Source organism: Caloenas nicobarica, chromosome 7 (genome assembly GCF_036013445.1).
Source record: "Caloenas nicobarica isolate bCalNic1 chromosome 7, bCalNic1.hap1, whole genome shotgun sequence".
Taxonomy (NCBI): domain Eukaryota; kingdom Metazoa; phylum Chordata; class Aves; order Columbiformes; family Columbidae; genus Caloenas; species Caloenas nicobarica.
Genome location: NC_088251.1, coordinates 35721973 through 35864525, shown reverse-complemented (window position 1 = coordinate 35864525; position 142553 = coordinate 35721973). Strand labels below are relative to the sequence as shown.

The following is a 142553-nucleotide window of genomic DNA, read 5'->3' as shown; positions in this document are numbered from 1 at the left end:
CCTTAAAGCTCTGTGGATTTGCTTGCCATACCTTATGTGTGTATGTTGATGTGATGTTAGCTTTTTCCGTCTTTTTGAACGTTTTTCTGGTATCCTGGCTCTTACTAAAATGAGCATTAAGTGGTCCAAATAGCTCCTTGGCTGGGTCTCTTAAAATTCTTAAATCCAAGCTCCCCTAGCCTTTGTCACCTAAATATATCTCCCTCCTGTTGCCACATTTTGCGACTTTTGCGTAATCTTTAGTTTTTACGAAGTCCAGGGATTTGACTTCTTAGCCAAATGCTAAGTGAGACAGCAATATTTACATCCCGGGCAGTCCGCTGTCAAATTCTCTCTTGTCAGCAGAAAAGCAGGAACGAAACCTCTGATCGTTCTCTGCTCTGCTGGACGTGGCTTTCTCCTTTTGCAAATATGAGCTGCTGTCTATCCCCAAATAGGATAATATTTAATCTGACGGACATCATATGGTTTTACAAAGTGGCGTAGCGTAATTGTAAAAAAAGAAGAACGGTTCAGCATTATGGCGAGACAACCCGGCCAAAATGTAAACTGAATACATTACAAAACACTACGGGACCTGCTCGTGTTCCAGAGCACTATTTATGATCTTTAACTGATGCAAAAGAGCTGACAAGATGAAAGACGAGCCTGTCTCTGTTTGTTTGCAATTAGGCACTCTGCTCACAAGCATCTGTTTTCTAGGAGAGATCACCACTGGCAATTGTATGGCTGAGGTTTTATTTTCCTCGAAGGGACACTGGAGCTGGACCGAAGAATCGGGGCTGGGAAAGGGCTGCTAGTACGATAAGAGAAATGAAGCTCGAGTGTTTGGAGGGAAGATGAGGAAAGCCTGACTTAATTTAATTAGCAAAACGAAGGCTGAGGAAGATAGCTGCCCATAAATACATCGGTGAAAGATGGGGAGGGGAGAGCTTCAGCAAAGGAGAACTATTTATGCTCGAGGACAGTGTTGGCACAGGAACAAATGTAGGTAAACTGGCCCAGAATAAATTCAGCCTTGAAATTGGAAGATTGTTTCTGACAATTAGAGAGCAATCAGGCTCCGCACGAGCCTCCCCCTGGGAGCAGGAGGGATAAAACCTTTCCTGCTTTTAGCAGGAGCTTGCTGGAGGGCTGGATCCGATGAACCTGGGATGCAGTGTCGCCCGATGCTCCTTCTCCTTTCCTTATTTTCTTATGATTTCTGCCTCGGTTTCATGTTTATGCCAATTCTCATCACGTCCCACTCGCCTCCCTGTCCCCTGATAGGGATCTCAGTTGCTGGTATTGCTCCCTTCTGATGCAGGTGGCTTTTTTTCTTCTAACTGTAATAACTTTCCTATGTGGTCAGGAGCCTGCAGTATTCTTGGTGCTTTTAAATTTTTTTATCTCTGTGCCCAATCCCTCTTTGTCCATCTGTCCTTCTTATGTGTCTAAGTAGCCTTTTTGCTAAAAATATGGGCAGTGGATGGATGCGAGTGAGTGCAAGGAAGAAAAGGGATTTCTTTGCTTGCGGGTTGTACCCGTGACACTGGGCTTGGAGCCTTTCTTCATTTATTACCATAATAACTAGGAAGTGCTCTCTCTGAAACTTCCAAAAAGGCTGGAGGCCTGGTGAGGAGAAGCATAAGACCAAATTCCTCCTGCAAACCGAATCATAATGCTGAATCCTGAGTGTCCCTGAGCAAAAAAAGAATAATAATAAAAAAACCAATCTCTGTAAGGTATTATGTGAGCTTTCTGGATTATCTTAAGAAATCTCTTCAGCAAGGTAGTTGAAAATACTGGGTTTTCAGGGGAATTAAATGCCTTGCAGCGTATGTTTTGGGCACCTGTAAGGCCTTTAGAAATGCCTGCCTTCATTCGTATTCTCCAAGTGTCGGCGCTTAACTGGCCTCAGCCGCACACGCGCTCCATCAGATATTCAAACAATTCCTCTTGATGAAGGAGCAAAGCTTTGTGCTGCCGCTTCTGTTCTGCATGCACGCAGCTCCTTGCGCAGGGGCTAGCAAGTGCATCTGTTTGAACTTTGCGCTCCCTCCATTTAATTTCAATTATATATTTAGTTATCATTATCAATCTTATCACATGGGGAAGCTAGAGGTGGGGGGGGGATGTGGAAGTTTGCAGGCAGCCAAAATAAAACCCCTTCACTGTGATGCTTCACCTCATTTCCTAACCTACTGCCTCGTGTCTCAAAAGCATTCATTTCTAACCCCATTAATGCCCATCCTTTATAAAACTCTATTCCCCTTCTCTGTCATTATTGCAGGTTTTAGATTAATTCTTATCAATTCTTTTTTTCATGGAGCAAAATAGAAAAGATATCTGATCAGAATGCATGAACAAAAATAATCCTAAACAATACAACCAACCAAACTAATTTAGTAAAGCGTCAGTTTGCACACATCAAAGTTTTTTTTTTTTATTCCCTTAATGCTTCGACGTGTAATTGGGCTGCAGGTAAGGCTGAATAAACCGTTTATGGAAGGACAAAAATGCAGAATTTCTCAGCAGAGTGGGAAGCCTGGTGGTGGGGTGAGCGACACTGTGGAGACAGCGCTGGGGTGGTGGGACTGGTCCAGCTTCTCTTTGGTGGGGCAAGACCTTAAAGGGGGTGAACTGGTAAGAATCTAAACTGCAAAACTTCTGCCTGCTCCTTCAAACTCCTCACCACCTTGGGTTTTTTGGTATGGATGCATAGGATCTGCCCCAAGGCAGTTTTATGGTTGTCATTGTACATATTCTGATCCCAGCCAGGTCAAACCTTCTATGCCAAGTATGAGGCAGTTGGGCTGGATCTTTTTCCTCACCCCAAATTAAGCTCTTTGCTTCGTGCTTCTGTAGAATGACTTCAGAATGCTGTGTATAATATTTTTTTTTCCAATTCCTCCCTTTGTTGATTTGGGTCCTAAAGTAGGAAAACAAATATTGAAATTCTCGCGCCTTCTTTTAATTTATTTAGTGTTACCTTGGCTCTGCTCAGCGAGAGTGCCTCGACATGAAGATTTCACCAGCCGAGCCCTGCTGTGCGATGCATGGGAGCATCTCTGCTTGCAGCCCCCTGAGTGCTGGTGGACAGTAAATCAATAATTCTTCGGTAACTCAAACCCAAAAGCAACGTTGTGCTCAGCTCCAGCTGCTCTTCCATGCGTGGCCGGTCTGATTCTCCTCTCCTCCTCCCACTGCCCCAGTGTGTTGCTTTTGAGATGCTGTCGTAAAGACACTTTTTTTGGGGGGAATACGTTAGATGAGATGGAAAACCAGGCTGAATTCCTTGCTGAGGTGCCTGCCTTCGTGCCTCTCCCATGCGTCTACCTGGTAGCCTAAAGGAAAACATCATTAATTTTCAGCCTGATCTCTACTGAAGGGTTGAGCTCCTTCACCTGATGGCCAGCAGTGGTCTAGGAGATGCCAAGACAACTTCTGTGCTGATCACAGCTGTGGGAAGTGGTGACCCCAGCTGACGGGTGTGATTTGTTTGCAGGTGCTGCCACGCAGCTGCCAGTTCACCCTGGGACAAGACCTATGAGGGTTTTTGCTGTTGCTTTTATTCCATTTCAGGGGCAATGTACTGTCCTCTTCAGAAATAATTGCAGACTCTCTTCCATGGTCTGGAGATGAGAGAGTTGGGGTGTTCAGCTTGGGGAAGAGAAGGCTCCGGGGAGACCTTATCGTGGCCTTTCACTACTTAAAAGGAGCCGATAAGAAAGATGGGGACAGAGTTTTTAGTAGGGCCTGTTGCGATAGGACAAGGGGTGATGGTTTTAAACTAAAGGAGGGGAGATTCAGGCTGGACGTGAGGAAGAAATTGTTGGCCCTGAGGGTGGTGCGAGCCTGGCCCAGGTTGGCCGGAGAGGTGGTGGATGAACCATCCCTGGAGACATCCCAGGCCAGGCTGGACGGGGCTCTGAGCAACCTGAGCTGGTGCAGATGTCCCTGCTCATGGCAGGGGGGGCACTGGGGGAGCTGGGAAGGTCCCTTCCGACCCAAACTTTTTTACGATTCTGTGAACCAGTCTCTGTGCCAGGGCCGGTAGTGGCTGCTGCTCCGCAGGTGAATGGGGAAAGAGAGGATGACAGTGGAGGAAGAGCGACCTCTTCAAACCTGGGCTGGTATCTATTGCTGCCGGTGCAAAGGGGCCACATTTGTCCCTTCTGCAGTTCTCCCTGTGACCTGCTGCTGTGGCATGCTTCCAGGAAAGTCATCAGGTACTAAAAATACCCGGGAAGAGCTGATGGTGTGTCTTCTCTCCGCGTGTTAGTGGAACGAGCCAGGAGACTGACTCCAGCTGGGACGCTGCTGCCCACGGTCGGCTGCTCCCCTGTCCTGCTGAGTGAGGACAGGAGTCTGCTGGTCTCCTGAACGGGACTTGGAGGTCACGGCACCTTGGCTTTGCTCCACACCTTCACTGCCACGCTTGCTAGGCTGTCAGAGGCACTTTTCCTCTTACGCTGTGAAACCAGGCATTGACAGGCAAGTCAGCTCTTCCAGCGCTCGTGGCTTTTATTGCCTTTTGCAGGCAGGGTGTCAAACCTTTGGCACAGCTTCGCTTGAGTCTCTGGATGTAACCTCACAGGGACTGAAGTCTTCCAGCTTCATTGCTCCCCTCACCCTCGAGTGGGAATGAGGACCTGGTGTCCAGAGTATCCAAAGTCTTAAAGCACAGCCCCTCCCTCTCCTTATCTGGGAAGGGATGATGGGTACAAACACCTTTACCTTTCTCTTACAGGACAAGCCAGAATTTCTAGAGTGTTCCGCAAGAAAGGAAAAACCAAGAGCTTGCAGCGTGTGCTGCGATGTTCTTCTGTCTGTTGTGTGACCAGAACTTTGCTGCTTTTCCTCCTCTCCACGCCTTGATTTGTTGCTTGTTGTCATTCAGTGTGTCGTTCTCTTCTCTGGTCTTTCCTGCTAGATGGTGCAAAGCCAAGCGCCGCAGGGCTCCGAGGAGCTGCCGTGGACCTTGCTGATTCACTCGGGCCTCTTTGGTGGTCAGGTCTGGAGGTTACAGCTGTGGGCTTGCTCTGGTGCAGTTGTGGGTCATAACCACCTAATAAAAAAGCCTTGGCTGCTCTGGGCACCCTGTGGCAGGTGGAGGAGGTGTCCTGGACACCCTGCTGTGTTAAATACCTGTTTTATTCTGGTCTGCACCTGAAGGGACCCGTGCTCTGTGGCCTTGTGTGCTGGGTTGCAAATAGCAAGATGCTCTACTTAGCAAAGCGTGTTCGGTTCTTTAATCAGCGATTGCGGTGTCCGTAACCTTGCTTGTAATGGCCCTCGGAAATGACTACGCTTTATCATCCATGCTAAACATATTCAGCCCTGGAAACTAATGATGGGGGGAGATGTCTCCATCCCTGTTTGTGGAAAAAGGGGCAAGTCCTTTGGCTGGAAACACCAGCTCCTGTGGCGATGCAAACCAGGTTCAAGGGCTGGTCAAACGCTGCAGCTGGGGACATAGATTTGACTGTGCTCAAGCTCTGTTTTTCTGCTCTAGACTCATCTCTTGCTTTTAATTCGGCTGTTGTATTTATGACTCTCGCTCTCTAATTATAGGTGATACATTTCTCGGCTTTCTTTTCTGGGAAACTCGTCTGTGTGCATGCTGAGGGCTGTGCCTCCTCCCTGTCTGCCGCGGTGGGGAAGCGGGATGCGATTGCCCTCGTTGCAGCTCTGATCAAGTGTGGAGTTCACCGAGGGGACAGCGACCAGGATTCAAGAGGAGATGGGTGTCTCCTGTCCTCCCTAACTGCAATTGCCTCTTTCCTTATTTATAAGTGCAAGCAAACAGGTGCTAAAAGCTTTTTTCTCTTGTCCTTCTCCTTGCATTGCACAGACTGTCTCCTGAGATCTCTCCTTGCAACGTGCTGTCTCCCTCCAAAGCTACTTCTGCATTTCTTGGCATTTCTGCAAGGACTTGATTTATCTATTTATTTTCCCATCTCCTTTGTTGTAACTGGGGTTTGGGAAGAGGACTGACTGGAGTCATCCTCGAGCTCTCTTTGGGGGACGTGGGGTTTGGAGATCGCCTACTCACATCAAAAATTGCGCTTTTTTTTCATCTGGGTGCTATCTGGCATCCCAATTCAGGGTCACGTTTTGGACTTGTTGAAGGATTATGCTTTAACAAAGTTGGTACCTGTGAATCTCTGCTTTGATGCCCTTAGTTTGCTCGTTCAATCCAGTTGCCTGGATGGATCCTGCAGGTATTGATTTGCGCTCAGAAGGACACAGCTTTGGAAACAGGTTGCATATGTCTTCTACATGGCGTGGTTCCTTAACCTTTCTGCTCCAGAATAACCCAGAAAGCCTCATAAATTCCTTCAGGTGCTAATTCCGGCTGTTCTTGGTGCATTTTTAACCAGGCGGCCTCTAGATGCGCTCTCTTGAACTGCCTACTTTGTGGTAAAGCAAAACCCCATCACTGATGCTGTCACTCGAGAAAAATGTATTCATTATTATTATTATTATTTTTAGGAAAGATGCAATCTCACCTCATGCATAAAATTAGTTTAATGAAACAGCAGGAATGGGAAGGAATATTGGCTTTCTTGTGCTTGTTTGCGGAGCAAGTGAACAATTTCTTTGCTCCCTCTCAGGCTGCGGATGAATCATGTGTCATTGAAACTGCATTTTTAGCTGAGGTGTGTCTGTGAACATGGCAGGGAATTAAAAGTTAGGTTTCAAAAATTGTTAAAAAAGAAAGGAAAAAGGAATTTGAGAGGTTTTGGGGGGCAGTATGCTGGTAGCACTGGTAAAGTGTGCTTGTGCTTGCCCGCTCCACTAAAAACTGCTTCTTTCACCTGACCGTCTGCGAATTGGAGAGGAGAGATGAGGATAAAAGCGATAATGTCATCTTGGGGCATCCGAACGGCGGTGATGGCAGCGCGCTGCGGGAGCTCTTGTCCCCTCCAGCAGTCCCACGCCGCTTTGTCCTTCAGCTTCTTTCTCCTTGGGACTCCAAGTTACCTCTTTTTTCTTTTTCCCTGAAAAATGGACTTTAATATCTCCCTTTCCTGTGGAAGGCAGGAGTAGTGAGGAGAGGAGGACATAAGTGAAAAACCTGATTTTTCTCCATGCCCCTGCCTTTCTTGTACCACCCTCGTCTGGTCTGTCTGACCATGTCCAGCATCTTTAGATACCCTTTGCACAATCTCCCAGCTTTGCTGCTGTCCTTGTCCAGGTCTGCACGTGTCTGGATGTGTTCGCTGGTGTAGATGTAGATTTTCATGAAAGCTGGTAGGAACTGTGTATCCTGGGGAGCCTGTTGTCTTCTCAAACTTTGGTGGAATGGGTCAACTATTAATAGAATTAGGGGCTCTTTGAGTGAGAAAGGCCAAAGGATGGGTTGGATATAAGTGAGGGAAGGAGGCAATTAGAGGCAAACTGATTTTATTTCCATCAATAGACATGAACCAAGCTTGGGGTTCTGTGTGTCTCCCCATTCCTTCCTTCCCTTGCAATTTGTATGGGATGTTGACACCTTTTCCTCTTCCTCTTGGCTGTAGGAGATAGACGCTTTTTAAAATGCAAGGTGAGGGTTTTTTTGGGCTCATCAAATCCTCTCTGGTGGCACGAGGGCTGTGAGAAACCCTTAAAGACTTTGAGATCAGCTGCATGCAGTCTCTTTTCTTTTGGATGCCAGTCTCTGGCTCTCCCTCCTCCAACAACCTTACATCCTTGTGATGGCTTCCCAACATCTCCTCACCCTCGGGCTCCCGCAGCTCTCTGCTTACTCCAGTCTCTTTCCTCCCTCCATGTTGTCTTCGGTCCCTGTCCATCTCCCAGCTTTTCTCTACAACTGTTCTTAAATTCGTGTCTCTACCCTGCTGCTCTTTGGAGATCTCCTTTCCATTCCCCACGCTTTCCTCTCACAATGGCCCAGGTACCTCCAAGCTGGTGTTTGACCCAAGCAGGCAGCTCCCCACTGCCCAGCCCCTTTCCAGAGGAAGCAATCGACATCTTCCTAGAACAGCAAATCACATGCACCACAGAAATGTGCTCTGATTTGTGTCATACTGTTAAGTACCATTGGCTTCGCTGACCAACATCTACATTATGTTGCAGTGACGAAATCTCCCTGAAGCCTGGAAACAAGTGGAAACACCATGAAAGAGTACCTGCGTGTGAAAACAACTCCACCGGTGCACAGAAAGGTATATACAAATTTATTTTTAAGCCTGCTTTTCTTCTTTCTCCCCTTTGCCATGGCTTGGTCTTGCTGTAGAGCAGGCGCACATTGGTGGCTGCTGGCGGGTTCTCTGGTGCCCAGATCATGGAAGCATCGATCCAACTTGCTTTCTGACCCTGTTCGACACAGCGATGTGCTGTGCTGCCAGCGTTGAGGTCGTCTCTAGAGCTCCTCTAAGCCAGGATCACAGGCCAGATTGAATCAGAGGAAAAACCTTACAGCTTTTTGCAGAGCTCCTGCTCTCCGAGTGGGAATTCCCAGAGCGTACAGGGATTTGTTAGTGACGTGGGATCTTGAGTAGAGCAGCCTTTGCTGGGAGATTTTATCTGTTTTTATAGCTAGCACAGGTGGGTTTTTCTGCGATAAAAGCTGTAAACACCAAAGAAGCCAGAATGCTTCTTCCTGGATTGTAATAATCAGCTTCTAGCTCTGAATCACCCCAAAGGAATAGGACTCACTGCAAGTATGGCTGAGGTCAAGCTCTGTTTGTAGGAGATAAGAGGGTCAAACCTGGAACCAGTTCCTTCAGAGGTGAGCTGGGCAAAGAGGAGGTGCTGCTGGTGTCCTCCTTGGGGGAGAATTTTGGGGAGACCTAGCCCCTTAGTACACATCAGAGAATTCACCCAGTCCCATCCCCGATTTCTTGGAGAGAGTTTTTCTTGCTCTTGCAAAGAAAAGTAGACATTCCCTTAAAATGCATTTCAATGTGAGCTACCTGGTGCTGTTTTACTTGGCAGGAGCACAGGATTTTTTTCTCTATCTCTCCTTTAAACTGGCTTCGATCAGAAGAACGCTTCCCCTAAAGGTTCACCTAAAAAGTTCTCGTTAAAATAGCGACGACCACAGCACTTGGGCTTGGTGCATCCGTCCCGTAAGGCAAACAAACAGCCCAAGCTTAAATCCTGCACCAACTAGAAACCTTACGCTTTTTAACTGGGAAATTGATTTTAAATCCAAACCTCTTTAAAAATCTAATTAATTTCCTTAAAAAAAAAAAATAGGGAGAGTCTTTTTCTCTGTCATGCTCCAATGGGCAAAAGAGAAGGAGAAGGAAATAATTCTTGGCTGTGTTTCTGCAGGGCGCCCTGTTGATAACCTGGATAATACGATTCTGATTTTGGCTTTGAGTCTGTTCCTGTAGACAATCGCATTTCTTCAAGGACCAAAGGCTGCACTGGTGATTCAGACCTGGAGGAGAATGTCTTTTTTAGTGGTAAGTTACGTGGGGCTTTTTTTGTTTGTTTGGTTGGGTTTTTTTCTTTCCTCAGCCATCAAAGGCCATAGAGGAGGCTTTTGTCATGTTACCAGTGGCTGCTTTATAGAAGATAGCTGTGGGTGTGCCAACCACAACCCAGGTTTCCTCCCTTCGTTCCTTCCCTATGAGGACCCTGCTTGTGGGGTTAAAAGAGAGAGGGGTGGGGTAGAAAAAAAGGCGAAAGAAAAGTGTATCTCTTTTGAGGTGTTTTGGAGGGAGCGTTCACGTGCGTGTGCCACCTGCCCTGAAAAGAAAGATGAATTTGGAGGGGGTGGTGTGTGTACGTATAAAATCTAAGGTGTTTTGGCTGAGCAATCCATTTTCCACGCTTGTTTAGGTAGCGACCCTTCTGCGTTTAGCTGCGGGTGTGGGATCTTCTATTGCCCATCAGATGCCTAATAAATAGGTCAAGTGCTCAAATCCCAACTCTTGAGTGCCAAAGTCCTTTTCTCTTAACCTTTATGATGTAGCTTTTACTGCGCTCGCTGCAGGAAGGAGTTCACCAGCCTTCCCTCAGGAGGTGAAGCATCCTTTTTCTCTGCGCTTTGGCGTAGCTGCAGCTGGTTTTTCTCTGGGGAAGAAAAGGAGGTGGGTGGTTTTGCCTCTGCAGCTGCCTGAGGATGCAAACGTGTGTGTCCCGCATGTCTTTTCTTTGCAGAGGGGTTTCTTCCTCTCCCTGGTCTTGGTGAGGCATTTCTCCTGCAAGCTGAGGGATGCTGGAGCAGGGGGATGCCAGTGGACTCCTTCTCTCCATCCCTTCGTGCCCATCACGTACCCACAGCCACCTCAGAGCTGGGCTTGTTTATAGAAACATTGTCAAGCAAAAAAGTCTTTCCACCAAGAGGGACATTTTCAGCTACTCAGTCACCCTCAAACTGCGAAGACATGACACATCATCTGCATAAAATTAATTTATTTAGTTAAGGGAGGTGTTAATTAAGAGATCTCATTTATTGTGTCTCTGCAGACAGCTCTCGAGGGCCTTTTGAATTGTCAGCTCTGGTGACAGCAAAAGCTAATGGTGTCACCAGTTAATAGCGGAATGATTCACGCTGAGGGACGAAGTGGGAGATGGTGGAGGAGGAGTGAAGGAGACATGGCAGGAGCTGGCAGCAGAGGCTCGGGAGCACCTTGGAAATGGCCTCAAGTTGCATCAGGAGAGGTTTGGATTGGATATTAGGAAAAAATTCTTAGTGGAAATGGTTGTCGGGCATTGGAACAGGCTGCCCAGGGAAGTGGTGGAGTCACTGTCCCTGGGGGGGTTTAAAAGATGTGTAGATGAGGTTCTTAGGGACATGGGTTAGGGGTGGATTTGGCAGTGTTGGGTTCATGGTTGGGCTTGATGGTCTTAATGGTCTTTCCAACCCAAATGATTCGGTGGTTTGCAGGGAGTTGCTGGCAGAGCAGCTTAGCAAGCCTACGGGTGCCAGGGCATGTGCAGCCAAAAATGTAAATCGAATTAAAAATAACTGTCTGTGTGATCTGAACTGGAAAAGAATCTTTGATTTATTTTGTATAATCAAGTCTTTCTGCACACTGAGAGGTTAATTCTCTTTGGTTAATCAGGACACGTCAATCTGATAACCGAGTGCAGGCCTAGCACCAAACTTACGGGTTTATATTTAAAATCTCTTAGAAAATAGCGAATGGCCTTTATCCGATAGAATTACATGCTCCAGTACAGCTGTTTATAGGCATCTCCTTCAGGAAAAGCTGTGCTGACACTTTTTTCCGCAATTTTTTTTTTCTTCCTTCTCATGATCTGTATCAAGTTGCTTTTGGAGGGAAATTGAAATTCTCATGATGCAGAAAATAAGCCAAAAGGAAGAAAAAACCAAAACCAGAACAAAACCCAAACCAGTCCAGGAGAAATGCTTGACTCCCTGAGTAGGTGGTTCTGCCTTCTCCTCGTCAAAGATGTTTTGTGTTTTCAACTGCACAATTTGTTAAATAAAGGCGGTATTGCTTGTGCTTAGTAAATCAGCCCCATCTCTTCTGGGCTTTCCTCCTTGTGTGTCCTCCAAGCTCACAAACTCCACTCTGTTTGCAAAGCCAAACTTCCAATTTCTGTCTCAAAACAAGCGTGAGAGGCGGAGGGCAACGGGATGCCACAGCCATTTTCCAGCTGCTTTCTCAGCCACAAAGGAACCTCCTCCCGGGCTGCAGCGAGATGATTGAACAAGTTAGTATTCAGGGAGAATATGGGGCACCTCTAGAAAAATATATGGCTGCTAGAAGATTATTTTAACTGTCTCTTGTTGCACATACTGAACTGGCAATTTTCTCCAGGTTGCTGATTTGTTTTTCTTTAACCGTCTACTAGCGGACATGTATTACTTCTTCCTTTTTTAGTTGACTTTCAGTGATTTAAACCAGTGTAAACATCAGCCTCATATAGGCTACCATTACTTTAATATTTATATATGTTTTTTTAAAAAATTATTTTTAAGCACGTGTAGAATGGCAGTAGCCATGCAGCTCAGATGAGCCCCTGGTTGTGCCCCTGCCAAGGGGGATAGAGATTTCGGGGTAGTTTTCTGCCGTGATGAGCTCAGCATTGGTTTGTGTTGTGCTCAGCTGCTCGGGAGTGATTTGAAGGAGTGATTTGAAAGAGAGAAAAGGCATTTTCCCAAGCAAGCCCTGCGGGGATTTCAGTCTGAAAGCATCACCGGGCTCCCATTGCGATGACGGGACCTGTTCCCCTCTGAGTTAACTCTTCTCTTGTGATGCTCTGGTGGAGGCAGGCAGAAAAGGAAAATGTGGTGTGAGATGTAAGTTTTTTGTTTCTGATCTAACCCCAAAGCAATAGCCAGGCTCTCCTGTGGTGGGAGCTGTAGGGCGAGGGGTTCTTTTCTCTTTGGGAAGAGATTTTTCTCCCTTGGGATCGGCTCCTCTGAAGCCACGTAGGGTCTGACCGAGGCTTGGTGTGGATTCTCCGCTGGCTGCTACTGCGATTGCATCCCCAGGGCTGCGCTGCCTTGCCTTGCCTTGCCCTGCCTGGTTTAAAACCAAACCGCTGTTGTACAGCACGGCCTCTGTTTGTGCAAGAGGAGCAGCAAAGCAGTGGCCTTGCTGGCATAAATGATGGGAGACTGGTGGAAGGGAGCGCAGATACAGCTCCCGACCTGCCTGAGAAAGATTATTGCTCCGCATGGAGCGGCAACGCCGGAGCCCTGAGGAAGCGGATGCTGGGGGAGCAGGAGACAGGATCATTGGGGATTCATTTAAACCGTGGTGTCGGATCCTATAAATCGGAGGGGCTTTTGCATATTTCCATATTTATATATGAAAATACCACCAAGTGGCTTAAAGGCAATTGAAATAAAAACAGGGCTGTCAGAGCTTGAAAACTACCAGCAAATCTCTAACAGACCGTTTAATACAAAAGTATGGGCTTGAAAAGAAAGCTCCAAGCGGGCAGAGGAGTTTTGCATGCAAACGCCTGGCCGGCCCCACGTTGGTGCCTCGGGTTAATCTGGGGAGGGTGTGGGGTGAAGGGACCTTTCAGCCTGGTTCACATCACGCGAGGAGGGCGCTGGAAGGGACTCTGGGCTGCTCTGGTTTTCCTTGGGTGCTTTCTCAGTGCCTCGTGTGTGCTGTGATGGTTTGAGGGTGGGTGGGAAGCTGATCTCCATGGCTCCTGACCCCAAAGCTACGGGCTGGGGAGGGCTGCGGGACTGAGCATTGCTGTTAGGGATACAGGTGGGAGCACTGGGGTGGTGAGGTGAAAGCGTTTTGCATCCCACAAGGGCTGTATTTGGATGCAGGCTATTTCCCTTCCCGGTGGAGACTGTCTCCTTCCCTCTCCTGTGAGTGTGCTCTTTTCCTTTCTGATCTTTGGTTACTGGTCAAAATGAGAATTCTCCAAGCCACTGGTCTGAATCACCCTCGCTGACCTTCTGCCGGTTAGTGAGTCTCTTCCCATGGATTAATTTGAGGAAGCATTGCAGAGATTTACGCTTCATACCCAGCTCGGGGCCTGAGCGGGTACAGTGGCCCTCCAGGTTTGAAAATGTGCTCCTTAAGTTACCCCAAACATCCTTGTGCTGGTTTTTGGATGCCTTTAGACCTTGTTCTTCTTGGCTAGGCTTGGGTTACCTGATCAGTGCTCCTTGCTGCAGGAGCTCAACCCTTTCTGCTCTCCCTGAGTCAGCCCCAAATGTCAGTGCAACATACTGTAGCTCTTAGGTCTGGCCTCTAGTTTTTATACGCACCAAACACCTCTAAAGAGAAGCTCCAGCTTTCTTGATGCAAGGACAAGAGTGAGCCTCCCCCTTCTCTGAGTCCTCTGTCATTCAGGGCTTTTTTTCTCCCCCCTCTTCGTCTGCAATCTGGGGGCTACTGCCACATCTTTACTTCTGAAGTCTCCAAATCAAAAGAAAACAATTAGCAGAGGACGAGAAAGCTTGGACAAAAACAAGCTGTCAAGAAGGAGAAGGTGCTAATGTGGCTGTCATCCCTCTTCCCTCCTGGCCGCTCCCCAGAGGTGGGAGCCTGGGTGCTCCATCTCCGATGGAGGAGAGGACGACCCTGCTCGGCGTCGCTCGCCCGTCAGCCGCGGCTGTCTCCAAACATCAGCTCGCATCTCGTGAAGACGCATCTTGCTCCCAGGCCGGTTCCTTCTGCTGTCCCCTGCCGTGTGGTTGGGAGGGATTTGCTGCACGGACAGCTTCGACATCGACGGCTGCAACTTCCCCGGCGCAAGTGCTTTCAGCTTTTATCTGCTAACGTGGATGCCTGAAATCGATTTGTATCCTAAAAGTGCCTATTTCTCTTCATTACAGAGAGACAGGCGTGCAGAATGAGGAGCTCAGATGTAGGTGTCTGCAGTTATTAAGTTAAGCAAGACGAATCCTGGTGTCAGCACTTCCCTTGGCTTTGCTCAGGGGTTTGCTCCTTCTCCTGCAGGACTTCTTGTGGTGACTTTGGCGCAGGGTGACATTCTTGGGAGCCTTGAAACTTGCTGGATATTTTCTGCCTGAAATATGACATCGCTTCACGGGAGGAGGCAGACTCTGAGGCTGTATTTCTGCAGTGGTCCCACACTACGGCTTCCTTCTGTATAGCTCTTTGCCACAGGACGTATTTTATAATATTATTCAAAGAGAAAAAAGTGGGGTATTGGCTTTTCAGGGCGTTGCCTGTCCTGAGCCTCTGAGAAGGTGATGAACAAAACCTTGGCTGTGTGACCGTTTTCAGTGACAAAATACATCTCAGTTATTTCTCACGAATTTTGGGGCTGAGGACCAAGCTCTCCCTGTTTGCAGGTGTTTCTTGCAAGTGTCCTTCCTTCGCCTTGATGAGCAAACAGCATGTGTAATTGCATCTCTAAGGGATCTTCAACTAGACGTTTCTCCCTGATTTATCTTTAATGTTGCTGTTGGCTGAGGTGCTTTGGGATGATTCTGCTTTGTCAGGCTGGAAGATGAGACTCCATGGAGGTCTTCTCTCTTTCTCTCCCCCCGTCCCTCATCCCTGCTATGGTGATGCTGTTGTAATGAGACACATGGGGCCACTTAACCCCACAGGAAGAGGACACTCCGGTTCCCTCATCACCCCTACCCTCTGTGTTTCCAGTCTCTGGTCACCCACGCGCAGAGGTTATTTCCACCTGTGTAGAAGAGGCCACGGTTTGAGGGAAGGATCCAACTTCTGGGGTGCGAGGAGCAGTGGCCCCACAGGGCATGGCCAGCTCAGGTCATTGCTGCCACCTATTGCTGGGTGGGGGGCAGAAGCAGGGCTTAGCTGCACAAATCCAGAGGTGCAAACATCTGGGGAGCTTCACTCAAAGTTGACACAAAGCTTGGCTATAAATCTCCCCAAAGCTGTGACCTCCGTGGTGGGCCTGTCACTCTTCATTGCCCTGCTCCATCAGGGACTTTCTCCTGGCTGGTGCCACCAGCCATGGGCATCACAGGAGGCAGGTTTTAAGGCTGGCAGTGAATTGCTAGGGGGTTTTTGGAGGCCAGGACTTGCTAAACTCTTAAATGAACTCCTACACACTCCAGCCTTGGTCTTCTTGCTGCTGGCAAGCCTTGGCTACACAGAGGAGACTTTGCCTGGCCAAGGCGAGCCCAAGCGTGGGTGAAGCTTCCAGCAGCTGGGGCAGAGGGAGCACCAGCTCAGCTTTCAGCAAGACTTTTGTCTGTTGATTTTGAAGAAAAAAGGGGGATTTCTGCCCGTAACCGTGGACTAAAGTACCATGTAAGGACGTACGGTGCAGTGGCAGTGGTTTCTCCAGAGAGACAGTTCATTCCTTGGCCTGTTCTTGGGCTCCATCTGTCACATTTATGGCAGCATCTCTCACCTCCTGTGGGGATTGCTTCCACCTCCTGCTGCCCAGCTCCCCGCAGGCCCTTGCCATGTCCTCCAGGACTCACCACTTCTTCCTCTACCTGGCATTAGAGGGCAGTCAAAGGAAACCTTCCCTCCCATCCAGCTCGCCAGGCTCTGCAAGCTGCCAGCCACCCCTGGAGCAGAGAACTGACCCCAAACCGGGACCCAGCCACAGACTTACTCTTTGCCTTCACTCTCACCACTTTGTTTTGGGTTTCTGGCCATGCCTTTGCCGGTCAAAGCCACTCAGTTTTGTCTCTGACATTTGAGAGGCAGCATCTGCGGCGCTGATAAACCCCGCGTGCTGTTTCTCCCCCGCCTCGCCCTCCGTCTCCTCCTAATTGACATCTCTGAATCTTGTCTCTGTTTGACAAATCAGGCTACTTATTATAAGTGATGACATGTATAAATATTGCAGGCATTCGTTTTACATCTGGATACCCTGATAATAAAAGCCAGCAGAATCTCTTCCTGCCCGCCTTGCATAGCAATTACTACCAAAGGGTTTTCTCCTCCATCACCGGAGCGGGATGTAGAGAGTGAATTGTGTCTGTGACAGCAAGATTTCCCTCTTGCATCGGGGGAACGTGGTTTTGGGCAGTAAAATGACTTTTTTTTTTCCTGGACAAATGCAGCAACAGCGCAGTGAAACCATACACACTGTGGGGGTTTTGCAGGAGCTCTTTTGCTTGCGAAATTCTGGGGTTGAGTGGACCCAAATTTCTGGGTTTGGTGGACCTTGGTGTCTGGGGTGGCCATGGCGGGAGGCAGCGGGTGCCATCACTGGTCGTGGGTGCAGTTTCCAGTCGTGGGTGCTGTCCCTGTGCCTAACTGGAGCCCACTGGGTGCTGTGGGAGCCCAGAGTGGGGCTCCGCTCCTGCATCCTGGGCTGAGGCTGTCAAATCGCAGGGTATTATTTTTAGCCTGATTTCCCGAGGAAAAGCAGCTTATGTGATTGTACTGTCTGTCAGTGCTTTTCCTCCCACCAGCCTCCTCTCCACAAGTTTTGAACCCCTTGTCAAATTTACCAGGAGGGACCGAGAGCTCCCCAGACGTGAAGTTCCCACACGTTTCCCTGAAAATTAGTGGCTGGAGGCACCTTCTCGAAGGACGAGGTTGGGTCACAGCATCCAGGGGCAGGAGGAGATGCTGGGGAAGGTGCGAGACGGGAGGCTGGGAACGGCCTCTCCGCTGAAGGCTTAATATCTCAAATACAGATATTAAGCTCTCATGCCTTAATTAAAGTTAATTTCTGGGAGAGGCATTTTTATTACAAAAGATTTCTCCAGCTCAGGTGTGTCCGCACCATCTGCTTGGAGCCGGAGGGGGCAAAGCCCTTGACCCTGCTGGCAGCGGGGACGGCTGCAAAGAGCCGCTGCTCTCAGGAGAAGGACAAGCTCAACAGAAAAACCTCTCTCCTTTCCCCCAGCCTCTTATTATTGACAGTAATTTATCAATTTTTTTAAGAGCCAAGTGCTGCCGCTGGCAGGGGAAGGCGCAGAGCGTGATCTCCTATAACTTTCCTTGGCATGGCTTCTCTGATGGCTAATAGTGAGGTTGAGCAGGTTGTTCTTCATGGGGCTATCGCTGTCTCCTTTGTCAAGCTATTTATTTTCGTTAAGCTTTCAGGAAGGTAACGGTTTGCGATTCCTACCCTGCGACAAAACTGGATGGAAGATATTAAATGGTGGCTTAACTGAGACAGACGTGTGTGCACACACACAGAAGCTCCCGTTTCTTAGGAAACTAGTCTTAATAAGAGACAGCTCTTATTAATGCTTGCTTACTCTTTCGGTTGGGGTGTTTGCCACGAATGGAATTTTTATGGGAAATCTTAAATGAAACAATGGTGCTAATAAGCTGTAATCAAAACCAGGGAGCGAAGGGACCTACTTCTTTCCCATCCCACAACCCTTCCTGAGATTACCAAAGAAGCTCTTTTTCCTACATCAGGATAAAACCAAGATACTTTAAAAAATTATTATTATTTTTTTTTTTTTTTAAACAGAAGACAAGAGCAAAACTCCCAGGATTGGTTTGTGGCTAGAGGGCTTGCTGGGGATGTTGGAGGCAGAGAGGTACAAATCTCTGCTTTGAAGAGCTTGACTCTGAGCCATCTGCACCCCTGTACAGTGCCCAACATACCAGGTTATTTTTGCTTTGTGAAGCTTTTTTTCTTATTTTCTTCTTTCTTCCTTTTTTTTTTTTTTTTTTTTTTTATATATATATATATATATTTTTAACCGCTGACAACTCCACAATGATGCTGAAAAATCTCTGGCCTGGGTAAATAAATTTGTCATTTGAAATGGCCTTTCTTCTCTCTCCCTGTGAGATCTTGGGTTTGCAAGTTGGCATTCTCTGATTAAACCCATTTTGTCTCAATTTCTGACTGTCCTTACAGTGAGTGGGTTTTGCCCATAAACACAGAAGTTGCTGAGTAAACCTGAGTAATTCTCCTTTTAGAGGCCTTTGCTGCTGTCTTCTCCCCCAAAAAGCCAACTGAATTTTGAGGCTTATTGTCACGTATTTTGATGTAAAAGCTGGCCCTGGCTCCTGATTTACTCAAAAGGGATCCAAATGTACTCGGAATGTGCCCAGGATTGCTCGTGAAATGTTCACCTGCTTAAAGAAGGCTTTAAAAAAAGCCCCGTTTATTAAGAAGAAAAAAAATAAGGAAAAGCCCTTTTTACCACTAAATGCAGTGATGGATTTTTTGCGTGTGTGTGCAAACTTTAGATAAAAGGGGCAGAACTTCTAATTATATTACCTAGGGAGGCTTAATAATGTTTGCCCAAAGTATCTCGTCATGAAAATTCACCAAGGTAAATTCAGTTTAATTTCTACCCAAATCCCTTCGCTACATCCCTTACTGCTTTGCAAAGACCTTGTACGTTGTGCTGCCTGGGGAAGGAGAAACTGTGATTTTTGGGTTCCTCCAAAGACGATTTTTGCATTTGGAGAGGGCTGGCGAAGACGTGGGTTTGGAGACGCTATGTTGCACAACCTCCCATGCTGGCAGGACTTAAGACCAGCTTATATTCCATCTGTTCCTCAGCGGTTTGGTTTTTGAGATACTTATGGATATCTGTATTCTTGCAAAATCTTCCTAGAACGAGTGAGAGGTACTTAACTCAGGACTAAATTGGGCTGGCTCAGCTGCAGTAAGGACCAGAACTCCCCAAAAGAGTAAGCCTTAAATTACTCTGGTTTGGACCTGGGTAAAAAAAACCCAGGAGGGTTATTTCCGAGCATCTGTAAAAAACAAGGCCCAGAAGCCCTTAAAGGAGGCTGTCTCAGGCCCTGGCTCATATGATAGCAAATAGTAATTAGCCAACCTAAATGTGCTGATGAGTGTTTTATATCTGCTTTCTCCAACCTCACAACAGTACTCAGGATATAATCTCTCAGAGATGTTCTTCATTAGCAGTTAATAGGTTTTTCTCTCTTGGAAATACTTGGAGTTGTAGATGCCTTTTTATAATGGTGTTGTGTCCGTGGCCCCTGAGCTGTCGTAGGACAGCTCAGCCACACAACTGGGTCTTCTCCTGTGTCATCTCCACCAAATTTCCATCCTTGCCTCTGCTCTTTTAAACCTGGCCTTGGATTTTGTGCCATTGAACGTCATTCCACGTCCGTTTATCTGGTTCTGAGAGTCATCATTTCCTTCCAAATGATGCCAAAGCTCATTGTTTTGGATTGTTTTGCCTCCTAAGTAGTGAGTTTGAGTGTTGGTCCCTGGTCGTTAAGGAAACGTTGAATATGAGTGGTGACTGAACAGTCTGCTCAGCAAAATCCCTCCAGACTGCCTCCTTTTTTGGTATTATCTATCGCAATCTTAATTTTTTAGGCAAAGCTTTTCTTTGATTCATAATTCTTATTGCAATGTTCTCTTCCTGCAGCTTAACTAATCATTTGCCCACATGACAAAGTATCAAATGTTTTTCTGAAGTCCAGATGGTCAAGCTCTCTCACAAAAGACAAAGATTGGCTTTTGTCTAAAAAAAAAAAAAAAAAAAAAAAAAGCTGTTATCTCTCAGAAAAATATATTTACCAGGCTTGCCTGACAGAATCCATCTGCATGAAATCCAGTTTGCATTTTACCCGCTTTCGTATTTTTTTGCCTTGGAGTTGTTTCTCAAGCAGAGATGCTGCTCAGGCCAGCCTGAGCAACCTGTAGCTGCCTGAATCGCATCCTCCTGCCCCAGTCTTAAATATTCTCTCTTCTTTAATCTCATATCCTCCTTCCCTCCTGCTTCCCCCGCCTTGTTAGATTAGTTTAAAATAATCTGCGGAGAAAGAAGTCTCTGGGAAGCAAGGCAGTGCCGCTGAAGTGATTATTTCCACTACAGTAAAGGTTGAAAACCGGTTACAATTATCACTCCTGGTTTTACATGCTAACAGGATTTGCCTTTGGGGGATTAAGCAAACTATTCTGTCAGGCAGGTGAGTGTTTTGTTTTGCTCCTTTGAACCGTCCTTTCTCAGGCTGTCGGGGAGTTTGCAGAGGAAGATGAAGGATGCCAAGCTGTATCCGAAGTGCGGATCATTTTTATATTCTTCCAGGCGATATAGCTGTGAGTTGAGGGGCAGTGGGGGAAATTAAACTTGGATGTTTGAAGAAAATAGAAATAAGGAGACTCAAATCCAGACTGTGCATTAAGAGGAGGATGAAGCTTTCAGGCTTGCACCATGTGGATTTTCAGACAGGACTGTGCTCAAAGAGTTTCAGCGAGCTCTTGTGCCTCCTTGTGAATGGGGCCAGTGGCAGCTCCTGTGCTGCCCACCTCAAAATCGAGTGCTTTGCTCAAAGGACAGCGTAGCCTTCTGCCAGAAACTTAGGGGATGGAGCCACTGCCTCCAATTGATGTCGTTATACAAAGTGGAGTACTCTATGGTACCACAAGAGTTATGGTCCTTGGTAATGGGAAAATGCGGCTAATTAGGGCAATAGACCACCACAGACAAGCAGCCTTCATCTCTCCACCTACTTTGTCAGTGCAGAAAACATCAAAAACTGGATGGATTTGTTTAATTTACGAAGTGACAGCTGGCTTCCACTGGACAGAAACAGCCCAAAATGGGACCAAACCAAGGCCAGACCAGGGCCTCGAAGGGAAAGAGGAAACTCTGAGACCGGTCATGATTTGGGGGAGAAATAATCAGAAAAGGGATCTAAAGCTTTTACGGGAAATTGGGCTGATATAGCCAGTGAGCAGCACAACAAGCTTTTGTTACAGAAGGTGGTCCTGCGCCACAAAACTCAGGTCCATTTCCACATCTGAACTGTACAAAATTAGGAGATTTAACTTGTGCATTGCTCTGCGTTTCTCTGAGAAGGTAAAGACCTTGCAGGCGCTGAAGGGTTGTGTTCTGCAAATGTTCACTCTCGTAAGTACAAAGCATCCTCTCTGTTGTTCCTGCCTGAGCCAGGATTACCTTAAACACCCCCGAGGAACCAGCCCTGTCACCCCTGTACAGCTGGTGTAGGGGAAAGGCAGGACCAGAAATAGGTTTTCTCTTGGCTCTGTGGGGAGGCTGTAGCTTTAGGAGACGATTGCAATGAAACAAATCCCCGGCGAATTAATTGAAAGGGTCAATGTCTGTAGTTAATCAGTTAAAATTGCCTATAGTTACCCAGCTGTGTCTTTCATGTCAGCCAGAAGATGTCTGTGAGGCAGGAGCCATCTAATATGTAGACTGGGTTTGTTTGGCAGTGTTGTTTTCCCTCCCCTGTGGCAAGTGGTTTTTCAGGAGACACATGAACAAGTATGTTTTTGACATTTATCTGGGTTTATCTAAGATCTAAGTTTGCCTTTATTGCCCCTTGCTGTGTTTTTGCTGTGTTGGTTTTTTTTTTTTTCTCAGTTAGGTGGTGGTTGGAATAACTTAATGACACATTTTCAGCCCTGATTTCAGTGATGACAGTTATTAACGGTTTCACGATAAGAAACAGGTGTTTCAGCATGGTCCATCAGGCAGAAGAAGAACAATGCCTCCCCAATGTCATTGTTCATGATGTATTCAATGACTGCTAGTTTTTTTAATGAAGATTTTATTCAACTTCATAGGTAGCATTTGCTATTTAGTATGCAGGCTTTGGGCAAGCTAGTGGAGTGGAAAACGTTTTAATTTCTTTTTAATGCAAACATGGATCTTGCAAGACCTTGTCAAGTGATTGGAATGGGTGTGGGCTCTTGCTGATGTTTCTCAGCATCACTTGATGATCCCCTGCAAAAAAATCCTGGGGACTTCTTCTGGGAGTTGTGGTGCAAAGGACAGGTCGAAGCCCGAAGGGATCAGGGTGATTGTCCTGGCTACCTCTGTTTTGCAATGAGGAGCCACACTTGGGATGGTTTGGGCAGAAAACATCATTAGGATCATAGTGGCGTTGCAACAGTTCCTGGGCTCTGCTGCCGCTTCCCATGCCTCCCCGTGGATGGGTGGGTAAGGAGCGATGGTTTTGATATATCAAATACCCTGGGTAGCTTTTGCAGACAAGGTACGAACATTGACCACTTGCCCTCATTATGAGGATGGGTTTGCTGGTCTTTTTGCTTGGTCAAGACCTCGTACCGTGCATTTCTGCTCCTCTTTTGCTGTTCGCGCTCTGCCATATATACGTGTTGGGTATCCCTTGAGGGATAAATTTCTGTGTCCTTTACCTTCCCAGAAGGAAGCTCCATAGCAGAAAGGAAGAGACAGAGCCTTCAGTGTTTGGAGGGCTGCCTGAAGGATGTGGCAGTGGGCATCTTCTCTTCTTCTTCATCATCCTCTGAGGATGCTGTGGTCCAGCTCTGACTGCAAGATAGGGCCACGCACTCCTGGCCTTGCTGGAGTGGCTCTATGAGCCTTGAAAACAGGACTGGGACACTTACAGCCTTCATTTTGTACCACAATTTGCAGGTTTGTTCCACAACCTATTTATTGCCCGGTGATGTTGGATATCACAGAAGGGGGGGATCAGCTCAAGGTTTCACCAAAGGTGCTTGATAAAGTCCCCTTGGCCTTCAACGTGGCAGTGCTGCCTCCCACCCCAGTCCTACTGCTTGGGCTTTCTAGCGAACAAAGAGAAGAAAAAAAAGATTAATTGGTGATAAATAATGCATTTTGTTCCTATCTAAAGGTTGTTTGATCTCCATAGTCTTCATTCCTCCAGTGACAGGGAGCTGAGCGTTAATAGCTATTTGTCACCCATTGGGGTGCTTAAACAGCCTGAGCAGAGCTGTACTCAGCTAACACATCCGTGCCACAGGCAGGGTTTCCCATTATTCCTTTCTTCACAAAAATTAACAAAAAAAATATTCTTGTTCTCCTGTGGTGACTTTTCACAGCAATTTCTCGAAGTGAAACAATTAACGAACATTAAACATCCTTTTTCTGGGAAAGCAGCAATCAGGAGAGAAGATACAGTATCCCTCTAAAATCTCCCTGTACTTATATACATGCACACAGAGCCCCTTCAAGGCTGAGTAGAATTGGAAGTGATAGTTACCAGTATAATATTTAAATGAGCGTTAATTACCATAAACCGTTTGGATTTTAATGTCTCCTTCTGTACAGTCTGTAAATCAGGGCTAGAATGGACTTGTGAGCATGGATTGGGTCTCTGGTGTTGCAGATAAAAAGGGCTGGCTTTTTGTACTGGAATTTAGCTGCCTGGTTTCCATCAATGTTAATGGGAGCAATGGGGCCAAACCCTGGTCACCATGGGGAAGGTTCCACCTCTTATCTTCAGAGACAGTCCTGCTCCAAGCTTGTCCTCACTTTCCCATCCCAGCTCCCCACCTGGGGAGGTTTCTCAAGGAGGATGCTGAGGTTGCAGATTAGATGCCAAAACAACTCGGGTTTGGACCTGGATGGAGGGATGTCTTGCTGCCAGTGTGATGTAGCAGCATATATGTATTTTATCGAGTACTGAGGGTATGTTTTATAGGGTTTTAGCCTCCAAACCATGAGTGATGTAATTCTGCAGTACATGGTTTGCTGGTACCCACATCTGCACCTGTCATCTCCCGTCCTCCCTCCATCCATCCTGAACTGCAACCCAAAGCAGAGGACAAGGAACTTTGCACAAAGCTGCTGGAGATCAGGAGATCTTCAGGCACCTTCTGATATCTCTCCAGCCCGTGTCTTGTCCTTTCTCTTTGCCCCCCTCTCCCTCTGTGGGGACGCAGTTTGCCTTGCAAAGTGGTCTCATTATAAATGCATCAGACTTTGCCGGTGTCACACGCGCAGCATTCATTTAGCCCTCCAAGCTCGATTACATCTGAGGATGTCTTGGGGTAATTAAGTAATATTAGAACATTTTCTATTTTTTTTTTTTTTCCCCTTCCCTTAATACAGCTTTCAAAGCACAAGCCTCAGTTCTCACCCGCTGGAGCCCACTTCTCTGAGCCTCTGAATTCTCCCTAATGTACCTCGCCTTGAATGAAGGCTAATTACATTTCTGAAAGATGTCATTAGTGTCATATTCATGCTGGGTTTCGGAGAGCTGGCATGCAGCGGGGAACGCTCCCTTAGGTGTCTTTCAGCTTTACCACGTGAGGAATGGAGTTCAAACCGGCCAGGCTTTTTGGCAGCAAAGGGGAGCTCAGCCGGCAAAGCAAGAGATGCTTTGGGCTTTGTTGTGAGCAATCTCTTGCCTTGGATGTTTTGCATCCTTCATCTCCAGAACTCATCATAGTTTACAAATATTAACTAATTAAGCCTATCAGAGCTCCGGTGAGGTAAGTAATTGCTGTGCTAACGACTGGCATTATATCCGTTCTCTTCTCTAAGTATTGGGCAGTGCTGTTCACTATAGAGGAATAAAGAGGCAAATCTTAAGCATGCAAAAAGATAAGCAATACTTTTGGATTATCCAGCCATCCAACCTCCTGGCTGGTGGCCAGAAACCAAGACCTACTGCAACAGGTACCTGTGGCATTGCTTTCGAAGCCACGTTCCTCCCTCTTCTGTCTGTATAAACCCAAGCGAGCCTTCCTCAGAGACTTCCCCAGAGGGATGGGAAACCAGACTTTGTATATTTAGGTAGCTCATTGATCGCATCACTGATGGGATGTTGGTTCCCAAGGAAACAAAAAGAAAATGGTGGTCACACATTATTTTTTTTTTTCTCTCACTAGGTGGTTACAAGGACAAGGTTCTGGTTTTGCACTGTCACAGATCTCCGGTTCAGCCCAGCATGAGGTGGCCACCAGGCTCCCACAGGTGAGCACTGCTTTCAGGAGGTATTAGATGCTCATAAGAGGAAGTCACGCATAATTTAGGGTAAAATTGCCATGAAAACGCTTGTTCATGTTGTACCACGTAGCGTTTTGTTGTCCTGGAGAGATGCATTAGCTGTTTTTGCTGCCTCTGGAAGAGGTCACCTATCCCAGGCGGTCCCTAACCCTGTGGGGAGCCTCATGTCCCCCTCTGCCTGTCTGGCTTTTTGGGGCACTGCCATAAGCAGGGTGGGGACAGGGACACTGCTGTTGTGGCCCAGGCTCACTGCAGATCAAAGCAGGGCAGTAAGGGATGCTGCAGCCTAGCACTTTGTGCAAACAGCAGGACATGTAATTGGCACTACTACTTCCCACTTTCCAATGAGCACTTGATTTCATTTTGCGTATGACCCTAATGTCGAGGTACCTCCTTGACCCCTGTATGGAAGGGTATATTGAAGTCTAGGATATCCCACAAGCTTTTTTGGATTTGTTTGTTTGATTTTTTTTTTTTTTTTTTTCTTTGCAAATAGATTTTTAGCCAAAACGATAGGCAGGAAATGTAAAGAAGACTTTTTATCAGGGACTGTTATAACAGGACAAGGGCCAATGGTTTTATACTGAAGGAGGGGAGATTCAGGCTAGATATGAGGGTCCTGTTGGGCTCAGATGGGCCCTGTCAGGCCCTGTTGGTCTCTGCTGGGCTCTGTGGGGCTTCGTTGGGCTCTTCTGCCTTCTGTCGGGCCTTGTCAGGCTCTGTCGAGCTCTGTCGTGCCCTGTCAGGCCCTGTCCGTCTCTGTTGGGCTCTGTCGAGCTTTGTTGGGTTCTTTTGGGCTCTGTTGAGCCTTGTCAGCCTTTGTTGAGCCCTGTTGGGCTCTGTTGGGCTCTTCTGGCCTCTGTCAGATGCTGTCAGGCTCTGTTGGTGTCTGTCGAGCCCTGTCACCTGGTCCCCCTTGTCTCTCCTCTCTGAACAGGAGCTCGGTGCCACCAGGAGCCCTGATGATCCCAGGACAGTCCTGTGCGTGACTCTGCTTTGGAGGGACAGTCAGGCAGACCAGCTTTTCTTTTTCATGCACCGGTGCGAAATTAAGGGGATTTTGGAAAAAAGCCTGGACTAGCAGAGCTGAGCTTCCCTGGGAAGTGTTGTATGGAGATGCTAATTGTTCAAGGTGTGGAAATACTAGGCTTTCCCATGGATTCTGCCTTTCCAGTCCTGGCCAAGCTGCCAGCTCTCACCTGGAAAGCGAGACAGGCATTAATTGAGAGGCTGTGTTTGATTTTGGGGGAAAAGGTAGGATCTGGGCTGCAGGGGGGAATGGCTGTGTGCAGGGATGGAGCAGACCAGCGCCTGGTGGTGGGGGTCCGGCCTGCCCCCCGAAAAGCAGCGGGGGCTGGAGGGAAACGCAGCAAGGAAATTACTCCAGGAGAAAGGAGAAGTGAGTCACACATAGAATTTGGGGCGTACAGAAACCAGGGCTGTACCAGTCTGGTAGGTAGGAGAGTCCTAAACCAGTTCATTTCTGTCCATTGAAATAAGCCCAGGGACCTGCATTTGCTCTGACCCTGGCTGGTCCCATCCGCGATGAGCTGGCAGGGTTTATGTCAACTCAAACCCACTTTAAAACCTCTGTTTTTCTGCTTATTGATAGCTGTGTAATTCCAAAGCCATCCTACTGAAGACAGAGTCCTGTTGCTGATCCAGCTACTCCTGGTGAAATATACTCTAAAGGAGTCCTCTGACTTTGATATGAACATTACATGTTATTTGGCTGTATGAACAAGAGACAAATTTTGGAAAGACTCCTGTAATTAGCTGCTGGCCAGAGCTGTGTGTGTTCCCACGAGTGTCCGATCTGTCCCACGTCAGGGAACCTCGTCTCTCCGTAGTCATCTAAGGTTGAGGCAGGAGAAGTCGGAAGATAAACAAGAAAACTTTTCTGAGTGTATTTATACTGCTTGAGCTTGCCCATACTCTAATGTCACATTCCGCAGATTACAGAACCTAGTAATTACAGCTAAGAAGTCCAAAATGTGTAATTACCCTGTAAGCACTTTGAGCTAGGAGGCAGAAATAAGCATGGTCATTACACACTCATTAGGTGATCTATCGCTTTCCCCAATCAGCACTCAAAATCCAGGAGTGGCAGAAAGTACAGCTACTCATTTCCCCAGCCTCCATCCCCATCAGCACTGGGTGAAGGGAGGAAACCAGCTCATTTTCCTGCATGCATTGCAGCCAAAACAGCTCCAAAATCCAGTTTTCTTTCCTTAAGAGAGATGATTCCTGATCAGAGTTTCAGATCTGGAGTGGGAGGCTCTTGAGGGAAGGTTGTGTTTGTTTTTATTTCCCACTACTTTGCTTTCCTTCCTAATTAAACTAGCTCTTTTGTCAGTCCCTGAATTTCTTTACCCCCTCCACTTTTCCCAGAGAGGCTTCTTAACATTTCCTGTCTCTAATCAATACACAATTTATATGCAATAACTTTGTCCAGAGAATAGGGAAGCAGCTATCAGGGTTTCTCCTGTAATTCTGCTGCGCTGTAGCCATCGACTGAAGGTCAATGCAAGCTTGACTGTGACTGATTTTTACTGTCTTTGGGCAGCCCATCAGCAAAATGCAAGCTTTGTGAAACCTTGACTCGATGCAGGCTGTAACAGATAGCACTGTGCATCCTGCCGAGCACACTGTGCATCCTGCCGAGCACACTGTGCAGCCGGCGTCCTTGGCGATGCCATGTATGGTGAAGCTTCATCTTACGCTTGCGCAACCCTTTCTGGTGGAAGGAGGGGACCCCATGCCTCCATGGGGTGTGATGGACATCCTGACAGATGCTATTTTCCCCAGTTATATGCGTAGTGGGTGCTTTGATAGCAGGAGAAGCTGGTGCTGGCTCAGCGAGCGAGGAGAAGAGCTCCAATCGGTACCCCTGGGGATGGCGAGACAATTCTGCAGAGAGGACCTTGCATGGGGGAGCAAGCACCTCGCTTATCCTGCCGCCCAGTGAGGCTCATGTTCATCTGCCTCCTGTCACTTGAGATCCTGCTGTCACCTCTTCAGCATCCTTCCAGCTGTACCGGTATGGCTCCCACCAGGAAGGGGACAGGAAGGGCAGGAGAAGACATTAGCAAGGACCAAAAGGAGTCTTCATCCTTAGAAATTAAACTTTGGGAGATGGATGTCATCCTTTGTCATCCCTAACCCTCCCATGGGTGTTGCCTGGGAGGAGTGGATATGCCCAGTGGGAATGACCAATGCCCCTCCACACCATTTTTGGGTGTCTCGCAGTGTCTTGCAGTGGTGGGATCAGCCAGGGATACTCTGGCTGACATGCTTAACAAGCAGGGAGGCACAGCCTCATGGCCATTTGGCATCTTATTAATCACATTTAATGTGTAGGTTGCTTTAGCGTTGATCATTTTAAAGTTCCCTGTCGGGAAGGTTACCTGTATAATTATAGGTATAAATCTCAGGAACGTTCTTGCCAAAACAAATGGACCATCTCAGGCTCAGGCCAGGGATGAACCCAGAGAAACCATAAAAAAAAAAAGGGTTCTTAGTGATGGACCAGGAAATCTGCACCCGGCGCAGGGCTGGGAAGAGCTACATAACTTGAGAGATAAATACAGCATTTGGGTAGTTGGGAAGAGTTCCTGCAGTTGTCCTGGTTTGTACAAAAGTAGGAGCTATTGATCATGAGGCTTCGGGCATGAAGCGATGGTCACTGATGGCAAAATTGGGAAAGGCTCCAAATCTGCCTCACCTGCTGCTGACTCCAGCAAAATCTAGGCTCACGTTGCAGTCAGGGCTGGTGTTGGCAGCATTTCTCAACACTGCCTATATGCTTGGGTTTTTTTTTTATTTTGACCTTTGAGATGCACAGGCTGGGTGAAAAGTCTGTCACAACATCTTTAATTTTGCATGTGCCCTTAGAAACCCGGCTGTTGGCACCTACCTCTCCTCTGCTGCGATACCACAGAAAACCAACCTCGTGCCCTTTCTCCTCTTCGAATCGCAGGTGCCTCCTGATCAGAGCAGGTCTTGGATGGATGGAGATGTTCGCATGCCTTGTCTCCTGAAGGCCATGTTTGTCCACCTCCGCCTTTTCTGGAGAAGACGGTAGGTGAGCAGTTGGAAGCAGAGACGCTGATTTGGGTTTTTGGTCTGTGCCTGTGCTCAGCACGCAGAAGGATTAGTCATGGTTCACACTGCCATAATAAATTAAGGCGCAAGGACAACAGTATATTAGGAGTAAAATATTCTGTATTAGCAGTTAGAAGAAATATTAAGGACTGCAGTATTCTGGATTGCTAATTGCAGGATGCACTAACTGCAAAGCAAGCAGTGCAGGCTCTTATATAAACTCCAGTGCCCCATAGCTTACATTATGAATAGCAAGAAGAGTACATGGGACATCATCTTGATGAAACCAAGACAAACATCTAAAAACACTTAAAATACTTGTCTGAAACCATCCTCGTGTCTCTGTGGTATCCCAGTTAATTGCAGCCCTCTCTAAAAGCACTGCCTGGCTTTTGTCTTTTACACTTATGTTAGTTGCTTCCAACTTTCTCATCGGCCTCATCTATAAATTCAGACTGCTCTTAAATAAGACTGGTGCCACACAAAACCACTTCTCCCATCCCTGTGCACTGTCTAACGATTATTCCCTTATCCCTTTATATAACTGAATCAAGCCTGACACTTAAAGCACTCCCTGAGGGAAGTTATTGAATTTAACAGGGCTGAAACCAACAGGGTTCTAGAGAAATGCTCTAAAAACCTGGGAGAGATAATGGAAAACAATATCCTTTCTATAAGTTTCTGCACCACCCTATAAAATTCTATGGCAAGAATGAAATTATTTGGGATTTTTTTTGCCCATAAAGGCTAATTATGAGTAAACTTGCTCTGGTGCTTTTATTGCTGAGCCCCAAAAACTCAATGGATACAGCTATCCTGCTTTTTCTCTCCTGGGCAGGAGGATGCTTTGGCTCTACTCCTTAGCAATTCCTTCTCATTTTGATCCGAGGTGGGATCTTGTCTAATCCAGCCCCGTGGTACAAAGTTCTGCCATGATTTGCTGCTTGACTGGCTTTTTCCTGCAAGTCCCTCACCTTCCTGCAGCTCCCATAGTGTCGGCTGCTTGGCCAAGAGAGGCAGAGGAAATAAGAGACGTTATGACACAGAAATACGGCAAAGACAACAATTCTCCAAGCTTTGCCAATCCTTCTCCAGGCTTCCCAAGCCAGGAAAAAAACAAAAAACAAAAACCAAACACAACAGCTTAGGCGCTCAGCTCTCAGGAAAAAAAAGTTTTTTGTTGGTCAAGGAGCATTATGGATCCTCCAAAGCTTTGAAGCTACGAGGGATTTTGTATTACCTTGCCTAATAATTCTCCCAGGAGCCTGTGCAAATATTCTCATGAATGAAAACTACCCAGCTACTTCGCTGGTATTTGCAATTCCTTTTATTCACGCCGACTTTTTCTTGCTGAGATTGCTCACACAAAGGGCGAATAAATATTCAAAGTACTCATGCCTGAAATGCTTCTGCCAATGTTATGAAATGTTCTTTTTATTATTTTTCTCGGTGCATTCAAACAATTTCAATTGATGAACCTTAAAAGGAACTCCTGTGTGTAAGAGAAAGGTGACTCAATACGGGAAAAGAGGATCGCATGATGGTATTAATGTCATCACCTACTCACCGAAGTTAAAAAAATCCTGGCAGTGACTAGGGGACATCCGGATATTAATCGAGAAGCTGAAATGAGTTCATTTAACACTCTTTGCACAGACAGTAAATGTTTCATCCCATTGACTTGTTTGTATGTGTGTTTTGTTTTGTGCTCTTTAACAAGAAGAGGAAAAAGAGGGAAAAAAAAATGAAGCCAAAATACTCGCTGTAAATAATTCAACTCTATTCTCTTCTTTAGAGTAGTGGATGCGGTGCCTACGTTTGAAGACGTGGTTCAAACTGTAACCTCTTCTCTCCCAAGTGTACCTTAAAGTTGGCTTTCAGCTCAGCGTGATGTGATCAGAGGTGACGTGGCATTGTTCTTGGGACAGGGTAGGTAAAAACAAGCTGAAAAGGAATGGTGAAATTCAGGGCTTGGCACAGCTGAAGGACCTCGGTGGGAGGGCCAGGGCTTCCTTGGCGAAGGGAGGCAGATGTGGCTCTTTGCATCAGTGGTACTGATTTGTCTCCAGTTTAGTCCTAAGCTTCCTCTCCCAGTAGCTTAAACTGAGACGAGCAGAACTAGCTAAAGAGCCCCAGGGACTTGTCCCAAACCCGTAACACCAGTCTGCATCCTTTTCTGCTGGTGGACCAACGTCCTGGGCTACTCAAAGCCTCCTGCCTAACTGGTGTCAACTGTTTCTCATCATCCACCCCATGCAAACACCACCAGTGGGGACAGCTGCCTGAAGCCATCTCGGCAGCACTGCCATGGAAATATTCACTGTGTGGAAAAAAATTAAGGCTTTTTTTCTTTAAGTAGTAGAAAGTAAGTCAGTTCCATTTCTGGAATAGTTTTTAAAATAACTCTCAGTCAAAGTATTCTCACACAAAGCATTCTGGACTAGAAGAGGGGACAGACGTCTTGTTTTGTCCAGTCTTGCTGAGCTTTGCAAGGAAACCCAAAATAAATCTCCCCTCTCCTAGGCTGCACCTTCCCCTCCAGTGTGGACAACAGGATGCTAAACACACGGTTGTGATCTCCTGCACCAGGGCTGAACGTGTCCCAGACTGTTTCCTGGGTCCCTCGGTTTGGAAAGGACGATCCAACACCTTGGCTACAACTGGATCCTGGCTCTGCTCGGTGGAGACGCCCTAAGTCTCCAGTAAATCTCCATCTTGGGCTGTACTAAGAGGCACCAGGTACATGGTTTTTTGGGTTGAAATGCAGAAACGAGCTGATGAGTCCTTCCTGCTGGGATGAGCAGGTCCTACCCCACACCTCACTATCCCTGCTTGCCTTTGAACCCAGCCTGTTCCCTGCTCCTGGCTCCATAAATATGAGAGATTATTGCAGCTGGTGGGAGGAATAAGAAAAATTGTAACCTGATAAGTGCTGAAGAGACCATCTGAGTAGCTCGGGGTGATGTTCCCAGCGTGACCAGTCAGGCCAGGTCTGGCAGGGCACACCGTTTCCTCATTACTTGTGCTGACAGAGAACTTGGATGTCCAACCTCAACTATCAGTATTTTGTGTTTCCAAGGCAACCTTGGCTTTAACAGCCTTCATAATGACATCATTTGGTTGAAATGAGCATGCATGATCATTTGATTACCAGTGGAAGTATAAATTAGGTTACTCTCCCCACCCCCAGCCACTTGAAAAATAAATGCATTGGAGGGAGGGGGAATAAAAAAAAAAATCCCTCAGAAGAGGGTAAATGGAAAAATCAATTTTTACATTAATGGAGTCCTCGTTCAGCATTTCTTCTCTTTATAGATTTAGATAACAGTGATATCTTAGTTTCACAGAGCAAAGAAATTAATTACTTACTAATGGTGCAATTCAGAAGTTAATTTATGTTATCCATTTAAATGTGTCATTATTAATCAATTTAAAGGAAGGGACCTGTAAGCCAGCACTGTCTGAACTGAGTTATGTTGTTGGAGGACTCCCCGTGCCTGCTCCTTGCCAGCAAACGTACCCTTCCCACTACCTGCAAGCTGTTGCACCTCGAAGTGTTCTGGCATCCCTGATGCCAGAAAAAAAAGGGGATTCCTCAGTCGGTGCATTCCCCTCGTTACAGACCAGTTTCACGGTGCTGCAAAGGTTTTAAGGCTCTTTTCATATTTAAGTTACTCAAATTCTTAGTCTGAGGTTCAATCTTTTTTTTTCTTTTTTTCTCAATTGAAAAAGGTGAGGTACAGGAGTGTTTTGCCGCTGGCTTCCCAGCAGGTTTTGGCCAAGTCGTGGGGATTTTAGCACCGCATGGGCTCCCTAACAGGGTCAGGATGGGGCAGCCACCTTAGGAGGGTGATAATTAAATTGTCACAGATCTGATTATCTTATTTTTACTGCCGCGTTTAGATGGCAAGAGGTAATTTATTGCACAGGGCTCTTCTTTTTCTGAGTAAGGCTTGTCTCAGGTTGAAAAGGGGAACTCCACACCAGGTAGTAAATCATGAATAAACTAAATAGCGCTGCTCAAATTCTCCTTCAAACACCCAAGATTTCAGTACATCGCCGCTTTCCGTACCTGGCTGCTCAGGTTTTCCCTGATCTAATAGTTTTTTGCTGTTTGTGTTACTAATGCCTCCAAATATGTTGGATCTGCCACAGATTTCTCCACGTGCTCCTTGGAGTAAATGGCAATGCCGATGAGTTGAGGAGGGAATCTGCTGAGGGATCCCGTATTCAAATTCTGTTTGGGCTGCGAGGATGACGATGTGAGAGCCCGTCCTTCCCTGTAATGATATATTGTCATGTTAATATTGATGATATCCCACTGTAAAAGAGAGGACTGTGAAAGCCTGCAATTTGAGAGCTTATTGTGGTACCTCTCTATCTGTATCTATATTTATACACAGGTTACCTCTTTATTCTTTCCCCCACCTCCCTTAAAGTAATACTTGCATTTAACACCAGCTGTAATGATAACGCTGCTTTATTAGGTCTGGAGAAGTTTAGACGTGTGCCAATGCTAAAGCAAAGCCTTTCTCTAGCTAAAAGGGTTTCAGATTAGTTTCATGTTCTTTCTCAGTCTTTGGTTTTTCAAACCCAATTACTGCCCGGCTGCCCACATCAGGCAAATTTCTGCTTGAAAGTTCTCTTTGTTGAGCTTAAACACTCTTTCTATGAAATGCTGAGCAGCCAGGGCTAGAGGCAAGGAAGAAGCAGGTTGCAGAATTAATCAAGAAATCATTTAGCACCTGCAAATAAATACTTCTTTCTGAAGTCTTTATTTTTTTTTATCTGCTCAGCCTTTGTTCTGGATAAATCTCTGGCTTCAGAGCACAAAGACTGGGGAGAAGCAGCTGAGATTTAACAATCTACCTTCCTTTTCTGCTCCTCTCCAACCTGTGGTGCTCTGCTACCTCCTTCTCTTTGAGAGATCATCTCCGGGCCAGGATGGGACCTCTGTCCTCACGGTGGTTTGTTCCTCAGCCTGTTTTCTCAACCAGTGAACTGGGATGATGCTGTTTGTGACTGGAAGTGTCTGCTGATGTAGATATAATGGTCAGCACTGCTTGTTGCAGCCCTCTGCCTTGGGGGCTAATTGTGCTTGCATAGGGCATGGGAAATCCCCTTTATTTTCAGCGCCTACGTCTACTGGGGGAAAGCAAAGCATTGAAGATATGGTGGGTTTTTGTTCTGGGCAGGACATAAGCCGGAGCTCAGCCTGGATGCACTGGTGAAACAGTGTTGGGGTGACATGAGGAGGACCGATGAGCCAGCAGAGAAGTAAACTTAATGCCCTGGACATTCAGTGGTTGGACTCTCATCAAGAAGGACCGAGGCACAAACAGACAAAGTCTTGTGGCTGTTCCGTGTGCCACTGGTCCCCTGAAGCTGAGGGAGGGGATGGGACCACTCCTGTCCCCTGCCTGCTTGGTGTGACTTTGTGCTGGAGCAGATTATGGAGCGTCCTCACCCTCCCTTTTGCCAGCTCTGGTTGGGGGTCACCAAATTCTGACCCAGAGCTGGGACGTGGTGACAATATCCCTCTTACTACCCGTTCCAAAGCGCTCTTGTGTCTCTGTATGAGAACAAGCCTTCAGCTCATCCTGGCTTGTGCATTTTTGGAGCCAGAGAGAGTCAAAAGGTACCACATCCTCTAGCCCATCCCTGGAACCTCCTGCATGCACCAGTAATTTTTTTTTTTTTTTTTTTTGGTGATTTCTACCGTGCAATGATCCTTTTCTCCCATAGTCCATAAATCACAAGATAACCTTGGCAGTGGGTTTACTGACTGGGCTCTGGAGGGTTTGACGTAGGAGTCAAACCTTTATTCATTGCCAAGCAAAGAGGAAAAAAAAAAGTCTAAAAAATGTTAGTATATAATAAAGCATTCAAAAGCATTTTCCTTTCTCTGATGTAGAAATTGAAAAGGAAAGATAAACCCAAGTTAAAAACTTTGACTTTCAGATGTTTACTGCTGATTATCTCTACCCAATTTCCAGAATTCTGATTCCTTTTTAGGATGAGAGCAGAGCAGTCTGGAGCATTGGCAGGCAGATTTTTGCTCATTTTCCTCCCTTTCCTTCCCTCCTTGTCCAGTAGCCGCAGAATATATTGACTGTGTCTTTTTCTGGTGCCCTAAACTCTGAGCTATTTTTTTGTGTGTGTGCTGACAGCAGCCGCATAAAATCAGGGTCCAGGTCCTTGATTGCCCTCGCTGCTACACCCTTAATTTTAATAAATAATTATAATGAATATAAATAAAAAGGAATAAATAAATAAAAATAATTAATTTTGAATGGTCCTCATTCCTGAGCTGCAAATGAATGGCTCGTAACAGCCCTTGTGGGATGGAAGTGTGCTGGTCCACGTCTGTCTTTGTCCCCAGACGTGATAACCAACTCCAAACCACACAGAAATCAGGAGTTACTTTATCTCGCTGCTGTGCGGTTTCTGGAGAGCTGGATTCAGTGCCACCTCTGGCGTTTTTATAACCCAAAAAGCTCCAATACTTGCGATTCTGCAGTTTCCCTTATGAAACGGGTCCCCGGTAGGTGAGGTGGGGACGGAGCAGGGTGTTTGCGTGGCCTTGCGTCTCTTTGGCTCCGTTGTTTTCCTTTGCCCCATCTAGAGGATCTTGCCCCCCATTTTTCTCGCATTTGCGGTGCGTGCCAGCAGTGGTCCCTGCCGCAGGGAAGGGAGCAAGCAGGGTGGTTTGGAAGGTGAATATCTTCCTCCTCTAGTGAAGATCCAGAGACTCTGTGTTGGGCAGGGATCCCTCTCTTCCAAAATACAGCCAGTGGTACCACTTGCGACGGCATCCTTGGATACTCCCAGCTTGGACGCAGGACTCATTGCTGGTGTCGACGACACACGAGGAAGGGAGTTGCAATGTTAGGCTTGGCCAAAGCAAATGGTACACCCAAAATTGTGGTAGCATGGGGAAGACGCATTGCAGTAAGTGAACCTGCTGCTTTTTATAGGCAGAGTTTTGCAGGCAGAGATGCTCTTCCCGTCTGCACGTCCCTGGCTGAGCCTGCAAGGGAAGGGGGGAGGTTGCAGACAACCATCCTCTCCCACCTCCAGCCAGGTTGCTGCCCTCAGATGCTCACCGTCATCGAGGCTTGATGTTTTAATGCCTGATGAGATCAACAACTTTTACGGTCCTTGTTGTCCATCTCTCTGTTCTGTTTCATCCAATCTCACTGCAGGGATATAATCTTGCCCAGCCAGGAGGCTTTGGAAATGCCGCTCGTCATCTCCTGTGGTAGGTGTCATCATCACTGCAAGGAAGGGATCTCAATAGAGCTTCGGTTCTCTGATTCCATACCGCGTCCCTGGTGACAGCTGCCGTGGTGCAGAGCAGGGACCTGTGGTGGGATATCTTAGGGCAGTTTGCTCCCTAGATGAAGCTAATCCCTAACGATGGCTTAAAACCCCCCAAACAGGGTCTTTTTATGACTTCCTAGCCATTTCTTTCTCTCCTTCTAGTCTTAACAGTGCAATCCACGTGGTATTCATGCTACAAACCAATTTTCCCCACTCCCTAGATGCAATGTTTAACCTATCAGGCGTTATCCAATGTGATTACCTGGGGGAATACCTTGAAAATAACAACGGAGACCCATAATTCAGGCTGTTAAAAAGCGGGAACAAGGTTCCCAGTAAGACAATAAAAAAATCTCAGCCCGAAAATGGGCTGACACGTGGAAAAAGAGGAGTCTGTTGTGAATACCCCTTAGGACAGGGCTGTCCCCTTGCTCATCTTCAGGATGGGTGAGTGTAAGACACAACAAAACCTTGCAGCAGCATATGGTGCAATGTGGTAAGAAATGTTATAGAATCATTTTGGTTGGAAGAAACCCTCAAGATCATCAAGTCCAACCATTAACGCAACACCGGCACTAAACTGTATCACTAAGAACCTCATCTTTTAAACCCCCCCAGGGATGGTGATTCAACCACTTCCCTAGGCAGCCTGTTCCAATGCCCGACAACCCTTTCCATTAAGAAATTTTTACTGTGGGGAGTGGGATGCAGGTGGAGGAGGCTGGTGACAGCATCCTAGAAGAACATAACTTCTTCCCCTTCTATAGCTTAGACAACTCAGGTCCTTGCAGGCTGTTTTCTTCCAGTGCTGCTGTGGGATTACCATGATCTTCTCCTGCTCCCAAGTAGGTTTTTCACAGAGCTCAGGCTCCTGAGCCATCACCAATCAGGCCAGCCAATAGAGCCATCTTCATTTGCTGCTGATAATTGCTTTGAGAAGAGGGCATTTGCCTAACCAGTCACTTCGTCCTAGCTGCTTCTAAGGGCAAGGTCGCACCGCAGTGGGACAGCAGCACCTGAACTTCAGCTGCTAAGAGGCATCAGGCATCTCTAACAACATTTTGGCCCACGCCGCTAATTATCTTGCATGAAATAAGAGTCCATTCAGTGTAGCAAGCTGAAGGACAGAGGGCAGCTCAACACAGAATGAATGATGGGTCCATACGGCAGCTGCCAGAAGCATCAGCCTGATTTGCAGGTTCACAGGTCTGTAAATGCAACTCGTCTTCCTGCCTGCCAGTGGATGAGGAAGGGAAAGGGGAGAGGGTGGCTGCAGGAGGAGGAAATTTGGAAGATGGTTCAGCTGGAGCTCAGCCCCTTCAAGTGACAGTGATTAATGTTGCATACTTTGCCACTAAGCAGGCTGAACATGTGGTAGGTGTCTACCAATGCTTTCTCTGAAGGCACTTATCTCATAAAAATGAGTTCTCTGGTGTATTTGACAAATCTTGATTGATTCTCATCCTGCCTACCTTTCTGGTCCCTGCCTCTCACAAAAATCACAGTGTACGTGAGAGCTTTCTCCAAGATGAAATTGTCTCTGGAACAGCGTGAGCATCAGCAAGAGGAAGAGCTGGGACCAGCTCCTTTTGATGTGGATCTTTTTGCCCACTTTACCTGCTGTGCTGATGTCCCCCCCATATCTTCAGTGCTCTTTGGCTGTACCTTGTCAGCTCGTTAAGCTACAGCCTTGCAGAAATTTTAGCATAAACTCACTGCAGTCCAGCTGTTCACCCCTCCAGGACACCAGAGAGGAGATTTTGCAAAGGGATGGAGTTACAGAGGGACACAACTGCAGGAACAGCACTAAGTGCCTGTGAATGATGAAAAATACCTTTTTATTAAGCACCAATAGTCTACGTTCAGAAGTTGAGCAAGCCAGGCTGGGAAGGGAAAAGTCAGAGAAGTAGAATCACCTTCCACAGTGACTGCAGCCTTGTTTCTATCTCAGAGCTGAGATTAGGGCATGGGGCACCCATCAGCAGCCCATAGCCAGGAAAAAATGCTTATATTGATAGCAGCTGCTATATTTGCATATATAAACATTACAATTTGTCCATGAGAAAAAGTCCTGTGATGAAGTAATAGCACAGATTATCGACATGTAGAGATAATATGAAAAAAAAGCTTCTCTCTAGCATGTCTGTCTCTTTTCATCTCACCCAAAGCCTGTCTGCCTCTGAGGTATTAGGTAGTACCAATGAACAGAGCACTCCTTTTTAAACACCGGCACTTTCAAATCCATTGTACATCCTTAAAGTTACAAGAAAGGTGCAGGAAAATACAGAATTTGCAAAGCATTCTTCAAGCGATAAGCAATTTAGCAGTGGAGTACCCTCTCTGGGAAGATGCAGCAAAGGAGGCACCTTCGGAAAGTGAAAGGTGCACCTGGATCCACTTAAATGAAAGATCTTGTTAGGGAGGCCTAATTGGGCTGCCATCATTACCCCACATGTGAATAGTTCTGTAGCCACAAGAACTTATAAAAGCAGGAGTGAGGCACTCAGGAAGTTTTCTGCTTTATTCTGGAAGCTGAAGTTAGAGGAAACTTGAAAACTTGGGATAGCAGGTAAGAAATACTTGGAGATTGTGGATGTGGGAGCAGATTTGAACTAATTATTTTCTCAGAGAGCTGCTAGTCTGTTAAGAAAGTCTTCTATTTTAGCTTGAGATATGTATTCAAATAAAAAAACCTGAGCTAGGTGTAACATTTTTGGAGTCCTCTAGGGCTAGGAGCAGCCTGGGTTTTTTTTTTTCCGCTGGCAAACAAATACTTTTGGGAATGAGCTGGGATCCAGGGTGTTCTGTTGCAGGATGCAGATGAAACGGTGTTTATCGCTGTATTTCTAGAAGAGAATAAATGAAATGTGGAGTAAGAGATGCTTACCTGAAGAGCTAAGACTTTGAAAGCGGAACAGCTCTTGTAAAACTTCTCTAAAAAGGGCTTTGTGGTGCAAGCGGGGCCGCTTCTGGGCTGTGGGGATGACTCCAGTGTGCTGCAGTTCTCTTGCTCGTATGCTGTTGCAACTAAAACAAGATCAATTAATTCCTCAGAGGCCATTGACTCTCTTACAAACTGGTATTTGGTTGTAAAGTGATGCATGTAAATAAAACCTGCATTCAAAAAAAAACCAACAAAAAACCAACACAACAAAACTGTAAACTACAAGGGAAGGAATAATCTAGAGCTGTGTTCTCTACCTGGAGGATCCAGAAATATAGATTTTGCTGGTAGGGGCTTCTTCTCTGGAGAGCAGAGCGCAGTTGCATGGGTGAAGAACAGCCTTGGGTGCTCCTGTGTTCTCCTAGATCAATGTTTTTGGTTCAGTTTTAGCAAGCTTAGACCAAAGCTCTGGCTGTAGCTGGTTTCTAGCTAATATTAGTGTGCTGCTAGTGTCAATTCAACCTTCTGACCTCCTGGTATATCCTTTTCCTTTATATCTACCTTTCGTTACAGAACTGCAGGTGAAAATGCTAGATGGGCTGCAAATAAAAGCTATTTGGATCAGCCTTCTAGGCAAATGGCTGTAAGGGCAGGAATAACTATGCGTGTGTATATATATATATTTTTTTTTTTTTTGTGGGTACCGTGCTCTCATTTCTGGATCCAAGACCTTCCTCTCTACATGGGTGGGAGCCTCCTGTTCCTTCCCATAGTTGAGTTGTGCACAGACAGGGATTCTCTGCTGGGATGGGCAACCTGCTCAAAACCGTGCCTGGGTGTGGGAACCAGCAAACTGAGAACATGCGGCCACTGCTGGAAGATGGATTTTGGGGAAATGAATGTGGATGCTGAACATGTAGTTGGATATTACTTGTTTAGATGTGGTAGCTATTGCAATGTTTGAGAAACTTGGGTGTTTTTACTTCTCAGGGATTCAAGGCAGACTCCTGTATCTTTTCATTGTTGGTTTCTTGACTGCTGCTCGAGATCCTTGTTAAATTCATTGTATAGAAACTCCCATCCCTGCTCCAGACTTCTCTGCTGATAATGGGGTTACCTGTATTTTCAAGTCTATCGCAGCCCTGCAGTGAGCAGGGCAGACTGTTTGCAGCCGCATTTTGCCTTTTTTTAATAAAAAACCCCACTTTTTCATGTGGAGCATTGTGCTACCGATACAAAACCTGTCTCGTTTTCCCAGTGATAGATTAATAAATAGAGTTTTCCTGCAAGAACAGGGATACCCTCTCAGCTGTGAATATCCATGTGATCCCAGCCATGAAAAGTGGTATTCAAAATCAAAGATGATGGAATCTTTTCATTAATAATAATTAAAAAAAAAATAGATATAAAAAAATCGGGCTGCCTATTGCTGTCTCTTCTCTACTGCCCCCCGAGAGCACTCTTTGAATTCCCCTCCGAGCAGATCTGTCAGTTTGCGGTACTTGGGGCAGCACTTCTGATAATTTATCTTCAGTTATTTTATTTCTGCTGGTTTCTTAAGCTAATAACAAGTGATGAGGGCTCATCTCCTGCTCTGGGCGCCTTCCCATTACTTAACTAACAATTAATAAACCAGATAATGGAGTGTTTCTCCCACACAGGAGTAAATACTCTATTAAACTGCGGCATCACAGCATCTCCAATCTGTTCAGAAACTGCTGCCGGTGCATAATTCAGTGGCCGGCTTATAAAGAGGGATTTACTCCCACTTTCAATATGAAAACTGTGCTTGATTTACTGGTTTTCAGGCTGGACTGGGTGAGGTTTCTAAGCTGCTAAGCCCACTTGGACTAAGGAAATATTGTCATGGTCACTTGCGGCATTGCCCTGGGAAACCGGTGGTCTCTCGGGATGCTCTGTGGGTCTCCTCTGGGCCGTGGGAAGGGGGAGAGGTGCGAATTTGGAGGTCGGCTCCTTGCAGTCGCTGTGCCCATCTGTGGGAGGCCGTGGGTCTGTTTGTTTGCAAAACGCTGCTTTAATTGCCGGCGCATAGGAAGGGCACTCGTTTATGACAGTGTGTATACATCAAAGTAAATACATTAACTCCATATAAACATGTAGTTGCTGAAAAGCCTCTAATTAAGAGTTCTCACCAGCAGGCATCCAATTACTTCTCTTGGCAGCCTCTGGTGTTCCCTCCTCTTCACCCACGCCCTTCATGTCCTGGGGGAGGGCTGGTGCTTGCAGTGTGCTCTGGAGGAGGAGGAGGAGGATGGCTTCCCCAGCCTGCTGGGATGCCCCAGGGAAGACCTGTGCTCTTGTAGCCACTCTCATGTGCTCTCCCTAGTCCTGTGAGCAGGCTCTGTGCCCCTCTTGCGTGAGCCACGGGCTTTTGTACGAGACTGGGAGGAGACCTTGGAGGTTAATCCACCACGTTGATAATGACCGTCCCACCTGGGAACCTCCGACATCCCACTGTGCTGTCAACCCTGCGCTCCAGCATCGCATAAGCTGGACCGCTAAGTCCCTCAGAATGTGGTTGTCCTTTTAAATATCTTTTTTTCCCCCTCCTCCTCTCCATGCTACTGAATCTTTTCATTGTTTCACCTCAAACTGTCCTTTCAAAGACTAACCCCTGCAGAATATTGCTGGTGGCGTTGCATACTTTTTTGACATCCAGAAGAGTGCTAGACCACCGAGCTGCCATTTGGAGAGATCAAATGATTCCTGTGGCTTTAAAATTATGACACTAGCCTTGAGGGCTGGAGGAAGTGGATAGTCATGAGCTGAAAGCTGCCCCTTTGAAGTTTGGGATTTCTGGAGATGTCATCTTTTATATATATCACCAGCCAGGTTGCTTTTCATTTTGTTTGAGTGTTATTCTTGTCAAGATGCTTAGAGAGCAAGACCTTACTTCAAGGCAGAAGGGATGATGAGAAAGATATATGAGTCCAGACGCCTATGCATTACATATCCCTTTGAAATATAATAGTTCAGATTTTTCAGAAATAACAATATGCTAACGCCTTGCGCATTTGTACACAGCACTTGTCTCCTGGACGAACGTAAATCAGAAGATCCCTGATCTGTGGGAGGTGGGGGGGAAAAAATATCTGTGCTTGGTGTGGTTTGACTTGTGCCAAAGCTGAGCCTGGCTTCAAGCCAGAGGTGCTTTCCCAAAGTCGTGGGAGTGGATTGGTGTAAAAATCTGTGCTTGCAGTCAAAGGACTGATTTGGTGTCCCCATTTAATGAGGACAATTGCTGATGGCAGTGGTGGTGCGACAGGAGATGCTGGTGTGGAACAAGGCAACGTCTCGGTGCTGTTTCTGGTGCACACCCAGCCCCTCTGAGCACCGCTTCTGCACAGGGTTGTTGGAAGGACTACCAAAAGCAAAAGCACTTGAGCAAATGGAATGACAGTGTTTCCAAGGAGTGTGTGTTTTCTCAGCTGGGGGTTGTCTTGCTCCCTAGGCATCCATCACATTAAAAGTTGGGGGACTGGCTGAGGGTTGTTTTGTGACATGCTATCAAGTGGGACTGTGACATGACAGGTACAGGTTAGGCAGGAAGAACCTTTCCCTTCTTTAGAAGAAATGAAAATAAAACCCTTTCGCTTCTGTGCTTTTATCACTTTCTTTACTGCCTAATCCTCAAGAAATCCAGACACAATGTAAAATTATCTAACACGTTTTGTGGAAACCCAACCAGTGTTTTGCTGCCTCTTGGCCATGATGCCAGCATCCCTGTCATGTTCTGATATCAAGCTGTTGAGAGGCCTGCTCCCAGCATTGCTATTTTTTCATGCTAGGGCACTTTTAAAGGGGTAATTATTTGTGTTCTTGTGGTTAACATCTGATCCAGGGAAGAGAGGAGCTGCTCTGCCTCCCGCAGCATCCGTCCTTCCCATCTGCTGTGTCGTCAGCCTTGGGCCTGCAGAAACTGGAGCCTCAAGTCAATCTATTGCAAGTGCTTCTTGGATGAAAAACACATTTGAAGGTGGCGTGGCATGACATGAACCACGTCCTGCTTCTCAGAATTTCTGCCTGGTCAAGAAGTGATCCTGACTGGAGACTGCAGCAAAGCAATAGGCTCTGCCTGCATGGGTACAGGCTTTAAAATGTGCTTTAGCCAAACCAGATGAGCTAAACTAAGTTTTTCCTTGTTGGCTGTGACCTAAATACAGTGTCTGAAGAGATCTCTGTGGCCGTGGTCCTTGCTAGCGGCGGCACAGCTCTGGCAGGTGAGCAGCAGAACGAGCTGCAGCAGCCAAAGCTGCGCAGAGACTCTCCTGTCAGGCTCCCACATACATCAATGTCTTGTGCCTGTGAGGATCTCTTGGCCAAAAAAAAAAAAATCCTCTCACACACACAGCAGTGACAGATCTGGATTGTCTGGAGAAGATGAAATAATTTATAAGCTTCGGTTTAATGTTCCTGTTTCTTTTTTTTTTTTTTTCTACAGCTGCCACCTCTCCACCTTCTGTCACTGTCATCTAAATGAATTTACAAGGAAAAGAAAATAGTTCTTGCTAATGTTCTCACACAAATGAAACACTAGCCAGAGAGACAAAAAGAAAATAATTGATTGTGAAAGCAAACCCCCTCTGAGACAGTCTGAGCATTATCAGAAGCAGCCTGGGAGAGGAACTGGGGGGAAAGAGAGAGGGGAGGAGGGGAACTGAGCAGGCTGGAACAAGAAATGTAGCGTTTATGATAATTATCCACATTTTAATCCCTGTTTCCAACCAAGCATCCACTTCCTTTAATTAGTTCTCGATTAGAAGGAGATTATCTAATAAATTGTACAAATAAAGAGTGGGTTATCTTTGTGGTGTTCGTGCACATGAAGTTCTGAATGGATGGGGATGTGGTGACGGGGTTTGAGAGGGGCGAGAGCACAGAAAACCTCACTTTCCTTTTCCCTCCTTCCCTCGGCTGCAAATATTGGCGGTTGCTGGCATTAGCAATGCGGCCAGTGAAGTAAATCCATAATTAAACTGAATTAGCATGTACTTGGAAGTTTTACATGCACAGACACAAAGAAGGTTCCTGCTTGGAGCGTTGCCAGCATGATTTGTGATGGGGGGGTGAGAAAGAACAAATGAAACCTTATACTTTATTTAGAAAGTGCTTTGCTGAAGTTGGTTCTGAATTTTTATCATGCTGTGTGCTTAGAGAATCTAATTTGGTGTTTCTGGATGGCTGGTTGGACAGGATCTCCTTAGTTTACCAGGCGATTTTTGGAAACGGCATGTTGACATTCGCCTCTCAACTGGGGAGCGTCATCTTGGCGTTGCTGTGCTGAGGTCTCTGGGTGACGGACACAGAAATTAGGTGAAGTCAAAATAGGCAGCTTAACCCGTGCCCAAGCTTCAGCAGAATCCCTTGCCCTGGAGAGGGCTTTCATCTTGTGCACCTTCCCAGGTCCTCGCTGTTGACCTGAACTGGCTGGCTGAGATCCCTTGGTAGGCAGAGATCAGAAATGAGCGCATCTGGGGTGAGATTTTTCCTGGTCTCTTTTTGATCTGAAGAGAAAGTCAGCTAAACCCCAGAAGCGCGTGTTTCTTCTCCATTATTTATGGAGGGAACATACAACAGCTTTCATGGACGCGGTGACATCTTGAACATCTACAGCGAGACAAATGCATCTCTGCCATGGCCTCTGTAGTAGGGGGATTCCACCTCTCATCTCTCTAGTTTGCTTGAAACTTGGATGCTAGAGTTTTTGCTGGCCTCTGCAAAACGCCGAGCCAGCTCTCGAACCCAGCATCTGTAACTTGGGTGGATGTTCAAAGGTAGGCAGGACTTCTGCCCTTAGAAGGACAATCTCTTAATTGTATATCTCGTCGAAGCACTACACCGAAGTTGTGCCAACAGATGAACATACAGAACCTCATTCGCTCCTCTTGTCAACTCTGATAATGAGTTACCTGCACTGTTTTGTGAGGTTTGCGGAGTCGGTGGGAGACACGTTATGGTGGTAGTTGTGTCACGCTTGCCCTGCGTGTGGTTTTTAGTTGTCTGAGGTGTGCAGGCATGTGCTGCCTGTTCCGACGGGACTTCTGGGAGACTGGGTCAGGTCTAAAACCTTCTGCTGTCTCAGTCCAGCTGCTCTGAGTTGCCTTTCCAAGGCTCTATGTGACCCCTCCTTGCTGAGCAAGCAGGGAGCTGGATTTTCGCTCTAGCCCCCACTACAAAGTAGAGCCAGATACTGAACTCTTAAGATTCTTGGAAAAATTCTTGATTTCTTTGGGCAGCAAGCACTTTCCAGAATTGTCTCTGAGTTATGACTGGTATCAGCATTTGTGAGAAGGCACCAGAGTGCCTTGATGTACTTACTATTAAATACAGCTGGGTGGCTTTGAAGGTGAAATCCAGCACATTTGTGATGAGGAATCTCCAGGATGCCTTCGTTGGCAAGGGAGCTGGGTTGTGCAGTCACGCTGTGGTCTGGCTCCACCCTTCCTAATGATTTTTCTAGACCCGTGGCTGAGCAGTCAATAGTTTCGTTGTCTGGTTTCAATCCAGCTTGACAGGGGAGTTAGAGATCTGGAAGATACCGGTCCGTACGTGCTCCTGCCAGCGCAGATAAATCAGCCCATAGGACCCTCTGAAATTTGTTGCTGTTGCCTCCTGAACTAAAACTGATGGTTGGGTGGTGTCCTCCAACATGGTGTTGCTGGACTGAAGGATTTTGTCAGCATCTTGCGATGTCTCACGCAGATCTTGTACAACCTGGTTGGTCGAAACCGTGGTGTAATAAATAAAGGGGGGGGACTTGGCAGAAGCGGGAGGGAGAGGTTGGACGGTGCCTTGCTGGGTTTGTCAGAGTGTGTGTTTCACTCAAGGACGTGTCCTGCTTGCGGATCTGCCCAAAGTGACCTCCCTATCGATCAAAGCAGTCAATAGGCAGCTACTTAAGAATAAAGTTCCGTTTTCTTTCCTTATTTCTTCTTTTTCTTCTTCACTTTAATTATCTAAGATAGATAAGCAGCTGCAGGCCAATTAGAAAACAATTACCCACTGTAATCAATGCTGGCGTGGAAAAAGAGGGAGGGCAAGAATAAAAGCTGAAGAAATGTCTTAAAACACGGTGCTGAGGTAACTCTATATGCAACTCCATCCCTGAAAGCCCCTTGTCTTAACTTTTCCAAGGTAAAGAGCCAGAAACGCCTGTGCAGCAAGGAGTTTCAGGCAGAAATGAGACAAATGAGTTGAAAAGAGTAGGGAAAACCATTGCGCCTCCAAAAAAAGGCCAAGTTAAGGACTTCAGGGTAGCCTAAGCACTCTGATTTTTGAGCAAGTCCTTCTGTTTTCCTGCGCTGCCTTCATCTGAGAGAAAACAATCCTAATTTTCTGCAGGCGGTAAGGGGATCTGCACCGGCTATTACCACTCGCTGATAAGATCTTGTGGTTGTAATAGGTAGCCGGATGAGAATATCAACTCAGCTCTCAGTGGCAGTCAGAGGAAGCAAATAAAATGACAGGAATTACTAGAAAAGTAGGGAACAAAACAGCAAACAGTATCGTGCAATGACAGAGGGTGTGTCCACGTCGTGGGTGCTCTGTGAAGCTCTGGCTTCCCACTGACTCCAACAGGAGAGGAAAGGATGGGGAAGGGTTCAGGGAAGAGGCAAGAAGGATGATCAAGGTATGGAAAAGCATCTTGCACAGAGTCATAGCATGTCCTGAGCTGGGAGGGACCCACAAGGATTACCAAGTCCAACTCCTGTCCCTGCATATGACAACCCCACAGTCCACACTGTGTGTCTGAGGGTGTAGTGCAATTGCTGCTTGAATATTTTCAGGCTTGGGGCCGTGACTGTTTGACCAGATCAGCTAAATAGGGTAGGATTGAGAGGTAATAAAGAGAAATGACTGCTGACTGCTTTTTCCAAGAGAAGAGCTTGTGGGTATCAAGTAAAACTAGAGATAGCACATCTGAGGTGGACTGAATCATAGAACAGTTTGTGTTGGAAGGACCTTCAAAGGTCGACTAGTCCAGCCCCAAGACTTGTTTTGTTTTATCAGGATGAGTAGCTAAGCTGTGAGCTCTTTGGGATGTTAAACTTGACATCTGCTCAACATGCTGTTGGAGGGCCCTATGGGGTGATGCAACACAGCTGCATCCCGGCGCCCCCATCCTCTGCTGTGTCTGCCCACATTGCAAGGTCACGGCCATCCCCAGTGCTTGAGTGCTGCCATCAGGGTGGCAGAGCCCTGCTTTTAGGTGGAGTCTTAGGGAGCTGAGACTTGTTGCGCAAGGATCTTTTCTGCATCCTTCACAATCCAATTCCAGCGAGGCTGTGCTGGTGTTTCGCTGACATCACTGTCTGTCACCATGGTGATGACTGGACTGTCACCATCTCGGCGTGATGACCTCACTTGCCAGCGCCCAAAGAGAAAAATAGCGTCAAGTGAGAGAGAGCAAACCTTGATTTAAGCAGCGATTAACGGTGTTTTGTTCCATTAGCCTTCAATTATCGGTCTCCTTGTAGCAGGAAATCTGCACTCTGGTGCCCTTTGGAAGTGTGGGGTGTTCAACCCTCTAAACCACAATTAGAAAAGGAAAAATTAAATTTTTGCCAGCCCAGCGTCCAGGTTGTGTGTGCCTGGATGGTTTTCTGCCCTCAACCCTGTCCACTTCTCATGACAGATGGCTGGCTGAAAGGTTTTGGCATTAAATCTATGGCTGATTGTCCATGAAATGCAGTGACTGAAACAGAGGATGAGATGATGGGTTATTAGCAATAAAACATCCCTTACAGTCCTGCATCCCCTACCTTGTGTGATAAAATCCCGTGGAGATGTGGGAATAACCCCAGCATCTCTCTGTTCCTACCAGTTCCTCTGCCCTGCCAACTTGCATCGTGGAAAGTAAGACGTCACATGGACCTTTCTGCTCTTTATTTTCTTTCTCTCTTCCCATAGTCGGGAATGCCTGTAAGGTGTTATTTCCATAGGGATATCATCAGAAAAATGCACCCTAAGAGCAGGTCGTACCTCCTCAGACTTGGGAAGGGCTAGGGAAACAGGGTGACCCCTGTAGCTCTCTTCAGATGTCAAATGAGCCCTGCACAGGAAAGGTAGTGATTGTTTAGCTGTGTGTATGTCATAGGAAACAGCACAGCTGGAAAAAATTGGATGTTCCTGAGATAGGAGCCTGGTGCACGATAGCTGCCCTGGTCCTCCTGCCTGCCTGCTGGTGCTTGTGCCAAGTTGTAGGACCCACAAAATGAGGAGTTTATATTCACGGTGTTGGGCACCTGGTTTTATGTGGGCATTGAGAGCCTCTCAGAGATGTCGGAAACCTCTGACCCATGGGTGGATGTCTTGGAGAGCCATGTGGATGCTCCAGAAGTTGGTGTGGGTCTGGGATGTGCTCTTGGAGCTGTGCCCAAGGCCCTCATCCTGGTCGGCAGCGTGGACCATGGCACCAGGCTGGAGAGAAGCCACCCTGGCTATTTTTGCATCCCAGCATCACTGGTGAGCCTTCAGACGTGGGGGAGATGAGCTTCTCCTCCCATTTTCCTGGCAGGTAAGGAGCTCTCAGAGCTTCTTTCCCATCTCCGCCAGCTTTTTGTGCCGCCCCTGCCAGTGCTGTCGTGAGTAAATAACTGCTCGGTTGCCAAATAGCTGCCTGTGAGCAGCACACGGACAAGCAAGACTAAACTGTCTGTGGTCCTTGAGAGCCTGAAATCAAAAGCGACGCTGGGGCTTCCTGGCGCTCATCAGCAAAAGGTGAATTTTCTGCTGTGTTTCTCCAAGGAATGCACCCCAGCTGGCTCTGAAACCGGAGAAAGTGATGCTAAGACCAGCATTTTGCTCAGAAAGGCTGTGTGAGAATTAGTGAGAAATAGCAGCGTTTTCCCTCCGCGCTTAATGCTGCTCTGATTGCCTCCGAGGGCCGCCGGTATTTCTGCTTCATTATATATGATGTGCAATAACAAAAGTTTTTTTTTGGTGAGATATTAACTGTGCGTAAGTGGTTTGCTCGTAATGAACCGTCTACACAGAGATCGCTAACTACAACGTAATTATCAGACCTTGGTGAATAATTCATAGTGAATAATTTAATCATTTTAGTCCTTTCTGCCTAAATCAGACAGTGACTCATGATTTCTGAGAATTATTCTTAGAACACTTTAATGGCACCTATTTTACATGGTGAGGTCAATCAGAAGTATTTGAAGTTTGGCTATGGCAGGCAGATCTGTTCCTTGACCAGACAGGAACAGGCTTTTGTTACAAAAAAACTTGAAAGAGGAAAGATAAAAATGATTATCTTTTGTTCAAACTTGCTGCTCCCAGCTCCGCTATTCTCAAATGGCTTCACCGGTGAAATTGGAGCGCGGAAATGTTTGCGGTGAGACTGACACACGAAAGCAGATAACAGAGGTGCCGTAATGTCTTGTTTTCATCGTTTATCCCATTCTAATAATCACAAGCCCAGCAAACAACAGGCTTTAAGCTCATCCTCATGGTAGGTCTGTGCCTGGAGCCCATGGGTTCCAAGAGCTGTAGGAACACAGGAGTGAGAAGAGGTTTCCTTCTGCAGAACAGAATTACACGAGCTCCAAGGCGAGAAGAAAAAGCATCATGTAAATGTGTCTCTCAGGCCTTTTGCTCGGAGAACTTTCTGATCTATTCCTCAATTCACCTTTTTCTCTCCCAGAGAGCATGTGCGCTGCTTTCGCTTCCCCAAAACATATACGATCCGTCACAATTTATAACCTCCGGTTTAGTGAGGAAGGGGCAGACAAATTCATCTCTATAAAACCTTCTTGTTTTATTACAGCTAATACGCACCTTTTGCCTTGTGTAATGGGGCTTACGTTTTGAGAAAAAATAAGTTTGACGTCTTCCTGGTTTATATCTTATTTCTCTTTTGCTGCACATGGCATCCTGCTCCACTCACATGAGCCAGGCAGAGTAACGGGGCAGGGAGCGTGTGCGACTTTTCTTTCTCTGTATCTCCCTTTCGGTGAGATGCGGCATCCACGCTCGCTCTTCTGCACAAACCTCTTTCTTAGCACTGGTAGGTGACATTTAGGTATTACCCAGCTGCACAGATTTCCTCATTTCTTTCTCAACTGAGGTGTCGACACTTTACAGATTGCTGTCGGGTCACCATGACTTCAATGTTTCAAGCTCTTCTTGCTGGTGAGAAGCATGCTGTAGATGATGAGAGGTCTCTTTTTTTGGGGGGAATTGTGTGATTCTTGATGTCACCTGCTCCCAAACCAGGTCCCATTGGTCCCGTGGTGGATTACAGCTTAGTGCTCTATGGGAAGGGATGCTGGGGTGCGATGCTGCTGAGAAGCACCCGTGGGGATGGGTCCCCCCCTTGGGCAGTGGACAGGGCTAGCGCATCCCCCAGCGAGGTGCTTTGCTCTTCAGCATCGCCTCATCCTTCCCCCCCTCCTTTCCCCACATTTTCCTCCATCCGTCTCCGACCCTTTTATTACTGAAGAGGCTGCAGAGCCTCTCCCCGACTGTGCTCCCGCAGCGAAGAGACGGTCTCCTTTGACTTGGATGTGTTAGACTGTAAAAGAGCTGACCCTACCGGGGATCAGGCTTGACCCCAAACTGTTAAGGAAAAATGCAGACAATCCTGCAGCCCCGTCCTCCCTCATTCTGTGCCCTCTCTCCTGTTTCACGGGACCTGGGAATGTTGCTGTTGACTCTGGTAGCCTGTGGCCCCACTTGCCCGCTAGAGCTTTGAAGGCTTATTGTAGGAAAAGGGAGGACAAAGATGTCAAGAGACACACAGGATGATTTTTGGAAGAGTATCTAGGAGAAAGGAGCGTTGCTGTTGCTGTTAAAGTGAGCTTCGCTTTTTAAGTATTTTTGTTATTTTGCTTCAAAAAAAAAAAAGGGGGGGGGGAAGGAAAAAATCAGAGGCCCTGTCTGCTTTGTTTTCCTCTTCCCCTTGTGCTGTTTCCAACAGCTGTGAGGAAGGCACAACACATCATCCCTACCTGTCTTCTCTGGTGAGCACCCATGTCTCTGCGTGATGCTGATGGGAACAGACTGTCAGCACTGAGGGTTTCAATGGGTCCAGGAGAGCTTCGCCCAGCTCCTGTGCCACGACTCCAGGGGGTTTTTTAGGGACATGCACAAAGTCGTGGCTTAGAGTCATGGCTTTGTGCTGGGAATAAGGTGGCCTTCAGGGGAGAGGAGGGCTGAAACCAGAGGGAATCAGGTTTCTGTTTTCCAGGTAGCTTGAGGAATCTATGGCTTTAAAAAAAAAAAACCCAGCAAACAAGCTGCTACAGAGGTTTGCTGCAACGCTTTTAAGCTGAGAATGCGACTTGCAGAGTACCTGTTTGAGAGCACAGCTGGAGGGTAGACAATCCAAGTTTAGAGATGTAGAAGAAAACATCAAAACATGAGGTTTATTTTTTTTGTATTACGTGATGTGGGAAAAAAAAAATGGTATATCAGCACCTCCTGAGGTCCCCACAGGCCTGCTGAAATATGAGATCTGCTTGGATGGGAGCTAGAAAGAGCCTGGAGCATCGGGACGAGTCCGCTGCATCAGACAGCTCCGTGGCCTTACAGCTACAAAGGGGTTAAAGTAATGTTTTTCCTCTTTGGTGTGCTGGAAAAATCACAGAAACTATGTTCCTTTTTGGAAATGAGCATCTTTGTCTCCTCCTTCTGGCCCCTGTCAGTGCGGAAAACTCTGGGGAGGGGGAGAGCGATGTATCAGGTGCCCTGGAAAATAACGGGGTGCAATGTCTGCGTGAGTAAGGAATATGTAGCTCTTCTCCAGGGAAATCCCATTCCAGGGCAAAAGCAGAGTTTCTAGAGGAAAAATGAAGGCAGGAGTTACTGAGGTTTAGGACAGCAGCTCACCAGGTCTGTACCTGTGCATGAAGAAGACCAAAGTCACGCAACCCTGGGCATTTTTGTTCCCAAAAGCCACTGCCAAGTTATGGAGCCAAATGGATGAGTCTGACTTTTTTTTTTTTTTTTTTTTTGAGAAACAAATATGAGATCTCATAAAAAAGTGAGAAACTTGATGTCAGCTCCATATGATCACGGAGCCCTCGGTAAGGTCAACTAAAATCCATGTAGAAGGGCTAGCTTGCGCCATCATTAACTCAGAGTTTCTTTTCTTTTTCTATATCCTGTTTTCCCCCTAGCTGGCCCCCTCAAAAGCAGTATATCCTTGCTCCTATTTCTGGTTTTGATCAAATGTATCCTATTTTTTATGCTTGCAAGAAGCCAGCTATATCTCCTGGATGTCTTCTGAATCTTAGAGGGATTTTTTTTTTTTTTTTCTTCTCCAAGTCGAATAAGGCCCCTATCTCAGTTCACAAGAGGTGCAGATTCTCTGGATGCTGTCATGTGCGTTAGATACTAAAATTATCAACTGTGTATTACACAGAGCATGTCAACATGAAAAAAATAGGCTATTTTCTTTTCTGAGTAGAAAGAAATTGGATGCGTGTGTTCATACGCACTCCAGATTTGGATACTGCATCATTGTGAAAGCAAAAGAAGGTGCAGAGTATCGAGGGCATTGGTATGTAAATGAACGCTTTAATTATTGCAATCTGATTGCTGATTTCCAATGTCTGGTGCTGCCGGAGCACTTGTATCCTATGCTGGGGTCTTGGAGCTGCTGCTGGCACATCTGGTCAAGACATGGAAAATATCCAAACTGGGGTGGGAGATGGAAAAAAAAAACCAAACCAAAACAAACCAAAATGAGTGACAATGATTTTGGTGCTGTAACATGAGGTTTTAAAGATGGCTCATAACAACTGGAACTGAGGCAAGGTCTTAGAGTGCTGGTGGGATCCCCTCTGGGCAAAACTGTGCTTCAGGCAGAGCGTTTCCATGCCAAATATTGACCAGAGCCTTGTGCAGATATCCTGCACATCTTCCCTGGTCCCTGCCACCTTGCCAGGAGGTGGGAAGTCCCTGGCCATGCCAGGGCTTTGCCTCCTCATTATCTCATGGATCCCCCCCATCTGCACTCCAGGTTTTTCACAGACTCCCCATTATTTCCAATCCCCTTCACTTGTCAAAAGCAATTTGGCGACTTATTATCGGTCAGACAAAACAGCTCTGGGCTCCACTGGCCTTGATGAGGGGCCTGGGTCCTTTTCAAACTTTCATCCCCCCTCCTCCGTGCAGGCTCCCCCCTCTCTGGGCAAAGCCGCTGAGCGAGCAGGCAGATCCCAGCCCCAATTAGCAGCCTTTGCAAAAGGGCAGGAATTTTAATTAGTCGAGCAGTCAATTATCTCATTGGACACCCTTTGCCCTCTCCCCTTGCTCCCCTCTCCTCCTCCGCCCCACAGCTATCTCTCCATCACCTTGCTGGGCATGGGCAAAGCTTCTGTCGCTGCTCTGAACCCTTTGCAGGGACCGGCAGCTGCTGGTAGGACCCAGTTATGCCAGAGCCCAGTGGGTTTGTCCCCTCTGAGGCACGGCCACATCCCTGACCTCCGCTTTGTGCCCTCTTAGACATGCCCTTGATGTGGTGGGCTGAAAAAGAGGGAAATCAAGTAGGAAAATGCTTCAGATTAGCGCAGCTGGAGGCTCGGGCTTGGTTTTCTGCGTTGGATGTCAGGGAGAGGGATGGGACGGGGAGGCTTTGAGGGATGAGTCTCTCCTCCTCTGCGTCCGTGGTTCTTGATACTGATCTGCCTGTCAGCTCTCCTCGGAGATGCGCTTAGAAGTTGAGGCACCAGGGAAACTTCCAGGCTGTTAATACTGTCACTCACCTTGTCGGGAATAATCCCTTCAGATCTGATCTGCTATTTCTATTTTATTTGCTTCCTGAAGTTGCCTCCTCTCCCACTCCTTCACCGTGTAGCCAGCAGCACTTGGGGCTTTGCTCTATCTCCAATGTGGCTGAATGGCTCTTCTACCCACCGCTGTCTGGGGCAGCAAAACACAGTGGCCCTTGCCATTGAGTAAATTCCTCCTACGTCTGGTGTTTCTTGTAGAATCACAGAATAGTTTGAGTTGAAGGGACCTTCCCGGCTCCCCCAGTGCCACCCCTGCCATGAGCAGGGACATCTGCACCAGCTTGGGTTGCTCAGAGCCCCGTCCAGCCTGGCCTGGGATGTCTCCAGGGATGGTTCATCCACCAGCTCTCTGGGCAACCTGAGCCAGGGTATCACCACCCTCGGTGTGAAAAATTTCTGCCTCACGTCCAGCCTGAATCTCCTTCTTTTTTTTTTTTTTTTTTTTTTTTTTTTTTAGTGTAAAACCATTACCCTGTTTCTTATCATTTTGCTCTAAGTGTTACTCTCTTGCTGTAAGATGAGGCTATAACGAGCCCTCAAATCTGCGCAAAACCAAACCCTCAAGTCCATGGACGTGCTTTGCAAGATAATGCATCTGATAGCAGAACTTGGCGAATAGATGAGCTCCCGCGTGCTTGTTCCCAGATTTTGGTAGCAGAAGCTGTCCCATTTCTCTTCTGCACAGCAAATGGTTCTTCCCAGGGTGTGGAGCAGGTCAGTTGTCCATCCATCCCTCTCTCCATCCATCCATCCGGCCTCTACCCTGTGGTGGGCTCTATCCCCGTCTTCAGAAGCACATTAAGGCCTGAGCTCTGTGTAAAGCTGAACCCCTGACCTTTTGGTGTGGAGGTGCAAGCAGTGGTAATTGAGTCATAGTGACACATGCTGATTATCTCTCAGAGTAATTACCAGGAGTTTAACAGCATCTTGGCCCTCGGAGGGGGAATTCCTCTCCCACAAGTCCCAGGCTCTGGGTTTTGCAAGAAGAAACGTGTAGCGGTGCTGCACAGGGATGCCTGTGCGGATGTTTTGGTACGTGCACACAATTACTGTGGGCACCTTGTTCCCCTCTGCAGGGGCTATTATGTATCAGCAGCAGCAGCAAGATGATCAGGAGCTGATGATACATGATGGGGAAGAAGAGATTCTGAAGCCATCTGTCTGTACTGAGTTGTGATATGACTAACATCTGGTGGACACATGCAAAAGTGGGATTATAATAAAAAAAAGTGACTGTGGGAACAACATCTTGCCATCCTGCTTTAATCCTCCTCCTCCTCTCATTCACTGCGATATCAGATGTTCTCAGGTTGCGAGTCAAAGCTTTTTTGTCTGTGCATCAAAATATATTATTTCATTAATACAATAAATTGCTCTCCTGGAAGGTATGATAGCAAGGGACTGATAGAGCCTCCTGGTTTCAATCCAGCATGATGTTAACTGGACAAAATGCTATGCAGAAACTGGAGTGAGATTTCCTACTGGGAAGAAAAAAAAAAAGTGAACGTAGTGGAGAGAAGACCACAACTAAACTGGGAGAAACCAGCTGATCCCACGTTTCCCTGTCAAGTATCTCTCTTGCTTCGATTGATTTTGGTGAGGAACAAAGATTTGCCAGGCTGCCAAGTGTCTTGTCTACCCTGTCAGTCTGGTCTGAGTTCTTCCATCTATTGTGAATGCAAGATCTGAGGTGAACGTGTCTTTGTTGAGATTCAGCTGTGTTCCTTCTGTTTCCAGCATCCCGAGCTGTAAATATTCCAGGATTAGACCAAAACTGGTGATTCTGTTACTCATAGGTGACGCAGAGTGAGACAGGCTTTGACTCTGAGGGGCTGGTAACAGTGAATTGTCAGGTTTATTATTAAATCAAGTAGATGTGATTCACGGGGATGAGTGTTAACCACCTCCTTAGAAGGATGGATTCTGTTCAAACCCCAAGAAAACCACCCTCCTTCACCTGGTGCCCTTCCTTTTATCCCATGCTGTTGGGAAAAGACCCTCAGATGTCGTTAAATACTTTGATTTCCCCTTTGAAAACCTGAAGGAGGACGAACGTGTTGAGCTGCTGGGACCGCAGCACGAGCCATCAGCATTTGCTGCCTGCTGAAGCACCCAGCAGACAGAGATACTGCTCCTGGGAGGGGGAAAGAAGCACCCAGGAGGTAATAAATGGGTGCAAAGCAGCTCATTTTGTGCCCACAGAAAGGGAGCAAAGGGCATGTGTCTTTTCTACCCCACTCCTTCCTTCTTCAGGGCAGAGATTCCTATAAACACCTGTGATGTGAGATTAGGATCAGCTTTTTCACAACAGTTCAGCCTTCACCTAGGACCCTAAATAACAGCCAAATTTTTTCCGTAAGGACCGCGCATCCAGCAGCTCTTAATATTGCTGGGCTCACTTGAAAATACTGGCCGTAATGGCCGCAATTATGAATTGATGGCCTTAAATTTGCCATCAGACCTAATGCCTAGTTTTTCCTGTCTGGTTCTTGTTTCCATTCTGCCTTTTCGTTGGTCTTCCACAGCCACAATTATTTATCATTAGTCATTAATCTTGAAAGCATCAGCTTGCTTTTTTTTTTTTTTTTTACTACTTTTTTTCGCCAGGAACTGTTGCCTGCTCCCTGGTTTTATTGTTCACCGTTTCCATCATTTTCTCTTGCCTTAGTCTAATCAGTTTTGCACTGCTCTAAAAAGTTGTTTTTTTATGTTTGCCTTTTTCTTTTTTTTTTCCAATGGGGGAATAAAGCGGCGCAGTGAATGTGCCTGGGAGATGTGTGTGTGCAGCTGATGCCGTGTACACCTACGGGATGTTTATGCCCTGCTTACAGCCCAGCTCGCTGGGTAGGAGGCGGCATCGAAGCATTTTTCATTAGAGCTCTAACGATCCTGGCTTTTTCTGGGATAATACCCGCAAGCGGCAGGTTTTGGCAGGGGATGGGCATGACCCATAGCCGGGGCTCTCTCTGCAGAACCCAAATCTCATTAAAAAGCTGGCGCAGGTGGTTCTCGGCTGGGATCCTGGTGGAAAATGATGAAACGCTACAAAGGGGCAAATTTGTCAGACCTTTGACCGACATCAGAGTTGAGTGCAAAGGTGTAAAGGAATAAGGCTGTGTCCGAGAGGGTGTAAAAGACCTCAAAAACACATGAGGGTGTTTAATTCAATGTCACTCTTTCTCTGGGAAAGAGCTGAAAGAACTGGCTGGCTGGATACAGATTAGGATGGGTGCTTGCTGGTGATGCAAGCCCATATTAAGGCAAGATGGGCATATACAGGTACCACAGATATGCACTTCTTGCAGCGTAAATTAATACATTTCCAATTGTTTGAATCCTTTGGCTTGAAAAGTCATCTTGGTAAGGCGTTGGGTGTTTTTGTTTGTTTCTATTTTAACCCTCCTCTGGCACCAGACGTGAGGAGGTGTGAGGAAAGCCATTACATTTAATGTGCAAAGGGTTTTGGCTTGCTGGATGTGCCGATAGATGCTGAGTGAGGCCCGATAATTGGCAGGCGGAGCGTTGCACCTTGGAGCTGAATGAACCTTCTGCTGCCAGAGCAGCAAAACGTCTCCCAGCTCTTATTGTCCTCATCCCCAGGGACAGTTCTCTGGGGACAGGAGTGTCATTAGTGGGGAGGACCACTGTGGTGGTTCACATCTCCTTCAGTCATCCAGACAGCGTCTTGGTCCCTCAGTAGAAAGATGCTCCTAAAGATTGCTTCCTACTCTGAGATCTCAATCTTCTTCCTTTGCTCTGTCTGAGACTGACTCTAACTCTTTTTTTTTTTTTTTTATCACTTCTGAAGTTCTTGTCTTCCTTACTGTTGCAAGGTTTCAGTTTTTTATTTTGTTATTTTTTATTTCTTTCTCTCTGGATCCTGAGTCTTTCCAAAGATATATCAGGGGCATTTATGCTTCAGCTGCTGCCGGCCCCTCTGGTGCCTTCCAGATGGAGAGAGTTAGCGCTGGTCCCGGTTTTCCTTCCTCCGTGCACACACAGACTGGTAGGATGGGATAAAGGAGGGAGGGAGCCTGCAAAGGATGCTCAGGGCCAGAAGTGAGGGGTTCCGTATCCATCCCACCTGTATGAAGAATGTAGACACAAAGCAGGGGTGAGAAGATGCTGTTTAAATTGGGCACGTGTCCGGCGCTCATATGTGAGACATTTTGGCAAATGTGATCAACAGCAGCAAAGCATGTAATCTGCGATAGCTGAGCAATCTGTGGGTTTAATTATAAAATTCACTGGGGCTCTGGCAGTAGGTCCCTTGGCAACAAGAGGTGAGGAGTAGGCAGAAGAAGAGAGACTCTGGGCAACAGAGAAGTTGATTTTTTAAAAAAAATTCTATTTATTTATTTTCACTCCATGGCATTTGTTCCACTACTTGTCCCCCTCCTCGGGATGAGACCAAAGGCCCTTGTCATATGCAAACGGCCAGGGCATTCTGGTTCCGAGTGGCCTTGATGGGACCAGACAGCATGAGATCGTTGTTAGACGGAGGGCGATGCTTCGTGTCAGGTGCAGCATCGTTTTGGTGGCGTTTGGTGTTTGGCTGTGTCACATCGCGTCTGTCGGGGCGTGCAATGTGCTGTCAGGTGGCCACCTCTGAAGTCACTAAGGCAGAACAGATGTGATGGTGGAGAGGAGAGCCGTGGAGGAAGAGACCTCCTGGTGCAATCACGGGGAACAAATGGCACCTAAAAGGGGGAGCAAATTGGACATTCTGGGGAGAGGAAATGGGACAAAAGATATCTCTCAGGAAGACAATATCCAATAAAACCAGTGAGTTGCAGGAGGGGGAGAACTTGTGAGATTTAGGGAATAGCCCAAAATTCAGGCAGGCTTATGACCAATAGGGAATGCAATCACGCTGCGATATTTGGGGGCCAACTCCGTCAAAAATAGCATTGCTAAAACATGCTGAAACCACATGTATGGCCTCCTTCTCTTCTTCAGTATTAAATGTATGAAAATGGTGGTTGGGAGGAAGGGGGAAGAAAATAGTTATTTTTGTTTAAATACTACAGGACTAGAAAGGATCAAAAGCTGCACCGAGTCTTCCCTGAAGCACTAAACATTTTTTATGCCAGCCAAGTGCCCAGAACTTGGCAAGCCTTCATCAACTTGATTGCTATCCAGTAGTCAAATGCTGCAATGGAAATCTTCCAAGGAGCTGATGGCTGATCATTACTATTGTTTAAAATCATATTCAGCTGTTAGCGTTGGGTTAAAACACCTAAGGAACGTGGAGGTGCCTTACCTTTCAAAGCTGAGTTTAGCGCTTCCCAAGGCGTTGTAGCTCTCTCAACCCCGTGTCTGCCCCTGTTTATAAATGGGAGAGGTGCTGGACTGGGTGATCTCCAGAGGTCCCTTCCAACCCCAACCATTCTGTGATTCTGTGAAGGTGAGATTTGGGCTGTGCCTAGCAAAGCTGGTGAGGGTTTCTTGGCTTGGTACTGGATCGTCCTGGTAGCAGCTGTGGTGGAGAGCCTTGCTCTGTGTCCCTGCCGTGGTCACCAGGGCCCTCAGTGGTTGTGTTCCCCCATGCAATGCTCCACCAACGCCGTGCACCAATTTGGCTTTGCCTTTTGTGGGGAAATAAGTAGCCTGAGAGAAAGCATGATGGGTGACAGGCATCCGAAGGGGACATCTCCAGCAAACATTCACTGCGTGTGCTCCTGCCCGTGTGCATGCCCAAGGGAAGGACGCTCTGCAAAGCCTTTGGCTCAGCAGCTTTGTTGCTGAACGGGGAAGGGAGGGTGAAACACCGCTTGGTGCAAGAATTTTTGGCTCCATCTCCCATCAGGAGATGCCCACCGAGGTCTTCCTTGCTCCTGTGGGTGAGGAGTGACGGAAATGTCAGTCTGCTGCTTTCCTGAACATCTCCTCTAGCTACTGGCAGGAGAGAGTCATGGGCCGACTGTGGCAGGAACAGATGGAGAAGTCCCTGTCCAAAAAACTTCCTTTGTTTTGCCTCTACTCTGTGTGGATGCGTTGCCTACTCTTGGCAGCAAAGGCTTTGAGACTTCTCAGCCCTGCTCCTCGGAGAGGTGGGGAGGAGAACGCCTGCATGTCGCTGAGAACCCTCCTCACTTTTTGTACCCAATGTCTCAGATCATTCTGCTAGGATGGTTTTAAAGCTTATGGAAGGGGAGAGCCGTGTTTGACACAGATTTTCCAATATGGTTAAAAAATGCTCATGTGTTCATAGCCCTAGAATTAGCCAAATGTTGTAGCAGGGGAAAGAAAGCAGCCAAACACACTATTTTTTTCCATCTAAAACTAGCTAAGTTGGATTTAGGAGAGACTGAGAGGAAACAACTCAAGCAAAGTGGACCTATAAAGACAAGGTAGCAAAGCCAAGTCCTGCATTTCAGAACATGGTGCCTGCCCTTTCCTGCTGCCTAGCAGAAATCAAAACAAAAGTAAGCTGAAAAACCTTTTTCAGCCTCATTTTCAAAGCCATCTCTGGCCTGGCAATAGCCCTGAAATGAGTCTGAGAAGTTAAGAGCCGCCCAGGGAGGCTTAGGGAGGGCCCTGCTGGTGTGCTAGGAAGGTTTGTTTGTGTGCAAAATGTATTATTACATATCTCGGAAAACAGATGACATTATATTCCTTTACATTTGTGCTATTTTTGCTTCAAGGCTCCAGCATGATTTGTGGTAGCGGGACCAAGGGAAGATAAAAAATGGGTGTCAGGAGCCTATGAAGAATGGAATTTCCCCCCGTTCTGTTATAGTATTAAATAACTATTTGTATTACAGCAATGTTTTTTTTGGTGGTGTGCTGAGGTAAAAGAACTTTATTTGCTAATGCCACATTATTTAATTTAATCAAGCTGAAGTACACCTTTAATAAATTTGTCTCCAAAATGAAAAATCACAAAGATGTGGCAGAAGAATATTTTAATGAGAACTGATGATGTAGCAAGTTAGAGCAAGTTAGTCCCCTTCCTGCCCTTTCCTACCACCCAACAGCACAAGATGTCTCTCAGAAACTCCTGGGCTGTGGCGTACAAGTCTTTTTTAGCTTTCCCATCCTGAGATCTCCTCTCTCGTGGAGCTGTTTTCTGATTTCTAGATGACCTGCCAAGAAACGGGGCCCTTGAGGAACAGGACTGAAATAACATCGACAGCAGTAGCTGTCAGGCTGCGGGATGCGCAACACAAAGCTGGACCGTCCAGGTGTTGAGGTGTGTGTGTGGGGAGGTTTGTTCAAGGGCAGGGGCTGCACAACAAGGAGGACTATTCTTAGACCTCCCCTAGTCCTGAATCCATCCCGCCGTCCTTCCAGATGATGGCACTCAATTGTGCCAGTAAATATTTACCCAGCCACAAAGCAACCTTGCCTCCTCTTGTGCAGTGATTGATGGATGCAAAAAATCAACATTTGCAAATGTATATAAAGAGGATCTACATGCACTTGGGGATGCTCTTGGGAGAGCTGAATTCAGTGAGGCTGAGACCAGCCTCTTAAATAACAGAATCATTGTCTTCCGCCCCCTAGCAAAGCTGGAATTTAGTCTTCGAGTTTTTATTCTGTGCAGATGTATTAAGGAAGAGTAACCGCAGGCTAAGTTGCGGTGCCACAGCAACATCAAACAAGATCTCGCCTAGACACCGCCCTCTTTTCCACCAAATTCTGTCTTTGCTCATAAAACTGCTAAGTTATCCTGTGAAGGAGTGGAAGTTTTCAGCAATGGAGCAAAATAAACCCAGAAAGCGGAGTAAACCTCCACAATGAGGAGAGACACGCCTGCTGTCAGGAGCAATGTGTCCAAACCCACCGCATTGACCAAGTCTTGCTTTGGTAATAAATACGAAGGATAAATCTGGGCTGAAAAGCGTGAATCCTTCCCTGCTTCTGAGCGATTCCTGGGGGCATTTGGGTGTGAAGTGTCCTGTCGGCCAAATCACTGCCACTCATTACAGAGAAGGTCCCTGGAGCCCTTTCTCCTTCTGCTTGGTCTGTCGGTGATGTCATAGTAATGACAGATATATGACATCATAACGCAAATCCGTGGGACCAGCTGTGACAGTTGAAGTATTACGGGTCCTCTGTAAGGAAAGCAAAAGCTCAGCAGAAGAAACGTTGAATGAAGTTTATGTGTCTTCTCTAGGAACCTATGTCACTCCTAGCCTGGGGCCACCATGGCCAACAGGATTTATGCTGCCTGGGTTGTGGGCCTCACTCTCATGGGATCAGGCTGAGATTAATCCCTCCAAAACCGACGCCATGCCACAGGGCACAGGGCCAATTGGTGGAGAGACCTGGCGAGAAAGATCAGCCAGAGCTGGAGGTGCCCCAGGGGAAGTCCAGTGCATGATAAGTTTTCACTTGCTGCTTGATGAAAAATGCAAAGAATTAAGCCAATTACATAGCTGTGAGAGACAAAACTGATGTATATTTTTTTTCCTTGTCACCTCGATCACTGGATGGACCTTGGCTCTTCAGGTTCATCCACCACCCTTGATGAGCGTGCCCATGATTTCATTCTCTGCATAACAAAGTTTCTGTAATGAGCTGCCTCTGCTAGTGAGCTGGCAAGCTGGCACATCATGTGAGGTACCTCTCTTCACTTCTCGCTAATCTAGGCTGAATTTCAGCTGATAGCCTCTGGATCCCTTGGTGTCTCTCTTGGGTTGGGCAGACCTTTAGGATGGTCTCGCGTACCATCTCCCAAGCATGCTCCATCACCTGCAGATCAGCAGTGGCAACAAAAAGCTGTCCATAAAAGATACTCTTCCCCAAAGGGTGAGCAGTGTTTTTCCAGGTTTGCTCACTATCCTTTTACTGGTTTCCATGAAAACAAATTGCAGTTTTCATAAACATAAACTGCCATCTGGCCCTGAAACGTAGGTGGGTGTTTTATATTTCCCATCGTCGGGATTTGCAAACTGTCAGGAAAATCTTAGCAAGGTGAAAACAGGTAGTTTTGGCACAGCTCCACCGAGCTTCTGCTCCAACCTTGATCGCTCGCTCTAAGGCCAGGTTTACCATCGTGGGTTCAGTTGCCTTGATTTGGTTGAGCACTGCAAATCATCATCCCAAGAAGGCTTTTTCTCAGGAAGGCTTGTTAGGGGTGCCCGATCCCTTCACCTGAAAAGAAGCATACCAGGAAAAAAAAAAAAAAAAAAAAATCGTCCTTTAAAGCTGTTGTAGTGCGAGCTTTTCTTCAGTGGTGACTCAGTGACCATCTGCCCGTAGCCCCATATTCACACCCCAGGACAAAACCAGGGCAGGACTGGGTGCCCATTAGTGCAAACCCAGTTCTGTCATCCTAAACCAGAGAAAACGCTCGCCCCACCCTCGACTTCACTTAACAAAGCCATTAGCACTCTGATTAAATATTTAGCTTGGCGTGTGGCGTTATCCTACCTGTAAGCGGGGAAGGGCAAAGACGGGAGCAGATGGGACGGAGATGATTCAGAGGATGGTGTTATGTCCCAGAGTGCTAGCCAGGGAGCTGCTTAAATCAAATCAGGCTTAGTAATGGGAAAGTATATAATTAGATGCTTTAACGATCACGGCTGCCCTGTGTGAGGTTTTGCACGATATCTACAGGCCGTTGTTGGTTTTGGTTGTTTTTGTTTTTTGGGGTTTTTTTTTAGAGTGAGTCAAGTCTTGGAGGAATTGTCTGGAAGGGTTTCTGTGATTAATCTGGGCTGGGGGAGTGGAGGGGACATCTCCAGGATGGTGCGGATTAAAAGAATGGGTTTTGTGCATGTGGCAGAGAAGAAATAAAAAGGGGAGACCGTACTGAAGATGAGAATTTAGGGAAAGGCACACCAGCTTTTGGGTGCTGGAGAACTGAAGCAGTAAGAGGTCAGCAGAAGTATGGTTGCCTCTGGTTTCTGTGTCTGTTCACTGAAGTTAATCAAAGGGTGCGAGTCTGACAGCAGAACGTAACTGGCAAGGAAAAATGTGTGTCCCTAAAGCTTCCTGGCACCAAAGCATCTTTATGTTCTCACTCTCTTTTGCAAATGATATTAATTTGCAAATGGTGGGTGCTGAGTAGAGAGTTGGCATAGAGGCGGGGACTTGACCACTCAAGGGCTTGCCCGCTTCCAGCACTCACAATGAAGAAGAGCTGTGAGATTTTGGTTTGGTTGGGTTTTGCTGGAAGGTGGAATTTAAGAGGATGGTTTTGATACACAGACTTTTTCCAAGGTAAAGTCTTCAGAAATATAACAAAACCTGACATTGCCCAATGGGCTTGGGGAAGCCTTTGGATGCTTAAAAGGCTCCAGCGAGAGGACTTCAATAGGTCTTTCATCTGTGCTGGAGCTTCAGTCTATCACTGGTGTTCAAAGATTAAGGTGTAGCTAAGAAAGGAAGGTGGCTGAACATGTTTTATAGAGCCTTTTCAGGTAGAAAATGCTTACTCATAGGGCATTCATCCAGGATGTGCAAGATCATGTCCAAAACCTCTGCCTGATAGAAGGCCGGGCTTAATTAAATATGCACAGGGCCAGAGAGAGAATCAGGCAGAGCAAACATGCAAAATCCTTCATCTTCTAGGGGAATGCTCACGACCTGCGTATTGTGTTTCTTAGGCTGGTGTGCGTCTCCTCTCCCTCTCCAAAGAATCAAACATTAAATTAAAAGGTCTTGGAAGAGAAATCCCCAGATCTCACGATTCACACAGTTCTTGTTTTCTGGCTAGTTCTCATCCTGGCACAGGATATTGACATTTGGATAAAGGTAATTCTGGGGATCTTCAGGTCTTTCCTGGATGCTGGACTTGAAAACTATGTTTAGACATGGCTCAGAGTCCACTGGCATTTCAAAATTGATCAGAAATGAGAAGCGATGAATTCCTTTATGCTCATGTTTTCTCCATTTCTCCCATATTCCTTACTGTGCGCTTTCCCCGTCGGAAACTGCCCTCCTGCCTTGAATACAGCAAACCTGAATGTGCTCGCCAAAAAGGACTTTCGTGCGAACACAGTCTCAAGTTGCTGCAGATGAGAGACAGAACGAGGAAAAAATATCGGTGTGAGTCCTTCCTCAAACACTTTCACTCTGGGCTGCTGTTTCCTTTGCAGCTCTTTCCCGCATGTCTGAGACAAACCAGGAGCGCTCTTCTATTTAATAATAGGGGAAATTCAAGTGATTTCAATCAATCAACCTTACTGAGGGTCTCTGGAGGACCGCAACTCCAGCTCTTCTTCCTTTCTCCATTACGCTCAAAAAAAATACCCAGGAAAATCACATTTGTACGTTGGCAATTAATAAAGAAATGCCATCATTCAGAAAAATAGGTAAATTGTGTTAAAGTCAAACGAAGGGCTCAGCTGCTTAGCAATGAGGAGAGCCATCCGAGGCTGTATTTTACCCTGCTTGGCATTTTTAAAATAAACCATTGTCCATCTCTTTCAACTCCTCTTGGCTGAAAACAGAGAAATAAACTTTTTTTCCAGGGGCCAGGCTAGAAAAACTCTTCATCTCAGCTCTGAAAGAGAAAAGGCTGCAGTTACCCTTGGGAGAATCTGATTGTACCTGAATGCATCAATATATATATATGGGTTTTCTTACCCCCCCTTACAAAGTCCCTCACTCTCCTGTGTATTTAAATCTGTTTAAGCAGCTGTCCCCATCTCTGGCGGTGAGTTCTCAGTGGTACCCTCAGCTATCAGGGGAAGAAGAAATAAGTCGATGATGTCTACCTGGTGCAGGAGGTTGAAGAAGAGAGAAAACGAGAAAGCAGAGTGTTTTTCTCGCTTTGCTCAACGTGCAAGGGAAAAAAAAGTCCTCTTCCCTTTAGTGAAAGCCATTAAAGAGGGAAGGTAGAAAGAAAGGAAGAGGAAAGTCCTTACATGGCTTTGAATCTGGAGGTCTCTTAAATCTCTTAAGCTAAAGGTAGGTTGTCAGCAAAGAAGAAAAGCAGACACTTTGCTGATAGTGCAGGTACCAGGAAAACCTGCTGTGCTTCTAATGAATCCTGACAAAGCACTTTCCGAGGGGAGGGAAGGAAAAACCCACCGGCTTTTGGAGTCTGCCCCGCGGTGTGGCTTTCATCTGAACCTTGATGCGCGTTGCTTGGTGAGGAGGACGTGGTGGTTTCTCCTGGGCTTGCAGGACTGTCCCTGGGCTGTCAGGAGGGAGGAACAAAGTGCTGGTGGGGTCTGGGAGCACTTTGCAGGAGTGATTTAATATTGACAGAAGTGGTTGGGAGGAGGAGGCCCTGCTCACGTATGGATTTAGGAGGAACCTTCTTGGACTTCCAGAGCAAGTCTTGAGATTTTGGTGTTCCCAGAGGCTTTTTGTAGAGCCTCCAGCCTCCGCAGGGCCGTGGGTTGCTGGTTGAGCTATATTCTCGCAGCCAGTAAGGAGATGCTCTCATAGGTTGATGCCTGTAGCTATAGGCTCAGGATCTCACACTCTGAGACCCAGTCCGGTGGCATGCCTTTTGCACCTCTTCTTGGTGCCCAAGTAACTAGTTGCTTCATCGTGACAAAAGGCTTCAAACCCAGGGGTGAGCTCTTTTGCCACTGAATCAGGCAATGGAGTGACGCTAGAGTGGGCAACCCCACCTCACATCCCAGCTGTGAGCAGATGTGGTTCCTTTATCGACGGTCCCCTGCAGCCCATCTCCCCGCTTGCTGGCTGGGAAAGCAAATATTCTTGGTCACGTTGCAACTGTTGCTTCCAAAGTTGCTTCAGCAACTGCAGAGGTAACTTTTCCTTTAACGATAATGGGAAGGAAGAGTAAGATGGACAAGAAAGGATGACAACAGCACAAATTAGCAGTCCACACAGCCAAGAGATGTATGTAGTAACCTCTTTTATGTCTTATTCTCGCCCAGGGATACCTTTGTCTTCTGCAGCACGGAAGGATTTTTAATCTTCTTCAGAAAGACAATCTTTGCAGGAGGGTGAAACAATCAGCTTTTATGGGGCTGTTCGCTCTTTTATTTATTTGCAAATTCTCAGCAACAGTCAAACCTGAGCAAGGGATAAGAAAAAGAGGAAAAAATAAAATAAAAAAAGTAACAATCCAGAAAAGGTGAACAGGAAGATGAGTATTCTTCTTAGTGTATTCCACAGAATAAGAAATGGATGTCTTACACATATATAAATAATAGCCATCTATAACCTACCAGTATTGAGATGTAAATGAGGTAACAGTGGGAATTTTATCTCGTTCAGCGTGAAAAATGAGTCTCCTGTTCCTGGGAGTTTAAAGGCTTGCCTTTGAAGCTGAAGGCACAAACTCTTTGCTGAAAGAGGGAGCAGTCAGGGAGGAGGGTGGGCGATCTCCAGCCGAGACCTGTCTTGCCATGGGGGTGTCCCCCCTTGTAGGGTCTCCAGGCAGAGCGGCCAAAAAAGCTGGAGGGGGAAGAGGAAGGGTCTGTGTGCTGCTGAAGAGGGGATATGTCTTATTTTTGATCTCCTTCCCTCGAAACTGTCCCTGTGGAGCAGCTTCTGTGGCAAACCTTGATGCTGGAGAGAGGCAAGAGGACCACGGTCTCCAGGCATCGAGACGTTTCTCCTCTTGATGCGGAGAATATCAGAGAGCACTTTGTATCCACCCGTTTCTCCAATTTTCCATCAAAAAGTTAGTACACAAAGGACTCTTGACACGTACGAGAGTCTTCCCTCTTACATGAGTGTTTTCGGTCCTGGCATACCAATCACTCAAGTGAGCTCCAGACATCTTATTAACGATTCCAAGTGAGATCCTATTAAAATGGCACTGTCAAGTTGGTTAGGACCAGCCTCTCTTTAGCTGTCAAGGAGTCCCCTCTTGATTCTAACTGCTTTTTTTTTCTTAAGAGAAACAACACCATAAATTCACAGCATCTGATGGTAAAACACAGGGTTTGGTTGTTATTTAATTTTACAGAAGCTGCTGTTCGTGCAAGGTTAAACCCACGTAGTTAAGAACTAGGAAATCAGGGTCACGAAGATGAAGATCGATTGTATTTTGGCTCCTTCAGAGAGCATTTGTCAGACAGAAGGAGATGGAAGGAAAAAACCTCTGGGAAAACAAGATTCCCCCTAATGCTGTCACATCCTTGGTTTTTTTGCAAGAGGTTTTTGTTCATAACAGTATGAGTGGAAAGTTTTTTTGGGAAAAATCATGTAACACTATTGGAAAGGTGCTGCTCCTGAAGATCTCTGTGATCTCCACTCCCGAAAATACATATGTACATTTGTATATGTATACGGTCTTTCACTTGTTCAAACACAGAAAAGCAATTAGAACTTGCTTTTCAGACTGTGATCTGTTATCCCACAAAATACCATATGGGCACGGAGAAAAGGAGTAATTCCTGAAACGTGGGGTTTTTTGTATCCAAGTGTTTATTGAGCAATGAACAAACTGGAAAGTTTCTGAAAACGTCTGTTTCCTTCTGCACGCTCCCTAGAAGTCAGAGCTGAACTCTACCCTTGCATTCTTAGCCCTAAAACCTGGCCTTGCCTGTAAAACCCAGGGTCAGGACTGGGTAGATAAACGCTTTCATCTCGGTGCATCATAAACTTGGAGCATGTGGGTTCATTGCTCTGTTCCTCAGCTGTCAAAAAGGGCATAACAACATTTCTTTCTCCTTGCTGTCTCTCTCTGCTTCACCTTACCCAAACTGACGGCCTTTCTTTGGAGACGTCTTTCTCTGATACGTGTGGTTTGTTTGCCATTTAGGCTGCTTTTTTTTTTTTTAAATATCTAAGTGCTACTGTAGTAAATGTTCATTATAAAGCTATAAATAGTCCACAACACTCCAATTAGGAAGCTGTACTTAATTACCTGAAAAAAATCAGAGGAAAAAGTTAGCTGCTGCAGTCCCTGATGAGGCAACCCTTGAACTTAGCAGAAGGCATTCTTGGGTCATTCAGGTGTCCAGATAGCAGTGAAATTAGGTGTTTTGTTTTTTCCTCCGGGGTCAAGGGCATGAGTGGAGAGGCTGGGCCCTCTTCTCTTAGTCAGATAAATAGGTGGTGATGTTAAAAAAGTGGGAGACTGAGGTTTGAATGGTTTCTGAGGGCTGATAGCTGAGCCTGACACCAGCTGTACCATTTTCAGACTAGATACAAGGAAAAAATTTTTTACAACAAGGGTGATGAAACACTGGCCCAGGTTGGCCAGAGAGGTGGTGGATGCCCCATCCCTGGAGACATCCCAGGCCAGGCTGGACGGGGCTCTGAGCAACCTGAGCTGGTGAAGACGTCCCTGCTCATGGCAGGGGTGGGACTAGATGACCTCTGAAGGTCCATTCCAACCTAAACTATTCTGTGATTCTATGATTTTGGATGCGCATGGGCAACATGCTGTTGGCTTCACCCAGCTTTTTCTTATTTCTCCTAATTTACTGGTATCTCTCCTAATGAAGCAAGACCCTGCTACCCTTGTCTCACCTTTCCTATCGGCCGTTTCACCCTTTGCTCATCCTCCCAAGTACTCTGCAGCGTCGCGGGGGTCCAGGGAGAAACCCACGGGTGAACTGGGAGGAGTGAGCGATGGCAGAGCCGCCCCCAGGTTGTCCCCAGAGCTTTGCTGGAGTCACCGGTGATGCTGGTACATGCTACAAGATGCAAGAACTCATATGGGACTGCAGCTCAGAGTGGATTGGTGGACTAAGGCGCTTCGTCTGCTAACTTCTACAGTAGCATCACGAAAAGCAGAGTTTGAAAATTGAGAAGAGAACTTGGCAGTGTCCTTTTCACATTGCTCAGGCACTGGCCTTACTTTCCAATGCCTTTGGAGCAATTTGCATGCTATTACCCACAGTGCCTTCAGCTTTAATGCTATTACAGCTTGGCAGTCTCTCTAACCTAATGATGACAAACACTGCAGTATTTCTGATCTGCTCTTGGCCAAAAAACGCCAGCAATTTTTTTCTTTTTGGAAAAAAAGTGATTTGTCTGCTTTTTTCTTACCTTAGGCTCTGGAGGAAGGAAATGGGACAGTGATAACTTCAGGACAGGACTGGACATAATGTCAAGTACTAGGTGGAGACCACGCTGCCCTTTCTGCTCGCTCACAGCCCCAGCATCTCACACCTTCCACAGCTCCTTCCCTGTCCCCTTTGTGGCACTTCTCCTACCATTTTCCCTGATCCACAGTATTTCTTTTCATCTGTTTCTTGTCTTAGCTGAACGGGTAAAGGCTTTGGGGCAGGGACTTGTGTTTGGGAGTGATGCTGCAAGCTTCCAGGTGATGGTTTAGGTGCCGTCCTCTTCTAGGTCTATGTTGCTTTTCAGGCTTCCTTGCTTTTCTTTTGATTGGAAATACGTATCTGAGTGATGCAATGAGATATTCTGAGCTCTGAACGTGATTTCAGCTTGGGCTGGTGATGCTGAGTTGGTGTTCAAACCTGAGACTGTGCCAGGCAGCAGCTTGTTCACTGGTGAGACACACGTGATGTGGTTGTTGTGGACTTGGGCTTTGTAATATTGCGTTTGGTAGGTGCCTGCCCCCACTAGAACTGCAGAATTCGGTCCCAGGGGAGGGCACTGCTGTGCTAAAAGGACAAGCTCTGGAAAGTCAGATGAGCGCTTTGGCAGGGTGGCTACGTGGCATTTTTCTTTGTTTCCCTGGCACGAACCCAGCTTTTCATTACTTTATTAAAGCCAACAGAGTTGGGACAATAATCAGCTCTGGTTTTCCATCGAAGCAGAATTAACTCCCTGCACGCAGCGGCTGGTGGTCCAGCCCAGGTGATGGGTGACTCCCTGGTGATGGGGACATCCCAGGGATGGGTTTGGGCGTCCTGCGGGGGGAAAACGGCACCGCTGGGGCTGGCGCGTGGCTTCTCCAGCCTGACTGGCGGGGAAGGGAAAAGCTTTGTCCCAAAGATGCAGGGCAGCGTGCCAAGTTGGCCCCTCAGCTGCGTTTCTCCGGAGAGAAAACAGTGAGAATAAAAGCTGGTAAAACATCTGTAATAGCTCTGGTTTGGGCTCCTGCAGAAAGCCCTGCTGCTTTCTCCTCTTCAGCTTGCTTCCTATTCAGACGTCCCGCGGACTCCCCGGGGACAGCAGGGAACATGCGCCTGGGATTGGGTTTTTGGCGACCGAGTGTCCGCACCCCCGTCCTTTATTTTGGGCTCTGCAAGGGAACGGGCTGAGAGCCAGGGGCAGAGCAGGATTTGTTTAGAAAGCGGCTTGAAAATAGTCGCAGCAGCACATCGCGTGTAGGAGAGGTAACCAGGTTCTCTTGTAAAGCTGCCCCTCCCTCCTTCTCCTCCCACTCCCTGGCTTATTAATTAACCTCTGTTAATTAAGCTGCAGCTCTCACTGCTAGAAGGTATCGGCGTGTTCAGGAGCTTAGCAGGATTAAATATTATTAGATGTTCTTGGATAATAGGAATGCCTCTGCGCTTGGAGCTCAAGTTTGGTGACTGGCCTGTAAACCTGAGCTAGAAAAGTGCGGGAGAAAGTTTTTATTGCTGTAGTCGTGCCCAGACCGGATAGTCTGGCCCTGTGGAGGGAAAAAAAAACAACAAAAAAGGCATTTTTCAGTAGCAGAGCTCTCCTTAACCTCACCTGGGGAGCTAGAGGCTCTGAGCAGCCCCTGCAAAATAGGATGCAACAGGAGCCAGTTGCACAGGACATGTTATAAACCAAATGCAGGCATTGCGTTTGACTGAGATTAGCTGAAATGAGTAAGTTTTGTGTGACTTCTTTCCCACCTCTACTCAGCACCTGAGCCTTGTGATGCCACCCCCTGCCCCAGGAAAGCATCTTGCTGGGGGTGGGAGATGGACATTTTCATCCCTCCCCCCTTTGTATGGACATCCTATAGCAATCGCATAGAGAAGCAAAGGCAGCGGTGGAGTGTGCCGGCTTATAAAGTGAGCAAACATAATATTTACATCAATAAGAGTCCCCGTGTTTGACTAGAAGCTAAACAGTTTAAGGGAAGATTGATTTGTTATGTGAAAGGCTAAACCGGGTCAGGGTTATGAAAAGAAGCTTTAAATACCATTCACAAAAGCAACATAGCAAATCCCCCCGCTGCTCTTTAAGCGCTGGAAACGTCACAAAGAGATAATTCAAGCGGCAGAGGAGCTGCCACATGAAAGATGTCCACTTTTGAGGGCTTCATCCAGTTTGATGCATGCAGCTGGACTGGGAGCTGGAATTTGTGTTGTGTTGAATATTCAGGCCGCTTCCAGGTTGTAAGTAGATTTTTTTTTTTTTTTAAACTTAGCAGAAAGCTGAAAATTTCCCATCAAATAAGAACTCAGATTCAGAGGGGCAGCTTGTTTAGATAACAATGCAGCATCCTAACAATGTTAAAAAAGAACTTATAAAAGTAAACAAAGCGAGCGTGAGAGAAATTCAGATGGTTCCCTTCCCCCCGTTGGTCAAACTTTTAATTGCCAGGAATTCAAAGCAGCTGCATTTTCCACTGGAAAAGTACTCCGTTGCATTTTTATAGCAGTTTCCTTTATGGTAGGAGTCTTGGGAGCAGGATGGGGTGTCGCTCCCCTGGGTCAGATGGGCTGTACGCGAAGCAGGGGATTTTGTCGGGAGCGGATCAAAAAAGCTCTGGACACCTATTAGGCTTCTAATAATCTTCCATTGCAGGGGAAAAAAAAAAAAAAAAGAGTTATTTGGCCCTGAGTCATGCGATGAATGGCCTTTAGCGTGTTTTGCCCTTTTTCCCATGAGCAGGCTGTGACTTTTTTCTCCCCAAATGAACCATGACAACCCCTATCCAAACAGTAATAATGGCAGTAATAACAGTAATTATCCCAGCAGCAATATTAATCATAAAAACCTCAACTTTTTTTTTTTTAATTCGCTGCTCTCAAGAGCATTAAACCACCGCTGGAAGCTGCCTGTGCAGGGGTCCTGCCTGTCCCAGGACCTTCCTGGCTGGGAGGATGCGGTTCCACAGCTCAGCTGGGTGCTTGATGCTCATAAGAGGGGTGCACCGAGCCCTCCGGGGCAGAATTTGGCCTGTGTAAGGTGGATTTTGAGGGTTTCTTCCAACCAAAATGATTCTATGATTCGATGCACTTGGTGCCTTTTGCTGTGAGGGGTGCCCGGTGGGTCCGGCTCTGCTGCGTGGGTGCCTGCTCCTGCACACCATACCCCAGCAGCCTTATCAAGAGCGGAATTAAATCCTTCTCTGATATTGCTCTGTGCTAAAGTCACGGGTAGCCCCAGGTGCTCGGCGGCGGCTGCTGCCCTTTTCCTTCCCCAAGCGTGCAAGGGGAGGCGAGGCAAGGCGCACGTGGAAGGGCTGATGAGGCTCATCCCACACGAAAGGGCAGCCTCCTGGCTTGATATTCTGCTGCTTGGGAGCCATTTCCATCTATTGCCTTTTCATGGGGAAGGCGAAAGCAGGAGAGGGAAGCCGAGGAGCAGACATGGGGAGTCAGAGAGCTCCTCCTCTTTCGATTGCTGCTTTTTCTCTTCCCTGTTTGGTACCTTCTTGGGTTGGTTGCTGGAAGCAGAGAGCGAAGTAGCCTCTCTGAAAGCAATCACAGAATTGCAGAATGGTTTGGGATGGAAGGGACCTTCAAAGGTCATCCAATCCCACCCCCGCCATGAGCAGGGACATCTTCACCAGCTCAGGTTGCTCAGAGCCCCGTCCAGCCTGGCCTGGGATGTCTCCAGGGATGGGGCATCCACCACCTCTCTGGGCAACCTGGGCCAGGCTCTCACCACCCTCAGCGTCAAAAATGTCTTCCTGATGTCTAGTCTATGTCTTTAGAGACCTGCTGGTATTTCTCCATGCAAGCAGATTCGGGTAGCTGTGTGTGGGGGCTGCAGTGGGAGGTGATGCTCCTTCGTGGTCCAGAAGCCCGACACCTCATCTGTCAAGGAAACACAATAAGTTAGGAGTTTAGGGCAGAAAAAAACGCTTTACGAGGTCATGACAGATACGTACAACCAGGGAGAAATCCTGTCTCTGCTGAAGCCAGCGGGGTTTTTTTGCTATTGTTTTCCCATGGGCTGGGACGTCCTATGTCCTGATGCTGGGGTGAAAGGAGTGGGCAGACCTGCTGGTGGCACCGGGATGGAGCTGGTTCCTGCTGTTCCTCTGGCCATGTGTCCCTGTCCCATGTCCCTACCTGGTGCCAGGACAGACATGGGTTCGAGGTCTCCTCTGGAGACAGGCAACCCCTGTCCCCATTGCAACACTGCGCTGGCTGCTTAGCACCACGGCAATTAATCACCTGGTAAATATCTTCTGGTTTATTACATAAGCAATAAGCATTTTGTCGGAAATCACATAACTTATAATCCAATTAAACAACAATTACATTGTAATGGCTTTGTAACTACAGCATTAATTAACTTTTATTGCCCTGTAAATTAAGCACGGTATTGATACTGAGTTGCGAGCAGACAGCTGGCTCCGTCGATGGCAGAAGAGGGATGGGGAGCACCCAAAAGCTGTCGGGGACTGTCAAGGCCTGTAGTCAGACGGTTGGCCTCGGCAAGAGAGAGCTTTGTCCAAGCTGTGAGCATGTCCATGAGCATTCTCTGCCTCCCAGGGAGGTCTCCTTCCCTGGGGAAGGGTCCTGGTGGCCAAGGGTCCCTGGGGACCAGCGTTGTGGCACTGAGGTGGAGCACCAGTGGCTAGCGGAGGAGTGGGAAAGCTGGTTGCATGTCAGGAGAGCTTCCGCACCCTACACGTTGATGCTCATCCCGACCGAGCAGCAGATTCACCCACAGGGTGCAGGTGCTAAAGAGACGGGAGCTATGGCCAAGGTCCTCCGAGGTGCTCCGATACCTATCGTCGCTTCTGGGGGAGAGGATCCATGGCTCACTGTGGGGAAATCGCCTCCCTGGGGGGCGTTTCTTAGCTGACGATAGCACTTCAAAGTGCTTGGTGTTGAGGGCGAGGCAACGCTCTCTAGACACCAGTATGCGGTGCTGGGGTGGCGCTTCCTCCCCAGTTAGGGAGAGAGGAGCCCTGGGAGAAACTGGACCCGCATCTGCTGGGCGCTCGCCCTCTGCCTGCAAAGCTGGGAGGGAGGTATCCTTGTCCCTGCCACCTGGTTGGCTTTCCAGCTGTCACCAGGCTTAGGACCACTGGAACCAGTAAATGCTGGGTTCCTTAAGCAGGATCTCTGCTTTAGGCAGAGACTGTGACTCCCGGGCGAGCTGCTGCTTGCCCGGCACAAAAGGGCTGCGAGTGGCAGGATTTTGCAGCAGCTGCTTTGGGAACAGCCTCCCAGGAGGGACGGGCAAGCAGAAATCCATCTGGGCCACCTACCGCAGGCGTTCGGGTGGAGCAGGGAGGCAAATCCTGCCTCTGCTCCTCACCATGTTTGTGGCTGGGTATAATTTGGTGACTGAATGTGAGTAAGGGCGTTAGTTTGTCCTGGGACTCATTTCTTTGCCGGCCGGGGATGCTTTATATGGGATGAGTGGCTTTTCCTACAGCAGTTCAAGTGGGGAGGCAACAAGTTGAGTCCTGGTGGGATTAGTAGCAAGGACGCCAAGTCGAGATGCTGAACTCTGACCAGAGAGCTGCTTCATTTTTTGGGGGGAATTCCATCCTGTGCCGGTGCTCCTCGGCACCTCGGGAAGCAGCGTGGGTGTCGGAGGAAAACATTTGCAGACTAAATCTCCAGGTCTCCCTGGGTTGCCTCTCCTGCTCCTGAATACGCAGTCAGCAAGCAGGTCTGATGAAAGACTGGTGTTTATTGCCGAGGCTTAAGAAAGCTGTTCTTTGTGCCAGGCGTGCTCAGAAACTAGAAAATCAGCACAGCCGCTCGAATTCTCGCATAACCGGTGGAGTGATGCAGATAGGGAAATGTAACAAAAATAATTATCCTTTTGATCTGGTGTAATCTCTAAATCTCCTCCCCACCTTCTGAACCCTGTTAAACTACCTCTCTGCTCCCTCCTGGGTTTCTGCCTCTCTGGCATCCTCCTGCTTGGCCATGTGTTTGCTCTGAGCTCTGCAATCACCCAAGGATGCACAAGGAGCCATTATACGGCCGTGCCTTTTCCTAGTTTTTTTTTTGTGCTTGCTTTTTTTGCTTCATACAGACATATTCATTTTGCAAAAATTGCTGTTTACGTGCGCAAAAGACTCATCTTGTTTTTGGAAAACAACTTGCTGGGGCTCGGCTTTCCTCTCGGCAGAGCTGGGAAGCCACTGCTGCTGCCGGTGGGCTTGAGCGATGGGGATCGCAACGTATAAAACAATTATGGAGACCTGCCACCTTGTGGGAGTTGGGAGATGTGGCAGGACCACCCCCCTGAGCCCCTCACCCTGTGTGCACACTGGGTTTTGGGAGATGCACCTCCGTGGAGGCAAAGCACGAGAGATGGGCAGCGTTCCATCTCGCCTGGATTTAAACTGGGTCCATCCTTCTGGAACAGGTTTTGGTATGAAAAAAGGAGGAGGATAGTTCTAGCCACCAAAATAATTGTTAAAAGACACCCTTAGAGAAAAACTAAGGGAGGTGGAGAGAGAAATAAGTGAAGAGAGACGGTTGGAGGTGAACCGTGGGGATGGGAGATGGGAGTGCCATCCATCATGTTGGCTTTCCCCCGATGGGAATTTCCACTTTCTCCCTCTCCATCCTGCTGTGCCTGCCTCGCCGTGCATTTCCCCAGTGCCCCGTCTCCTCTGCCTGGGTCAATAGTCCATCTTCTCTTGCTTCGCTGTGAATCCGTCATTAGGACGGTGAAGAGATAAAAAAACTCCAGTGTTTTTGGCAGCTTGATTTTTCTCTTAAAGCGCTGCCGATCCTGCAAGAGATGTGGATATACTGATGCGTGGAAATCACTCTCTAGTGTTGCTTAGGGGGTTCTCTACTTTTGCCCCCCACTTTGTTTAATTTCTGTTTTCTTTTTAATTGAGGAAGGAAGTTTTCCTTTTGCTACAGGGATCTCTGACTTCAGGTGGGCACCTGGCAGCAGGAGCCAAGGCAGAGCAAGCCGATGTGCAAGCGGCTTCAGTGACTAAGGGAGGGGGAAAAAGTGAATTAACGGATGCTATAAATAGCTCTGAGCTGTTAAACGAAATACTTTTCATGGCTGGTTGTGAAACAACCCCAGACGGGGCCGGGGAGGACCCAGCTGTGGGTACTGGGTGCACCCCGGGCTTGGATGAGCTGCGGGCAGGAGCAGCGAGAGGTCCCGCGTGAGCATCGTCCCTCCATAAGGAGTACGGTTATTACTGATTATTCAAGCTTTCTAAGCTGGCAAGTCAGACCCTGAACCTCATCCCATTGAAAGCTTGAGTCCCGTAAAGCCGCTGGTTAAATGGGGATTCATCGAGCATTAAATCCGCTGAAGGTTTTTTTTTTTTCTGACTTGGCATGAGCAGGATTTGGTCACTGACATCTCCCAGCTTCTCCAGGGCTGATCAGACCCTCGCAGCAAACCCGAGCATCCCGATATCCCCCCCATGCTGGGTAAAACAATTCGGGATGCCCTCAGTCGCAGGAGGAGACGGAACCATTTTGCTGGGTTGTGGCACATGTGATTACACTTTTAAAAGGGAAGGGAGGGGGGAGAAAGGAAGGGTAATTAATCACCAAAGATACTTTGCTCATTTATTTTAACAACTGGAGTTTTGCTTAAATTATTTATGCTGAAGCTTCGTAATGCACTAGGAAATGCACTGCAACATATGTCATCAAAAGAATGAAGCCTGGGTAATGTGAAACCGCACTCCAGCCCTATTAAACTTGCGTTTAAGTGGGAAGAGGATGACTTTTTTTTCCCCCCCCCCAGCAAATTAATAATGTGTGCTGATTAGCACAAAACAGATTAGCAAGGTTCCTCTCCATGCGCTTTGTTTCGTCAATAGGAAGTTAATTAACAGCCCTCTGCCTTCTGATATCCAGTTATAAGACAACACTCCAGAATCACACAGACCTTAATCTTAGATTATAAATTTGTTTGTTTTCTTTAATTTTAGCCACTGTTAGATGTGTGCTGGCCAGGAGGTGTGTTTTCATAGCAGATAGGTCCATTTTGGTAATACTCTTAACTTCCCTTGTTTCGATATTGTGTGGGGTAGAGCATTGGCATTCTCTCTTCCAGCATGAGATTATGACCTAGCTTGCCAAAAGAAGCACCAGAAAGTTATTTAAATGGTATGCAGGATATTTGGGACATGCTACAGATAAGTGGGTGTGATAAGGATGAAAAATACAGTATGGCATGTGAGGCAGAGAGGCTCTGGAATATTTTTAATTAGAGGGTAAACCTTGATAAAATAAGAGAATCGCCCTGTTATGCTTCTGTGAACCCAAACAGATCCGATTATGGAGGCTCCAGCCCTACGGTGCCTTATGGCTTGCTGAGCTGAGGGCAAGGAAATGGCCTATCCTGTAGTAATGTTATGCTAGATCAAAATTAAAAATTCAATTAAGGGCAAATGAAATGTCTCCGGGGCCTTGACACCCCAGAATATTGGTGTCCATCCCCCCACAAAGACACACCACTCACCAGGGGATCCCACACATGCTTGAAAAACATGTATGTGAAAAATGACATTATAGCGTTGGCTCTTCGCTCATACCTTTAGTAAGGCTGCTCTTTCTTAAATCCCTGAGTGATTTATTTTCCCACGTTTGCCTCTGTTTTTCCCATACTTAGCACGCTCGCTACGTTAAAGCCCTGGCAGAGGATTTTAAAAAACCCCTGGTCGTCTCGTCCTCCCTGGGGCGAGTATCTGGGCCATCAGGTTTTACACACGGGCATTAACAAACCTGCCCGAGATGCCCACACACTGAGTCCAGCCACCACCCGAATTCCTCTTCAAGTTCTGTCTTGAGAGGAGCCAAAGTCCTGCTTCTAACTCGCCCTCCTGGGCTCCAGCCCTCCCCTTCCAACCCTTGGCATCCCAACCACCATCCATGGAAAAACCACAAAGAAAAGAGTCTTTCGCCCAAAGACGCTGCCCAAATTAATGACGGGACGAGAGCTCCCGGCCTTTGATCTTGTGCGCCGCGATAATAACTCATCTGGCTGACAGCAGCCTCCCCCTCCCCTCTCCTGCCCCCACCCCACTTAATTAAAGGGAACAAAGCAAAAGTTGCTAATTAAAAGGAATGAGGGAAGGAGGGGGGGGAGCACGTGGGAGGGAAGGATGCGGCAGCGGAGCAGCACAGGGCGGTACTCGCGGCCGTGGTCGGGACACCAGAAGATGCATGGAGGGTTGGGAAAGAGCTGAAACCAAATTTTTCTTGCCCTTGGACTCTAGGGACAGGCTCACTTGTGCCGCTGGGTTGGGCAGGAGATGCTGCTGAAGCACCTCAACCGTCCCGCAAGCCAAACCCAGGGATGGGAGCCGGCGAAACCGGCACGCAGCGCCATCCTGGCCCATCTCAGGGCTTGCTTTGCAGCTTCTGCTGCAATTTAATCACAAAGCCACCTTCTCCCTACCCTCCAGCTGCTCTTTTTAGGATGCAGGGAAGGGCAGCCCGTCGTTTTGGCTGGGCCTGGCTCCACTGCTGCATCCCCGCTTTGGGGCGTATGGCAGTGTCGGCGTGCCGTAAAGGAGGGGTGGTTGGGAAAGAGGGACTGAAGTATGGGCACAGAGTAAATTCGCAGATGAATCACGGAATACCAGGTTGGAAGGGACCACAAGGATCATCTGGTCCAACCTTTCTTGGCAAAAGCACAGTCTAGACAAGATGGCCCAGCACCTTGTCCAGCTGAATTTTAAAAGTGTCCAATGGTGAGGAATCCACATGCGTGAAACATTCAGCTCTGGAAAGGTCTTCTGGTGACTTTCAGAGAGCAAAAAAATGTAACCTGTGGGTCCAAAGACCCCTACTAGACCTAGTAACCTCTCCTGGCTTTACCATCCATATATCTGCCTGTTCTTAGTTAATTTGCAGAGTCTTGTTCATCTCAAGGAAGAATGATATGAGCTAGCAAGGATTCCCACCCGTGCTCACATGCAGGACAGCCAAACGCACCGTGATTCAGTCCCATGGCCTTCGATTCCTGCAAAGCTTTGGGTTATGGGCGCTGTGCATGGAGAGGAGGGATGCTCTTCAGAGGGACACGTGGCACAGACCTGCCCGGCTGCTCCCCGTGTGCCACGACCCTGCCTCTGCCCTCGGTTTGCGCCGGAGCTCATCCTCGCTCCTAAACAATCCATAAGGACTTTTAAAGGTTCAATAGAAATAGATTTTATTCACAGTTTCACTGTGCAGCTTTCGGTTAATAGCTATCCCGCCACTTCACAGTACAGCGCTTTCCAATCCCCTGACATGTGTCTGGGCAGTCAGAGAGCCCGGTTCACGCATTCTCCCTCTTTGGCAGGTTCCCACTGAGCAGATCTCCTTCCCTGGCACTGCCTGGGCAATGTCTCCCCTAATTTTGGATTTGCAAGCAGGATGTGCTATCTCTGGGCAAGGCAGTGATGCCAGACCTCGCATCCCTCCCCAGTGCCGAGGGAGCCTGTCTGCCCCGTGTCTCCTTTACAAGGGATGTGCTGATTTGAGACTGTGGCAGGTCAAAAGTGTACCTCATCCGGGAGTATGTTTCCAGCCAAGGGCACATGGAGATGCTTGAGGAAGGGCTAAAAAAAAGGATGGGGTTAGAGTTGCCCAGGTATAACCTGCCAGCATCTTGCAGTCCCCAGTGGAGGTCTGTGAATGTCCATCCTATCCCATCCCTGCTCCGTATGGTCCCTGTGAAGAGCGGGTTGATGCTGGAGGGCTCTTTCAAAAGCACAAATCAAAGTTGTTTCTATCTTAACCTTCGACCTGTCCGTGTGCCTGGTTTTGTGCATAATTCATGTGTTCAGGCAGATGTGACCTGTCCCTCCATAGATAATGCCCCACTCCTGCTGACGTCGTTCCTATCTCTGTTGCCATGTGTCTGCATCCTGCTACCTTCTAGGCCAGCGGCATTTCTGGAGGAAGACCCTTAAGCAATTTTGTATCCTTTCTAGGAAACAGTCTCAAGTCTTTGGAGGAATTATTATTATAATCATCATCGTTATTATTTTCTCCTTGTTGTCTTCCCTGAGAATTGTCCTTCATCTACTGGCAACCTGATGTTGTGCTGACAAACAATCTGACCTAACATCAGTGGGGTCAAAAAAAATTTTTAAAACCCCAAAGCTTAACAATAAAAATAAGCAGCTGGGGCTGGCAAGAGGAGAAGAGGAGAAAGAGAGGTGGCTCGGGGACTTGAGCAGCTGCCAGAAAACAGAGGAGGAGCAAAGGAGAGGAGAAAAAGCAATGCAGGATGGAGACAGAGTAAAAATCTTGTGAAAGCCAAGGAGAAAAGGAGGACACAGAGTTGTAGGAGAGCGGGAAGAGTTTGTCAGGGTCAAGAGGAAGATTTCATCTGTGTAGCTCTATCTATGATGTGCCCGAGTGCGGTGGTCCTGCTGGAGCTGAGCACCACCCAAATTACACCAGGCTCCAGAGGAGACACCGTTCACACCTATTGTTTTGAAAAATGGGTCCTGTTCTACCTGTCTTGCCATTACAAATAGAGGAGTGACAGGAGTCAAGGAGAATGTCAACTTCCATCCAGGAGCGATAAGCGAAGTAGGGAGGATAAGGGCAGCAAGGATGGGGGGACAACCGATCTCCCTGCCTCCTTAGCTGTAATTAACCCCAGTGCTAATGAAGTGCAACCAGACAGCTACCTTCACATGACAGAAAGCCCACAAGGAGCAGCACTGGCTAATGAGGACATTAGAGGCTGATCTCTCCCTTGTCATCCTCCTATTGTTTTAATATTAGGCTAATTTCGCTTTAATGTAGATTAATTGTTACCTTTCTGCCTACAAATTCCTCAGACAGTCAAAAATATTATTATTTTGGGCAAATTTTGTTTCCCACCCAAACAAAATAGTTTCCCTGGATTTGGAGGAGGGGTGGAAAAGGGAGAATACTTCTGAAAACTAGAAACAAGACCCAGATGGAGGCTGAGCAGGAGGAAAAAACCCAATGTTATTCAATGAGCAAATTTGTCTTGCCGGGCAAGTGCCATTCCCTCCTTGCTCAGTGCGATGGCAAGGTGGAATGAAAGGAGGTTAAATATGGCAAATAATGTGAGGAAAAAGCAGGAGCAATGGCAAGGTGGAATGAAAGGAGGTTAAATATGGCAAATAATGTGAGGAAAAAGCAGGAGCAATGGCAAGGTGGAATGAAAGGAGGTTAAATATGGCAAATAATGTGAGGAAAAAGCAGGAGCAAGCATCATTGAACATCTAGCCTTGCAAATTGAAGGAGCCAAAACCCTACTGTTTGTATAAAAGTCTTTGCTCATTTTTATCCTGGGGTGAATTTGGCAATTCTTCCGTCTCCAAGTCTTGAGGAGCCATAATAGGCGCCTGCCCATGCTGTCCCACCGTTGTGCTGCAAGGCTGGAGAAGGACGGGTAATTGCACGGATCCAGACATCGGCTGTGTCCAAACAGGGCAAAAGGTGGGAGACTCGGTGTGGAAAGCGGCGCCGGCTCAGCGAAAGCTGTGAGTGAAACCTCCAGCTCCTGTTAGAAGGTTGTCAGAGCGAGGCTGGGTGGAGAAGCCAACGTGGGAAACCACCACGGTCTTCTGAAAGCTGTTTAGCAACGGGACGGCGAACCTTGCACAACGGCGACCCATCGCTGCTGTGATTCAGAAAGGAAGGCGAGATTAGAGTGTTTTGTAAATCTGCTTCAGGCTTTGTGGACCATGTTGCTGGTGGTACCAGGGAGGACCAGGCAGAGAGTGGCCTAGATAGACCAGGCAAAGCTGGTCCGTGGTGTTGGTGCGTCTGAGCTTTGATAGACACGTATGTAGGTGGGGGGAAGAGAAGGCAGTGAGCTGGCTGTTGGTTTGGCGTGGGGTGAACAAAGGGGAAAAAGATGGGGAGTGGTAAAGGACACAGGCAGGTGGAATTAGTTGTTTCCCCAAACTGCCTTGTCAGTCCATCCTTGGATTGAACTTGCTGGGGGACTTAGAGATCAATGATTTTCTGCTGCAAGAAATATTTTCCACCCCGAAGCATGCAATTTTGAGGTAATGTTTCCTTTTAATAAAGGAAAAACAGGTCTCTGCAACCTTGGAAGTTCTTCACATTTCTCCTTACTGGTACCTAATCGTCTCCCCTGGAAAAAAAAAAGAAAAAAAGCAAGATCCTTTTACACCTGGCTAATCCTGCCGCTGTTATTCAGTGCTGCTTTCACACCACTTCCCAAGCCTGCCAAGACACCCTTGAACCTGTTTAAAAAAGGTTAGGATGCTAATTAAGAAAAGCTATTTCCCCAGCACCGCCCCCACCCAACCTGAGGGAGAAATGTAAAAAGGTGCATGAGCTGGGCTTGGATCTATTATTATTATTCTTTTTTTTCCCCCCCCCCCCATGTTAAGCGTACATCCCAGTTTTCCCCAGGGGAATGTGCCGCTCCTGCAGGTCCCGTGTGCCAGTGCGAATATGGGATGAGAGGTTAATTTGTAGCCCTGTGATGCACGAGCTTTCCCTTTGCACAAATATTGATCTAAAGCTGTTCGAATATCCATCCTGACCGTAATAGCAGCAGCGTGATATTGCTACTGGAGATACGCAAGGACATCGGAGGGGAAGGGAATGGAGAAAGAAAGGAGAGACGGGTAGGAGCTGCAGGTTGGGCATCCATGTTCTTTGCTTCTCCCCTCCCTTCTCAACTTAAATACCTTTTTATTGACATTTCTCTCCCTGGGCTGAGCGATCTTCTGAAGAAGAGGAAAGCAGCAGCTCTGTTCCACCCTGGGCATTCCTTATATGATGATGTTTCACCACTTGAATTGTCTGAGCTGCCCAGGTAGTGTTTAGAAGAAGGTTAAACACAGCTGTTGAGTTCTAGGCAAATAAATCTCCCTTTGCTGGTTCAAGCCATAGCAGAGGAGACCCTGGGTTCTCCTGCCCCTTCCCCAGAAAAAGAGCAATCGGCCGGCAGCAGGAATAGCTCCTTCGCTGAAGGAGCATGAGCAGCACAAAACCAGGCAACCTAGAATCATAAAATCATTTTGGCTGGAAGAGACCCTCAAGATCATCGAGTCCAACTGTTAACCCAACACTGTCATTGAACCATGTCCCTGGGAACCTCATCTATCCATCTTTTAAACCTCACCAGGGATGGTGGCTCCATCACTTCCCTGGGCAGCCTGTTCCAGTGCCTGACAACCCTTTCCATGAAGAAATTTTTCTTAATATCCAATCTAAACCTCCCCTGGTGCAACTTGAGAGGTTTTCACCCACCCCAGTTCTGAACACACTTGGCTTTCAGCAGAACTCCCCTCTGCCCCGTGGGCTACACCTCCCTCCATGCCAAAGCTCTCCAGAATTCTTTCTCTGTGAATAATAATGAAAAACCTTTCTAAATGAGCTGATTAGTCAGCTCCCCTAATTAGCTAATTGCTCCGCTCTGCTTTCACTTGTGCTTTCCCGTCGTTTCCCCAACCTCAGGTTGAAGGAATGAGCACGCACGTGGCTGTGCCGAGATCTTTATCCCGCTTTGGAGGCTTTAACCTTGCATGATCCAGCCGTGCAGGGCTGACACGCAGCCGACCTGACACAACTTCCCTCTTTAATCTCTTTTTTGTGTCGAGGGATGTACCTGTCTCCTGTGCCAGGGACCAGCGAGTCCCCAGCACTGGCTTATGCAACCGTCCCCGCTGCCAGCATCCATCCCCGTTAAACTCCATCTTCGTGCTTCGTGTGACATCTCACCGCTGCCTACAAATCCTGTGGGTTTTCCCCAAAGCTGGAGGAAAGGGGATGTGTTATCTCTCAGGCTGCATCCTGGAACTAGTGAGGTGTGAAGGCAGCTGGTTACAGGTACCGGGACATGAGAACAGTCGTGCCAGGTTGGACCAGGCATCCTCCAAATGCAAGGTCTCGTCTCTGCAGGCAATGAATAGCGGGTGCCTGGAAACCTGTTTAAGTACAGGGTCAATGGTTGTGGTCGTGTTCCAGAATACGTTCCCAGCCTCCCGTGGTTTGCAGATCAGGGACCTCCTCACCTGTAGGCGTTCTGTTTGTACCTAATAACCTCTGCAGACAAGCTGTTGGCAGAAAAATCCGGGAATTCAATGAACTCTCATAAGCTTTTAGCAGCCACAGATCCTCCGCTGGAGAGTCCCATGGCACAGAAACACACTGGGTATAAAAATAGCTGGTTTTGTTTGTTCTGAACCTGTGAGTTCCCTCTGATGCCCCTAGTCCTTGCTCCAGGAGAGGTGGAAAAAGCTTTTCTTGTGATTCTCAGATCTCCTGTAATATCCCTTTCCAAGGCTGAGGAGCCCTTCCCTAGCTGACTTTCCCCATTCCTTTGGTTGCCAGCCTCTGAAGTTGTTATTCTCTGAATCTGTGATAGTTACCCTATAACCTTCAGGTGGGGAGAGGAGGAGCACAACTCCATGGAGAACTCCAGGCTGGGCCAATGCTTTCTGCTTTGCTCTTCCCCATCTGCAAGTCTTTTCCTTGATCATCTGTAGAAATTCATGAGCACGGTAGAAACCTGAGAGGGTCAAGGAGAAGAGGCTTTCTTGGTCGGGGGGCCAAGGAGGGAAACTGCATGGGGAAAGTAGATGGATGGTGGGAAAAAAAGAGAGAGAAGCATCAATGGGAGAGAAAGCCAAAAATGAGGGAAGTGCCAGAAAAAAACTGATAATGAATCATCAGGTGGGCATTTTATATGTGGCTTTGGCTGTCTTACACGTTGTAAAACTCCTGCCCCTTCTGCAGGGAAGGTGTGGGAGATGAGCAGTCAGCGTGGGTCACACCGTGGTGGAGACCTTGCCCTTACCAAGAGCTGTACAGAGGAAGAGTGAGTCGCACATTTACTGTCTTGCTATACACGAGTTTTTAATGTGCGAAAACAAAACTTCAGAGACAACGTGCTGTTTTTATTCTGGTAGCATATTGGACCATCTTCTGAGATATTTTGGAGTGACCGTGAGTGTTATCAGCTGTAGGTGACATACAGAAGTTGGTTAAGCAGGGAATTTCCTCACCCCATATCTGATGTTGGGTTTGAGAGCTGTTGACTTTTTTTCTGCTGTCACCTCGTCCTCCTGAAGGGCTCAGCAAGCGACCGAGGGACAATCCCATCTGTAGTCAGAAGCAGGAACCCCCCTCCTTGCTCCTGCCTTCCCCATTTACAGACAGAAATGAAGTCAGCGGTACAGACCCTTAAGCTGGTTAGACACTTGAGACTTGGAAGTCCTTAAGCACATTAGCAGCTGGAGGTCCATTATTATTCATTGAATCTCTCCGGGGCTGATTGGAATCCTCCTTTTAATTGTCTGCATTCCCCTCTATCCTTTTATCATGGAGGAAAAAAAAGGAAAAAAAAAAAAAAAAAGAAAGAGGGTGAGAGGCGCAGCAATTGGGTTATCTCATTACCCATCCCGGCCCTGGAATGGGACTTGGGCTTGAATCTGCTCTTCCCCTCCAGCACAAGGAGGGAGCGCCACCCATTTTACATATTAATGGCAAAATGACATCCCCCCCCCCATCCCCATATCTCCCTTAGCATGCTGCAGTTAATAATTCACATTTCATTAGCACGTCTGTGTGGCCTTACGATGTTTCCCTTCTGTCGATGAAGAGATATTGGATAGGCTTAGAGGAGCGGGAATTGGGGCGGAACAAGCTGAAACAGCTGCTTTCCGTACTTAAAAGGGGCCGATAAGAAAGATGGAGACAGACTTTTTAGCAGGGGCTGTTACAACTGGACAAGGGGTGATGGTTTTAAACCGAAGGAAGGGACATTCAGGCCAGACACGGGGAAGAAATTTTTTACAGTGAGGGTGGTAAAATATTGGAAGAGGTTGCCCAGAGAGGTGGTGGATGCCCCATCCCTGGAGACATCCCAGGCCAGGCTGGACGGGGCTCTGAGCAACCTGAGCTGGTGAAGATGTCCCTGCTCATGGCAGGGGTGGCACTGGGGGAGCTTTGAAGGTCTATTTCAACCTGAACTGTTCTGTGATTCTACGGTTCTGAGATCAGTCAGGCTGGGCTTAAAGCAAATGAGCTTTCAGAGTAGGGCACTTTTTGGCACTCCTGTGCATATTTACCATGCCAGGCAACGTAGAGCAAAGGTACTAGGGCCACAGCTCCTCAACAGCTGGTAAAGAAGCAGAGAAGATACCCCAGCTTGACCAGCAACAGAAGAAAGCCTGATAATATCATCGTGTTGGCCAAGCAGGAGGATTGTTGTGGGCCATTAGACCAGCCTGGAGGGAGTTGGGTAGATGGGGACACCCAAACCCATCTGAGCAGCCATCATCAGCAAGTTCTGCTGTCTCATGTCACAGGCCTGGAGAACATTAGCGCCCCACACTTGTAAGTCAAGTGTTGGACCAGAACATTCATGAAGCACCAAGGGCACTGGGCAGGAGCAATTGTGAAGGAGGTTAAATGAAATACAGCGTTGGAGAAGCTGGCCGTACAAGTCCTACTGCCAGCTCAAAGAATTTTACATCAGGAAACTTGTCTCTTGAGCTTGGTTTTCCACACACTGAAACATTAATCAACTCTTGAACCTTGTACCGTATGAAATATTCATATTTTTCTTTTGTGAAAAACAAACCAGAAACCCCAGCTATCTTCAAAGCTGTCTCGTGGCAGTCCATGCTCTGATCCTTTAGGAATTGCTGTGTCATTTCCACCTAAGTTTATTCTGTGATTGCTGGGGAGTGAGTGAGCTGAAAATCAGTTCTAGAGTGACTTTACTAGTGTGTCTGTGTTTGAGAGACAAATGTTTTTTGGCTTGGAATTTAGTGGCTAGACCCAGGCTGGTTATGTTTCCATTAAGGAGAGAAGAGGGGTTTAATGCCATTTTCAAACCTAATTTCATGGGTAACCAATTCATGCTGTGATCCGGTGGCAGGTGATTTCTTTATTAAAACATTTGAAGAGGAAGCAGCTTAGATCAGCCATCCTTGAAAGGGGAAAGTCCATCCTGGCAGTCCTTTAAACACTGGTGGAAAACCCTTCCCCAGTGGGCATCGCTGCCTTTCAGGAAAGGCGAGAGCTGTGTGATTTGCAGGGATGGTCTTTTGTTTCACAGAGGTGGGTGAATATATCCTCAGCATGGATCCTCCTCTGAAACTTATTAAACTACGTGCGCTTGAAAAAGAGCTCTAAAAAATAACTGTTAAAAAAAAAAAAGTAATGAAAGAACAGGAAAATATCAGATATAAAATGTATCTTCCATTAGCAGACCTTAAGGCACTTTTAGAAATGTTGAATGAATGAAGTCTCTTCCTTGCCCTATCAGGGGTAAACAAATCCATCCTGTCCTTCAGCTTGATCTTGCAGTAATGTCATAATCCCACCTTTATTACATCACTGTTGTCATGGAAATAACTGTGATTTCATAAAGTCTCCATAATGACTTTACCACAAGATCCATTAGGATAGGAAGATGGATTGCGAAGGCTGGAAAAATGCTTTCTTTAAGCAAATGCGTACTGGATAATTAGCAAATGCAGCAAAGGGAAAGAATGGAAATTTGATGGGGAAAAAATAAATGGATCCATCTTTAACATGGGCCATTTATGAATGTTTTCTTTGATTCCCTTTCAAATGGCACAAAGGCACTATTGTAACACTCCCAATCAAGTCTAAAAGTCCCATACTTCAGGGTGTAGTCAGCATGTGTTGAACCAACAGACAGTCCCTGCCTTAGCTTCATCCCTTTAAGTCCCTCAGACTTTGAAATAAAGTTTTGAGGCTACCACTGGTGGCCCAAGAGCCTCCCATTATGCCGTGGGAACATTTGCCTAGCCAAATGGAAGAGCAGGTTGAGCACATGCTGAGGATATGAGGATCCTGGGGGTCATCCTAGCCAGGAAGTCTTTCTATCTCAGCACAAAACCGACTCATCATCCCATCTTGGAAATCCTGCTGGTGTTCCATGGAAGGTCTTTGGATTTGCTTGAACTAGGGAGCTTTCAGCAGAGAAACCCTCCAAGGCCGAAGAGGCTTTTGATGCCGAGGTGTTGGGCATCTGGAGGAGACAGGTGATGGAAAGGAGCCTTGGGTGAGCAGGAACTGTCAGGAGTCAGGCTATAATATAGCAAAGAAAGTGCTTTGGCTTGTGTCTCATGCCAGGGTGTTGAAGGAAGAGGATCTGCATTAATCCCCCAGAAGTGTTTGGAGGTGCGATGCTGAGCGCAATTCCCAGCTGCAAGCCAGGCCTGTGGGTGTCCCTTGCATTGCACCCCCAAAATACAAGTGGCGGCTGCCCCTTCCTCTGCAAGGACACCCAGGCAGGTGATTAAAGGCTTGATGGAATATTGAAGCTACCTGGATGAATCTTGCGTCTCTCAGCACTCCAGGCAGCCAAGCGACCTTGCGCTAACAGTTAACGCACAAAGTCATTCCGACTCAGGTTTCTTCTCTCTGAGAGCGGGCTGATGCCGATGACTTACTCCTGCCTCTTTCTTCTTCCCTTAAGAGCAGACGTCCTATTGACATGTAATTATTTTTAATTTCCGGAGAAAAATCTGGTATTTTTGATGGCTCGCCGAATATCCTGGCCGGGTTGATGGAGGATGCTGAGAAGACTGCAAAGGGTGCTGGCAGTGGGTTTCTCTGCTCCAGCCTGTGCAACCTCTTCTCTCCTGTCCCAGTGCCCTTGTGCCAGCACCACGTGCATCCAGCTCCCCGGAGATGCTCACAGCTCGGGCAGCAAAGACGAGCAGAGTTCAGAGAGGAGGTGTGGGAACACAGTGTATGGGAAATGCACAGGCACGGGGCAGAAATGCTCTATTGAGGTCTGCAGGCTCAATGTGAAAACACCTTTTTTTGCAAGCAAGGGCTGCTTCAGAGCTTCAGCATCTCTCCAGCTTCTCTTTGCCAGCGATGCCTGGCCCAGGAGTAGAGATGCAGAAGAACACTCCTGAGCTAATTGAAGCAGTCGTGTCCTTGCCAGCAGCATTTCCCACATTAGCCAAATTTGATCTAAAACTAATCTCCTAGTCAAGACAAATCTTCCCTCCGCAGTCCTCTTCTTACTATATTTACATATGGAAATCCAGGGACGGTTACTGAATTGGGCCATGGTGACACTCGTAGGGATGGCTTGTGAAGGCCCTGGCACTGCTGGGTACAAGGCACTAGTGATACCTCCTTCCCCAAATCCCTGTCCCCTCTGAAGGGCTGTCAGGAGCTTGGTAGCCAGTTCAGATACTTAAAGTAGTCTGGACTGCCTGTTCCTCCTGGTATGTGAATAGTTTTTGGCTAAGTAAAGAAAATCTGGTAGGACTTGATACAGATATGCGATAATCAGTGAATGTTCTCTTGTTAGTCAGAGGGTCTAACCTAACTTTAATTACCAGTGTTGTTACTGATTGCTGTCACATCCATGAAGGAGGCATACCATGAATTGGCTTTGAGAAATAACAACTTTTCGTGATTAATTATTGCTGTTGGTCACGTGCCGTCTGTAATGATCTCCTGGGACGGTTGGCTGGAACAGGAGGAGAAGGTATTAGCCACTTGTCCTGGCTGGGCTCCAGCTTTGACTGTGATGATCGGCCAGACAAAATTCATACCGTGCCGTCAGCCCCCCCGTCATGATGTTCCTCACTTCATTCTGGCAGTGGCAGAGCAGGGTAATGTGTGGTCTGAAACATCTGTTGAAGCTCATAAAACCAGTGTGTTAGAGGAGGGAGGATTATTTGGATTATTCCTATTCTGCCAGACATGTAGTAGAGCGGGTGACCGTCGCTGCTATCAGGGAATGGAAGAGCTTGACTTAGCCAAAATGGGAACCACCTTGCCCCTTCCCCATAAATATCCGAACCACCTATAAACAACCTCTTGGACACATCCCAAGTTGCCTTAAAATGCTCAGCTGGAAAGCAGCAGTATCTCAGTGCTGAGTCACCATCAGCTCCATCATCTGTGGGCCACGGATGGTGGCCACGTCCCGGCGTGCAAACCCGTGGAGCTTTAGCACGAGAGCATCTTGGCTTCTAAGCACGTTTCCCAACCACTACAGTGGTAAGGAGAGCAGGTTGGGTGGGGTTTTTTCCAGGCTTTAGGTCTGCATTTGGAAATAGGGTGCCAGTGAAGAAAGTAACTTGTGTTTTCATTTCTTCAGTTAAAACTCTGAACTTTTTTTTTTTTTTTTTTTAAAAAGAATCAACTGGAACCAGAAACTGAACTAGGCATTTTGGGTAAAACAAAGCATTTTTGTTCAGCTTGAAATGAATTTGTTGACCTCCAAACCATTGTTTTTGGGGGGTGATTTTTCAGTTGTAGTGGTGAACCAGGAGACCTATTATTCACGCTGCCCAGCTAATGAGGTCCTGTGGTCTGAAGAACAGGTACTCTATTGACACTGCACTCCCTTTTTGTGTCTGATCCAAGCTCTGCAAAAGTCAGTGGAAAAAAAAATGCTTTTAATAGGAGTCCGACCAAGCCTCTAATGCCATGTTTTGTTTGGGCCTGGTTGAAGGACGTGAGGATCCTTTAGGATGCGTTATGAATAGAGTCCTATTTTGATAAACAGTGGCATCTTTGTGCTTCCCTGAAGTTTATTCTTAAGCAGCTCTCAAATAACACCGATTTATTCAGATAGGCTGCAAGTTCTGCCTATTTATTACCAGGATGTTTTCATCTTTAAACATAAACCACTTTTGATGAGGTCTGAATGCTATTTTTGCAAATGTGGTGATGTCTCATATAATAGCCAAGTGGCAGCAGGGCAAGACATATGCTGTTCAGAAGAAGAAATCTTTCCACCGAGAGAGGTGTCCCTGCACCATCAAGTGCTTGTGTCACTCTTTTACATTCTTGTTCGCCTGATTAGAAGTCAGAAATAAGCCTTTTGGCAAATCACCAGAGATTTAAGACTTGCTCCCTGCTGGAGCTGAGGTTGAAAAATGTTTTAAACCAATTTCTGAGCTTGAACTGACCCCGCTGTGCTCTCTTTGGAGCAGCTAATCACTTGTGAGGCGAATACCGTATCTACCACCCGCAGGTGAGTTGCAAACATCCTCCTGGAGATGGGTATCTCCAAAGAGGGATCAGAACGTGCCTGTGCCATGTTTCTGTGATAGCTTCACAACACTGGTGGTGGTCAATAATGCTTCCTCTGCTGAGAAGAGACAGATATCGCTGCTTCGTGGCTCCTGCGGACGCAGCTGAGCTATTGTCTGCTTTCTCCCCATGCTTAAATGGATGTGAGCCATATAATTTGCAAAACGCCCCTTAGAAAGAGGTAAAATATTCCCGGCATAGGGAGCGATAAGGTGTCCAAGAGTCACTATCTGTTTTCCTTAGGTCCATAGTCATCTTCACACTCCTCAGTGTCTCCATAAAGGACACCCTAAGTCACACAGAGTTCAGTAAAGAGTGTGGATGGAGAAGGGAGAACCCAGACTTTTTTTTTTTTTTTCCTCCATAGGAAGAAGTTAGGAAAGGTTCGATTTGTTGTTTTTCCAACTAACAGCACCCAGCTGCTGCCATGATTTTTGCTATTAAAGCCTCTGTTCTAGGCAAGGGACCAACCGCCATCCCTGCAACTCCCTCCCTTCTTTCCTTCCTCACCTGAACAGAGGAGATATCTGGCTCAGCATTAAACCTGACCTGCGGAAGACATGGTACATTGGCTAATTCACTTGTGTATCAGCCTTTCAGGATGGTGGGACTAAATTGCCATGATGTTGTACTTCTATTTGCCCTATTCTTTATTTTATTCCAAGGAGTCTTTCTGCAGTGCTGCAGCCCTACAATCCACTCTGAGCAGATACAATCAGCCCCCTGTCTTGCCCCATACAGTGACTGCAAATGGAAGGAGCAGATCGTGGATGTTCCGAGTACAGATCCCAGCTTGTGTGGCAAATATGCCAGGCAGGGAGTTCAGCCTCATGGATCTCAACAGCCTCTTCTGACCTAAACCTCAGGCTGGGCTGCAAAACCTTTCCTCTTTCCTTTCCTCTTTCCTTTCCTCTTTCCTTTCCTCTTTCCTTTCCTCTTTCCTTTCCTCTTTCCTTTCCTCTTTCCTTTCCTCTTTCCTTTCCTCTTTCCTTTCCTCTTTCCTTTCCTCTTTCCTTTCCTCTTTCCTTTCCTCTTTCCTTTCCTCTTTCCTTTCCTCTTTCCTTTCCTCTTTCCTTTCCTCTTTCCTTTCCTCTTTCCTTTCCTCTTTCCTTTCCTCTTTCCTTCCCCATTTCCATTTTTCATTTCATCACCATGTTCAGGACCAAGTGGTAACAAGCAGGTCCCCAAATAACCTGCTCTTCAGCAGCAGCATTGCTTTTCCACTGCAATGGAGAGGAGAAGGCAGGATTTCTAGCACAAGTATTCTTTTTTTCTGTGCGTGGCTTGCATGCCCCCATGTTTCTAGAGGCCTGGGGAGGGGGACTGAGGAAAGCAAGCCTGTTACCAACAGGTCTGAATTCACCCCAGGGGAAAAATCCTTAAAGCTCCACAAATCAAAAGGTGGAAAAATCCCTGGCCTGGAGTCCTAAGTGCTGTAAAAAGGCCTGAGGATACACAGCCCGTGATTTGTGTGAAAGAGGGTTTCTCTGAGAAATAAGGCTACAGACGAACTTCGCAAAAGTGGAAGCACAGCTTAACGGCAGAGCTGGGTTCATTTGTCAAGCCCCTTTCTGCTTCTGTACGTAGGAAAGTGAAATAATAATTGGGAGCAAAGCTTAGGTTAATTTACACTGAGAATGTGATATTCAGTAGCTTTATTAAAAGAAGGGGTGTGGGGGAGCATGGAGCCTCTTCAGCTCATTTTATTTTTCAGCTTCATCTTTGATGCACACCAGAGTTGGAAAATAACACTTTTCACTGACCAAAGTGCTGTATGAGGAAAAAATCTCAGCTGGAGAAGATAGAGAAGTCGCTCCCTTTCAGGCCAGCCTCCTAATTGTGCAAGTGCCTTTAGAGACAGCTTTTGAAATAAGCCTCCTAGGTGCGAAAGCTCCTTTCCCTTTGCCAGCTGAAAAGGCCAGCGTGGCATTTGCAAAGCCCTGGTGAGCATCGTTGGTGCGAAATTTCCCTCTGTCCCCTTTCTCAATCCAGCTCCCTGCCAAGCTGTCCCCCAGCATCTTGGGTTTCCTTCCCACCGCAAGCAACAAAAAACCCAGCTTCTCTCTCTCATTTGCTCTCACAGCCGACCACTTATTCCAGCCCGGATCTCCACTGAACCTCCCGGTGGCTTTTCCACTGGTTTGCACTGGTTTGGTCCATATGACCAACCTTGCGTGATCCAGGATGCTTTGCCAGGTCACCGTGTGCCCGAGAGGGGAAATAAATGCCAGCGTCTTCCAAGGGAGGTTATTTTATTGAAATAGAAGTTCAAAGGAATATATCAGAACAGAAGAGTGAGGAAGGCTGGAGGGAGGGGGGAAATTCCTTTTCCCCCAACTTTGTCCCTTGTAAGCCCAGCTTACTGGGAGATTGGGCTGTGCTTATACTGAGCTTCTCAGGCATCAGGTAAAACTCGGGATATGCCTGGGACCCCACGAAGGAATTATAGGGCCATAACTCACCGTCGCTGCTATCTAAGGCTCCATATATAGGAACACCTGTCAGGAATGTATTACTAATGTATTTTTATATCAGCCTTTATAATAAGAAAATAAAGACTCCAGCTGCCTCTGTGACCTTTTCATCACCTACGGATGAATTCAGCTAAAAGCCCCGCACCTGAGATGACAAACACCCAGCCCATTGGTGGGAACCACTTTGCTTGATGTATTTATGTGGGCTGCATGGCTTGTTCTACAGCATCTCATCTCTTATAGCAAGAAGAAACAAGCCTGTGTTCTTTATGGCTGTAAAGACAGCCTGTGTGGAGTGTAGCTGTGCTTTTCCTGAGTCATTTGCTTGTTGTATTTAATTTAAAGCATCTTATGTAAGTACTCGAGTACTGTATTTGCTAGTTGGTGTGAGGGGAGAGCGTGGAAGAAGGCAGGCAGCCTGCAATGATGATGTTGGGGAGTGAGTTTTCTCTTCTTTGTGGCTAGGGAGAATCCTTTGTGTTGTATTAGTTAACTGTGCTACAGAAGGAACAGAGATGGGTCAGTCCACGCAGGATGAATGCCTCCATTTTAGCAGCCCTGTTTTCCAATGTGGTTAATGGCAAGGGTTAAATTTCTCTGTAGGCTTTCTGAGACCTCGCAGGCCTTCAAAACCGAGGCCAACTAGGTAAAGATACTCTAATAGATACCCAAGGGCTCAGATTTGCCTCTCTGAAAAATGCCCAGGATCAGCCAAAACACCTGAGCTGGAGCAGTTTGCTCCAGATAAGTGGCTTAAGAGCCTCAAACTTTTGTTCTCATGGTTGCAGCAGGGAAACGCAGCTCTCCTTACCGGGTTGCCTGGGAATGTAAAGAACAGAAGTAGAAAGGAGATAAGCAGGAACGTGGTGCTCTAGAAGCCAAATAAGTCTCTCAGCTTCTTCCAGTTGTTGAGCAGGCAGAGAGATAAGGATATAGGAGATCCTGAGCTGGTCTTTGCTTTTGAAAGGAAAAAAAAAAAGTTAAAAATTGTTTGCTGGAGTCCCACGTTCACTGGAAGAATAAACTTTCAATTGTTTTGGTGCTCTCTTCCCAAATTCCCACTTGCTGAAGAGAGACAAAGGCTTTGTGTTAGTGGAAGAGTTGGGCTTCTTTCTAGAAAAGATGAGGGGGTTGGAAAAGATAAATGGGACAAAAAGAGCAAGCTGCTGGGCAATGATGACCCCTAAACTGTCCTAGTGTGATTACACAGCTAGTCCATCAGTACTTTTAAACTTGCTGTTGCCCACCCAAGGTACGAAGTGATGTGTAACACCACGCTTTGGCACAACCAGATGGGAATTGGTAAACCCTCTTTAAGTGACTGAGTAAAGTCAGTTTGGCAAAGGCCTCACTCTTGCCCAGGAGGGGCGTTCCATGTGGATTTACCCACATTGCTGCTCCTCACCTGGGTTTACCACTCATGTATTTTAGAAACTAAAGCAAGTACTGCCATGCAGATAGGAGGACTGAATTGTCAAACAACTTTGTACTAGTTGTTTCGGAGACCCAAATTGTTAGTGGGCTCTGACAATGATTGGGCAAGGGTCTGTCATGGGATATTAAATTCAGAAATTGAAATGTAGCCTCTAGTTCAGAGTATGGAAACGGCAGACAGCTGGGAAGGTAAGGTTAGGGGAATAATGCTCTTTGCTTGCTATATTTTTGTATTCTTTCCCACAATTTCTGCTGATGAGCACAGCTGAGGGAGAAGGCGTGTTGGATGGAGCTTGGATATGACACCAAGGAGCTGTACTGATGTTCCTATGGCACATGCATGCAGTGACAGTATCATCACCAAAACATGTAAGTTCTTGTGATGCTTTGCCTCACAAAGCTCATCTTACCTGACCATCCCCTGGTTTTTCCCTGCAAAGCCAATGATTTTAGAGGGATGCCCAGAGAGCCGTGTCTGCAAGCTGACAGCAGAGAAGGGTCCTCCACTGACCCTTTTTCCTGGCATCTCTAGGAAGACCAGGCAAAATTCTCATGTAAAGCCTCCTCCTCGCTTTTATTTCTCCATCAGACATAGCAGCAGCTCCTGTGAGCTCCCTGCTCAGCTTTTTCCCAGGAAATGTCTCTTGGTATGTTTTCCGGTTTAATATTTGTGCTCTGTGAAGCATCTTCCTTTCATACTAAATGTGCACCTATTATATGCGTGGGTTATTCTCAAATTCCTAGAGGAGGCTGGAGCCTCAGTGTGTCTATAGCATAGAGAAAGGCATCTCTCAAGCAAGGAAGCTCCCAACTTTAAGCAACTTTCAACCTAGGAAGCTGGTTTTTTTCCTTGCCTTCTGGAGAACTTGGCTAGAGGCTGTGCATGAAGGCTTCTCCCAGATACAGGCTACAAGCATGAGCAAATTCAAGGCCAGAAAAAACATTTTGGAAAGACAATGCATTGGGTTTGTGGGTTTGTGGGTTTTTTTTTTCACTTGCTGGGGGAAAGCATTTGTGTCTGGATTTGTAGAAGTGACCTCCTGCAGTTACTCTGCAGATTTAGGACTCTTTATCCCACTGTCAGTAATTTTTACCAAGTTGTAAGAGCTTGATTTTTTTTTTTTTTTTTTTTTTTTTATTTTCCCCCACTCTAAAGCTTGGCTTATTATACACATTTGTCATCAGCTCTGGGGTCCTGGTAAAAGAAGACTAAAAAGAACAAGCAAACAAACAAAACCTACCCAGCAGGTCCCAGATTTTTATTTTGCCAATAGTAGTTTGGGATGGACTTAGGATTTTATTAAAAAGCTTTTCCAACCCTTCTGAATTTCGGTGCAAGCTGTATTCCCAGCCTCCCGCAGACTCCGCAACGCTCAACCAGGGGTTTCATTTAGGTTTATCCTGAAGACGGGACACTTTGAAGGTAACTCATGGGGATGTCTGGGTGGAAGTGCTGGGAGGCTGGTGGTCCTGCCCGGGTCCTTGCAACATCCTCGGTAGGGTTTGGAGGATCGGGGCAGGCTCGTGCTGCCGCAGCTCTCGGCGCACAGCAGGCGAGGGAGGCAGCACGGAGCCGTTCATCATTTTGATCGAGCCTCCTGCTGGGAGCTGCGCGAGTTTCAAATGCTAAATTAAATGAAGCAGGAATGTTGTTGTTTCAAAAACAACTGGCCACGGTGACCTGTGTCGACATGTATCCTGACGTCTGATGGGTCCCCAAGGAATAAAGAAGAAGGGAGAGATGGAATTGTGAAAACACATCACTGGAAAGAAAATCTGATCTTGGAAGATGATGAACAAGAAGGACCCTTACTCCTTCCACAAAAATGTAGTGTGAGGAGCCGCCTACTGAGAGAAGATCCATTTCACAGCGTCTCGCACAGAACAAGCTCTTCATCTCACTTTGCTGGAGGAATGCCTTTTGCTGTGGGGATGTTTGCGTTGCCAAATTTGCTTCTTCAGGTACTTGACAGCATCTGAAACCAGAAAGGAAAAAAACCAGAAATTAATTTGAAAACATCAGTCCTTGTTTTCACGCTCCCAATTTTCTCTTGACAAGAATCTGACCATGCAGAATTAATAATCTCCTCCTCTTCTGTGAAAACTGGAAAACCCAGAGAAAGTTCCCATGAGAAAAAAACACTCAAAACAACCAGGTACAAGATGAGTTCGGGAAGCTCTTTTGCCCTGACTTGCTAGCCAGTGGAGGTCAGGGCATTGTTTCTGCATCCCGGTGGCCTGATCAAGAGCATCCCCAGTGCAAACCAGTCTAGACCGTGATGGACTGGCGGGAAGGTGCAGGGCAGGTTGCTTTCCCTTGCCGCTTGTTTGAGGCTTGCAAGATAAATGTCGGATTTGAACGACTAGACTGTGGGCAGCCAGTGCAGAAAATCAATTAAAATACCAAGCGGCTTAGAAACAGGAGCTTTAGTTACTCCACAGACAGGTCTTTAAAGGGGGAAATAGCCGTAGCCCCTGGGTAAGACCTCCTCTACCCTTGTGCTTTTTATCCCAGGGGTCTCAGAACATTTCTCTGTCGTGTTTTCTGCGCATCAAGAGTAGGTGGCCGGATCTCCAAGTGTGGGCGCAGGGCTGGCATCTTGTTTGCGGCACGTGAGCTTAGTCACCTCGGGACATGGGACATTGGCCGTGCAGTTTGTAGGGGTCTGATGGTGGCCAGGCTTTAGCAGCGTGGGCTGCAGAGAGGGATAAAACCGCCTGGCAGGGTGGCCGATCTCTGTGGCTCAGGCTTAGGCTTTTCATCCGGAGTAAAGTCGTCTCTCTGTGGGACCTAGGGCTCAGCAAGCACTTTGTTTATCAGTGGATTGGGTCTGCAAGCCTGGGAGACAAAAGATGCCCTTGTGCACACAGGCTTGCTGACAAAGTGATGGGTATTAGAGGGGAAAAAAACCCCAAAAATCATACTTTTCTCAGGGAACACAGGGCTGTAGAGCCTGTTTATCCTGTCTGCCTGTTTATTTGCTTTCTGCTGACTTTCTGTAATATATCCAGCATGGGTCTTCAGCGGTGGCAGGAACCGCAGGGATTTCGGCGGGTCTTTGGTGGCCCATCTCCTCACTCTTCAAAGCTGTTGCACAACCCAAACCAGCATGTTAATCATACCCCGAGCATGGAAAGTACAGAACAAAACAAAGCATTGATGAAACTCTTGCAGGCTTTCCAGATGCCTGTCCACATCGATGTCCTGCTGGGAAGTACACAGGGTGAAATGAGGCTCGGTGGGAGCCAGCCAGGAAACGGGCTGTGCTCCTCTTCTCTTTTTGCCAGCCCAGTGGAAGAGTCTTGGGACACAAGGTTGCTCTGCAGGACGTGCTGCTGGCTGCCAAGGGAATGAAAGAGCCTGTTTTTATTTTTATGTAGCTTTGGGGAAAGGGAAGACAAGCCTCGCTTTATGCTCTGCATCAAAAGTGTGGGTGCACAAACTTTCAGCTCTTCTTTCTGCCCGCCTGCAACAAGCCGTTCCAAGTCGTTCTTGGGGGTTGCTGCTCAAATGTCATTCCCCCACCCCAAAAGGAGGCAGGAGGATTTGGGATTTAAACTCCTCATCTAGAGAAAAACAACAATAATAATAATAATTAAAGAGGAATCTGCCTGGAAAGAACAGAGGAGACTTCTGCCTGCCTGCAGGGAGGAAGGGATTTTAAAATATTCCCTGTTGGCAGAGAGATGAGTTATCACTATCCCTGAGCAGCCCAAGTAGGGCAGAGCTAAAAGTCTGAGCTGTGCAATGGGGGAGTTATTTGGGGTCTGGCAAAAGGGGGTTCACACCATAGACAGCTGATTTTTGGTGAGGCCATGCTCCTGGCCCGGTTTGCAGCGATGCTGGTCTCAGATAACTTGGTGTGTTTGCAGCGAGGTTCATGCCACATTAGTAGGTGGATTTTGGTGGCCAATGGAGCTGGAAGAGACATGGGCTCTTGTCTGCTGGGCACTGTGCTGCCAGCTCTTGCTGTTCTTGAGAGAGTCTTGCAGCATCTGGTGTTGTTTCCTGCTATTAGCTGCGTGGCTATGCGATGTTCTCTGCTTTCGCTTTTCCTCCCTAAAGAAAGTTTCCAGGCTTGAGGCTGCCAAAAAACATCTTGAAGGCAAAGAGCTGAGCTCACCCAGGGGCTTAGGAAGAGGAAGGAAGAGCAGGGAGAATCCATCGCTGCAAATCTCTTTTTCCAGGGGAGGAGAGAAGGACCAAATGCTCCTTCTGGATCGTTGGGGTAGAGCTGGTACTGCCTTGGGATAAGGGGGACAGGAGGGGGTCGTCTCCTGAGTCTCTTCCACGTCTGCATCAGGGACTTGGGGTGTGCAACACCCCCTGAGCAACCTCATGCTCCTGCCTGATGAGTCCATCTCTCTTGCAGCTGGGACCTTTGGAGGATGCTGCTTGGGTGCTGAGCAGCCACGGGCCATGGCCTTGTCCCTTACTGGGGTCAAGATGCTTCGGGTCATGGGGACCAGCTGTTCATCGCTGGTCCTGCACAGTGTCCAGGACATGAAGCGCCATCTGAGCGCTGTGGTATTGCATAAATGCTGGCTAACGAAGCTTCGCCCCATGCTGAAGCCAAGCGATGACATTGCAGAAACAGTCTAGGTCAAAATAAATTGCTTTCTGGCATTCTGAGATTATCTAAACCCCTTCCTTTTCCCAGGATGAAAAGGAACAAAGGCTCTTGCCTGATCAGGACAGAGCCTGGAATGCCATTTCTGTGAGCCACGAGAGCTTGTTAGGGATGAGGGTAAACAAAGAGATTTGGGGTTAATTTACTCGGGAGGGGGAGGCGGGAAGAACAAGATGCTGATTTTTGAAGCCTGCCACTTCTCCTGTCAGTACCAGCAGGTTGCTGGTTGGGGTTCTCGCAGGCAGTGGTGTCTTTTCCGCGTATCAACGGGCAGCCCTCGGTGGTTTCTCTAACAGCACATTGATTTTACACAGACTCTCTTCCAGCTCAGCAGCCGCCCAGCTGATTAAAGCGGTGTTGGTACCACCCTGTCACTTCTGCTGGGGCAAAGCGGGGGGTGTGACTCAGCCCTGCCTGCCGGGGGGGCTTTTTTTTTTGCTCTTCACAGGGAGCCCCGTGGCCTTTTTCCCACTCAGAGGCTGTACTGATGCTGTATTCCCCCGCTCGCCCTCCCATCGCATCTTATCCGCTCTTGCCGTCTGTTCAGCAGCAGATGCTTGTGCACCTATGGAGGAGGAGGAGGATGCTGGGTGTTTGCGGAGTTTTTCAGAGCTGGCAGGCTCCGAATCTACCGGCACATCCCCATCTGGGGTGAATACAGCCCTTGGCAGCGTGCTGGAGCTGCTGGAAGCTGGTGGTACCTCTGACGGTGGGACCAGTCTCATCTCCCCGTGCTGACCCCATCCCGTCTCCTCAGCTGCTTGGTGAGGAACAAGACCTTAGGGAAGAAGCAACTAGTAAACCTAGGTGTGGATTAAAAAAAAAAAAAAAAATTAAAAGCTATTCCTTTGCTTAGGAAGTGGGTTTAGTGATCACATGTTGAAGTTCTTCTGCTATGGGAACGTCTCCTCTGGGTTAGGTGTGCGTGGCAAGGAAAAGTCTTTCCAGAGCAGCGTGCTGAGCCTCCACAGCTGGGAATTTTCTCTAAAGTTTCATAATATCCTTATTTTCTCACCCTTCTGGCTGCTGGAGCCAGGTGACTGTGAAGCCTCCTAGTCCTCGTTCTAGCACAGAGAAGTTTGCTCTAAAAGAGTTCAGAAATGAGAGAGGCAGACAGAGAGAAAACCAGGGTGTTTAAAAAAAATCTTACAGGTTTGAAATGCTTGAAATTGGCCATAGTGCAAGCTTTGCTTTTCAAAAGGCATGTAGCTCCACGTTAATGCTGTCTGTGGAGAGCCACGGCATGAAGGGAGAATTTCTTGCCATGAGCTTCCAAGCTGTGGACTGAATAAAATCCCTCTTTTCTTTTTTTCTTTCTCTGTGTTTTATTTTTTTTCCCTCCTCCTGAACTCACTTTGGTTTATCCGTGGAAATATTTTAGCAAAAAAAAAAAAAAAAAATCTAAAAATGTTCATCTTCTCCTCTCTTGTCCCCCCAGTTTGTAATAGCACAGTGGATTTGCCTGTTGCTCTGGTGTCTTCCCAGCTGCCCATGGGACCCCTTAGAAGGGAAGACCATGCTTCCTACGGAACAGAAACTTGGGTATTCTATTCCTTAATTTTGTATTTAGCGGACTGAAAAATCTCAAAAGGATCATCACTTCCTTATCATCCTCTAATGGTAAAACTTGGCTCTCCCCACCCTCCACCTCAGGTAGATGAATCTGTAATAAAAACAGCCCCTTCTTTTTGTCTGGCGGTGCACGAGGACAAAAACCTTCTAGGGGTCTGAAGCTGAAACTCACCTCTCTGGGCAGATTCAGAGCTTCCAGAGAGAATCCCAGTTCTCATCCAAAACTAACAGAGAGAAAATTTCTTTAGGAAATACCACCATGGGCCAGAGAGCATTAAACCGTAACTTTACGCCAATTAATAGCCATGTAATTACAACCTGCCCCCTCCTACTTTGCTGCTGACTTCCCCGTGTAATTTTCTTTTAATTTTTTACTTAATAGGCATGCATGAAAGATTAGTTACTCGGAGCGCTGCTTGCATATGATATGTAGTAGGTTCAGCCTTAAGGAAGACTTAGACGCGCTCCATCCGTCCTGGGCCAGCTCAAGTGACAGCGGAGTGACACAGCCCACCAGAGCAAGGGAAATGAAGGGGAAAAAAGTGTCAAGGATGGACAGAAAAGGCAAAATGGTGAGTAGAGCTGGTTGCTGGCCTGCAATAGGGCTGTGACTTTTCTTAACTTTTCTCCTAGCCCCTTATTCTACTCTGGGTTGGGTCTGTTGTATTAATAGCTTGCAGCACCCTCTGTCCTCTCTCATTTTCCTGTGTAAAAATGGCATTTTCTCCATCGCCCAGAAGAGTCCTCTTCTCCCTCGAAAAGGGAAAAGTCCTTCCATGCCAGCCCTGATGTAACAGGGTGAGAAGCTTCCCCCATCCTCACTCTGCTATACCAGTTTCAAAGAGGAGAGGGGGAAAAAAAAAAAAAACAACAGAATTGGAGACTTTCATGAGCATTAAATTAAAACAGTGCACAGGGTCTGTTTTGGTTCCTGGGTATGAACGTTGTATCAACTCTCGACTCTGCCTGCTGTCTGATAACAGTGGTACCCACCGGCTAGGCTCAGCCTCTGGTGTGATATGCAGAAAAAAAAAAAAAAAAACGGAAAGAAATAAAAAGCAGCAGCCTTGTGTAGCCTGGTAAATGTAATTTCAGGTGTCTCAGCCTCTCTCATTACTCCTCTTCCCTGGCTCCCAGGTAATTAATTCTGCAGAAGGAAAAGCCCAAATGCCTGAGTCGTGTAACCCTGGATCTCCCAATAGGTGCTGCACAGGGAACAGAGTGATTTAACCTGAAGGAGGTGACAATACTCAACTGGAGACCCAGAGCACAGCTGCGGAGGTGCACAGGGGATCAAGGGAAGGTGAGAGCCCCTTTTGGGGACATCCCTTGAGGATGGGTGGAAATGGGGCTGTGCGGGTGGGTGTCCTCCCGTTAACTCTCCCTGCACAGCACAGGGAGGTTTGTCGTGTGCTCAGCACCTTGAAGATACAGGTTCCACGCCCAATATGGGCCATTAGATGCAGGTTTGGTGCAGCCCCTTTTCCTGCTGCTTGGCAGGGTTTAATGCCTCACAGAGTTTGCACGTAAACCACCTGAAGAAGCTGCTTCTTGGCCACAGCACCCTTTGCACAGCCTCTCCCTGATGCACTCGCGAGGTAATTAGATAAAGGCCGCCAACAAATACATGCATTTAATAAGTATGCTAATTGGTATTGACCAACATGTGGCAGGCACTTTGTCAAGTGCCAATTAGGAGCGCCTAAGAACTGTTCGAGATACGAGAGGCCGGTGATTAGACCTCGGGGTGGGGATCTGAGGAGACAGCGGCTGCTAACCCGGCGCTTTGTGCCCGGGTAGGACCCATCAGCCCTGGCAGAGAGGGACAGCAGGGACGGGACGAGCACGGGAATGTGCCAGGTCCTGTTGATCAATCCCAGGGTCATGCAAGGGCTTGCCTCTGTGATGGATTAATTTGATCAGTATCAAGCATGCACAATGTTTTTATTTATGCCCTGAGGAGTGTAGTGGGTGGGATAAAACAGTTGGATTAAAGGGATTTGCTTCTGCTTGGGTCCGTAAGGCAGGGCTGGGGCAGACCAAACAGGACTGTGTCTGCAGAGGCGTCATTCCCATTGAGTTCAGCCCACACGTAGTGACAGGAGAGGGGAATTAATTCCTTTCCCTGGGATGCTCTGTGTTGGCCCATGCTCCCACTGCAGCCCAGTTTCACCAGTGTACTCAAAAAGCATCAGCCTTCCCTTTAACAGGTTTATTCCTTCATCAGTCACGCACTAGAAAAAGCTCTCCTTTCCCCACTTTTTATTTTTTCTATTATGTTCACAGGAAGACTTATCTAACCAGCTGTCTTCCCCAGTAATGAAGTACAGCAGCAGGCAGTCTGTGCAGCCCGTAACTCCACCAGTCTCCCTCCAACCCATAGGCACTGCAAGCTAAAATTTCAGCCCAAACCAAAGCATGGTAGAGCAGTTCACCTACCCTGATTTACAGGTGGGTGTCTCAGTTAGCTGTCTTCCACATGAGCAGCACAGGGAAGAGGAGGAGGAAGAGCAGGTCCTGAGATGCTCATGGTTGGTACAACCTCGGTGCTGATGTTGCCCAACCCTACTGTGTGGCCAGAGCTGCTCTGCTGCCACCCACATTTGCAGGTGTTTGGCTACGGGGTGTCCATCACCCCAGCATGAGTCCCATTCCCACACAATCTGCTTCCCACCGTGTGTTTGCAGCAGCCTCACCGGGGCGGCTCTGCTGCTCTCATTCGCCTGGTTTGGTTTATTTATTGCCACCATTAATTAATTTTGTTTGGGTAGGAAGGACAAGTCCCCTGAGACTGTCTGCGCACTGGAGACCATTACTGCATTGGTGTCTGAAAGCTTCAGCACACAAAAAAACCCCTCGCTGCTGTCAGCCTGGCACAATTAATTAACCGGCCCTGTTCAGAAGCTGCAGCCCAGTGTGTCTTTATTGTATAACGAGCCTGGCCCTGGGATGTCTTTACTCAAAGCCCCACTCGAGATGAAAGTGGCTTGGCTCAGAGGCTTGGCTACTGCCAGGACTCCAAAACTACACTAAATACACCATCTTTTCCTAAGAAAGAGCCTGGGCATTGCATGGAAAGGCCAGCCATCTCTCCAGGTGACACTCATGGGCTCCTACGTCCCTCCTGATGGAGGTACTGCTCCCGCCTTCTGCTGCCTGATGGCTCCTGGAGCTCTAAGCTTGGCTGGAAAGCCAAAGCTTGTGATGGTCCCTCTTGACTTGGCCCAAATTCAGCCTCTGCATCCTTTTTGTAAGAGCAGAAGAAAAACAAGCCTGGCTTTCTCCAGGCTGTGCTGCTGTCTCGGCATGTGTAGCTGCTCCTGGAGCACAAGAGCAAGCGAAAAGGAGCAGAAGCTGTTTGGTTTTATGTGCTATCAGGAGCACATTTCTCAGGAATACAGTGACCTAATCTCACTCTTATTGATTTTGAGCTATATATGTGTGTATATATATTTATACACACACACACAGGGAGACACACGCACTGCTGAAAATACAAAATCCTCAACTCTGGGAAGGGCAAAAATTGTTTCCTCCAGGTTTGTCTTCAAGCCCAGTGAAATGACTGACCCAGCTCTGGGTAGGTCCGTGAAATGCGTCCTTGTTCCCAGCCCCGGCAGTGATGCAGGAGCACATTGTATTTAAGTAGTTTCCCCTTCCCAGTCGCAAGGCTGAAGGTATCCAGCCTCCCAAGAACATCACCTTCTGTTATTATTGCTTTCCTCCCTGGAATATGCAAAGCGGGAAGAGAAAAGCCCCAGCAAATGAGGCAGAGCAGTTTATCTGACAGGCCAGTGCTCTCCTAGATAAAGGAACAAACGGAGTTTGTCTCGTGGTCAGGGTGACACTTTGCCACAAAAGAAGAGCAGGGAGAAGTTAATTAAACTCTAAAGAAGCCATTTATTAGAAGAGAAAAGCAAGACATGGCTTTTCTTCAATACTGGAGAAAGCTTCATTATAGAAGGAAACTGTTCTTTAGCAGTTAATAAACTATTTTCTACCACTTGGCTTTGAGGAACGGCTAATGGAGTGTCCATGGCTCATTTTAGTATGCAGTTTTGCAAGGTGTCCATGGCCCATTGGCTAAAACGGTTTAGAAAACAGCTCTTTTCTGAAAACTAGGGAACTGGAGAGCTTGACAGGTTGGTAACCAAAGGCAGAGCCTTTGGTGCATCGTTTTCTATTTGCCCTGCACACACAACTGCCACACAGTCCCTACCGACTTTTTTTCTCATTTCAGCTTACGTTAGCCATGCTAAAATTCAACAACCTTATTACCTGTAAAGCCAGTGTGCGTGGTCGTAGCTGTGACTTTCCCACCTGCACCCTGCTCCCCTACGGAGGATACTGACTTGAGAAAACACTTACGCACTTGCTGATGATATAGTATTGACGTGCGTTTTGTTGTGCGTCAATCTGGCTGCATTTCCCTGAATTTGGGGAGCCCAAGTGGATCTAGGGGGAAAAAAAGGAAATAATAATGTTTGCTGGTAATGCTGAGTTAATACCAAAAAGATTAAAATACGACCAACCTCCAAGAATGGGAAGAGGACCTTATGATACTTCGTGAGTGGATAATAAAATGGCAGATGAAACTCAAGGCTGCTAAATGAAAAACAATGCACAGGGGAAAGATCATTCTAACTTTACACATGCAGTGATGGGCTCTGAACTGGCTATTACTGCTCAGGAAGGGGATCTGAGAGTTATGCTGGAAATATCTGTCAATATGACACTTCATGCTCCATAGTAGTCCAAAAAAACAAATATAATGATAGGAATTATGGGGAGGCAAGAGAGAATGAAATGGGGAACGTTACTGTGCCGCTTAATGAATGTCTGGTGTATCCCACCTTGAATAATTTGTGAGCAGCTCTAGTTTTCCCATCATAAAAAATGGATGAGAAGCAGCCTAGAAAATTATCCACTGAAGGCAAGGATTGATAAAGGCAGGGCTAGATATGAAATAGTTTGTATCGTAGAGCTGAAAAATTAATCAGCAATGATTGCTCAGTTCAAGAAACGCTTGATGTCAGGAGTAGGAACATCTAGAGAAGCTGCAAGAGGCAAAGGCAAACTCTTCACCCAGCACCCAGTTAAAAAGTAGAACTCGCTGCTATGGGAAATTATAGGTGCTGAAAGCTTACATAGACTCAGAAAGTGTTTAGATATTTTCACATTAAAAAAAAAAAACCAAACATGTTATGTTGTGTGTGATTAAATGGTTGTTTCTCCCCATTCTGTTGCAGAGTGACTATGTGGTTTGACCTGCCCTGTGCCACCAGCAGGAACCGATGGTCCCATCCAGCCGGTGGCTTTGGCTTTCTGCTTTTTCCACCTCCATCCAGCCCTGCTGAGCTCATTTTGGAGGCTTCTGAGCGGAGCGAGTATTTAAAGAATGTGTTGGAGGCATTTATAGTGTTTTTCCCTCTATTGCAAATACATGGGGAGCAATCCTGCCCCTCTCCCCGTGGGGTATGTGGGGTCTGGGTCTCCTTCTCTGCCACCGAGGGGGACAGGCAGAGCCCGGGCAGGTTTTTGCAGATAAAATAGTCCTCAGACCTGGGAGATGACGCTTCATTCCTCGGCGGAGTCCAGCTGCTGGAAGTAATCTGCCCGATGATGGTCCACTTTATGGCTGGGCAGACAGGCTGAAATTCACTGCTACCGCTTACCAAAGACTAATGAAACGTTTCCTGAGACAGCAATAAATATCTCCTGCCATGACAACACTTCTCAGTGCCTCTTCGATCCAAGAAAATGTTTTAAAAACTCGGCAAAGTGGGAGTTTTTTAATGCCTCTGTTCTTGCTGCATGCAGTTGCCCTGGATGCTCCTGGTCAGGTGGGATGGGGAGAGGCATGATGTGGTTCATGGCTCTTTGGGGAGCTCCAATTCTGGCCCAAAAGTGGGTGCTGGGGAGTAATAAGCTTCTTTCTGGACTGGGTATTTGTTCATCCTCCTTCCGTGAGGCTGATTAAAACAACGTGAGCGAGCAGCTTATCAGTTACAAGGGATCAATAACCCCCAGCTCGTGTTCTTCAGTCTGAGAAAGTCTGAATAACGTGGGGCAGGGGGGATCCGAATAGTCATCGCCGATCGATAGCTCTCCCCGTGCGAGCATGCCACGGGTCGGTGGGTGATGGTCGTTTATCAATGCCACTGGCTCCCTCCCTCCCTGGCACCGCATCTTCATCGGCGGCTGCAATTAATCCGTCCCTGTAACGTGGAGCAGAGCAGCTCCTGCTCGCTCACCTCCGCTCCCGCCCCCTCCGAATGGCATCACGTCCAATTAGCGGCACTTAATGACAAACAAGTGAGACGAAGGGATGATGTTGATGTGGCCGTCCTGGTGTTGGGGAAGCAAAGCTGCATTTGGAGGGTGTCCTCGAGTCAAGAGCGTGAGCAGGAGGAAAACTCCTTCTCCCCAGGCTGATGGAAAGGGAGGGGTTTGCAGCTGCTGTCCCCTTCCAAGGGGCTTCGTTCTGGTCCAGAGCAGCTACGCCTGATGTCCCCATGCATGGGGCAAGGACCAAACCAGGAGGAGATGGGGATGCACCAGGCTGGGCCAAGTTCAGCTCAGGGCTGGAGGGTTTTTGCCACCTCTGAGCTGGATGAGAGCTTAGGGACGGCCATCCCATGAAGAAATGCTCTTAGCAGCTCTGGCCGCAGAGGGAAAAGGAGGTGTTTGGTAGCAGAAGAAAAGCTGATGGTGGAAAAAGCGTGGGGAACCGATAGATTTTTGTTTGTTTGGTTGGTTTTTTGTTTTTTAAAAAACCTAGCCAGTGAATCGGTCTCATTGCTGTGGTCACTTCAAAATGGATCAGCAGAAGTAAAGCGGGTTTAAATCCACAGTGGCTTGAGGAAGCCTGAGCAGTAAAATGAAGCTGACAGCGTGATGTTGGGGAGCAGCCCATGAGGATGCTCTAGCTGGGTGACATGGGCACCGTGCATTGATGCCCAGCAGAGCAGGCACAGCCCAGACCGTAATATTCCAGTCCCCCACATCTTTCTGCCTTCCTCTGAGATCGTAACAGCTACGGGCAGCCCGAGAAGAGGGGTGGGAACCCACAGTGATGGGGAAGAGGGAGACATCAGATGGCAGCAGCCACCAGAGAAGATTGACTTAATGGGATCAGCCCTTGTTTTCCTATTATTATCAGCACCTTGGGAGTGCAGCTTCTCTAATTGATTCCTTTGGTCTCTAAAACACACAGCTGAGGTCCATGCCCCATCAGCAGCTGCTTGTGCTGGTGGGTTGGGGCAGGCAGAGAAGCACAGAGGTCCCTATACAGTGCCAGGTATCTCTACAAAGCTCTTTCCAATTAATTTGTCCCTCCTTTGGAGGAGAGGAAGGGCTCACCGGGTTTTAATAACTCTGGAGTAAGGACTTTTCTTCCTGATGTTGTTAATTTTGCAATGCATTTGCAATGTTATTTCGTTCAAGTTATGGGGGGGGGGTAGGAATGGCTATTTCTTAATCCTGCTTGGGAAAGAGTGACCTCTTCTACAAGGCATTAGCATCTTCCAAAATTGGTGTGTATTTTGAATGCCTTCGATTGTAATGTGGAATTTTCTTGCTGGCTGCATAAGTGCCTGGTGTGCTGAAATCCAAGCCTGGGTCTCCCTCCGGTGTGTGGCAACCAGTTCACTGGCTCATGGGGGAAAGAGTTTCCCTCGGTCTCCATCAATGGTTCACTGGGTTTGTAATGTGAAGTGGGAAGAAAGGACGGGCTCCATTTGTGCTCTTGGTATCACTCAGCATTTTCTATGCCTTTGGTAAAGTTGTGATTGTTATCAAGGCTATCGAAATCTCCAGAGTCTGAAAATCAAGGTGAAAGCTCGCTTTCATGGATTATTTCCAGTCACTTTTCTTCTGGCTCTGCTAAAAATAACACAGGAATAGCTTTCTTAGAGCTTTCCTATTCCCTTCTGGCTGGAACGGAGAAGGTCAGGAGGATGAAAATAGAGTTGGGGGAAGGAGTCACGGCAGACTCCTCATGTGTATGGATTTGGATGAGATTGCTTGCTGGTTTGTGTTTGCCGGTTTTCTTTTTTTTTTTTCTTTGATTTAAACCTGATTAACTTACTTTCTGTATTTCCTTTAGCTGATGCAATGGTGAAGGCTGTGTATTTCAGTCCTTCTGGTGCAGAAAACTTGCTATTTTTAACCATTTCCTTTTGAAAGCTCTTTAGAAACACTTTCGAATCTAGAAGCTGGTCCAACAATATTGCCCCTTCTGTTATGGGACCTTTATCCAAGACCTTGGGATGATGCTGTGTTACATATCTTCTGTTAGGATAGCTGACCTGCTTTCTCTTGCAATGGCTATGGGGTGTGTTAATTAATGGATTGGTGCCTAAATGTGCTGTATCTTTTTAGTTCACAGTGTTTCCATATGATCTAACAGCAGATAACAGTGCCATAGGAGGTAGCCAAGGTGTTATCTCAAGAGGACAACTCCTGTGGGCCACTCAGAAGTGGCAGAATTATAGTTTCTCCCCAGAAAAAGGGAAAAATAAGAAGCCTGGTGCTAACCACAAGTGGGGAGGAAGCTGAAAAAGCCTCATGTGGCAGAGGTTTCAGCTCATTCCAGAACTACTTCAGTCAGCTGCAAGTTTCTGAATTGTGATGATATTTTTCAAGCAAGGGGATAATTTGATGTTGTTTACTTCAGCTGTTCATTACTGGTGTTAATGGATCATCAGGTATTCTCTCCCATCCATAAGCTCATACTGCTTTTAATATCCTTTCTTAAAAAAGGAAGACGGGTAATCCAGTGTCACTCCTGAGAGAAGGCACCTTTGCAAGACAGATACTTGGTTTTGACCCTGCAAAAACTCCAAGTCTCTTTGTTCCTTCCTGCACTCTTCGGGGTCAGGTTGCCCCTCTGCAAGGAGATCAGGTGAAGGGTCCATCCCGGCTGCCATGTCCCGGGAGGGGACTTTGCTCCCCACCGTGGGTCAGCCTCTGAGGGACACAGAGAGCACAGGGAGAGGTATTTCCTCAGCTGTGGCTCTTCCAATTGTTGCTTTATTTATTTATTTACCATTTTCTGTCTCGTGGTGGTCTATTCCCCTTATAAACCGATATTCTAAAAAGCTGCCTTTCCCACCCGGCCCTGCTGCCCTTGGCACCACGTGCCAGCTGCAGCAGCAGATCTCCCCGCAACGCAGCCAGCGCAGGAATTTCTGCCGTGGCTTAGCTAACGAGAGCCGAACTCTATCGCTTGACTGTACCTGGGGTTAATTAGAGGTGGAAATGGCCTTTTTATTTTCAGTTGAAACGCGTTCCCTGCGGTTTCACTGCTCAGCCTGAGTTGGCACATCAGGGCTGCGTGCAGGAGCCAGTGTTTGACACGAGCTTGCATGGGCTCCCAGCCCTCCTCCCCCAAAATTTCTGCTTCTGGGCTGCCCTGGGGACACCCAAAGAGCCGAGCTGGCTCCACACACATAGCAGGTACCCCTGTGACAAATTTGGTCCCTGTGGAGTCAGAAGAGCCCTACTGGTCCCATGGGGAGGTCACGGGGGCTTCCTTGGGTTGGTGACACTGGCAAGGTCCACCAGCTTCTTTGGGCATGGGGTTTTTGATGTTATTGTGCCCCCACCTAGACAAGCACGGTGTTGCTGACATGTGTTGTCCCAGCCTTTCCCAGAAAGACTTTTCAGAAACATCTGCCAGGATATGAGCGGTGGGAGGTTAACCTTGGCAAATCAGTGAGGCAGGCTTGCATTTCTCCAAGGTTTGCAATGCAAGCCCTAACTCCATGCAGGACTTGCTGGATGAGATATTCCAGGTTATTTCCAGCTTTCTAAGTGGGGCAAAGCCAGAGTTTCCCCGCTCTTCCTGCACTGGTGTAAATGGTGCAAGGCTCAGGCCCTGCTTACATTTTGAAGCAGCATCTGCAGAGCTCAGATGTTTAAGACAAGAGGACAACACAGATGGTCCCAGGGGGACTAGAAAGCTCCAGCTAAACCTTCAGGGTCCTGAGACAGCCATAAACTCTTTGGCTGTGGTACCCTGGAAGGCACCAGGACGTAGCCAAGCGCCACAGGAGAGCATCCCAAGGCAGCCTGGGGCATCGGGAGGGATGTCCAGGGGGTGAGCAGCCACCTGAGGGACCAGCTGAGGCAATGCCAGGTGACAACAGCCAGACAGGAAAGCTCTGGGGCTCTTTCAGCAGTCTGCTGCCATGTCACTTAAGGAATTAAATAATAATGCATTTATTGAAATTCCCCGCATCTTGCTATGCACTGGAGGCAGCAGATACACAGCAGCTCAGGTAGACTTAAAAAAAAAGAAAAAAAAAAAAAGCGACATGTTGAAGTGTTTGGCAAAATTTCTGCTGAAAGGTGGAAATACATATTTATATGTATGTATATATATATAGAGTCCATCAGTTCTGCCAAAACTGTGGTCCCCCTTGCTTCTCCGCAGAGAAGGGAAAGAAGACCCACAGCACAGCTGGGAGGTAACGTAAAGGTAATGCAACATTGCATTTTTAGGGGGGTATAGCATTGCCATCGTGAAGAGTTAAGCTGAAGCTGCAATGGTGCGACATGTTCCCAAAGCTGAGAGCCAGACGAGCACTTACAGGAGACACAGGCATCAGCGGAGCGGGGGACGGACGCTTGGCCCCCTATTCCTCGGTAGTCAAGTACCACTTTTTTATAGAAGCGTATTATGGGCAGAAGTTGATGTCCATGGGGGGGAGAAGTGACGGAGGAGACTCGTGCGAGCCTTTGAGCGTGGTTTAGAGCAGCATCGATCAGCTTTTGTCTCACCAGTCGTTTATCTTCTGCTGCAAGGGCTTTGCTTTCCTTTCCCAGATGTGCAATAGGGCTCCTCTGGCTTCCCAGTTTCCTTGAGTGGGTTTGCAGCAGTGCAAAAGAAGCTTGGGTTGTATAAGGAGGTGGGAAGCAAGGCAATAAAGTTATATAGCATCATCACAAGATGATATAGTGACCTACCTCAGCCCAGGAAATATTCTCTTCAAAAATTTTTTATATCATTCTAGGATGCAGGAGGGTTCTTTTATATTTACTTGTTTTCTTCTCGTCTCCTAAGTGACATGCTGGCAGGCATACAATGAACCTCGTCCCCAAGCCAGGCACACGTGCTTACATCTTGAGTGTGTAAAGTAATCCACAGGTGTGGATGGCGTTGCTAAAGGCTTGGCTTAACGCTGGGCTTAAGTGGGCGTTCAGCCTGAGATCCCATTCATCGTGCAGAAGTGGTCACCGAGCAGCTTGTGCGAGCCACCGCCGGCTCGTGGATCATCTCAAGTGGTCACTCTGGCTGTTTATTATTCCTTGTTGGTAGCGTGTGACTGATCACCCAAATTACCCTCTGTTGCTTCTGCGCTCTGATTAGATGCCTGCAATTTTGGAAGAAGTGGGATAATAAATAACAAATCGTGAGGAGCGAATAACAAGTGCCTCTGTTTGTGCCGAGGGGTCCTTCTTTGCATGCCAGAACGGGGATTTATCTGCTGTTGCTCTCCTCTGCCCACTGTTTTTTATTAGTGCGATGAGTTTAGGTGTGTTTTTCCCAGCAGCAGCTCAAGTCTCGCTGAAGCAACAAGCTGTTTGCATCGCAAACGTGCATTAGCCAGGGGAGCCGGCAGCATTTGGCCAACTCTCAATCTGCTGGAAAGGCTTTAAGAGAAGGAAACAAAAAAGATAAATAAAGCTGGGGGAGGGGAGTGGGAGGAACGCAACCCTAATGCTTTTTGTTCCAGCAACTTTCTGCCACCAGTTAAATCGAGAATCAAATATGTTCAGCCAGGTTGAAAAATGAAGATGGGGTTTGCTTGACATTGGCTTTATTTGGCTGCATTTTTCTCCTGGTGCATGTGGGCTGCCACTGCTGACATAGTGTTGGCCATGTCAGCAAAGGTTAGGAATATATATATATATATTTTTTTTTTTTTAATCTAGTGCTCTCTGCCTGCTGCTGTCAGCTGCTCGGACAGAGAGTCACCTCCCCGTGTCGCCTCTTCTTCAGTGTCCTTTGAAAGCTGGCAGCGTCACCTTTTCAAAAGTGAGCATGGAGCTAAAACTCTGCTACAGTTTTCCTGGAACACTGTGGAAAAGCCGCAAGAAAGGTAAAGCAGCGCAAATGTTCGCAAGGGCAAGGTGAGAGGTACCCGTGATGCTCGTGCAGGCAGCGGCTCTGCGAAAGCCAAACCGCAGCCCCTTTCCTACTCTTGCTCTCGGCTCTGTGCACTATAACGGTGTCGCGGTCCCCTTCTCGCTCCTATTTTATTTTTTTCTTCTTATTTTCCCTAAAGACTTTTGCTTTTTGAAATAATGTGTTGGTTTTTGTTTTTTTTTTTTTTATCTCCTCTACTTTTGAAAAGGCCGCCAGGAAGGTCTTGTCGGCAATTGAATGGGGAGATAAAAGAAGAAGGCAAAAGGGGATTGTTAACAGAGGGATAGCGCCTGACATCTGGACGGGGCTAATGCGTGATAAGATGGGAGGGTTGTAGGCAAATCTTGCTGCGCTTGATCTCTCGCCAAGGCAGGGCTGGGACTCGGTGGCTTTATAGCACGTCTGTGTGGACAGAGCCCGAGTTGCCTAAATCCCCGGCGATGCCGGCGGATCAGGTACGCGGGGGCATGGGTTCCCTGCTCTGATGCTCGCTGAAGTGAAGTCTTTTGATTGACTTCAAAGGGATGTAAGCCCAGATTATCTGCCCTGCCTGTTTTGACTGGGGGAGATAAATATATATATACGTAAAAGAAGCTGCTTCTTCAACCCTGAGTGCCCGGGAGGTGGAGGATGCTCCTAGGGTGTGAATTTAGCAGCCAGGGGTTTGAGGGTGCTGAAGTCCTTCCAGAAAGCTTTGTGCCATGCAGAGCTCCTGGGCAATCCATCCCAACCTGCATGTGGAGGTGGCTGGAGCGAGCACCAGGAACGGCAATCGCTGGCTTGTTCGTTATTGGTTTGTTAATTATTTCGTTTATCTTGGTATGTGTTGTGGGTTTGAGGTTTTTTTGTTCTTTTTCGCTCCACAGCCAGCTTTGAGCTGGAGTAGCTGTTTTTTCAGTTAAAAAACCAGACAAATTAATAGGAGAGTGTTTGGATGCTGGCTTGAGGCTCCTCTGGGGCTTTAACACCCTCCAGCTCCAGGGAAATTGAGAACCGGTGCTTTCGTAGACTTGTTTTGTAGCAGGTCACATCCACCACGAGAGACCCAGGGGGCAGCTCCAAATCCAGGCTGGGTTTTGCTGCCTGGGCCCCATTTCTGGGTTCTGCTGGCCGCCTCCTGCAAAGTTTGGCTCTGCACCGGAGAAAAAAAATGAGGATGAAAGCTCAGCCTTTGGGGATGGAGTTTTCCCATGAGTGAGAAGTCTGCGTGCAAGGAAAGGTTCCAGCAAAGAAACCAATGTTGAATGCGCACTACCTTCCTTTTTCAGTCCATAGGTAGGAAATAAGAGCCAGGTATTTTCTTTTAAGGGCAAAGGCGGCAGCGGTTATCTATGGAAATAATTTTGGCTATTGCCTGCATTAGAGAGAACTCTATAAGAGATGCTGGCTCAGATGCTTCTTTCTCTCCGTTCACAGGTGAGAACAACTTCAAAACTTAAATCCAATATATAAAGGCAGAGAGGGAAATGTTTAATTGTCCTGACTCTGCTGCAGGCTGATAAGCTCACATTGATTTTCTGTAGCAACATCTCCAGAGTCTACGTGTTGGTGTGCGCATGTGTACACTCGTGAATGTTTCTTGTTCCTTGGGTATTTCTAATCTCCTGTTCTGTGGTGAAAGCTCGACACTTCCTTCAGTAAATGGCCATTGACAGCACAACTCGATAGTTTGGTTTTGGGGTGGTGGTTGTTGTTGTTGGTTGTCGTTGTTGTTTTTTGTTGTTGGTTGGTTGGGTTGGGTTTTTTTGTCTGTGTGGTTTGGTTTTTTTCCTCTCTCCTCCTTTCTGTCCTTTCTGTTGGCTTCCTACAAACTTTCCACCTGAGCAGGGAGAGAGGTCTCAATAAGATGTCCCTTCATCAATGCATGTCCCTCAACCCGAAGCTCAAAGGCAGGTTCGTATTTATCACATCATTTTAAACCATCCCATCCAGGGGTTTAATCCCTGCCTATTGCTGCTCATAAACCCAAACAGTGGGAATAACACAAATAAAGGCAGTACCCAAGTGGGGCTTTAGAAATAACTTGAACTATTTTGCACTGGAGAAGCACAGAAAAATGTGCAGTTAACTTTTTATCTGTTTATTTTGAGGGTTTGTTGGAAACAAATAAGCAAACTTAGCAAGAAGGGATGGTCCAGAAAGTTTTATAGCTCATGTCTGAAGCCCACAAGCTCCAGAAAATTTGGATGTCTACCTGGAACCTGCCTGTCTTATCTGAGCCTCCAAACCTGCAGAGATTATATTTTTCCAGTGCTAATTATAAAAAAAAAAAAAAAAGTGGGTCTGCCTGCAGTGATGGAGAAATGTCCAGAGGAGTCAAAAAGGAGACAAGCAGCATTGAAATGACGGGAGTGGGAAACAGAGAAAACACCAACCTCCCAGGAGGTGTAATAGGCTTAGTAGGCCTGCTTGACACATGTCGGATAAAATAAAAAAATATAATAACCCCCCCCCCCACAACAATGTTTATAAGAAGATTAGCTTGAACACGGTGAAATTTCTCTAGGGACTGTCCATGGCTGAAGCTCAACCCAACAACTCCCAGGGCTTTATCAGAGTAATAAATTTCCACTGCTTTGGGCCATTAAAAATCCTTCATCCCACCCGAAGCACCTTTGATTTGGGGCGCATCTGCTGCCGATGGTTCCATTTGCACCGTCCTCCTCCTCAGCGGGACGGAGGCGCAGCGTTGGGAGTTAACTCGCTGGAAATAACGCGATGTGACGATCTAATTTGTGTTGCCACCCCTCCGGGGAAAAAAAGACCCGTCTCTGGGCAGCAGATTATCTTCAGGCTCATTACGACATTGTTCCCAAACAAATCCCCCTAGGCTTCTGCCTGTAATCACTTTTACATACGTGTTGGTGAATGTCCCTCTGTCCCTGCTCGCCACGTCGCAGGTGGAGATGATGCCAGAGCCACATTACGCTGGGGAGAAGAGATATGGTGATAACCGCCTGCGTGGGCAGCGGCTGGTGACTGCTGGTGCTAACCGCTAATTAAGTTTCAGTCGAAATTAGAATTTGGTTTAATTTCCCTGAAAGCCAGTGGACATGGGTTGGGTGTTAGGGGTTTTATTAGGTTGATTGTTTTGGTTTGGGATTTTTTTTTTTTTTTTTTTTTTTTTTTTTTTTTTTTTTAGAAAAGCAATTAAGCAGCAAACATAAAGAGACCACCCTTGAAAAATTCCATCTTCACTTCCCAGCAGATGTATTAATAAGTACGTGGGAGAATGAATGGGTTAACCCATGCTCCCCTTGGCTATTTTTGCCCCATGCAGCAGTGCTGTGGAGCCACTCCAGTGCTTTTGGGGTTGGTCCCTGCACACCTTGTCTGGCTGACCTCCTGGGCTGCCGTGCTCCCGTTGCTGCCACCACTGCTTTTTCCATGAGTGCTCTTCTGCTAAAAGCCCTAATTATCATGTTTTTAACCCACGTACTTTGGTGAATCAGAACAAACACGCTACCGAATGCAACAGCAAAGTGGCTCTTTTATATCCCATTAACGGTGGGAAGCGCTGAAGACGGCGCCAATACCAAAAGCAAGATTTTTCACTAGTGGTCAGTCTGTAGAGACTGTTTGGGGATATTTTGGTGGTGGCTCTAAGGGTGTGTGTCGGGGCTGGCAGTGAGGGATCTGCAGCACATAGCCCTGAGTTATTTTGAAGAAACGTGATGTTTGTGGGCTATCAGGTGAGCAACTGATGGTATTTGGGATGTTTTTTGATATGTGGAGGGCACACTTGTGGTACTGGGGAAATTTGAGTGGGATTTGGAATATTTAGGCGTCTGAAGGTCTGAAAGAGCTTGTGGTTTTCAGGGAAGTTTTTCTCCCTGTTTTTTTGATTCCTTGTGATGGCTTCAAGAAATCCAACATTGCTGGCTATTTTCAAACCCACCGCAGCCAGCCCCAGCCAGATTTATTTATTCTGGTGCATCGAAATGCACCTGCCTGTTGTTCTGCTATTATGATAGCTGACTGCAGCGAGATGCAAGCTCTCCATTAGCAATTGCTTTGCAGCAGCCCGAGAGGGGCTTGGTGCTTTGTCGAGACAAGACCTACAGCCTCAAGAGCCTGTGCTTCAAGCTGCCGGTGTGACCAGAAGATGCCTAGAGACAGAGACCAAGGTTTGAAGCCATTGGGGTTGTTTTTTCCAGTGTATGAAATGCCTGTGGGACCCCGCTTTGCCCTTCTCCCCACCCCTTCCCCTGCTCTCCTGGGCATCCGGGGCTATGAGTTTCCTACAGATTCATATGGGAAGGGCCACGCAAAGGGCTTGGGAGCAGCCCTTGCTTTAAAAATCGCTTTTGCGAGAATTTGCTGTGGTAGAATTGCCAGACGTCCTCCTGAGGTTTGCATGGTGCACCCTGGAGATCTCTGCCTTGGCCTCCTTTCCATGAGTTATGATCCTCCTCTCTCTTGTCATCCCCCTGCTCCACCTCAGTGAGGAAATGATTTATTTGGGAGGGGCGAGGCTGTTAAGGGAGATGGATCATATATTTGGGGTTTAAATACATGGAAAAGAAAGGAAAAAACCTCTTCTTCCTCCCCCACCCTACCCCATCTCCTTTGGAGGGCTTGGTGCTGCTACATCCCGTATTTTTCATCCGAATGCAATGGTTTATTTTTATCTCTTTAGAAAAACAAGCATTAAAAGTCAGAAGATGGATTGCCCGCATGCAGGTCTTCAAGGGCTGGAGGGGAAGGCTGCGCGGAATATTGCGACCGAGAGGAGGCTGAAGGAATAAGTCAGTAATATGTGTGGAGCTGAGAGGTGGCTGGACCATTCATTCCCATTATGAAGAGGTGTACTACCATTAATAATCATTTTAACAAGAGCTGGCCTGAGCTAGCAGGTCTGGGCTACGTTTCTGGAGAGTGAACTTTTATTTAATAAAAAAAAAAAAAAAACTACCATGCATACAAATGAAAAGGTATGGCAGGCTCACTTCTCCTACCTAATATTTATTATTGCTTCACCTGCCTTGAAATAGGAACATTTATTTGGCTAACACATATTAAAAGGACTGTGCATGCTCTATTTCCTTTCCTACAGCACTCAAAACCCAGCATACTTTGACTTAAAGCTCCAAAAGTGCTGGTTCGTGAGCAGCTGGAACCTTTCCAAGGAGGAACAGGCCACCTCACCTGGATGAAGGCATCTAACCGTCAGAAATCCTGCATTGCCAAGAGGGGTTGCCTGAATTTCGGAGGCTGCACAGTACGGCTGGAGTTTGCCAAAACTTCTGCTTTTGCTCAGGTGCGTTTCTGTAGCTCCGGCTTGTCTGGAAAATCAGTGGAGCACAGATTCAAGAGACGAAGTGTTGCTGAGGATTTTACCCATAAAGTCACATATTTTAAAATAGATAATGTCTTCCTTTTTCAAGGAATAAATGAGTAAAGACCTTTGGGTCTTTTATAAAGCAGCCATCAGGAAGAAAGCTTTTAATCTTGGTGATTCGAGAGAACAGAGAAATTAGCTGCAAACCAGGCACTGCTTGTCCACTTCAGTTTTTAGGGAAAAAAGCAGCAAGGCAAAGAGCCAAACCTTTATCATCAGTATTTGTGCCTACATGCACGAAGGCAGGTATGTGGGACAGAGGACATAGAACCAGCTGTGCATGTATTAATTATTTTATTGTTATTAATAATATGCAACCAGCACATTACAGCCTTGAAGTGCCACTAGAGAAGGTTTAAAGGGGCAAAGTGGTTGGGACAATGCTAAGCTAAGGTGTTTATTTAGACATGAAAGTCATGGCTGAAATACCTTTGTCAATGAGGAAAGGACAGGCAAGCTCTGGAGAAGGACCACCCCAGGGAACTTCTCATGCCGTGGTGGCATCAGAGCGGTCCTGGTCTCCTGGCACCTGATGTGACATCCTGCAGGTCGGGGTGCTCTTCAGGTGGGTGCTTCTCTGTAGACAGACCTATTGCTCCATAAACGTGCTTGGATTTGGACACAATTAAGGTCTGGGAGGTCTGCAGGGCGTCAGAGTTTGTTTTATGCCACTGGTAGTATGATTTCAAAGTGAACTTAGCCAGCGAGTGGAGCATCTCCTGTGTGAGGAAAGGCTGAGGGAGCTGGGTCTCTTTAGCTTGGAGAAGAGGAGACTGAGGGGTGACCTCATCAATGTTTATAAATATATAAAGGGTGGGTGTCACGAGGATGGAGCCAGGCTCTTCTCGGTGACAACCAACAGTAAGACAAGGGGTAATGGGTTCAAGCTGGAACACAAGAGGTTCCACTTAAATTTGAGAAGAAACTTCTTCTCAGTGAGGGTGACGGAACACTGGAACAGGCTGCCCAGGGGGATTGTGGAGTCTCCTTCTCTGGAGACATTCAAACCCGCCTGGACACCTTCCTGTGTAACCTCACCTGGGTGTTCCTGCTCCAGCAGGGGGATTGGACTAGATGATCTTTTGAGGTCCCTTCCAATCCTTAACATTCTGGGATTCTGTGAGTTTGTCCTCAACAAAGTGTTTTCTTTTTTTTTTTTTTTTTTAATTAATACAGAAAAAAAAAAAAAAGGAGTGAGAACACATTATCAGCTGGGCTCCTGCTATGTCTGACACCTTCATCTTCCCCTCCTGACACTGCTTGGCCAGACTGTCTGGTAAACAGATTTGATGTTTTCTTCTCTAGATGGGCTGGGATAAGTGATGCTCGCCTCCTGCCAAGCGCAGGGTACCACCCCTGGGATGCCATCCCCCTCATGGCCAAAGGTCCTGGTGTGCCCTGGGGCTAATGAGAGCTCCTGCACCACCAGCAAACCCCTTATTTGGGGTAAATAAGTCTCTCTTCCCAGTGATGCAGCTCGTTCCCCTTTTCGGACCCGGTTATTTGAGCGCTGGGCTTTCAGAAGTGACTCGCCGTTGCAAGGACAGCACATGCGACTGATGAGGTTTTGGGTAATGCCGAGAAGCTGTTCTTTGGAAATGAAGGTGATCCTAAGAGCTAAGGGACGGGGATGGCTGGCTTTCATTAGTCACTGTTAAGATCTCGGTCCCCAGATCTCACAAAGGGCAGGAGAGGTGGAGGATTTGCTGTTTTCACGGTGTTGCAGCGGTAGATGCTATGGGCTCAGTATCTGATGGGAAGCAGAGAGCAGAGGAGCTATCTCCCGGGAGGAACCGAAGAGATGGGGAGATATCTTGTCCTCCTCATTTAACTGAGCTTTCCTGCCACTAACTGAACCACTTCAACCCTTTTTCCAAAAAAAACATATCCCATAGTAGTGCCTTCATTTTGGGGGCACTCACAGAAACCTCCTCCTGTGGCGTTTGCCCCAGATTTATGGGGATTTGCTACTTTGAAAGCACTACCAGATTTGTTTTAAAAGAAACTAAAGTCAAAACCTAATAGCAGGGGATGGGCACGCAAGTGCTGACGTACAAACACGGATACCACATGCCTTTTCTCCTTAGGAAATGAGAAGAAATTTAAATTACTGAGGTTTCAGTTTCCTCACTGATGATCTGCAGCCCTCTCGTCTCTGTACCTGGCTCGTCACAAATCCCCACCTCCTATCTCATACCTGCTCTTTCCATCTCGGAGATTTTGGAAATTCAGATCCATCTGGTTCTTTCCGATGGCGAGATAGTGTATCACAGGCAACGCAGGCAGGGCCTGGCGGAGCCGCAGCGTTAATTAATGGTAATCCCTTAATCCTACGGTGATGTGAGAGACCGCCGTGCCCACTTTGTCCTCTCCTGAGTGCGGAGAAGTGTCAGACCCGTAACAGCAAAACTGCCCGTCCAACGCTGCACTGAGCACCAGAGGTGGGCTTTTTATTCTCATTATCTGTATATTTGAATAACTAGGTATTATCGCCTTTTTATTTTTTTCCTTTCTGTTGGTTGTCATAATCTGGTGAAAGCATCTTTGCCAGAGGGGGGGAAAAAAAAAAAAGTTACTTCATTTGCAAATTTAAGGGGAGTTAGGGCTGGAGTTTGCTAGGACAGCTTTCTTTTCCCTTTCTTCCCTTCACCCTGGCGTCAACATTTTAATTCAGAAAGGAGCCCGGAATGCCAAAAAGCACCGTTTCACTTGTAGAACTTATCACGTTTGACCTGGAATTTTCCTGAACACTTTCATCCAGCCAATCAGAACAGTTCAGCTCTCAGCTATCCAACATAAAAACGTGTAATTTTTTTTTTTTTAAATTTTGTGCATGTCACTTCTTCAACACCAACAAGAAGCAATGTGAGAAAACATCAAGAGCATGTAATTCCCCCAGGAAATCGTATTTGGATCAAAAAGCTTTTTTTTTTTTTTTTTTTTTTTTTCCCCCTTCCTGGAATGGTAGTTTGAATCAAATAACTTACAAAAAAATTTAAAAATTGACCAGTTCTTCTGATGGTGTCCGTGTTTCCTTTTCCAAAAGGAAAACACCCAGTCGTGGCATATGCTGGGAGGCACCATTGGGCTGCGAATATTAAGGTCACAACAACACAACCTCCATCCTCGCCTCTCCCATTCCCCACCAGCAGACTCTGAGCTTTCAAAGTCAGCAGCCCAGGAGGAAACAGCAGGGCGGTGTTTTGATGGCCTGAATTTCATCTGAGTCACCCTAGCTGTGCCTTTCTTCTCTTTAATTTGTTCTGTTTGTGTTCTGTCGCCTGCTTCTGTGTTTCCCATTGTAACTCAGGCTTGGGTTGAGGCCAAGCGTTAAGCACGGTTGAGCCTCCAAAGGACACCGTCGATATCTTGTGTTGGGTCTGGCACGGGGATGAATTTTTATCCCCGGACCATGCTGACCTGGAATTTAGAAGGCCAAGGAGACCTCCGCAGCTGCTGTGTGATGCAGCTCTGCCCAGGCTGGATGCTCATACCAACTCTAGTTCCTCTGGGCTGTGATGAGGTCAAGGCTCGTGAACCAGAGCATGAAAGGGATGGGTGATGTTTTGCCAAAATTTGTTTTCTTATGATGCAAAGCTCCTCAGAGCATCTCACATCCTCTCCAAGAATGCTCAATGCTTCCTCTTGGACCGGCTTCTCCGGGGTGGCCCAAGTCCTCCTCCCAGCATCTGCTGTCCCCTCCCTATGCTCCTCAGGAGGGGAGAATTTACCCTGGGCTTGCTTACGTCTAAGATTAAGGAGCCCTTTCACCTTTTCTCAGCACCAGCAGTGAAAGCCAAAACCTAGGCTTCAAATTAAAAATGAAGATAACATTCCTGAATGTGTCATTAAAAACCCGCTGGGTTAAACAAGTGTGGCACATTTCCCCACGCTCAGGAGTGCTATTCTAGGTCTAACGAAACCTCTTCCTCTAACGCAGAAAAGCATGAACATTTCCCCAAAGCATTCTTTTTTATTAAACTCATCTCTGCCATAAACACCGGCTGTCTCTGCGGGTCTCTAAGTGGCTGCTGTTGGGGTCAGTCCTGCCTCCAGCCTTCCTTCGCTGCTCAGCTGTGGGGAGGCAAACTGGGATGGGTTAACAGGTGAGGCACAGTCCCAGCTAAGGGCATTTACTGGAGCAGACCCAGCTGCTGGGGGATCAAAAGGGAAGAGCTGAGCAGCGCTGGGTTGGTTGCTGGGATGGTTTGGGCTCTTCTTTGCTGGGTCTCGGACAATGGGTTGCTGCAGAAAGAACGCCAGGTCTGCTCTGTTTGAGGCTTGTGTTTGCTAGTATCCTAAGCTTTTCTTTTTCCTTTATTTCAAGAGCTAAAAGGCTTTCTGGCTATGCTACTATTTGTTTTCTGCACCTTTTCTTTCATAGCACAGGAGAAGGTTTCTGGGGAGATAGAGCCTGTTTTTTTCACCAGGTGTTAATATATTCAAGGGCACCAGATTTCCTTCTTTTTGATGGTTGAATTTCCTTATCTTGTTGTGCTCGGAGCAGCCTTCTGGTTTATGAGAGCTGTGTGTGGGAATGCCTGGGAAGTCGGGGAAGATACCGGCTGAAAGCATCTTGGTCTGAGCATAGTAACAGCAGCAATCCTTCATACGAGAAGGAAAAAATACCGGAGGAGCATCGGTTCTGCGATATGTGCTGATGCTGTGTGTGTAATAGCTGTGATGTGGATAAAACCCCACCTGTGTTTAGCCTTAGTTTTATATTACTTTGGATGGGTGAACCGGAAAAGGAAAGAAATGAAAAAAGGAGCCATACATGCATAAATATTAGAGATGGAAAGACCTAGGTCATCTGCTCAATACTTTCCTGCCACTGGATGATTGTTCCTGGACCGAAATCTCTGCTCGGAGTTGTGGCTGGGAATACATTAACCTTTAAAACAATAGTATTAGAATGTTATATATTTTCTTTAACCCAGATGCTGGAAACTTGGTAAATCTGAAGTGCAGGTTGTGTCTGAGCAAGTGGTTCCCCAGGAAATTGGGGTTTTTCTGGGGCTTTCTTTATAAAGCAGCTGCTGTAGTTCTGTTGAAGGTGGTGTTGACGTGGAGCACGGCTGGCCAGCTTCTAACCTGGGGACCGTGCTGTGTCCTGCCAGGGCTTTGTGAGCACCAGGGCAGCAAAATCAAAGCCAACAGGGTCCTTGCAGCAGCACCGTGGTTGTATCGGTCCTGCCGTACCCAGGACTGGTCTCTGCTCCGTACACAGGAGCCTCAGCTTGAGCTGTAGGAACGACTCACGGGAGTTCAAGGAAAGCAGAAAGTGTTGCCTTGCAGGCATGCGGTTGTTTTTTTAACCTCTCGTGTAGGGTAATTAGATGATGCTCTGGAGCTGAACTGTAGAGGTCCTGGGTAATTTCAGCTCCTGCTTCTGCGGCTGTTTCCGGGAGGTGGATGGCAGGGAAATATTTCTTCATCTCTCCTCATTTCAAAGCAGGATATAAAACATCAAGGGGATGCGTCTCCCTGAATTTTGTCAGTGCCCAGGAAGGCACTTCAATAGCAACGATTTGCCTATGGCTTTCAAAGCGGTGCTCTTACGTTTCTGTCCCCGTTTTTGTCTGTGCTTCATAGGCAAGGCGACTGGGACATCAAGGTAGAGGAACTCTGTCTGGTGCCTCATCCGCTGAGCATCTCTACCCTTCCTGACCCTCTGCTGCTGGCTTCTTATGGGCTGAGATGGTGCTTCAGTTTTAAGTGGCTGGAAACTTTTTCCAAAGGCAACAGGTTGGTAGACTAGGTCAGATTTGGAAATCGCTTTTTTTTTTTTTTTTTAATCTTCTGTTTGGACTGTTGTCTGCTGCTTTTCTGAGTTGTTGTTCAGTGAGTTGCAACACAAAGACACAAAGAGAGATGTGCTATTATTATTGGTGGTTGTTGTTCCTAAGTCTTTATTGATTTTCATGAAAGAAATAATAACAATGTGCATGAGGTATCCAGCTAACAAAAGAGGTCCTGCAGTACTCATCTCAAATTAAATATATAGAAGCAGTATCCAACTGGGATATTGACAGGCAAATACAAAGCTTGGTGATTCAGCGTAGTGCTGGAGTGAAAGTAGGACTTTGCCTTGCCACAGCCCACCTTGGCGAGGAGAGAGACGGTATTGTTCTTCTCCACAGCTCGTGGAGAAACGTGTCCAAAACATCTTTGCTTGGGGCCAGAAAAAAGTATGTTATCAGTAGGAGGGAACTGCTGCCTGAGACCCAATGCTGGGCCGATCCGTGTTGGCTGAGGGGGTGACTGGGATGCCCCCACGGCATTTCAACCCTTCCCCTTGTCACGCAAGAAGGTGACTCGATCCAACCGCTGTGCTTGAGCTGGCCCTGGGTGAGCAGAGCTGTTTCTGGGGGGGGTTTCTGACAGCCGTTTGTCGTTTGTCCGGGTTTCTGGTGTACGTCAGCTCACGGCATCCTGCCTTTCAGCAATAAAAAGGCCACGAGGAGGGAAAGCAAAGAGAAAATCTCTAAATCCGGCCCTCACGGCTGGTCTTTTTTTCCTACTGGATTAACTTGCCGACTCTTAGTTGATGGCTGATGCATCCCAAGTAGCGAAGGGTGTGAGGAGCCAGCTCTGATGACACTGCAGCCGCTCCGAACCCCATCTGCTTTAAGCCATCCCTAACAGAGGGGTTGGAAAAGCTCACTCTCCTTTTTTCCTTTTCTCCCCTTACTTTTGCATGTTCTTACGTGGGTCAGGATGTAACCCACAAGAAAAACCGTTTTGCTGCTGTTCTGCCCGGGAGCAGAAGCTACCAGACACAACATTGAGAAGGCGTCATGGTCTTTGTAGGTTTGTTGCCTGATTCTCACTGCAGAAAGGCTCCGAGAAATTCAAACAGGGCTCAGGTAATCCTGTAATGTCAGAATTTGTCTCTCCCTTGACTTTACAAGGAATTCCTGAGCGCGGTATTGAATCACAACCATATATCTGCTCTTAAATCATTTCCTCTAGCAAAACATCACCCCATAGAGGAAGTCCTTTCAGCAAAGCCAAACATGAAAGCATTTATCGGTTTGAAAAGATCCCTCTGTGTGCCAGAACCAGGGAGAGAGAGAATGGAAGTGTTAGTGCCTCTGGCAATGCCTTCACGAGGCTGTTTGTCATCCCAGCGCAAGAAGAAGCTGAGCACACACAAATATTAAACTAATATTTTTGGCGCTTGGTGAATTTTGATCGTCAGTTCATGGTGCCTGAGGCAACAGACAGGAATGAGATGCAGTTATCCTTAAGCTTTGTATTCATGGCTGAATTGATGCTCCTTTTATATTTATTTATAAGTATGTGTGACTCTTTGTATTGCTATTTATCTGTTGTGGGAGAGAGAGATGCTAACGATAGCCGGTAGCAGGGACCAACCAAGACTGCCAAGTCAGGAAACAAAACAGCAAAATAAACTGGTTTTGGTCCTCAAGGTGCTGCCTGCGCTTAACTGATGACGTGGCAATTTTCTGCTCAAATGTGAATGGAGAGGTGGCTGAGGATGTGCAGGATCACTGGAATAGACTCCACGTTTCCTAAATCTTTGCATTTCAGTGTCAAAATCCTTCATTCTACCTAGATGTGGGGCAAAAAAAAAAAAAGGAAAGGAAAGCTGAGGGCTGGTTAATCACCAGAGAGTCAAGGCTGGTACTGAGGCTTTTGCGAAGCTGTGGGATGGAAGCCTGTCTTCTTCCTTCAAACATGCCCTAAATCGATTCTACCAGACTTGACTTGTTTATTTTTCAAGAAAAAAAAAAAAAAAAAAGGTTGTCAACCCATGACCCTTCTGAAAAGATGAGGCCACCCTTCGTGCTCCAAATAGCCATACTGTTGGTTGAGATGTACTTTTGTGGAGAGCGTACCAATTATGTGGGCTTTTTCCGCGTCTGGGAGCGGCGTGAGCTGTTATTTTCTTGAGCGAATAAGGAAGAGACTGAGAGGTACAAGAGGTGACGGACAGCTTTGCAAGGAAGCTGCAGTTAACCCCGAGCTGAATCGAGCTCCCTGGGAACATCAGGAGCCAAAGCCAAGCTTTGTGTGTCGCAGCACGTGAGGACAAGCTCCCTCCAAGCTCACCGTGTGTGGCTTCATGGAAGGAGCTGGTCCAGCGCCGAGCACATTCAGCTTCTTTCCTACGGGGAGATGCAAGAAAATTCCTTTCTTGCTCAAGCCTGGGACAAACATGACCTGAATGACAAAGACAAAGGACAAGAAGTTCTGTGTCTGTTTCTCTTCTCAGCCATCTTTGAGGGTGATTCATCCTCCCCAAATTCCTGGCAATTTCTCTCGGTGACCAGCAGCTCTGTCTTGCGTTGCTGACTCATAACTGCTGGAAGCTTCTTCGGCGGAATTCAGAGTAAGGAAAATGCATGCGTTGGCTTTGATCTTGCATGGAGCTGTTTTATAGAGGGCAAGGGGCAACTCAAGAGAGGGGAGGACCAAAAGATGTAGTGAGGAAGAGGTAAAGATGAAGGAAGAGGAGGTAGAACGCAAGAAAAGAGACGTGTACGTGGATTTTGAGAACAGGGGAAAAACATTCTCCTGATCTGAAGCCAAACAAATGAACAGCATGATGAATGATGCAAAACTATGCGCTGCGGTTGATTTCTTATTGCAGCAGTGATATTAGTAATAAAATCAATACCAGTAGTTAGCTAGGCCTAATAACTACACAGATCAGATCAGATCGGATTAGATTGGTATTACTTCTCCTAATAACCCCTCTTGTTGCTATTGCACACTAGGTAGGAACAGATATCATGTCTTTTAATTAAAACAGGGGCTCCAGCACTTCTATTCACTCGTAGTCATAACTGGAAATGGCTAGTCCATACCTCAGCAATTAAATCTGTCCTAAAGGCTCTTATAAATGAAAATAAATAGAGAATCCATTGAGAATCCTCTGCCTGACAGCTTGGCACCTTGGGCCTGTGTGATAACCGGGTGAAAGACACGGAAAATCAAGGCAATTAAAACCAGCCTTGCCCTCAGCTTTGGACCACTCAAAAGCCCCAAAATTGACTTTGCAGCAGGGTTTTTTTGAGGTTCCGACATCAGGTTTTGAGGCGACATTTCACGCTGAAGCACAACCAAAGGCCTTCGGGTGTTTGTCAAAGACGACTGTGGTGAAACATCTGCCTGTGGATGAGACGGCTCAGGGTGTGGGTCACCACCTCTTCCCGGATTGAGGTGACCACCGTGCCCGGCATCTCGCCTCCCAAACCTCCCTGGCAACCCCCTGGCCTCGATCAATGCGCTTCCACGAAAACCGCCAGCTTAGAGAAAACAGCATATTTAAAAGCAAAAAGCACAGTCGGTCTTATTGAATTTGTTCCAAACAGTTCTGCTTTCAATCACCCAGAAACTGTCTCCCTGCAGGCAACAATATCTTTTACTAACGAGTGTTTGCTGTATCAAATAGCCCGTCTTGTACTTCACAGGTTCTTTGTTCTGACTCTGCACCTGCCCTGTGTTCGGGCTCCATCCTGCTTTTCTTGTCTTTTTTTGGCTTCTTCATGTTAATGAAACCATCTGCAAAAGGGGAAGGAAGGAAAAAAAAAACCACCACACCATGACATGAGGTCACTTCAGGTCTGAAATGTGGTAAGAAAGGTGGTGTGTTCGTCTCTGATCCTGGCCCTGAGGGCTGGAGAAAAGCCCATTTGCGTTGCTGTCCTGTTCTCCAAGCGGAGCAGGTTTTCTACAGATTTTTTTTTTTTAGCAGAAAGTACAGCATTTCTGCTGAGTTACAGCCTGGGTGCAGCCTCGTGTGCTGTGCGTGGTGCTGTGGCTTGCTCAGACCTGATGCTCTGCTCCCACCAGCTTTATTCTGGTGTCTAGTTGGGGCATTACGGAGGAGCAGGCTGTCCTGAACCATGGCATTGCAGCCTTTGACACTCTTCCACTGGTCGCCTCCTTGGTTTCATTTTTTTATTTTTTATTTTTTTTTTAAAGAGAGCAACCAAGATAATTCTTGAGGCTGAAATTTGCTCTCCGCTGTCTTTCCACTCCCCAGTTGCGGCCACTGTCTCTGGTGTGACATCTGGATGTCCCAGCTGCACTTTGGCAGGGATAAACCCCAGCCTTGGGGCAAATTGGCCAAAGTGAGATTACAAAACCTGACTAATCCATTCGGTCAGCTGAGCACGAGTGAAGTGAGATGCCTACCTCAGCAGCAGGGAGAGCTGGAGGAGCAGTCTGCTCCATTCTCTGCCCCCTTCAAACCTGTGTGAAACCACGGGAGCTTTGGGGTTTGTGTATCTCGCAGAGCTGGAAGAGGATAAAACTCTCCAGCTACCCAGGAGGGAAACAGAGGCTTTGAATTTCTTCCCTTAAATCATAAGTCACTCTAATTGTTTTCTTCTTCCTTTTTTTTTTTTTTCCCCCTGCTTTTTCTTGCTCTTTGCTGCTCCCCTTTGAATCAAGGATTTATCTTCCCTGGCACATGTATGCAGGGCTATCGTAGACTGTCATCTGGCAGAACACCCGCAGACCGAGTAGGTTCCAATGCTGCTGCCGAGCCGCTCTCGGCACCGCCGGGACCCCCAGCTTCCCACGGCACCCTGCGCGCAGCAGCATCTCCCGCCTCACTCCCATCAATGAGGTGCAAGAGTTTATCAGCAAAACTGCTCAGATGGGCAGAAAGGATGGGGCTAGGGGAGGAAAAATGCACTGGAAAACAGGAGTTGACTAACCCAAAGCCAAGGAGGAATGCCTGCAGGATGCCTGGGTGAAGCGATGCTCAGAAAGCACTTGCATGGGCATCTACCCCAAGCCTCCTCCCACACCTACACCAGAGGGGTATATCTGCCCCGTGCAAGGAGACTGAGACCCCGCAGGGTGCGGGGGGGACAGGACAGGACCTCCCCGTGCAGCCATCCCCGCTGCATCGCTGCTGCCTGCTTTCAGCAGCCCACCGACCGTTGGCAGCGCATCCAGCCTAAAAATAAAAAGACAGATTGTCCACTTCAGCTGTAATTACCGACTGAAAAGACCCAGTGGGGAAAAGAAGCGGGGGGGGGGGGCGGGATGTGGAAGGGAGGACAGAGAAAGAAAAGGAGAAAGGCAGAGAGGAAGGAAAAAACACATCCTTGAACAGGTTATATCCATCACCCATGCTGCTGCCCCAGTGAGGTCCCTTTCTGGTCCCGGGGAGGGATGAGTGCATCCTGCACTATTCTAAAATACGCAGGAATGCTAGATCCATGAGAAATTCTGTCTGGGCTTATTTTGGCACCCTCCCCACCCCATATGTATCCAATTTGCCTGTGTCTCCATTCCTCTGGAGTCTCATCCTCCCCACCCAGCTGGGTCCTATTTGTAGAGCTGTGGTTTGGCTTATATTTATTTCTTTGTTTTTTAAGTGCAACTGCCTCGTCAATTGGAGAAGCTGATGCTCCTTGACCAGACCGAATGGGATGGAAGTGCAAGGATGGTGCTCCCTGCTGCGGTGCTGCCGGACCTGTGCCTTCCTCGCACCCGGGTGAGTGATGGTGAATCCCAAATGTCAGAGGCAGAGGGTGATGAAGTAGCTGGGAAAGTAGAAAGCAGTTCAGGTGACATTCCCAGCATCACTGAGATTTCTTAGTGCTACAGGGAGGTGTTGGATGGGTCCTGGGTGGCACGGGTCACCCAAAGGGTCACAGAGGAGAAGGTGGTGATGACCTGTGGTTGGGAAGCCTTGGGGTTGCAGCATCAGGGCTCCCACGCCCACTGCAAGATGGGTGTGATGCAGCTGCACCCACACAGCTCTACGAGCCAAAAATGTGCCCTGGGGACAGTCACCTTGCCACCCTCCAACTTCCAACCCCCTGGTGCCTCCTCCAGTACCCGGCAAAGCTTGAGAGCCCCCGGACGAGTCAGTTCCTGGGAGACCAGAGAAGCACTACAGCTGGCCAGAGACAGTGTGACAGATGGAGAAGCACATACGTACCCCAAGCCTATAGCTCAGGCGATGCCTGCGCGCGCTGCCGCTCTTTAAAATGCCAGCAATGTCCTGTTATTATCGGCTAATGCCCTCTAATGGGTCCATTAAACAGCTCTGTCTTTGCCTTGGCTTCTAATTCCCCCTCCCCTACTCATAATCAGGCAGCATTACCTGCTTCAGAAGATACGATTACACTACTTAATTCTTTCTAAATGACATCGCTGAGCCAGCAGCAGAGAGCCATTCACCCTTACGTGGCCAAGCAAGACCCCTGGATGCAGGACTGAGGGTGGTGGGGGGGACCCAGCTCTCGCTCCCCGCTCTCACACCCAGCTTTCCCCTTTGCCTGGGTGCCCCTGAGGGCACCTGCCCGTAATTATAGCAGATTTATAGCAAGTAGTTCCTCCAGCCCCATCTCCATCCCTGCGGAGCGAAGGGCTTTTTGCCTTAACTCTACCTAAGGCAAGTCTTGTGCTGTGGGCCACAAGACTCGCTGCCCCTCTGGCCACACTGGCCCAGAGCTTTGCTCACTGCCAGGGCAAAATCTTCCACGAACCCCAGGAAGACATCCAGACACCCATTGCCACCCTGTCTGTACATCTCCGTGTAACTAACTCTTAAAATACTACAGGAATGGGGACTGGAGTGACTCAAAATTGACTGCTTTTCGCTCGGGCCTCGGCTGGCTTTCTCTAGAGTTGGGGGAAATTTTTAATAGCACTGACTATTGATAATATGTCACTGGGAATTTGCTTAGCGTTTCATGGCACAAGTGCTAAAAATACAAGGTCCTGCTCCCCAGAATGCTTGGAAACATGGAGAGAAAGCAAACTCGGGGAAGCAGTAAGGTCAGGGAGAGATGTGAAGGTCCCAGGGGCACAGCTGACCAAGAAGGGTGCTGGGGATGGGTCTGAGCAAAGCTTCTGGGGGATCCAGGAGAGAAAACAGAGAGAAATAATCAAGAAAAATTTATTCACAGAAATGGTTGTCAGGCATTGCAACAGGCTGCCCAGGGCAGTGGTGGAGTCACCATCCCTGGAGGGGTTTAAAAGATTCATAGATGAGGTTCCTAGGGACATGGTTTAGTGCCAGAGTTAGGTTGTGGTTGGACTCGATGATCCTGAGGGACTCTTCTAACCAGAATGATTCTATGGCTCTAAATGTGGGTCTGCTGCAAGCTCAATGTCTGCACTGAAGGGCTGCTGGAGCATCGTGATTTTGGAACCCATCACCATCATGTGACCTGGGGTCAAGAAATTAGCTTTTTTCCACTCCCCTTTCCCTGAAGATAGAGAAAAGAAGGCTCTGGGGGCTCTCTGAGATCCATGGGTGGAAAGCACGGTGGTACTGGTTTTGGTTATTCAAAGGGAGGCTAAAGGAAGACGTAGACAAGAGGAGCCACAGACACGAGAGAGATGGTGAAAAGTGCGCACTGCTCTGTGTCCTGTAGCAGAAGGATTTGTAGCATAAGGCAATGACAGAAATAGCCTTTAAGACAATATGCCCCTTCTTGCAAGCTTACGGTGCATTTTACTCTCAGTTTTATGTGTCAGATTTATTCCTAATGACCTCTGATATGGCAGGCAGGCCTTCGTCCTCTGCTTTCCGTGCTGGGCTGTACACTTCTTGAGGTTTGCTTTTTTTTTTTTTCTTTTTACTTTCCATGTTGTGCCGTTATAATGTCATGCTGAGCTGCTAAACCCAGCTGCAGTTTTGACAGATGATGTACTAGTTCCCTCTGCTTTGGATTTGACATTTTCATGGGCACTAAACACACACACTTACAAATTTGAAAAGGGAAAAGAAACACACTCCCCTCCTCCCTCCTGTCCTGTTTTTTGGGGTTTGGCTTCATTTTGGAGTTGATGAGAGATGCCAGATTAATGGCCTTCAAAACCGAAACCCTTTATTTAGCTGCCGAACAAGTGGGGTGAGGGAAGCCACCGCGCACGATGCTCCTCTGCTGCTTCTGCAGCAATCCTCGCCCCGATGGCAGGGCCACCCTGCCGCAGAAGGCATCATCCGTGCCATTAGCCTCTCTCCTGTCGCTCCGTGGCTCTGGATTTAGTACACGAAGCTCTAAATATTTCAGGGCCGTGCTCCTAGACGCAGCTTCTCCTTCCTTCTTTGCAGCCAAGGCGGTGTTGTGCAACCGGTTCGAGAGAGATGATTCTCTTGAGGATGGGAGGGAGGGTTAAGCCCAGAAGGAAGCCTGGTGTCCTGGCAGAGGAAGGACAGGGAAAAAGGTGGGAAGAAATTTAAATCTGCCAGCCCATGCTGATGTTCTTGGAGTTTTCAGGCTGTAGCAGAAGAAGCCAAGGGGAATTTTTCCTTCCACATTGATGGAAGCAAGATCAGGCTATTTATCTTTGATGACATGCCAAGAAATGGTTGGTTGCGTTTAGATGAAGCAAAAAGGTATTATAAATAATGCTTCCTGCTCTGAGACAGGACCAGAAGTGAGAGTGAGGAGACCAGATCTGATAACCATCCGTGCTCGCCATCCACGCGCATCTTTTTGTGCTGTGACTGATGTGGCCCCAGTATCCACCATGGCTCTCGGTCTGGAGAAGACACTGTGGTCTGTTGACACTTCTGCCACCTGGAGAGCTGACTAACCTTGTGCTGTGATATCAAAAAATGGGGAGTATTCTGGCATGGCAGATTGTGGAGGTCCTGATCCATGGATAACGCAGAGGGAGATGCTGCTGGTCAGCTGTCACGCAGGAGTAAGACAGCCCTAATTCTGGGGCTGGTGGGACTTACCTAACCTTGGAAAGCTGACTACTGAAGAAGAAGGTAGTCAAACTCCAAGCAAGACAGATAGGAGCTCCAGGCTGTTGTTGCTTGTATGAAAACACCACGGATAGAAGACAGCAAGGGTTTGCTTTGCCATCAACTGTCAAATCAAGGACAGCTGAAGGAAGAAAAAGGAGGAGGACCTCAACACAGGTAGAGGAAATCCATCTGAGTCCATACTCATCACCTCCCCAGTTTCTGTCTGACAAAGTGATATCGCTGCTCCTGTTACTGGTGGAGCTGGAGCAGCATGAGAAATTTAAGAGGTTGGTGTAGACGACCATGGAGTTGCCCTTGTGGAGGCTGGATCCAATCCTCTGGTGGGCTGCACCCAGATGTGTGGCGCTGGGGACACAGGTGATGTGGAGGAGGCAGCGTTTCGGCCGTCTGCTGGCATCTGGCAGAGGTTTGGGCTTCAGAAACAGCAGCTGCAGTGTGGAAGTTTTCCTCTTTCCTCTTTTTTTTTTAAAAATTGAAACCCAAACAGATTAAAAAGAACCTTTAAGGCTTCACACCATGGGTCAGCCCAGCCTTCTCCACCCCACGGCATGGAGATGGTGACCTGCTTGCTGCCACCTCAATGAAAAGGCAGGTGGGTCGTTCACTTGTTAATACTTTGCACTGAAAACTGGAAGTGCCATGTAAATCCTAGATGCTATTCTTGCCTTTTTTTTTTTTTTTTTTAATTATAACAGAGCCAGAGGAGCAGCAGCAAGCAGGAGCAGCACACCCTGCCCGTGCATCACACCTTCTTGTGGAGAAGATGGCTTTGCCCACACCGGCCACCCACTCTTGCTTGTGTGGAGAACCCTGACCTATGGCATTGCAATGGGTAAGAAGGCAGCAGAGGGAGGCCAGGTGTGAGAAGGGCGGGCACAGGCAAACGGGTCATATTTCCCTTTTTTAGACACGGAAATTAATGCTGTCTGAGGCATTAAGAGGGAAGAAAAACAAAAGAAAAAGAGGCAAAAGTCCTTGAATGTGGCAAAGCTGGGCTGCTGCTGGATTTGGTCCAGTGTTAGGAAGAAAATGGTAAAACAAAAGGTAAAAAAAAAAAATTTTGCCAGCATCACGACCGTGCTTTTCCCAGGGCCCTCTTCATCTGGATCCTACATTCTCCGCTGAAAAGATCTGGTGGGCGACTCTGACACCTACCATCCCACTCCGCGGGAGGAGCACATCTTAATTAATTTCGGGCCTGAATGGATAGGCACGCTCCTCTGCCGCAGGAGCGCCCACCCTAACATCCCCTCTGAGATTCCACAGTCAGCAGCTTGCGGTGAAACTCTCCTTTTTCATTTCAAAGCCAGGGCAGAGCATCTCTGGACCTGTATCCATGGGACCGCTCCCCTGGGCACCCCCAGGATGCAGCACAAGCGATGCCAGGGAGAGCATCGGAGGTACAGCCCTGCACCAAGCAAAGGACACAGGTAGGTAAGAGCTACACAGATGATACCTCTTTTGTCTTTTTTTGAAGTGCTGGTGATCTGAGGGAAATGCATTTGTTTGGGAGATTTGAACAGAAGTGGCAACAGATGCACTGTGTAATAAAAAAAGCGAAAGCCACTATTATGCTTTCAAGAAGGGAACAGAGAGGAGAAAAACTGCAGGCATCAGACATAAACACACACAGAATTATGGAAAGGCAATGTTTAATAGTTCACCAATCCTGTTCTCATTTCCAAGGTATGTTACACCTAGAGCTGAATTAAATATAGAATCTATTTTTTTTTTTAAGCACAAAACCAAGCACCTACTACCACCAAAAATTAAAATGCTGTCTTTTTCCTCCTCCATTAGAAGATCTCTCCTATTTCTCATGCTTGCACCAATGCATCCCCCACTTTTAGGCAGCCTGGGTCTGTTCTTGTTCAGCATTACCAGGCAACCCCTTCCCCGTGGCTGTGCATGGGGGAAATCCCACCCCCAACTTGCAGGGGCTGTGTTGCATGTCCCGCAAGGGAAACTGGGCAGTGGTTTATTTTGGAACCTCTCCATAAAGGCTGTGTTTTACCCTTCATACCAGAATGTTTTTGCTAGCACAACCCCAAATCTAGAGAGATTCGTGCAATGTGATGAAGGGTGGGAAGAGGCAGGAGGTACAGGGGAAAGGGCAGTTGTGGGAGCTTATTACACCAGCTTCACCTTTAAAGGCTGTAACAAGGTCAAGTCAAAGTCCATCTAGACCAGTATCTCTTCTTCTGCAGTTGCTATACACATATTTTCAGGGAAAAATGGAAACAGGCAAGCTGCTATGACTGATCCTAATCTCCTCATCTTCACATCCCCATGCTGTCTCTTGTTATCTCCTTCAGCAGTTGAGGTTATTCCCCCGTGCATGAGGCAGAGGTGCCAGGTCCCTCAGCTACCCCCACACTTGGCATTGATGTGCTAAGGCTGCTATGGATCAGACGGACCATGGGTCTCCTTCTACCCTGGCAACTGAAGAAGAAATTTTTTACGCTGAGGGTGGTGCGAGCCTGGCCCAGGTTGGCCAGAGAGGTGGTGGATGAACCATCCTTGGAGACATCCCAGGCCAGGCTGGACGGGGCTCTGAGCAACCTGAGCTGGTGCAGATGTCCCTGCTCATGGCAGGGGGGGCACTGGGGGAGCTGGGAGGGTCCCTTCCAAACCAAACCATTCTGTGATTCTATCAGTATCTATCAGGTGGCTCTTCTCTTACACCTCCATTGTGGGACCCTCTTGTTCTGCACTAATATCCCACCAAGTACAATAGGACCCGTGAATAGGCCTTTCAGGCACTGCATTAATACCACAAATAAAAAAAGACTAACCATCCCTAAATGGAACAGCTCTTTCAAGGAGGTATTACCTTTAATCATTTTTAAATTCGTGTAAGGCAACTTGGAATTACCTACAAAGGACTCTCTATAAAGCCAGATTGTATTGCATTTAATATCTATGCTTTTAGCCCTCTCTTTCCTTATTTTCTTGTACTTAGATAGATTTTCCTTTACAGGACTTTATTTTTTTTCTCTTTACAAGTGTCTGTGCTGGTTCAAAAGTGACTCAGTAGTTGATCAATACCTCTGGTGGCTGTTGGTACAGCCACAGATGGGAAGCCAGCAGAGAATTATTCAGGTGAAAGCCTCTGAGCAAAATCCATTGGGGGAAGGTCGGTTAGTCTGTTTGTTTTAAATCTTCATCATTTCAGAAATCGGGGAAAACCAGAGACAGGGAGAAAACAGATTTTGCAGAATACCAGAAGTATTTAAATACCCAGTTGGAAGAAGGTAGGAGTTCGTAGCAACAAAACTCATTACCAGTTAAAAAAAAAAAATAAAAGGGCATATTTCCAATACCATTGCACTTTGCGTGTACGGACATAAGAAAGGCCTTTCTGGTTCAGCTGAAAAGCGCATCTGTGCTTACCACAAAGGCTGTCCTGACCTCCAGCTTTGTTTCTCTCTGGGGAATTCTGGAGTCTGATGCGATTCCTCTGCCTAGTAACACCCAACAGATTTTCCTCCCTGCCTTCCCTCCATCCCCTACACAAACCCCTTCCTCTTAAAGATGTTAAAGGCGCAGAGCAATGGTGTTGAAGTTTGCAGATGGGCACAGGGGAGAAAAAAAAATTCAAAAACTCCTTAAGAAGAATAATTGCCTTGTAGCCTCTTACCTTTTTCTCTTCTCCAGCACAACACCTGAACTTGAAGTGAGCAGGAGGGACCCCACCTGCCTTTCCCCTCTTGTCCTTATCATGAAGTTTATTCCTGATGCTTGCAGGGTGTTAACTCCCCCGAAACATCATCTGCTGCCAAGTGATGCAGGGAGCAGTCTTGTGGGAAAAGAGCTGCTTTCCACCTGGGACCGAACCAGGTCACACCAGATCTTTCGATGCTCTGCTCAGTGGATGTTCCACTGTCAAAATCCTCCCCAGGGAGTTTCTGCTCCAGCAGAGCATCCTGACCTTGCAGCAGTACTTCAGAAAAGACCCGCACCCCTTCTGTGTCTGGTGTTGGGCAGCCGAAGGGATGAGCAGCAGCTCCTTAGAATCGTAGAATCATTTTGGTTGGAAAAGACCTCGAAGATCATCAAGTCCAACTGTTAACCCAACATCTCTGCTTGGGGAACCCAGCCGCTAAGGTAATGCTTTCTCCGTGACTCTTGTTTTCCTTTCCTATAGCTACACACCACTTGTGCTATCCATCTTTCCAACCATGTGATGTCAAGTCTTCCACAAATGGGCAGATTAACAAATTGGTCTGAAAGGGGATTTATTCATTAAAGGGAAACTGTTTTGGTGGGACAGCAGCAACCTGTGTCCCTCACTGGTCTCTGAACACTTACAGGTGATGTTTGTGACTCAGGTATAAAGATGTGGGGTTGAACTTGAGGCAGGACCTCGTTAAAGCATTTTGCAGCACATCACCGTGTTGGCCTGTGAAAACGCAACTGTCTCCCCGAGGCTAAACCCAGCACTGAGATTTCTGCCAACCCGGGTGAAACCAGCCACAAGTGACTTCTCCCGTCCTCCTCAGGAGGGAAGATAAATGTCATAAGTCATCAGCCGTCACGGCTTACACAAGGCACATTTTTCTTTCCCTGGTGCTCAGCTGAAACCTCTCTGGAGGGAGGGTGAAGGGGAGCTGTGAATCCTGCTCAACCTCTCCTGTCCCTTGGGTGGGTCTGTCAGCACTGATAGAAAAATGCATGCGTAAAACTCGGGGAAACAAGGCATGCAGCCACCCGAGCGCTGCAAAGGCAGCCGGAGCAGGCAGAGAGGTGGGTGTCTGGATGGGTAAGCCCCTGTGCAATGCCCAATCCTGCAGAGATCGAACACAAACCCTCGGCACCCACACTGCTGAATGCAAGTGGCCATGGACCACGTGGGTCAGAAGCAGCTAGAGGGGCTGAAAGACCTCCATCCCTTCCCAGGAGCTGCCTGCTCATACTTGGCATGGGTACCTGAGCTGAGCACACTCGTCTTCCACAAGTCCCCTTCCTCAGCTGAAGTTGCACCTTAACTGCCCATCAGGTGGGGCACCCATCCTCCTAGCACCCACCCGCCCCAGCCCAAAGGCCGTGGGCCATGTTCTCCTCCAAGATTTGTAGCTCCATGCATGGGAAATGGTGGAGTCACCATCCCTGGAGGTGTTTAAAAGACGTATAGATGAGGTTCTTAGGGACATGGTTTGGTGTCAGTGCTAGGTTAATGGTTGGATCTGATGATCTTGAGGGTCTGTTCCAAGCAAAATGATTCTACGAATGAGCTCAGGGAAAACGTTTTCAGTAGTGAAAGGCCCGTTTTCTTCCTTTTGCTGTCCTCAGGAAAGCCACATACCCCAGCAGAACCTTGTTATTCTGGGCACGGAGACACCAGCTCTGCTTTCTCCAAAGCAAAAGTCATCCCAGCAGCTCGCCGGCAAGGTGGCCATAAGAAAGCAGCGGACTGGAAAGTGTTAGAGCAAGAGGAGGAGATATGCTGGGAAGCCCAGCTTCTCGCCCAGCTTCCAGGTCGTTTAAGCTTAATGGTGAGTAACAATTCCTGTAAAACCAGTTAATTTCCCATCACTGTCGTTTCGCACTGTAAAGGCCAAGAAAACATTTTCAGCACAGCAGGCAGCGCTGGGCTGTGCAGGAGCAGGCAGGGATGGGGATGTTCATCCCAAGAGGCAGGTGCATTTACTGTGAGCCAAATTCTGATTTGAGTGATTCCCCTCCTGCCTCGAGTTTGGATGTGGGATGAAATTGTGGGTCTCCTCTTCCATGAAACTTTCGTTGCTACTGTTTGGTCTCACTTGTCAGGGCATGAGGAGTTGATTCTCATCATCAGCCCACTTTCCTTGGGGGTACCTGGAGGCAAATACAAGTACTGCTTGTTTAACAGTCTGCAGTGGAGTCATACCCGTGATCTTGTCTAGTCCCTCCTGGAGCCCATGCAACCTCTTAGCATCCGCAGCATCCCAGAGGAAGTGGCCTTGCATGAAGCATCACTTATCCTTCCATCTCTTCTGACATCATCCCAAGCTGTGAGCTCTGCCAAAACACCTCCGCCATGGTTGAGGACCACCATGGTATTTCTGCTCTCAATTCACCCCAGGGAGAAAAGGACAAATCTTGCACGATCCGGGATGACTTTGGGTTGTGCAGAGAAAAGTCAGCCACAAAACTTTGCTGGGTGATGAGCAGACCCCAGCAAATAATTCTATGCAAATAGCTTGCTAAGTGAATCGAGTTTCTCTCGCCTCTGGCAAACTGCCCATGAACACACTGCGACCCGCCATGTCCTCAGGTAAACCAGTTATTGGAAATCATTCGCCACTTCAAAATTTGTTCTTGGGCTTATGGCGTTCGATAAGTGAGCTGCGCAGATTGGCAGCGGTTGGTCACGTAAATCACGAGGCATTTTCTTCCCTTCAGAAACATGAGATGCCAGAAGGCAGTGGGGTGGGATGTGTCCTGGAGAGAGACGGTGGACACACAGGATTAACAAATTTTGGAGCGTTTCAAACCTTTGCCTCCTCGAGTAATTAAGCCTTGTATAACACATCACTCCAAGGGAAAATGGACCCTGGCAGAGAATGTAGTTCAGATTTAATCTTGCTGGATTGAGTTCACACATAAATAATTACCTGTGAACTTGCTGCTTCGATCTGCCCCACTGACCGGCCTCTGTCGAGGCCTGGGAAATTCTCCTTAGTTGGATGTTTTGCATAAGATGAACCAGAGGAGAGGTGCCAAGGAGAGGAATAATTTTTTTTAACGTGAACACATCAGGCAGTGTTTGCAACATTTGCCCAGAGGATATTCATTCCTGGTATCGCTATTTTTGTGGTGGCTCTTTGCAATGTTTAATTTAAAGTGCTAGCATCAGGAATCATGGGAACGTATGAGGAACCCAGTTTTTCTTTTAAAATAGAAGTACTTTCCTTCCCAGTGTTACAGAAGAAACCTGGGAAAAGATCATCCTTAAAGACATGTAAAACACCCCTCCGCTTCTTGTCTAATCTCATACTTTTTCATTCAATTTCTTAAATTGGAGAAGAAACCCTCTCCTTTGGAGTGCACCATATGGTTGCAGATCACCAAAATGGAAAAGCCGATATCATCCAACCTTTTTGCAGCAGATGCCCTGATTTCCCAGGGTGCCCAACAGCAGATACACCAGTCACCACCTTACTTATAGTCTTTCGAGAGCTTTCATGATGAAGTTGGGCTTGTGTTTCCCAAAGCAGTAAGTGAGATGTGCAAAGTGGAGATGATGTCTCCATCCATCACTTCCCAGTGTATAAATTGAATATTCCCCTTTTCGCCCATGCAAAGAGGAGAACTACTGCCAGCCCTCGCCTGGGGTCCCTTGTCCCGGCATTATTTGCCTGTCTTGGTGACATGGCCTACTTCTTTAGGCCATCTGACAATGTCACCTTTTAGGGACCTTCACTGTGGCCATGAGCTTGACTTTTCTTATACTTCCTGGCTTTTGGCTTCCTTAAGTCTGAGTAGAGCTGAGAAACACATGGCCTTTGGTTGGATATGTGGAGGAGGTCATTTCCTTGTCCTTCTGTGATCCATCTCCATCTCAGAAGATGAGACCTCTTGACCAAGGATATTTTTTTCTTTTTTTTTTAACTCAGGTTTTCTCCTATCTTAACATTTTGAAGCAACATCTTATTGCTTGACAAGTCTCCTCCTCCTGTCCCTATGCCTACCCCAAGGCTCTTCCATCTTCTGTTGTGGCACCTTGTCTTTATTATACCCTCTGCATCCCTCCCCTCTCTTCCCATCCCCCTGTGTTGGACACCCGGGGGTGAATCCCATCCCTCATGGCAAACCCCTTGCCTTTAGCAAGCAGAGGGCTCGCAGTTATTTACTGGGGAAAGGATAAGCTACGGCGTTTATATAAAACATATTAATAATTTCGCCCTTTCCCTCCACGTTTACCAAATTGATTTTTGAACTGCTAGCAGCCGTATTGCAATAAATATAGTTGAAATCCATTGCACGTAATGGTTTATAAATTGTGAGTCATAATTCAGCGGGAGCCTTGGGTTTGGTTTGCTGGCTTCTGTCGGTGCGTGCGTGCGCGCCTGTGTTTTCCTTTCTCCAGCCCTTAAGGCTGCACAACTCTCCAGTGGAGTAATAAATTGGGAATAACAGAAGCTCTGCTAACTAAATTTCACTTGTCAGTCGGAAGATTTCATGCTGTGCGTTAAGTTCT

The 142553-nt window shown here is 47.3% G+C and overlaps 2 long non-coding RNA genes across 2 annotated transcripts; both read left to right on the top strand.

Annotated features, from left to right (window-relative positions):
- The first annotated feature begins 4925 nt into the window (after positions 1-4925).
- Positions 4926-9395, top strand: LOC135991008 (uncharacterized). Its single transcript, XR_010606473.1, has 3 exons — positions 4926-4996; positions 8068-8156; positions 9271-9395. It is a non-coding gene; the product is annotated as an uncharacterized LOC135991008 (long non-coding RNA).
- Positions 9396-24910: 15515 nt separating this feature from the next.
- Positions 24911-107843, top strand: LOC135991007 (uncharacterized). The gene is made up of 9 exons (XR_010606472.1): positions 24911-24994; positions 29007-29107; positions 30927-31060; positions 31655-31870; positions 96211-96314; positions 102015-102118; positions 102531-102720; positions 103351-103451; positions 107398-107843. It is a non-coding gene; the product is annotated as an uncharacterized LOC135991007 (long non-coding RNA).
- Positions 107844-142553: the final 34710 nt, after the last annotated feature.